The sequence below is a fragment of the Pelecanus crispus genome, chromosome 1 (assembly GCF_030463565.1).
Source record: "Pelecanus crispus isolate bPelCri1 chromosome 1, bPelCri1.pri, whole genome shotgun sequence".
Taxonomy (NCBI): domain Eukaryota; kingdom Metazoa; phylum Chordata; class Aves; order Pelecaniformes; family Pelecanidae; genus Pelecanus; species Pelecanus crispus.
This window is the reverse complement of record NC_134643.1, coordinates 226,016,367-226,159,656: the sequence shown is the minus strand read 5'-3', so window position 1 is coordinate 226,159,656 and position 143,290 is coordinate 226,016,367. Positions and strand designations below refer to the sequence as shown.

The window sequence follows — 143,290 nt, the reverse complement described above, 5'->3', positions numbered from 1 at the left end:
CATTGATAGCAGGGGTTGCCCCATCCCAGGTGCAGGACCCTGCACTTGGCCTTGTTGAACCTCATGATGTTCACACAGCCCCACCTCTCCAGCTTGTCCAGGTCCCTTTGGGTGACATCTTGCCCTTCTGGCCTGTCAATCGCACCGCTCAGCTTGGTGTCATCTGCAAACTTGCTGAGGGTGCACTCGATCCCACTGTCTATGTCATTGATGAAGATGTTAAGCAGCACTAGTCCCAGTACAGACCCCTGAGGGACCCCACTTGTCACTGGTCTCCATGTGGACATCGAGCTGTTGACCATGACCCGCTGGATGCTACCATCCAACCAATTCCTTATCCACCAAACAGTCCACCCATCAAATCCATACCTCCCCAACTGAGAGAGAAGGATGTTGTGGGGACCGTGTGAAAGACCTTACAGAAGTCCAGATAGATGACATCTGTATCTCTTCCCTTGTCCACTGACGCAGTCACCCCTTCATAGAAAGCCACTAGGTTGGTCAGGCAGGACTTGCCCTTGGTGAAGCCGTGCTGGCTGTCTTGAATCACCTCCCTGTCCTCCATGTGCTTGAGCAGAGCTTCTAGGAGGATCTGCTCCATCATCTTCCCAGGCACAGAGGTGAGGCTGACAGGTCGGTAGTTCCCAGGGTCCTCCTTTCTTCCGTTTTTGAAAATGGGCACAACATTCCCCTTCTTCCAGTCACCAGGGACTTCACCTGACTGCCATGACTTTTCAAATATCATGGAGAGTGGCTTGGCAACTACATCAGCCAATTCCCTCAGGACTCTGGGGTGCATCTCATCAGGTCCCATAGACTTGTATATGCTCACATTCCTCAGGTGGTCACAAACCATATGTTCTCTTCCAGTGGGAGGGACTTTGCTCCCCCAGAGTCCGTCTTGCAGTCCGTGCACTCAAGAGGTGTGGGAAGAGAGGTTGCCAGTGAAGACTGAGGCAAAGAAGTTGCTGAGTACCTCCGCCTTCTCCTCATCCATTGTTAACAGTTTGCCAGTCTTGCTCATCAGGGGGATATGCTTTCTTTGGCCTTCTTTTCTGGCTGACATACCTGTAGAAACCCTTCTTATTATTAGCATCCCTTGCCAAGTTCAGCTCCAGCTGTGCTTTGGCCTTCCTGACCCCATCCCTACAAAACTGGGCAGCATCCCTATACTCTTCCCAGGATACCCATCCCTGCTTCCACTGCCTGTGCATTTCCTTCTTATAGAATCATAGAATCGTTTAGGTTGGAAAAGACCTTTAAGATCATCCAGTCCAACCATTAACCTACACTACCAAGTCCACACTAAACCAATCAAGGGTAGACTAGACTAAACCATGTCCCAAAGTGCCACCTCTGCCCGTTTTTTGAACACTTCCAGGGATGGTGACTCCACCACCTCTCTGGGCAGCCTGTTCCAATTCTTGACCACCCTTTCCATAAAGAAATTTTTCCTAATTTCCAACCTAAACCTCCCCTGGTGTAGCTTAAGCCCATTTCCTCTTGTCCTATCGCTAACTACATGGGAGAAGAGACCAACACCCACCTCTCTACACCCTCCTTTCAGGTAGTTGTAGAGAGCGATAAGGTCTCCCCTCAGCCTCCTCTTCTCTAAGCTAAACAACCCCATTCCCTCAGCCACTCTTGTCCTTTAGTTTGACCAGCAGGTCTCAACTCATCCATGCTGGTCTCTTGCCTTTCTTTCCTGATTTCTTACACCTGGGGATTGAGAGCTCTTGTGCTCGATGGAAAGCATCCTGAAAGATCTGCCAGCTCTGTTCTGCTCCCTTGTCCCTGAGGGCAGTTTCTCAGGGGGTCCTATTGACTAACTCCTTGAAGAGCTGGAAGTTTGCTTTCCTACAATTCAGGGTCCCGACTTTACTCATTGCCTGACCCATATCCATCAGGAGTGTGAACTCCACCAGTGCATGATCACTGCAGCCCAGGCTGCCTCCAGTCTTGACGTCACCAATTAGCTCAGTTGTGTTGTTGACCAACAGGTCTGGTATCACATCCCCTCTGGTAGGGCTGTCTATTTCTGCCTCTAGTAGACACCAACCACAAGGTTCCCTTTGTTGCCTTGGTCTCTGATTCTTACCCATAAGCTTTCAACCTGCTTGTGGCTATTCTTCAGTGACAGCTATTCCCACTCCATCCATTTCTTGATGCAGAGGGCAACCCCTCCGCCCCTTCTTCCTCACCTGTCCCTTCTGAACAGCCTGTAGCCATCAATAACCACACTCCAGTCATGGGATTTGTCCCACCAAGTTTCAGTAATGGCAACTAGGTTGTAGCTTTCTAGCAGCACGGTGACTTCCAACTCTTCCTGTTTGTTGCCCATGCTGCGTGCATTGGTGTAGAGGCACTTCAGCTGGGCTGTTGGCCATGTCACCTTCTTAGGGGAACACTCTTTAATTCCTTTGAGGTATTTCACTAGTGTTTCCTTGTTAGCTCCTGCTACCTCAGGAGCCCCTGGTTCATCTCCATAAGGCTTCAAGCATGCTCCAGTGTACCCAGCACATCTCAGAGCAACAGGTTGAAGGCCCTCGCTAGCACCCCATCCCTCTAACCTTGGCGTGTCATCCCACAGCTTGTCATGGGCAAGCCTGATATTAAGCTCCCTCCCCCTTCAAGTCTAGTTTAAAGAAGAAAAAAACCAGCCTCAATAATCTGATTTTCAGCAGGAAAATAACTCTAAGGGGGGTATGGCACCCTCAAAGACTTACTGGGCTGGTGAGATAGGGCTTCAGGGCAGGTTCTGCTTTAATCAGCCCCTGGACGAACTCTGTGTGTGCTCACACCCATGCAGAGGAAGAAGATGGGCTTTGCAGGCAAACGGGGTTACGTCAGCAGCATGCCTGGTTCTCCCATCAATCTTCCCTCCTCTCAGAAAATAAACACCAAAGCAAATATTGGCTCACTGGTCAAATGGAGAATGGGGCTGTCTGGGCATATCGCTCCTGTTTGCATTGTGTTTTTTAAAGAGTTATGTCATGATGCCATCAGAGAAAGCCAGAAATAGAGCAGGAGCATTTCAGGTAGGCCAGGGTTGATGCATGAGAAGTCTTGAGAGGGATAAGCATGGGACCTCAGCTGGTAGGAAGCAGGGAAGACGCATGCTCAAGGACGGAATAATTCTCTATCCTGCAGAAGTTAAGTGCTGTGGCATGGACATGGCTCAAGGCAGCCATTCCCAGAGATTCCCACTCCCATTGGCACCTCCAGATTCATGAGCCTGCTGTGGACGCTGGCTGCTCATTGGGAATATCTGTTCTAAGGGGAATGAGGAGGCAGGAGCTGTGTCCTCTCCTCCTGGGCCACCACTGCCCTGGAGGGTGATGTCAAGCCTGGTTATATCTCACTTAGCTGTTTCTTCTCCATTCTTACCTTCTGTTTCTCTCTACTGTAAGACCCTCATGGCAGGTGGTGGCTTCTTCTTTTACTCCAGATAGAGTACTGGGGCAAAACCCAAAGAAAAAGCCTGTTAACAGTTTTTGGGATGGAAGCTGCCAAGCTGATGGAAGAGACTGCACCACTCCTTGCAGGCGTGCGTGGACACCCAACCCTGCCAGTGCATGCTGCTCTGAGGATGCACAGCACCTACATCCCAGATGGGATGTGCACTTCCTGCTTTAACACAATGATCTTAACACTTGGCTCCCAAGAACCCTCCTGGATCTCTTGATTTCACAAGTGATCACCATTTTCCACAAAAATGCTATTACTTTTGCTAGTATTCCCTGACTCTGACCCTATTTTCTCCTTTCTCTGGGTACCCTCCAGCCTCTTACCTGGTGGAGAGCTTTCTTGGTAGTACCTGCTACAGAAATGCTCCTTCCTTTGCACACTGGAATCTTAAAGTGTCCAGGGAAAACTCTTGAGGACTGGCAACTGGACCATCCTTGAGCTGCTTTTTGGATACCACATAGCTTACAAATATGCCCAAGCCAGACATGCACACACCTTCCTCCTCTCCTGACAGTGTTTAACCAGGACAAACCCTCCCTGGCTTCTGTCACTAAAGAGAGCAGCAGGTTTACATGTGCTCTGCTGTTTGTATTTGACTCTGACCAATATTTGCAAATGGCTGCATGACATCTCATCTGTTTAACCCATGAGCTGTTGCAAGAGGTCCTGTGTCTCATGACGGTTTAGAGGCAGGCTTGGCTCCTGTCCGAAGCAGAGCCATGGCGTTTGTAGGGACATTAGGCTGTTCTCCCCAGGGTAAAGACAAAAGACAAGACGAAGGCAGAGACAGTGGTTGGTTTTGTGCCAGCATCTCAGGTTATGATATCTGAGTAAGTTATTTCCCTCCTATCTGCAAGGTTTGATGAGAAAGCGGGCAGGTAAACATCACCTCTGTTCACCACGCAGGGCTGGCAGGTGGGGTACGCAACCCCAGAGGAAGCCTCTTTGCTCCTCGGGTGTTTGCTGGGTGATGGGCTGGGTGCTACAGGGCATCTCAGCTGGCATCAGGTACTGGGGTTTAGATAAGGAAGACCCAGGATGAGGTCTGCCAGCTCTCGGCCCACCTCCACACATTGCATACCATATAAAACAACTCCATCACCTCTGTTAAACCTTTTGCACTTGGGGGCCCACCCTTGGTTTGCATTCACCTCTCCTCCCGTCTTCTGGGAGGCACCAGAGGACGATGCTGCAGCCTTGGAGCGCTGCAGTGCAAACCCTGCCCTGGGAATGCAACACCCTCTCCCTCCGCTTTATTAAACACAGGGCTGCTTCAGTGCTGTGCTTTGAAGAAGGTGACTTAATCCTTATCAACAGAGGAGAATTTCATCAAACAAGCAGCAGTGGTGAAATGGAAATGCAAAGATACATAATTCATGATGGAGCGGACACAGTTTAATAGGTGTGCTCAGCGGCAGCCAGGCTCTCCACCTTGTTCTCCATGCTGAGGATGCTGTCAGGTCGTATGGGATTAGCCAGACACAAGGTTTTTTGAAAGCTCTTTGTTCTCCCAAACTCCGTCTGCACTTTCAGAGTCCTCAGCTCACAGCCCCAGTACAGGATGAGCTCCGTACCCAGAGTTACTTGCAGAACCTGCTCAGTGTCAGAAAGAAAAGGGCTTATTTACACATAAATGAGAAAGGCAAATCTCCACAATAGATGCCAGCAGTGGCAAGGAGCAGAGTGTTATTGGCAATTTCCTTCCCTGCTTTGCAAAGGCAGAGATTACCCTCAGCTTCTCCCAGCCTCATCTCACCAGGGCAGGGATATGGCCCCGGGAAATGGCATGAATCCACATGATCTCTGCAATCTCATGGCATGGGACAGCTTTATTCTGGGACTGGGATGTGCACAGACACTATGGCAGAGCCTTGGTGCTGCCTGTGCTGTGGGTTCAAGGGACTGGCAGGCATCCCTGAGCATTGCACAGGGCAGAGCATGCACAGAAATGTGCCTAATTCCTGCCTGTGCTTCCAAATTCCCTCTCTCGGGTTCCTTGTCCTGGTTTCAGCTGGGATAGAGTTAATTTTGTTCCTAGTAGCAGGCACAGTGCTGTGTTTTGGATTTAGGATGAGAAGAATGTTGATAACACACTGATGGTTTAGTTGTTGCTCAGTACTGCTTATGCCAGTCAAGGACTTTTCAGCTTCCCATGCTCTGCCAGGTGCACAAGAAACCGAGAGAGGGCACAGCCAGAATGGTTGATCCAAACTGACCAAAGGGCTATTCCATACCATATGACGTCATGCTCAGTATAGAAACTGGGGGGGTTGGCCAGGGAGCAGCGATCGCTGCTCGGGAGCTGTCTGGGTATCGGTCGTTGGGTGGTGAGCAATTGCATTGGGCATCACTTGCTTTGTATGTTATTATTGTTATTATCATTATTATATTGTTATTATCATCATTACTATTTTACTTTATTTCAATCATTAAACTGTTCTTATCTCAACACAGGAGTGTTTCTCACTCTTACTCCTCCGATTCTCTCCCTCATCCCACCAGGGCAGGGGGAGTGAGCGAGCGGCTGCGTGGTGCTGAGTTGCTGGCTGGGGCTAAACCACGACATTCCTAAATAGCCATTGCCATTCAAAAAAAGCAAACGTCTCCTTGTCCTCATCACATAGATGGGACCTGAAGCACGGTGAAGATGCAGGATCATGAGGGATTTACATGACCCCATGGAAATGTGAATCCTGGGGGAGTTAGCCCTCCCAAGCCCTGTATGGAAAACCCACCACTGCTTCTTTTGGGCATCTTTCCTGCATTGGGGGAGGAAAACACTGGGTTTTTTCCAATGGGGAATGTGGGAAGGATGAAAAACTAAGTGTGGTATACCTCCCTCAACTCCCACTTGAAATACCAAAATAACCTTCCAGGTTCTTCCCGACCCATCCCACGGAGGGGCGTTTCTTCTTCCCCTGCTCAGCTTCGAGCCAAAGGCAGACTGATGACAAGTCCATGACAAGTCCCTGCAGGGAAGGATGCTGGGGTGGGAAGGGGAGGTCCCAGCACAACTGATCCCACAAGAGCTTCCTAGCACTTCATCACCCACAGCACTGCTCCCCAGAGACAGGTTCTCTGCATGAGAAAACAGAGGTTTTTCTTTGTTTCCCCCCTTTTAATCTCCAAAAAGATGCTTAATTCCTTGGGTAGTTGTTGTGCAAAGCTTTAGCGAAACAGCCAGGCAGAAGAGGAGCCAGCAGGGAAACCTGGCCATACTTAATCACACCGTACCTTTTTGGCAGCAACAGGGGTGGCATTTCATTGGGGAACGAGCTTCCTCCACAGCAGAAGTAAATTCTGATTAGTGCCATCGCTGTCTCCAGCAACTGATTCATTGCAGCCTGCCCAAATGAGTTTCACAAAGTGGTCAAACGCACATTGAGCATCCTCCCAGCTGGGTTTCTGTTCTTGCTGATGGCTCAAGAGTTCTCTGCTGTCCACCCATCCAGCCCACCAGGCTTGTAGCACATGGGATTGGGGGCTTGCTGCTCCTCACCAGCTCTGGCCACCTCTCCAGAGGCTAAGACTGAAGGTCTGGGACAGACATGGTCGGTGGAGATCGGTGTGCTAGGAGAGATTCAGCACATCCCCAGCAGTGCTGCTTTAAAAATGGGTTCATGTGGCTTCAGTACATCTGAGGATTTGGCAAAAGCAGGGAAGGAGACTCATGGGGCTTTCTGGTGTCCAACACAAAACCCTCCAAAGCCACTGAGGTCTAGGCGGTTCTTTCTCCTGTACAAGCATCATGTTGTCTTGTACCCACTCAGTATCCATCACTAATCAGCTGCAACAGCTACAGCCCAGCCGTGCAGAATTCTCTACAACAGAGAGCTGATGAGCCTCTCTGGGCCATCAAGATCATCCTGGACTTGGCAGACACCATAATCCATTTTCCTTTGGACGTGGAGAAAGTTCCCTCTGGAAGGCAAGAACTCTTCTGTGCTCCCCACCTTGCTCCAGCCACCAAGGTTTTCATAGCTGGGAGTCTGCCTCCAATGTCAACATTCAACTGGAGTACTCTCCATTTTGCCTTATGCCAGAGAATCTTAGAAATTACAAATGAATCGTTAATACAATATTTATCTATAGCATAATAAATGTGTATAAAATGCTCATCTTACAGGCAGAGGTGCTATGAAAGTTGGATAATCTATACAATTACCAGCACAAAGGTTGTAATCTCATTCTAGTTATTATATATATCATTCTAGCTCATTTATATAAACACAGAAACCCCTATGAGAGTATTATTGCTGTGGTTGTACTGGTGTTACTACAAGTCTTCAGCAACGGAGGTCATGGCTAACTGGAGTGCAGGGCAGGTTTGGCTGGATTCAATAATTCACATCTGTACAAAACTGGCTTAAATGGTGAGAGGGAGGATTAAACACAAAGTCGTCCCCAGAGCCAAAATTACTTGCTCATGTTGGCTGCGTTACCTTAGACAGCAATGAGACTTTTACTGTTTGTTTTATTAGTAGTCCATAAAAGCCTTGTTATACAATTCCGCTGGTAATACATTATTTATCTGTGACACCTCCTTATTTGGAGTGATTGGCTCCCTTTTCTGGCCCGTTTTGCGTGCGTGGGGTTTCTGTGCCTCTGGAGCTGGGGCTGCTCCTTGGGTTGAGGGGTTGCCATGTGCCCTGCTATGCCCAGAGAGACCTGCGACAGGACGGAGATGCTCCAGCCCCATGGCCAGGACACTTCCAGAGCCCACATCTCCCCAATATCCGCAGGAGGATGGCAGGAAGGATGCAGGGACAATCCCTGTGAGATTCCCTGGCATCTCCTTTCCCCCATACGACCTCTGGGTGGGCTGCAGTGAGTGGATCCTCACAGAGATGTTTTAGGAAGAGGAAATATCCACGTTCTTATGTGAATGGCAGGGTTTGCTGCTGTTTCCAACTAGACACGGAGTAGCCCTTCATTTTTGCTAGGGCATTTTTTTGTTTAAGTAGCAACAAACTGGACCCCATGGCTGGGGTGACTCACCCAGACAAATGGGTAGCCTGTAAGTAGAGTGCTTCCAGAGCCAAAATCCTCCCATGCCTTTGCTCTTCTCTCAAATCCCAGTCTTGGGAAGATGCCTGTTTCTCCATCTCAGCATCATTTAATCATTTGGGTAGGTGATGGGAGCAGGAAGGGGGTTCCCTACCACGGGAGCAGTGACAGGTCTGATCTCTAGGGATCTACCTGGACCACCCCATCAGCCAGTGGGGTTGTGTCCCTGTTGGAAATCAGGGATGGAGTATGGAGCTATATGGAGGGGAAGGAGAGGCTGGGGTCTCTGTACAGGCATGGCCGCTTGTGCATCTGGGTTCCAGTGCCTGCATTTTGTGGGGAATCACATTTCAGTAATCCAACGGTACTGAGATCTTGCAAAGCCGGGACTTGAGTCTGGGCTCAGGTAGGAGCAGACATCTCCACTCCAGCAAGCACTCTGAACATCCAAGAGCCCCCGAACTTCACACTTGCTTAAAAATCCAGCTCTGCTTGCAGTTTTCCTGGCCAAACCCAGCTTTTCCTACCAGGTCAAGGACACCCTGCCCACTCAAACTGGGCCATGTGCTGGGCTAACATTTCTGAGCCTCTGGAGTTAGCCAAAGCAGGCTGAACAGGGGGATTTGTCTCTCCTGCTTCTTGCCCTGGCACAGATCACATCCTGAGTGCTAGCCAAATATGTTCTACTGATTCCAATTACAGTCACTTCTCCAGCTTTGCACCAAATCCACGCTCTTGCCTTCACTTGCAGGTGCTGCCTGGTCCATGGTATGAAATTTGTCCTCTCCAATGCTCCTGGAGGTCAGTTCCCACCCTCCTTCCTTCTCCTCCTTCTTCCCCTGCCCCTGCTCTCCATCACCCACCACCTAGGGAGACCATCCACCTTGTTGCACCGCAACTCACAGCTGTGTTTGCACCCCAGCCAGCACAAGATTTTGTGCCTTTCCCTTTGCATCCCCAAGGATGCATTTAACGCTATTAATAAGAGCTGGGGTTAGGGTAAAGTAAATGAACGGGTTATTCCCCCTCACCTGAGAGGTCCTGAGTACCTTTCCTCAAGGAAAATGAAGCATATTGCAAAGACGACCTTGTTTTGGGCTCTGTCCTGGTTCAGATGCCTCCCATACCAGATGCCACCAGGCAAGAAGCAGGTCTCCAGTGTTGGAGCCAGGCTGTGGCTTTGCTCCAGCTGCAGAGAGGAGAGGAGAGGAGGGAGAGGAAAAGGAATGAGTAACTATGTTTTGCCTCCTCTGAATCTTGCTGATTAGCGTCCAAAATCTAATGAAACTGGAACGAGGATCTGCTCTTGTTTGTACGCTGTAATGGATCATGATGCCGAGGTGGCTGGACTCTGGATGTGGAAATGGAGGGTTGTGGTAATGTGACAAGAATTAATGAAACGTAACCAGACTTTCATATAATTAAAAACAGGAATTGCTGAAAGATGGCTCTTGCAAAACGATGGGCTGGGGGTGGGCAGGGTTGATTAAAACTGGTGACTGGCTACAAATGATTAGATTAAAATCAATTAACTGTAGAATTGCTGTCTGGCATATGGAAGGATAATTCAGTTACGTAACTGGCAGTGGGATTTGCACTTTGCAAATGTTGTTTCAGTACATCAGACCAAGCTTAGGCAACCTGGTCATTTAACAGGACACGCTTCTGATTTCTGATTTTGGGGGTGGGCATTGGTAATGCAATGCAAGGAAGAACCTGCAGCCCAGGGCTGTTGTGTCAGCAGCAGTGACTGAGGAGCAAGAAAGTCCAAAGACAGCTGCAAAACCCTACAATGCCCTGGTTATTTGTAAACAGGAGCTCTTTTCATTATACTTTTAAAGACCGGTTGGATTAAGGAAGCATTAGAGGAATTCAGCGCGGGTCAGCTCCGTATCCCCCTCCTCCCGAGAGCCTGCTGTTGGTGGTGCCCATTAGCGCTAATGCAAGCGCATTAGCACATTGAAAGGATTCCTGTGTTACAGCATCCCTGATGACTTCATTTCTTCTTCTTTCTTTAAACACCGGCAAAAGTAGGGGGATGAAAGCCTGCGGAGTGAAAGCAAATAGCTGCTGGCTGCAAAGCAGAGGAGCTGCAGGGTGAGTCTGGGTCACCGGTCCTGATCTCCTGCCAGGGGCACTGCAGGTGACCCCGTAACACCCTCCTGCTTTGGGGTTTAGGGATTGATGGATCAAATAAACCCCACATCACCTGTGCCTGAGGAAGGTGGCCTCAGATCCTGTCCCACCTCTAAACCTCCTCATGGCACTGTAGATGAGCAACCAGGACTGGAAATAAACCCCTGGAGACACCTGCCCAAAAGGCAGTGCTTGCAGACAAGAAGCATTACATTTTAAGAGGTTTTAAAGTTCCTACTGAGATCATGGATTTGCTCATCTTGGATACAGCAGCACTGAAGTCAGAGATCCACCTTCTTCATACATATCTTGCTTTTAAGCAGACATTTAATTTATGTTAGGTTAATGGTTGGACTGGATGATCTTAAAGCTCTTTTCCAACCTAAACGATTCTATTTCACCAGGTGCTGGTCTGAGCTTCTCTGTGGCCAGAGCAAAGGCAAGCTCATATCATGATATATCTGTTATCGACATTTCTATGGAGGTCCATGTGCAGGCATGAATGTAGCTTCACTTCAGCTACTTCTGGTGAGCTGGACTCCAAGCTTGTTTTGTTCCCAAAGCCTTGAGCTGCACCCTAGAAATGGCTACCAAAGCATCAAAGTCGTGCAGAAAAAAAATCAAGTGATGCAATAAATTTGGCCCAATTGCACCCACGTCATCAAGAGGAGAAAGCTGTTGGCCCTACTAACTACAGAGCACCCGGCATGGTCTCTGGGATGGGTCATTGTCCTGCCAGGGGATGACAGTGGGCTTTGCCCCCTCCTTTACCAGAAGATCTGTCCTGGAAGAGCTCTGGAAATCTCCCACACCAGCAAAAATACGTGTGCTTTCTGTAGAAGAGGCAAAAGTAGATTTAGGTCAAAAATTACTATGTATAGAGCAGAGAAACATCTCCTGAACCATCTGCCATGCACCAAAGCCAAACTCTGCTTAGAGTCTGCTGAGCCTTTAAAAAAAAAAAAAAAAGATTGACTGGCTTTCATTTCAGGGCATTCAAACCACTTCTGCTCTTTATAAGGCTGTTTAAACATGGCTTCACTAAGCTGCTGTCCATCATAAATAAGCTCTTGGTTCTTGCTGTCAAGAAAATTAACCCTACTTCTTCCTCTCTACTCCAGGAAGGCTGTGTCCAGTGTGGGAAGAGCTCCTTGGTTCAGGTCCTCATGGCTAACCTCAGCTTTACCAGCCTGAGTGAGCTCACCTGCCATTTTCTGCTGCGCTCCATAAAGGTCCCGGGGGCACTTTTGCCAAAGAAGCAAAAACATTTTATTTGATGAGATTAATGAATAATCTCCAAACAGATCCTGCTTCTCTGTCCTTTGTCTATTCTTGTGTTTGATTATTATGCATTGGTGCAAAATCCCTCTTTTCCCAGATCTAGGGCCAGCATGCTCTCCACTTTATCTCTCCATGCCTCATCCATACCCCATCTGTTTCAAGATCTCAACTGAGATCTTCTTGCTTCTTTTTCTCCTTCCTGTGGCCAGCATCAATGCAAAATCATCTGGATGCCTTTTCGGGGACACAGAAGTACCACGCAGCTGCACCCCGACGCACGGCTGCGTTATTGCTGTATAAATCCCTCCCTGCTGTGTGGAAGGTCTGCAAATCACCAACACGGCAGGCTTCAGAATAAAATCTCTTTCATTATGGAGAGATGGATAATCATTTCCCTTCCTGAATGAGATGCAGCAGATTTATTGTCCTGACTCAGCCAGCAAGTTTATGTGAAGGAGGTAAGGTCAGAACAGAGTTTATAAACTCTATCGATATTCCTGCTCTGGGAGGTTTTCTTCTCTCTGACAAAGTAGTTCAGCAATGCTGGTTCCTTGTTTGATGCTTTTAATAAAGCCAGAAGGACACAGATGTCTTGAGATAATTCACTCTTCTGCACTGCATCAAGTAGCCATCCACGCCATGGAAATGTCCACATGGCCTTACAGCTGAGGCTGGAAAATCACTCGGTTCTCCACAGCCCATGGGTCATACCCAATCCCAGATCTGGACAAAAAACATTTTCTTTTCTCTTCTGAAATTCTATATATCTGTAGTTTTTCTTGTTCAAAATAATTTCTAAAAATTTGTTGGGAAGCTAAATGATCTTGTGCTGCTTTTGATTTAGAGAGGACAATACTCTGGTCTCATTTGGGACTTTTTTTTTTTTTTTATTACTATAACATGCTTAAATTAAAACTCCCAAAAGCAGTTCCAAAAGGAAAAATGAGCCTGTTCCATTTCAACTTTACAAGAACACTCAGCTCTGGGGATTTTTCAATGATTTGTTGAAATTAAACATATCTGTGAAATGTTGCTCATTGAATCAGCCCAAATTCCCCTACAGGCACAAGATTGTTATGAACATTTCTGATTAGCTCTTTCACATAGCCATATTTAGATGTCGCTGGTATTATCATGGAAATAGGCCCTGGAACATCTCCTGCCAGAGATGGCAAAGCTCCAGTGGGTCACCTTGTGTCCATCTCCATCTTTCAGTACCTTGTCCTTCCCCCACAGAGGAAATCCATGGTAATTTTGATTCTGCAGTCTCTTCGTCAACTCCAGGTGGGCAGACTTATGGTACATCTTTTTCCCAGCTGCAGGGTGGCTTGTAGAGGATATATATCTTCACTCTGGCCAGGACATTTGCAGGGCAAAGACCACTTCTAAAGCCAGCTGGGCTTGGTTAAGTCAATGGGTTTCAATGGTTTCAATGGTTTTTTGGAGGGCAAAGCAGAAGGTTCCTCCGTGTCCATGATACTCCAAGGTAGACTCTGTGCATGGGCCCTGCAGGTTGTTATTTCCAAGACAACCTGATACCCCAAGAGAGGAGTCCCATCTGCCCTCTGTTCTACCCCTCTCCTCTCCATGCAGCTGCCCAGGGACCTGCACCACAGAACTGTGGCTGAAAATACCCTCTGGGAAAAATACAGTTTCTGGGCAAATTGGGTCATGCAACCAAAAAAACCCCTGCACCAGACCAGGGACTGGGTGGGAGGCTTGGCCAGGGCATGCCAGGATAGGAGATTTTCCAAAGGCAGAGTCCATTGCTTGCCATGTACTGCTACTGTTAGCTCAATCTGACTGTGAAACATCACCTGGAGAAATAAGGGCTTGTTGCAAAGCTCACCACAACCAGTGAAAGGACTTCCCTCTAACAAGTGTCTTTGGACCAGGCTCTCAGCTTTAGCCCCAGTTTAGTCAGGGAGACACCACCATGGACATCTAGCATGCTTTTTGCTCTCAGATCACCAAACCATGGATATTTAGCATCCTTTTGCTCTCAGGTCTCCCAACCGTGGACATCTACCACGCTTTTGCTCTCAAGTCACTTTGGAGCACACTTTCTATTTATAGACATCCCAGAACAGCTTGTAGAGAAATAAAACACCTGGCGCCTTCCACTTTCTGATGTTTGCTAATGATACTCCGGCAGCTCCACGCTGAACAGCTCAGCCAAGGAGAAGCACACCTCTCTCCAGATGGCGAGAGCTGCTGTCAGCTCAAATAGGGAAATTGCAGCTGAAATGAAGATACAAACTGGCATGTGGCAAGGTAGGCATCGAAATTGTTTGTGATCGGTGAGGTCTGTCACTACTTATGAGCAACAGCCCAGTGATTACCTGTCATAAACCAGCCCCTGCTGAACTTAATTGCAAACTTGATCTAACACGTCTTGAACAAGAATGTTGGCAGGAATGGGGAAACAGGTGGTTGCACAGAAGTGCCAGCAAGCTCTCCAGAATTAGGGGACACTGTGTTTCCAAGGACTGCAGGAGGTCCCATGGAGGATGTCAGGTCCTGGGTAAACACAGGGCTGAGCCAGTGCTGGTGGCTTTGAGTTAGCAATGCAAGGGGTTGGTGCAAGCTCAGCAGAAGCTCAAGCTCTTGGGAGATCTCCTTTTCTTGTCTTTCTACTGTCTAGGGCAACTGAGAAGAAGAAATGAAGCAAAGCTTGGTTCTACTTTTGTCCTGGGAATACCTGTAGCTTGTGCTCAGCATGCACTTGGGATGTTGGGTGAAGCAAAGGGCTATGATTTCCTACCATGATCCCAGGGATGGCCTATGATATTCAAGAAAACACTATACCCTTCTGACCACCTGATGCGCTGTGTTATCATTTCTGCTTTCTTCTGCAGATGTTTGACTCCACACCAAATCTGAGCCTTTGGCACTACTTCCACAGCAAAGATGCAGGTAAACATGATACCATAATCATGATACCATCATTAGGGCAGGTCTCATCCAAAAGAAGTAGCCACAGCTGCACAAGTCACCCTGTCACCAGGCAAGTGCTTGCGGAGAAGACCCCATGCATGGGGAAGAGCAGAGCTACAGCCGAAGAGGTCAGCACACATCTGAGATGTCCTACCATGTCAGCCTGGCTGCACAACTCCTTATTTAAATAACCATGATGAAAAAGGCCAAGTCTTTTTCTTGCTACTGTCTTCACCTTCCTGCAGAAGGTAAACTTCCCCAGGTTTCTCGCCCAAGCTTGCCTGCCTCCCTGGAGGTAGGTCCTACCAGAACTAGCTGCTGTCCATGGCATGGTCAAGACACATAATGCTTTCCTTGGCCCCATACTCGAAAACATGCCCATTTCACATATGGCTTGAAACCCCAATCCATCTCTGGCGTGATGGCTCATATCAGCAAACAGCCATCCAGCAGGAGATGGGGCATTGCAGGAAGGCTCTGTTTATGGACATGCGCTCATCTCCCCTTGGCAGATAGGCTCAGCGGTGCTTGGAGAACATTGCCACTGGCAAACCTGCAGGTTTGGGGGCCAAACTGCTCACCAGCCATGATCACAAGCCTGTTCCCTCATCTGGTGCAGGTAAAGGGAAGAGGCACTCGTTCAAGCCGTCTGCGGAGGTCGCAGAAGGGAAGGCGCTGGTACAAAAAGGCTCACAGTAAATGTCATCCAGCCCCAACTCTTCTCTCTTAAGAGAGAATAGATACTTTATTGGATGGAGAGCAGCTACCCGATACTGTGACTCACCAACCCTTATGTTACGCTTCTTATTTACACTCCCCAGTGCTAATGTTATGATACTTAATGGCTTACAAGGTACTATTTCATCTTCTAAATATACACCCCCATTGTACTGCCTGAACTCCTTTCATTATATCATGAGCTGACTGCAGGCATCAATCATAGCTGTGATAAACAGAAACTGCCCTAATATCATTTCACAGGCTGTGAAGAGTCTGATCTCAGCTGTGCTGGAGCCAGATGGAAGAGGAAGTGTGGAATAGAGACTTGCGCTCTGTTAAATATATGTGACATTTAATTATGATTGCAATAGCTTCTCTCCCATCGAGGGTAACAGGAGACTGAATTCTGCAAATAAGAGGAAAAACCTAGTGATACAAGCTCTGCTGCTTCCTGACCCAGCCTGGTCATTCACCGGTGCATTCTGCAGCACAACCCTGTTCCCGGAGGAGTTATTATCTCAAATGCTGCATCACGCAAACACAAGAAGCTGCTCAGGTTCAGAAATAACTTATCTGAGTCCCTGATGAGTGCATCCAGCTTTGTAGACCTTGCAGGACGTGGTGCATGGATCTCCAGGTGGTGTGGCTGCAGAGGCCTCCAGAGCCATGCAGAACCGGTGGGAGCTGCTGCATCACCTCTCCAGACTGGGGCTGCACCATAGCCAGACCTGAGCAGGTCCCAGACAGAATGGCTACCTGTGGGCAGAGACAATCAGCCCTCCTGGACTCAAGATGGCATGCATGTCTCACCTATGACGGTGTTTAACTTCAAACAAGATAAGCTGCCCATGGACAACAGAGGGTCAACTGTATTGCAGTTATTTCTCTTGTTGCAGTGCTGAGGAGCTGCCTCAGGGACTCGATCCCATCGCCGGGTGCTGTGCAAATGCTAGTTGGAAAAACAGCGTTGTTTTAATGGGCAGGTGATGTCCCAGATAGAGGGAGGTGGCAGCTGCAGCCAGGTGGAGCTACAAGAAGGCAGTTTTGGTCATTGGTGGGAGTGTTGGTCATATATCCCTGAGAACCCAGCTGCTGTCAGGGCTTCAGGAGGCATCACAGCTTGGGACTGATGCAAAGAGGGACTTAGAAGAGGCCAAGGATGTGGCTGCACTGAAGTTTATGCAGAAAAATGGGAGAAAGCATGGAAGAAACTCCAGAAACTCAACCACGCCCACCATCTCTCAGGCCAAGCTGAACCAGGCTTCCCATGCTGGTATAGAGAGTAGGGATAGACAACAAAGCAGCTTAAACCAAGGAGGAGCAGCTCATGGTGCTTTGGCGAGGCAGAGCAGTCAAATCAGAGCTTTGGGAAATGGCACAGCAGCATTATGGGTCGGCTAAGGCATGGCGCACCCTAATTGCTGTTATGAAGCAGTGCAAGATGATTAGACCTTGATACATCTCCAAATGGTGGGGGAAGATGTTGCAGAGAATGAGTGTGTGAGAGCAAGGCATTCCTGGAGGTGAGAACTCAACTTTTCTGTGGTCTGGGGCCACAAATCCCTGAGTAAAGGGTGCTACTTTCTCTGAATAATATCAATTATTAATATAGTTCTTGACTACTTTGTTTTAAGGCAAAGGTGGGACCAGTGACCTCTTGTCTCCCAACTTCTCTCAGCCTACCCCATCTCGGTCACCTGCTTGCAGTAATGTAGGTTTAATGAGAGGTTGGGTACTGGGTAATCAAAAGGAGCATGCAGCTAAAAATCTTATTGATGAGTTTGTACTGATATTCTTTGTTAAATTGAGGTCTTTTTTTTGCCAGGTGGAAAGCATGAATATCAGTACACAGAAGCCCATTTAATACCAGACTTTTAGCAACGGATAAGTCTCTATCCAGCTCTTAAATTCTGATAATGATCTCCTCCCCAAAGCCCTGCTTTCCAAAATAATAAAGCCCTTTTCTCCAACAGCGTGGAGCTTTTAGGCAGCAAATAATTGCTTTATGGGTGGAGGGTACATAAATAGGACCAATTTGTTTCATGCCTGGAGGTATATTTCTTTTCTGGCAAACAAATGTCAGAAAGGCAGTGCATGAAAATACAGTTTTCCTGCATGTGGGCTGCTTTCCCTTCCCAGCCAACCCCCTCCTTTCCCTTGCATCATATAAATACTAACAGCCCAGTCTGCTTTTGGAGCAGGTACAACATCGTATTTATGGGAAACTGGAGACAGAGAGGATTTCTCCATAGCATAAGGCAGAGATGTCCTGGAGGAGCTTTTCCCATACAGGAGGTCATTAAAACCAGCCTATTCCCACAAGCATCCGTGCCTTGGGTAAGCCCCCAAATATATCACAGAAGGCGAGGGGCCAGGATTGTTGCTTGCCACCCAAGGGCATGGCATCTTGCATGGGAGGGACTCGGGCACGGTAAAGATTTTGCGGTGGAGCTGCTAAAAATAAGTGTGATGGGGAGAAATAGCCCCATGCACTCGTATCGGCTGCTGCCTGTGCTGATTCCCCGGCTTGATGAAACAAAGCTTCCCCATTACCATCTGACTAGCGCGTACTGGTAGATTAGAACAATACCCAAAGTCAGAAATAAATGGGTTGAATAATTTAGTGGGCTCTGGAACATGGGAATGGCAGAGCGCATCGCCAGAAATAGGAAATCACGGCTAATAAAGGCAAGTGACAGTGGAAAATTCATTAAACATTTTTCAGACAAGAACATTTTGCCACTCACAGAAAAAAAAAAAATTAAACTGGAAATGAGGGAAATTTTGTTCTACAGATGGGTTTTTTTGATAGCAACTATATAAAAAGCTGAAGAAACATTTGATTAAAGATTGGGAGAGAAAAGCTATAAAAAATGAAAAGAACAGTCTACAACCTTAATTTCAATTTTCTGAGGTCCAAATCTATTGCTTTGGGTCCTGCATGTGTAAACAAGCCTGGGAATGGTGATTTTTGGGGTGCAGTGAATTCCTAACCCCGAAGTTAGCTCATACCCGGGGTGTCACCCTGCTTGGGTGACCTACCTGGGGTGGGTTGGAAGTTGGGCACTCTGCATGAGTCTCGGAGACATCATGTCCTTCTGGAGTCCTGGTCTGCTCACTGTGATTTATCAGTTGTCATCTCTCTCCATCCCTCTGCCCTTCCCCACGCTGTCTCTTGTGCTGTCTCTGCAAGGGAGGTCTTGCAGGTTTTCTCCCACCCTTAGAGACATGAGTTAGACTCAACTCATGCTGAGCAGAGTCACACTCGCTCCCACATCTTGCAAAAAATGTGACAGCAAGAGGGAAAAGGAGTTGTCCCTCTGCCCTTTAGCTCCCGGGTACATCTCACATCCTTACCTAGCCCTGACCGTGGAGCCAAAGTCCCATTTTGCACATTCATAGCACCTATTACCTGCACGTCCCCAAGTCTCTGCTGCACCATTTGTTAACCGCAAGCCACTCATGGTGATGCAGCATTTTGGGCTGATAAATCAAATGTCAGGAAGCTCTAGGAGACCCTGCAGCGCTCCCTCCATCATGCAGCACTGCTGGCAATCAGGGCAGCCAGATTTCTTAGTGTGGTTTAATGGGGACTGAATGGGAAGACTTATATTTTTAGAGGTAATGAAGCTTCTTGGCAGTAACTTAGCCCAGAGGCTGCTGATGCTTCTGCTTGTTGACTAAGGTCAACACTGGAGGTGTATGCAAGGGACACATGTTCCTCCTTCTCCATGGTGAGAAAGTCCTTCATAAAATCACCCAAGATCTCTCTCATCCAGCAGCCCACCATAGCCCAATGCCATCTCGTAAGGTGAATTGTGCTGGTAACTTCCCCATGTTCATAGCTGTCTCTCCCCCAGGACAGGTTCCCTCTCCTAGCAGGACCAGCTGCACCATTTTCCACTATTCAGCTGCCTTGGACCTCTCCAGGTCTCTCTTTTTCCCATGCTGGGCGTAGTAAATCCATGAAATCTAAGTGAATTCAAGCCACAGCAGCAATTTCCCTTGAGACCTTTGACAGGGAATGTAGTTTCAAAGGGGAAAAAATGGATTTAAAAGCAAGCAGTGCACCCACCTATTGCCCACAGCTCATGCTGCACCCTTCAACCCTTGCCAGATTTCTTTCTTTCCCTTATTGTTCCTGCAGGTCCTTTCCTATCCTCAACCTGTGCAAGCCAAACATCTGAAGTCACCTGCAGTCATCTCACAAGGGGACAGCCTGTACAGTATGTCCAAGAATGCCCAGGAGGACCGGGGGAGGTAGATGGTTGGTGTTGCGAACGAGTGGAATGCACCTCACTCAAGAGAGAAGCAGCAATATGTTTTACTGAGGTAGAATAATAATTTTGACAGACTTAAATGAATTTGATGGAATTTAGCAAAGCTTAACAGTGGTTTACGAAGGGTCAATAAGTTCGATGGCAAGGTTTGCTGTATTAATTAGTTGTCCCGGTTTCGGCTGGGATAGAGTTAATTTTCTTCCTAGTAGCAGGCATAGTGCTGTGTTTTGGATTTAGTAGGAGAAGAATGTTGATAACACGCTGATGGTTTAGTTGTTGCTGAGTACTGCTTATGCCAGTCAAGGACTTTTCAGCTTCCCATGCTCTGCCAGGTGCACAAGAAACCGAGAGAGGGCACAGCCAGAATAGTTGATCCAAACTGACCAAAGGGCTATTCCATACCATATGACGTCATGCTCAGTATAGAAACTGGGGGGGTTGGCTGGGGAGCAGCGATCGCTGCTCGGGAACTGTCTGGGTATCGGTCGTCGGGTGGTGAGCAATTGCATTGTGCATCACTTGCTTTGGATATTATTATTATTATTATTATTATTATTATTATTATTATTATTATTATTGTTGTTGTTGTTGTTGTTGTTGTTGTTGTTGTTGTTGTTGTTGTTGTTGTTGTTGTTGTTGTTGTTATCATTATTATATTGTTATTATCATCATTACTATTTTACTTTATTTCAATTATTAAACTGTTCTTATCTCAACTCCTCCGATTCTCTCCCCCATCCCATCGGGGTAGGGGGAGTGAGTTAGTGGCTGTGTGGTGCTGAGTTGCTGGCTGGGGCTAAACCATGACATTACTGCATGGAAGAAACGTACAAAGGAAAATTGAGTTACACTTGAGCTAGAATGATTCAAAGAGAGACGAGGGATGCAAAAGTGTAAGGAGAACCTTCCTGTTGAGTCATGAGGTTCAGAGTGGACCCCCTTGCTTTCTAAACTCCAGATGGAGCTTAGGTGTGGCAAGGTCCAATCTTAGTCTCAGACTTGGACAACGGTTTATGTCTAAGGGATTATATATGCAAAATTCATTTTATGTTTCATTAGCATCAATCCAGCATGCAATCAAAGTTACCAAGACAAAATCAAAGTTACCATACTACAAGGTTATGTGCAATATCAGTCACTTACCAAAGATCTGCCATTGGTAAAGGTTCTCTCTGCCTCGAGGAGCAAACTTGAGAGGTGTCCCAGCTCAAGGGGAGGTCACTGCCATGCAGCCATGCTGCCTAGCAGGGAGAGCTCAAAGAAGGCTCACTTAGGCTGTCAAATTTGTGGGATAAAGTGGTTGGCTTGTAGTCAAATCACATGTGATGGGAAAGGTATGCATGAGACTCCTTGTACCCACAACTTTCTTTGTTCCTTGATAAATGAGTCTTAGAAAAGCCACCCGCTGTTCATGTGTCAATCACATGATTGGTGTTCCAAGCTCGTACACATCGATACTCTCCGTGCCACTCAGCTCCATTGTGGGTTCCCAGAGAATAGACTGGAACCAGAGGAGTTCTTAGCCCGGCCACAGCTCAGGCCTTTGCCTCCTTTGGAGCCCGTACCAACCCACTGCTAGTTTGGTTAAGGGGTTGAGTGCACCTGTCACAGTTGGGCAGAGTGAGGGTACCCATCTGGCATTGCTGTCTACTTAGAAATAAAGGACGGGTTTGAAATCCTTCAAACATGAGACTACCCGACACTGTGACAGAGCTGAGAGCCATCCATTGCCTCAAACTTGCTCATCAATGTCCCCGATGTTACTAAAACATATGGTCCCCACCCATCTTTCTAACAGCCCAGGCCCAAGCTGACTCCCTCACTAACTCCTTTTAGCTCCTGAGCAGCCTCTGTGAGCTCCCATTTGCAAGCTGAAGGAGCAGTGCATGACTCAGGTTCATCCTCTTCCTCCCACGCTTGCTACAGGGCTGTCCCTGCCCTGGGACAGCCACACGCTGCCATTCTCCCTCTGGGATGACACAGCCCCAGAAACGATGACAGTTCCCTCTTGGGACATATCTCAGTTGCTGATTCTCTGCAAGAGGGAGGGATGGCTTTTCTCCTCCAGAGGATGACCCTGAGACAAGATCTCAACCCAGGATGAGCCCCAGCTACTGCTTCAGTCCTGAGAGGGGTCTCTTAGGTTTACCTGCAGAGGCTATGCATATGCAGAGGTATTTGCTAGCAGTATTTGGATAAAGAGGTGTCATCAAGCAATCAGTTTCCAATGCAGGGCATTGAGTGTCTCAGAGGCTCTTCAACAGCACCATACAGGCCCTTTTTCATGTATTATTTCACCATTTGCTTGTGCCTCTTTTTTTATCAGTAGGTCTCCTTGCTCTCCCATAACCTCCATGCCAATTGCTGACACCTCTAGCACCAGGGAGCCAAAATGGATGGCAGGACCCTCACCACCTATGCACTATGCATCTATATTTGCCCTCAGCGTGTATGCATCTATGTTGCAGCTCCGTCACTTGATGCTTTTGGGGCATGTTGACACAGGTCTCACCTTGCTATTGTCCAGGGGCAGAGCACTGGTGTCCCCTGAGTGCACACTGGCTGAGAACTTGTTAAAAGGAAAATCCCTCGTTAAGTGCAAAGATTGTAAGGATCCATCTCAAAGTGCCAGGGGGTTTACTGGCAGACGTGGCAAGTATGTGCACTGTATTCTATTGTCAGAAAGTTTCTCCATGTGTCTATCAGATACTAGCACCATTTCTCCTCTCTCGTGTCCTCTTCTCACCCCCCACCCTTTCTCTGAACCTGTAAGTCTCTAAATTCACTTTCAGTTCCTGACTTCAATATCAGGATGGACCATTTGTACCACCCTTTCCCTCTCTGTGTTTGCAAACTCCACTGTTGCTGACATTTAAAAACCAAACAAACCAGGCTAAAAGCTTCTGGTCTTTGCAAGAATAATGATTACAAGGGCCTGCCTGTGACCAAACCAACTGATGTTTGCAAGCAAAATACGTGTAAATAATCCCGAGTGCTTGCTGGCAGCCTTGTAAAGACAAACCAGAGCAGCTGTGGGCTAGAAACGAGAGGTGCTACAATTAGACCAGGTAAATGCCTGGAATAAAATCACCAAAAGACAGGAAAATGGGTCCCCTAGGAGCAACAACTTCTGCCTTTGTAGTGAGAGGAATGGAGGAGCTTCATCTCAGCTGGGGCCATGAACTTCCAGGAGTCATGGTTTGTGGAATAGGGATGAGTAGGAGGTGTAATTGGTTGTAGATTTATTATTTGGGCTGGCCTGAGGGAAAATGAGTATTTCCATCCCTCAGGAAATTCCAACACCCACCTTCATCCCTAATGGAAATGTCAAAATAGAGAAACTCCCCATGGAGCAGAAGGACACAGACAAAATATTAAGCAATATCAGAAAGTCTAGTTTTTGCTTATTTGGTCCTGAATGAAATCAGTCTGTCTGCTCCAGCAAGTCGTAGGAGTGGAAACTCAGGTGCTTCATAACTTTTTCTGGGCTTTTCTTTGTTTTCCAGAGCACCCCACATCGTCACATGGAGCTCACTGCAGACCAGCCAGGTTCCCCTCCTGGTTTGCAAGAGGGGCAAAGAGAAGCACCAAGCTCCTCATCTCCTGTGACATCCTCACAGCAAAAATTGCTGATAAATGCCAAACCAACCCAAACCGAAGGACTGTGATTCAGCAGACACAAATGACTCAGTTTGGGTCACCTCAGCCTGCAGTGAAAAACTTCACTTCTCTTTCTGTGCTAAAAGTGAAAGCGTTTCAGCACAACACAAAGCTCCGCAGGGAGGGATGGGATGTTTCCCTTCAGAAACGTCTCTGGTGGCACGATGGACGAGGGGCTCTGCAAGCTGAGCTGCCTCATGTCTCCAAGGCTGTTGGTGGGCACAGGTGTCTACATGCACTTCTTTGGCTTCCTCCTGAAGGGTGGTCCTGAGACCTTTCCACCTGGAGGACAGTTCACCTGGGGTAACCCCATGGTGGGGTGTTGGCAGATGGAGCAGTGGTGGCTTTCTCCCCATGCAGCAGTGGAGAGGAATCAGCTCTGGTGCATCCATTCACCTCTCCAATGCGCTCCCAGTGTTCGTCCACCCAAACGCAGTGGGTGAGTCCTTGGGCTGGTTGCATTTCCACCGAAGAGAGGTTAAATAGGTCACATCCCCTGCTGAGCTTCATTAACATGCACAAGGAGCACAGATCAAAAATAGCCTTCTCTTCACCCCTGGACGAGGACCTGCCCGTCTTGGGCAGCAGTGGCTGGTGAGCAACAGCAGAGCTGTGGGGAGCTTCGTTAGTTAATGAGGCTGAAAGTTGAACTCTCCTCCTTTGCCAAGCTTTTAAGTGAATATTCAGGGCCTGGAGCAGTTTCAGGATGAAAACCATCCTTTTTTTTTTTTTTTTTTTTTTGGTAAAACTGCAGTTAAGGAGGATTTACAAGGCAGATTATACTCTCTGTTCAGCCATCTAAAAGAGAGAGGGAACGAGAAGGAGAGTGATCTCCCCAGAAAAATGACCCAAAATGGTACAGATGTGCTAATGCCAAAGCAGGTCCCCAACCCATCCCTCTGCTCTGTCCCCAGATTTGGGAGACCCCCTTCCACTCCTTAAGCGGCTGCAGGAGGGGGAGCAGGGTGTCCCAGAGACCCTCTTTCTACCCCACCTATGAATGCAGCAAATAGTGCATCTTACGTTTTGAACTTTTTTTCAAAGCAAAGTGATCTCATGGTTAAAAAGACATGGGGAACGAGGGAATTAGGGTTTTGCTCTCAGCTCTGCCGCTGGCACTGGTAGAGCACTGAACTCTCCTGCGCCCCTCAACAGTAGGGCTGTCTGCTGATAGCTCCACTTCCAGCTAGCAGGTCTACAGGTGATAATGATTCAAATTTAACCAAAACTAACAATGACACTTTTTTTTTTTTTTTAAAATAAAAAGGAAGCTGCATCTCCCAGATGTTCCCAGGAAAACACATTCTGGGGATAGGCAGAACAAAGGAGGATGCTCTGGGGGAGACAGAGCAGCTGGAGTCCAAACACTCCAAGCCTGGGGACTCTCCATCCCTGGAGACATTAAAACCTGGGCAGGACAAGGTCCTGAGCAACCTGAACCAGCTGGTCCTGCCTTGTCCTCCATTATTCAGTGATGCTGTGATATTTCCACTGAGGTCCCTGCCAGGTTTCCAGGAGATGGTGGTGCCCAATGACCTGGGCTGGAGATGGCACCTGAGTGTTTGCAGGACACTGCAGCCCCAGCCATCAAATGGGACCACTGTAGGTTTCCCTTGGAGAAGGCATTCAGAGGGAAGAGCGAACCAAGTTCTATGAGCTGGGTGGAAAGTACCTTCTGGTTTCTATCTCTGGTTTCTATCATCTCCTGACAAGTTTGTGAGATCATTTCTGTCCCTGGTGCCGGATGGGTCTGTAGATCACCTGAGGCTCTTCTGGGTTTTTTTGCAGGCAACTGAGCAACTTTCTTTTTAGGCAATACTGAGCTCTTCATTATGTGCAGCCACCGGGAGTGAGGTGAACCCACATCTGCCCTATAGCATCCCCATCTGCACCAATCTGCCTTCATCTCATGTGGCCCTGGAAACTGCCTCTGACAAAGTGCACCACTGTATTACAGGGGCCAGGGAATGACATCGGTGTCTTCCACCTTCAAAAGACTTTAGATCAATTCAGGAGCAGAGTCATCCCTCCCTTCAGGTGAGTTTTGGTCAAGCACTCAGCACTCCTCTCCTGCCCTGGCATATGAAGTGACTTCAAGGTCCTGGTTCAAAGAGAAAAAGTTGATCTCTTCTTGTCTTTCCTCCTCCCCACAGGACCTGAGCAAAGACAAAACCTTCTGATACTGCAGCAAGCCTTGACCTGGAAACCAGAAAGAAAATGCATTTTGCATGCAGCAGGTGCCTTAAAGAGTCAGTTACAGGCATTGGAAGGAAAAGGAGGGAGAGGAAGCGAATGGTTAATGTCCCTCTCTGAGCCAGTCATCCCTCTGCAAATAGCTATTTGCACACTGATGGAGGTGGAAATGAGAGCTCTTCATCAGCACTCAGCCAAGCAGCTTCTTCCTTTGGTCGCAATGCTCCTAATTTCTAAGCAAGGCTGGTGCTGTGGGCATAATTTCCCTGGCGATGCTGCATTCACAGGGCTGATCTGACCCATCTCAGACCAGTTTTCCCCATAGAAAAGGATGGAGGGGATGGGTGAGAGCTGGGCACTGCTTACACTGGAGGCTTTGATGGTGGTTCCCATCACCAGCACTAAATGACACCAAGTGGGTGATGTTTGCCCCATCCCCTTGCCCAAGCTCAGGGTGGACTTGGGCAAAGGCATGTGCCAGCTTTATCTGGGGGCTTGAGCCTCTGCAGGCAGTGGAGATGGCACAGCCCCAAGTCTGGGTAGCCCAGGAGGTGGTCGAGTTTTCCTCTGTGTGGACACTGCTACCATGACTGTCAGTCTTTACTCAGGAGCTTGAACGCCAGTGTTTTGGGGAGCTAAATGTTTTGGGCACCCTCCCTGCCAGTAAACACAATGCAGAATATGGATTTATTGCTGCTGCATCCTCTAAAACACACATGACTCTTTTCTCTGCCTCCTGAATCCTCTGGAGATGATGCATCTCCATGGCTGTCCTCATCCCTCCTTGGTGCTTCTCCCTCACTGCTCCCGGCCTCACTCCCTATGCCGAACACGCGTGTCAGCTCTCCACCTTGTTTGTCGTTGCAAACACACCAGCGACCCACCAGGGCTCCCCCCCTCCACCGCATGGGCTGGACAGAGGAGAGCAGAAGAGTTTGATCTGCCCTGGGAAGGGATCTCGCAAGTGCTTGTGCAGCCTGTGCACGTAGAGCTCCACCAAAACACTCTGCAGAAGCTGCTGGCACTCGATCAGATAACAAGGATTTCCTGCCTGGGTTATCAATAGCTCCAAATAGCTTCTGAAGGGTTCCCCCTCACGCTGCCTCAGAAACACACAGGGCTTGTTCAGCACCAGGAATGACACAGGCATGCTTCCAAGGACCACGTGTGAGCTGGATGCTTCACAGACCTGTTTCTTTGATGACAGTGTCCCCAGATCTGGGAAAGGGTGGGAGCCCCAGGACAAGATCAGGGAAGAAAAACCAGCCTCATCCAGCACCTGCGCTCACTAGCAGATGCAAAACAAACTGGTGGGACTGGTAAGCAGGGAAACTCAGCCTGCAGAAGACAGACCAGGCTGTTGCATGATGCCTTGCTGAGGCCAACGTTGGAAATGACGTTGCGTTCACCAGGACATGCAAAGCATCAGGTAGACAGAGGGTGGTGACCCCATCCTCCTCCATCCCCATGTACCACCATGGCTGTCCCACATCATTTCTGGGAATAGATATGAGCCTTGGCAGAGTTAGCCATCAGAGAGGTGATGGGATGAAGCAGGGTTTACTCATTCCAGCTGAGCAGGGCTGTCCGGGCTTTCAGCCACTTTCAACCAGCCTCAGCCAAAAAATTAAAGTCTGTGTCTGTAATTACCTGGGCTCGGCATGCCAGTATCCATGGCAAGTTGTAGATCTGCATATAGGCAGAGTTACGCATTTATCTGCTCCATTCTGTGAATTAATGTCATGGTCCACTCTCATGCCAGGGGGAAAAGAGAGAGAAAAACAATGCTGCTGTCCAACCAGCCCAGTTCAGCTGGGCTAAACACCTTCCCCCCACCAACTCAATTCAAAACCTTCACCTGCTGTAGACAGTTCAAGTGCAGACTTCAGATTTCCTGCAGGGTGAAAGGGACTGATTTTGGCAGGGGAGCCAGATTTTATCCCAGGTGAAACCCCCTGAAAAGTTCACCCTGAGGCCAGGTCTGTGTGTACCCTGCTGGGTCCAGGTATGTTTGCCACCAGGTCCAAAATACAGGTGCAGAATCAGGGACAGAAGGGGACGGGAGGAGATGCTCATGCAACCGCTTGGATGCTGCACTCCAAGCTGCTCCGTGTGGTTTATCTGTGCTTTTGCCAACCCCAGTGAATGTGGTTTTCCCAAAGGGACAAGTATTGGATTTGTGCAGCTCCTCAGCCCCCATAGGTGATCTCTCTGGGCCTGCCCTTTGCATGGCCATGTGCCTCTAGCTCCAAATGGGCAAGGTCTTCCACCGGCATTTTGTAAGGAGAGAGACACCCTGCCCCACTCAATATCCAATCTCCCTCTTTTCCCCTTGTCTTTCCCTGATCCAATTAATGATGTGCAATTTTTTCCTCTCCCTTCTGTTTGGTAGTTAGAATCATAGAATCATCGAATCGTTTAGGTTGGAAAAGACCTTTAAGATCATCCAGTCCAGCCAGTAACCTAACACTACCAAGGCCACCACTAAACCAATTCAGGGGAGAGTAGCAACCCCACGCCTCCTGGCTTGGTGGCTGGATCATTTATAATGAAAGTAAAAACTAGGAATCATTAAGTTTGGAAAGGACCTCTAAGATCATCAGTCCAACCATCAACCCAACACCACCATGCCCACTAAACCATGTCCCCAAGTGCCACGTCTGCCCGTTTTTTGAACACTTCCAGGGATGGTGTTGCAAACAAGTTTCTTATCCAGGCTAGTGGCCTGCAGCAGAGCAAGGGAAAGGGACCTGGGCTTGCTGAAGCTGGGAACGGAAAGCTCAGGCAAGCATCAGCTGGGCAGCCAGGTCCAGGCAAATGCATTTCATGAACTGCTCCATGTCACACAACATATCCAGGCTCAGGGTCAAGATAGGGAGAGACCTAAGGAGTGGAGAAGTGCTATCTGTGTGTGCCTGTGGCTCACGGTTTGGAAGACGTGGGGGACCAGACTAAAGGGACATCAATCCCCCACTCTCTGTGTGCCTCCTGGACCAACCCAAACCATCTCCGTACAGGAGCGTGAGACCACACACCTGGTCACAAGCTGCATTACAAAAACTTGGCTTAAAGCAGCGCTCTGGGAGTCAGGGGATTATGTGAGAACAGCAGTCACCATGCCAAAACTATTATTCTTTCTAGTCCTCCTGCTTTCAGAGGAAAGCTTGAGAGCATGAGACACAAAAGTCACAAATTAGAAGTCAGCAAGAATTATTCCTTCAGTTTTCAGGCCAGGCTGGTGGTGGCAGAATATGTTGCCAACTCCCATCTGAGCCTTTGGGGAAATGTTTGCCTCCAAAATTTATTTTCCAATGTCCCCAGGAGTGCCCAAGGTCGCATCAAGACTCCAGGCTGCCCCAAGGGCCCAGCAGCTTTGTTGCCATCCCTCTCTGAAAGCAGGTAGGGGTCTTAAATTAAACCTGGAAATTAAATGAGAAACAAAACCAGGAACAGATCTATGGTGAGTGCTGCATCTGTATTTGCTTTATTTTCAGTGATTACAAGCAACCACCCCAAATCCTGACCCTTCCCCACAGGACAGAAACCCCCATCCTGGCCCAATGCATCAATAGCTGCATACAACCACATCTGAAATGACCATCAGTAAAAATCTCTTCACTTCTCACCCAACTCCCTCCCGGTTACCCTCTGGCTGGGGACTGCAATGAACAATTTCGGAATTGGCACCTTGCACCAGGGAAGGGGGGATGATTCCCATCTCCAGCTCATCACTGCAGTTCCCAAGGGAGCAAGGTCAGCACTCAATTCTTGCCCCAACACACCAGAGCAGAGGGACCAACACCACAGTCACCCTGCCTAGCTTTGTCCTTTTTGATTTATCACCTGAGTAACACTTCTTCCTTCACTTTCTGTCTGGAAAGCTCTTTCCAGTCACTCCTGCAACTGACACTTGGAATTCATCCCCCAGGACTTATGTTGAACTTTGCTGTTCATCTCCCCAGCCACTCCCTACCTCTCCAGCCACCAAAAGTCAGACAAAGCCTGAGGGCACAAAGCCTGGCAAAGTCCCCGAGTGAGGTGCACCAAGAAATTATTCCCTTAAGTGTTGCCAGCTCCCTTCTTGACAAGAAGGAACTCTTCCAGCAGCTTCTTTTCATGTTTCTTAGCTAAATAAAGCAGCAAGAGGCATCACGTGCATCCATAAGACATTGAGGCTAGGCTCAATGCTGAAGAGCATCTTTGGAGCACTATAGCGATGCAGTACTGAGAGCCCCAGGCTGTCCCCAGTGCTGCTGGTGGCACCAGTGCAAAGCCTGACTGAGACGAATAGACCTGGTCCACTTGAGAAACTGCAGGCAGCTCCATCACAGGTGGGTCAACATGCAGGTGAGAAAAGGCCTCTGATGTTTCCATCATTGCCAAGATTTCCCTTGACTGTGTGAATCCTGATACATCAGACCCCAAGAGTAAAGCAGGGAGGGGTGGCAGCACCAAATGCAGCGGCTTTGGATCAGAGGAGAAAAGTGGCCAAATGCCTCTTTAAGCTTTCTTGGTATGAGCTCGTGTTGCTTCCAAAATGACCTTTGCAGAGTCCCATGGACATAACGGAGAGCAGAGTTTAGCCCCTATGTATCCAGCTGAAATATGTGTTTGGCTCTTCAACCTTGCTAAGAAAGTTTTTTTATTTTCTTGACTAACCACCTCGCTGGTAGGGAAGAAGCACGGCTAAAAATGGAGACAAGAATTTTCCACAGCAGGTACATTTAAATGTAATCTTCCAGGCCATAAATCAAAGTTTAATCCGACATGAGAGTACAACTCAAGTGCTCATCAATTCACCTTCCCTGGTTACACGTGAACGTGAATATAAAGGGCTCCCTGATTTATCCAGCCCGGAGAAGCTGTACAGTGTTTCTTTTAATAGCTGATGCTTTATCTATCAATTCCCCACTCCCCCATGTCTATTCCTGAGCAGTTGATTAGAATTTATTGAGATCTATACTCTACCACGAAGCAGACCTGCTTCCCATTACAGTTCTAATGCACTGACTTTTATCAAGGGAAATGCAAATATTTATCAGCCTCCGGATATATAGATATCAGAAAAATAAGATATTACATTTTAAAGCTTCTTTTCATTGCTTTTCTTTATGCTGCCTTTCTGATAAAGCAAGAGCAACAGCCTTCTCACATGACTGGGCTGCTTCTGCAAAGCAGAAGGAAAGGCTGATCGTACCCGGACCTGAGCCTAATTCCCTGGGGTCCCATCGAGAGGGAGGGGGGTTGTGGGAAAGTCCTCACTGGATTTTAACTTCAAGGGACCCCTTTACAACATGCAAACCCAATTTTTTCTGGGCCAATCTGCTAGCAGAGAGTTGCCATTTGAGGCTGACCTCGCAACCAAGGTGCAAAAGTTGGTTTGGGGGCTGTAGCTCCGATTCCCCCTTTAGCTGTCTGAGCTGTACCAACAGCTCCTCCAAAGCCCAGCATCTTCCTCGCTAAACTTTGTTGACTTTAGATTAAATATAGGAGCAAAGTATCATCAAAACATATCAAGTTTTAATTACCCTCTGAGGGGACAATGCCATTTCTGTGGCCATCCATCACTTCCCCACATAATCTCAGCATGTCCTCTGATTTCTCCAGCTTGCATTTCCAGTCCCTGGCCACCTGTCTTATCTTCCTCTTTGCCCATCTTCCTCTCTCCCCATCTTTTTCATTAGCAGCACATTGCAAACACACTTAACTCATCCACCCAACTGCCTCTCGCACCCTGCTGTGCAGTAAATTGCTTTTGGATGTGGGATCCCGGGGACATTTCTCTCCCAGAAGGGCCACCATGGTGCAGCTCTTTATGGGCAGAGCACAGCACATCATCCCCATTTCTGGGACGGTTTCCATCAGGGCACCTGCCAGCAAGAGGTAAGATTACTGGGCACTTCATGATGAGTCCCCTGCGTCCCATCCGTGCGTCAAAATCCATGGTGTTCAGCTGTTATTTCTATTACCCAGCATTTAAGTTCCTCATTAAGACATGTTAACTCCCATTTAATTCCCTCTCAGGATGGCAAGCGCTCATGTTTAATGAACCCTCTGCAGAGCCGTCTGTGGAGATTTAAAACAAACCCTCCAGCAGCTGGTCAGGGTGTGATTAATGATGGCTATGGACTTGAGAAGAGCAGAACCAAGGGGACAAGAGCTGCAAGACTCCCACACAGAGGTGCAAGCTCTGCCTTGATGAAGTTAGCTTGTTCCTTCCAAAAACCAGGACAGCTCATGGTGAGCGATGCAGTCAGCAGTGCTGTGCACCATCTCTGGCTGCTTGCACTAAAGGGTGAGGAGCTCCAAGCAGAAATGGTGACCGGGAGGAGAGGATGAAGCCCTGCAACAACTTATTTGGGGGGCTGGACACAAGCATTTTCAAGCAATTGAAATAGGCAGACTGGCTTCTGTGGTCCCCCTAAACCGTGAAAGTCTTTTTCTATGGCCACCATCAGAGACGAGGATATTCTGGGGTGTACACCTGAGCCACAGTGCCATGGGATGTCCCTGGGAGGGAATTCTCACCTAGATACTCTCATTTCCACCACCTGAACTCCTGAAGGTATAAAGAAAACCCAAAGATGCCCTCAAACCTTTTCTCACTTGGTTCTGCTCTTAAGTAGTTAAATCTTTGCATCCTCCACAATATCCCTAAACGGTCGCTAATGCATCTGTCTCAGGAGGAAACCTGTACTGAAAAAATCACTGTTCTCTTCACTCAGGTCCGTAATTAGTAATCCCCTCTGCTATGTGACTGTCCCTGCCATGTCCGCTTCCTGTCAATTAGCCAGGGAGGAACCAAGGTTCACTGAAAACATCTTCCAGATTCGCGCTTGCCATTGTTGCAAGGAAAGCTGTCAGCTCAGGAGCCATCAACAGAGCAAGAAATAATTTGGCAATAATCCTATGTCATGAGCAAAGATGATGAAGCTGCAGTCAGCTCCTGACAGATAATGTAGGGAAATTCATTTAACAATTTATGGCTGCTTACAAATAACTTTCCTAGCACCTGGGGTACGCTCAATATCTCTCTACATGCACGCTAGGCATTTATCAATTTTATTCCCTTCTTTTTTTCCCCATGTTAAAACATTCTTCCCAGCTGTTTCTTGCTGCACTACATTGTCTGTACAGCAACAGACCACGACAAAGCTCTCTCCTGCTGCTCGCCAGCCACAGTCTTCAGGGGATCGCCGCATTCAGCTGGTAGCACGGGGGGGAACATGGCTGGGACATGGGGCATTTGCTTTTCAGTATGTAGTGGTCTGAATTTGGTCCTTTGCTACATGGATGAAGCTCCCAAAATCCTCTTCCAAGTGAAGACTGCCCCTCAATTTCCAGAGAGGTCATTAGACTTTACCAGCAACAGCATTCACCCAGCACTTTGCCAGGGGAATACTGAAGGTCCAGAATGTCACGCCATTATGTTAAGGCTGTACAAATACGGCTTTCCCCCAAATAAATCGTATTTCTATGTCAGAAGCCAGCAAGCAAAGGAAGTTGCTTAACTCTGCACTGCCTGGCAGCTGGGTCACCTTCCTGCAACACCAACTGCAAAGCCAAGTGCAATCGTCCCTGCCTTTTCCCTCATGACCCTGAAGAGTTTTGCCCCCATTCTTGTGCAGGAGCTGTAAATCCTTTTGACCCACTTACCTGTTTCTTCTTCCCCTTTGTTATCTCTCCCTTGTGTAACCCAGGCTGCAGGGGAGGAGGCACGTCCAGGCATGCCCCTTGCATTGCAGCCATCCATCACCCGCTGGCACTTCTGGCTCTCCTCGCCTGACACCCATCAGCATCACCTCTCCCTCAAACGCTCTCCTTGCTGTCATCATCTGTTTTCAGAGTCCGACAGACTTCTCTTAAAGAGCAGCAGCCACTGGGAAAATGGCCAGCACAAAGCAGCAGTGGGATGGACGGGAGTAATTCAGAAAAAGACAGGAAGAGATGGACTGCAACCATGAAATTCACGGTGCTGTACATTTATACAGCGTCCTTAGCATGAAGGTGATGCTTAGGTAGCACTTGAATGCAGCTGTGTCCTCCTTGTGCTCCTCCTTCACCAGCTCATGCTGTAATGGAACACGATGAATGAGGCTTTGTTATGATACCGACCCCAAACAGTCTGCGTAAGACAGTCGAGAAATAAGAGAGCAGAATTACCCCTATTTTACAGTTTGGGAACTGAGTCCAGAAAGATCACACAGTTCTGATCACACTGTACCCCACTGACGGAGCTGGAAATTGAAGCGTATCTCCGAAGTCTCCAGGCAGTGCTTTACCTGCAATTACCCTCCCTTCAAGTGTCTGAATATTTGCTTCAAGTCCTACCTCTAGAGCTCAGCAACTGAACTCGTGGGTCACTGAGACTTGCCGACGGCTTTCCTCCAAGGTAATGGAGGAGTCAGGACTAAAGCTACAGTCTCTTTATGTCTGCTCATTCAAAGGCAATTCTGCATTAAAGGGGTGTTTTTGCCCAGGCAGGACCCTAACCTGCAAATTGGCATCCTCATTCACAGCATAAACCTCTTTGCTTTGAGGCTGTTGGCTGGTGCAAGGAGTCTCATGGACCCCTTGGTTGAAATCAAAAGGGATTGGTTGTTTAATCCCAGCTACAAGACGGCCCCATGGCTCCTGCTTTTGCCTTCCCAGCTGCTTTCCACTCTGCAGATTGTGCTCTCAGTCTCTCCTGGTCCAGAGCTGAAAGGTGCTTATTTGGCTGCTCTGCTCCCATGAAACACACCTAATACAGCTGGGAAGCACTTCATACATGATGTGTGCTGGACAGGCGTGAAAACTGAGAGACAGGGAAGCTGGAGAACATTGGGAACAAACCAAAGGAGCCTTCTACTTCCCACGGACCCAAAGGAGTGCCGGCCAAGGTGATGGAAACCAGCCCATCTGGATCATCTTTATTATTTTGCAACTGTCTGCTGTTAAAATCTCCTTATGCGTAGATCTCAGGGGCCAGCCAGGACTGGAAAAACAGCACACCATGTAAACAAAACTACATAATCTCTGCCTTGGAGGTTGTCTGCATCTCAGGCTGGATGTGACAGCGTACAATGAAATGTGACAGGGAAACGGAAAGACGTGGTCATCGGCCACGGGGACATGGGGACGCACAGATCAGCTGTGACTACAGGAGGAAACCAGATGGGCCATGCATCTCTTAGAAGATAGGATATGATGGGACTGAATGTGTTATGTTATCTTAGGAAAATACTGGGCAGGGCTCGGTGTCTGAGAAAAAATCCTGCACAGCCAAGCATCTCCTGGGAGCCCTCCATCCCTGATGTTCCAGCCAGGCTTGGCTGGGGTTTTAGCAGAAGTCCATGGGAACAAAGAATCATAGAATCATAGAATCGTTTAGGTTGGAAAAGACCTTTAAGATCATCCAGTCCAACCAGTAACCTAACATTACCAAGTCCATGCTAAACCAATTAAGGGTAGACTAAACCATGTCCCAAAGTGCCGCCTCTGCCCGTTTTTTGAACCCCTCCAGGGATGGGGACTCCACCACCTCTCTGGGCAGCCTGGTCCAATGCTTGACAACCCTTTCCATGAAGAAATTTTTCCTAATATCCAATCTAAACCTCCCCTGGTGCATCGTGAGTCCATTTCCTCTTCTCCTATCGCTTGTTACTTGGGAGAAGAGACCAACACCCACCTCACTACACCCTCCTTTCAGGTAGTTGTAGAGAGCAATGAGGTCACCCCTCAGCCTCCTCTTTTCCAGACCAAACAACCCCATTTCCCTCAGCCACTCCTCATAAGGCCTGTGCTCCAGATCCTTCACCAGATTTGTTGCCCTATGGAGCAAGAGATGGACCTCTAAGTCAACCAGGAAATCTATGCTGGGAATAAATGGGCCAGCACACCACCACTGACACTGTGCTGGGAGAGCTCTTCTGCAGAGAGGTCTGTTCACACCAGCATGTTCAGTGAGGTGTTTTGTACCTGGTAGGCTTACACCCAGTTACCCCCACAACACAGGAGAGGGGGCTGTGACCGGGAGAGAAATGGGGAGACATCATTTGGGATGGTGGCATCTTTCCCAGCATACACACGGATCAGTCCCTCCGGCTGTTGATGGAGCCATCAGACTGATGCAGCACTTTCATTTCCTACAGTGAATTGCTCCCTTCTTCCTCATCCCTCTTTATAATACGGAGGCCTTTATTTTTTTCCCCTTGGTTGCTTATTCATACCTTAATGGCACTTGATTGTCAATGGGCTCTTAGAGCCCTTTTCCGTGCATACTCTGCAATGCTATTAGGCTTTTCAGTGCTCCTTTGTTCTTTAAACAACCTTTGCCTGCTTTTCCTGCAGAGACATCTAACTGTGCTGGGGTTACACAACTCCTGTTGGTATTACCATCCAGCTGAATGTGGCCATTCTCAAAATGAAACGAGAATAGCAGCAAAGTCTTTGGAATATATAAACACGCTGAGGTGAGCCCCTCTTGGTCGTTGCTCAAAAGAATTTACGTCAGTGGTGCATGCACTTAGCAGGGGAGTCGGTCTTCAGTGTTTATGGCTGAGCAGTAGACCAGCCATTGCTTCGGTCAGCCTAGAATTGCTTTCCCCTTCCAGGAACTTCACAGTGAAGCTCAATGCTGCTTAATTTTACACCACAGTGCTGAACAGCAAGATGTGAGTGCAAGCAGAGGCAATGAGGGTCAGTAAATAATAAACCTTGATGGGAAAGATCCCAACAACCTCCTAAATGGAGGGTTTGTGAGCTAGGTCTTATGAGATTGGGCTGGCAAAGTCTCCTGTGCCCAGATCCTTCCCATACAGCCCATTTGGATGCAAACAAGCCATGTCTACTCCTGCCCAGCCTTTTGCATGTCCTCTCTGTGTGAAGTCCTGTTCATCTTCCCTCTCTCAGAGGTGTTTTCTGAAGGGATCTTGTCTGTTAAGCCTCTACATTTCCCTTCTTCTTTATATCAGATGTTCTGCCTGACTTCCTTTCCTGGATGACAAGGAAGAAGTGATAGCAAGCTCTCTAGTGAATATTGATAACTGGTATTTGTTATTCCATTTAACAAGCAATCTTTCCTTGAGACATTTGCTTTCCAAGGCACTTAGCTGTTGCTGTAAGGTCTGGCGCTGTTGCAAATATGATTTTTCACATGGCTTTGGTTTAGCAGCAATTTAGGATTTATTGGTATTTTTGAGATCACAAAATTAGGTTGTATAATTCTTAACAGCACTTAAGCATCAGCCAATTTCACAGAGCGATTCAATGGAATTTATTACAATCAAAATAGTGACTTAGTTCAAGGTTCGAGAATGGCAAGGGTCACCCGAAACTTACAGCAGGGTTGCACACACAGATGGGTTTTAAATCAAATCACACACACGCAGACAGACCGACAAATGGCTTAAAATCAAATTGCACACACACACAGAGACAGAGAGACAAACAGTTCTGAATCAAATTGTACGCACACACAGATGTTAACCTGTGATTAAAATTTCCCTTTTTTTGAGTTGCATGAATTACTCACTTTTATGTCCTGGCATTCATCAACAGATGGTTGGTGAACCTCACAAAATCAGGCCTTTGAGTCCTCATGAAATCGTCGACGGACAATCCTTCAATCCTCGCAAAATCTGCCCTGAGAGGTGTCCCAACTCAGGAGGAGATACTGTGTCACGCAGCCCACTGCGGTCCCGGAGAGCCTGAAAAGTCTCCCTTTTGGATCGCTATTTATAGGATCTTGAGATGATTGGCTTTGGTCGGTATTTTATATTCTGGCCACAATCCAAGCTGAGTCATTCTGGTGTACAATTCAGGCAGCGGATGGCCCAGGTGTGGACAGGGAGTGCCTGACACCCAAGTCACTGCGCTTATGACCAAGATAACAGCACAATAGGGCTTATCCTGAGATCTCACCACCACAGGTTCAACTCCAGCTTTCACATCCATCCGCTAAAACAAAGCAATAGCATTTGAGTCTCTCTCATCATTACTTTGTTGGGTTTTTCACAGATCAGCTCTTTCCTGCGATGGCAAATGCACCTGCAGCCCTGCATGGTCTCTCCTGCAGTCTCTCCTTCACCATGTCCACTGTGGCTCCTGTGGTCTCCTTCCACATGCTGGGTTAGCTCAGTTGGTTAGAACATGGTGCTAATAACGCCAAGTTCACAGGTTCAATCCCTGCTTACTGCAGGGGGGTTGGGCTCGATGATCTCTCAAGGTCCCTTCCAACCCAAAGCATTCTATGATTCTATGATTCTATGTTGCCCATGAGCCTGGTGGCAACCAGTCCCAAAACATCTGCACCGGGGTCAGGAAGAGCTATGTCTGGGGTATCAGCAGGGTTGCCCCCTGCTCTGCCCTACCATGCCCTCTCCATCCTGACTGCATGAACAGATTGCCTTCAGTCCTGGCTGAGCCAGTGCCGGTGACCAGTCTCATCTGCTCCTGGATCTCCTGGAGCTCCTCAACTCCAGCTGAGACAACCACTGAGCGTAGGTCTGCAAGATATAGGGGGATTAGTAAATGACAACCCTGCGGAGAAGGACTTGGGGGTGCTGGGGGATGAAAAGCTGGACATGAGTCGGCAATGTGCGCTCACAGCCCAGAAAGCCAACCCCATCCTGGGCTGCATCCCCAGCAGCGTGGCCAGCGGGGCGAGGGAGGGGATTCTGCCCCTCTGCTCCGCTCTGGGCAGACCCCACCTGCAGCCCTGCATCCAGCTCTGGGGTCCGCAGCACAAGGAGGGCATGGAGCTGTTGGAGCGGGTCCAGAGGAGGCCACCAAAATGATCCGAGGGCTGGAGCCCCTCTGCTCCGAGGCCAGGCTGGGGGAGTTGGGGTTGTTCAGCCTGGAGAGGAGAAGGCTGCGGGGAGACCTCAGTGCGGCCTTGCAGTGCTGAAAGGGGGCCTACAGGAAGGGTGGGGAGAATCTTTATAGCAAGGCCTGTTGTGACAGGACAAGGAGTAATGGTTTTAAACTAAAGAAGAATCGATTTAGACTAGACATAAGAAAGAAATGTTTTACAGTGAGGGTGGTGAAGCACTGGCACAGGTTGCCCATAGAGGTGGTCGATGCCCCATCCCTGGAAACATCCCAGGCCAGGTTGGACGGGGCTCTGAGCACCCTGGTCTGGTTAAAGCTGTCCCTGCTCACTGCAGGGGGTTGGGCTGGGTGATCCCTGAAGGTCCCTTCCAACCCAAAGCATCCTGTGATTCTATGATTCTATGACTTCAGACCTCACATTGAGCTTGGACCTTCGCCTGCCTGCCAGCATAGACATACATAAGCTGAGCTTGAACGTGGAACCCTCCCGTGGGAGCAAGAACTGAGCCCTAAATCTGCCTTTGCATGTGCCCATGGATGTCATTCATTTTCGGGGGGCTGACAGGAGGGATGGGCGGAGAGGCAGACCCTGCAGGGACAGCTGAAAGGCCCATCTACACTGATGCAATGTTAAAGCTTACTCATTGAGGTTGTTTTTCAGTGCCCAAAGCACAGATATTTTAACTTGTTCCTTAATTTGGTCCTTAAAGCAGTTAGCAAAATTCCTATTATCAATCAGTCCGTGGCAGCCTATCCAAAAGGCATGGCCAGGAACTACGCATTAATTGTGAATGCTTTGCTGAATTTACTGCATGGCAGGGCCGAATTTTTCACTCTGAGATGAAGCATGAATACGCTGTTTGGCACAATCAATACTTTTCTAGATTTCTAGGAAATTGTCAGGGCTACAGAACCCATGTGTGGGGTATTACCACTTCTTTTGGGCAACACGCAGAAATAAATCAGCTCGTTTACTGTAGTGGAGCATCCATGTATTAACATGGGAAATAGTCTGGGGATAAAACAGGACTACTCCGTGCCTGCAACAATACCTCTGCGTTTGCCACACCAGCCCCAGCAAGACCCTTGTCCTTCCCAGAGATGTGCCCACAAGATGTGCTGCAGTCAAATTAGTTTTTCATTAGTTTAATGGGACATGAGGTAACTGGGCAATATTGTAAGTGAGAGGTAGAAAGTCAGAGAACCAGCTTGATCACATAGTAGGGATAATTTTTACCTTGCTTAGATACAGATGGAATGTACAGTGATATCTGGTTGCCCTATAAGGATTAAGATGATTATAATAGAGAATAGGAGGAAGGAGGAATTAGCCTTCCTGTAGCTCTGAACCCAAGTTCAAGCAGAGGCTCCCACGTGCAGGTCCCCAGATTTTACCTCCTAGTAGGCTAACTCCTTGTCAGGCCTCTTTGTGATAATCTTTGCTATTAATTTGAAGCATCTTTTCCTTCTTCTTACATTTACTCATCACTTTCTTGCAGTTTCCATACGAGGATCAAATGCAAATGTTTCATGCCACTGTATTACATGGATTTTCTGGGGTCTTTATTTGCTTGTGGGGTCTTTATTTGCTTGTGGTGTTGGAAACTCACTGGTTTAGGCAAAGTTCCTTTTAAGGGACCATCTGGAACTCCCCCGGTTTGCAGATCAGGCCTAAGGATCAACACAAGGGAGAGACAAAGTAATAAATGGGAGAGACAGGAAAGAGGGAAACTTTGGGATATGGCAAGGGAATGCTCTGGGTGGAAAACGATCCTGTTATATCATAGTATGGCTAATTAGTACATGGATACAATAAGCTAAAAGGGCAACCAGCATCCTCCTAAACACTGGCAGCTAGCCCTCAGATCTGTTGTCAGCATCACTGGAGCTTTCCTGACTCCCCCCTTCCTCATCACAGCAATAAATCAAAACTTGCTTTTAACACACTCTCCTCCCCACTGCCCCCAGCAGAAGAAGAACACCAAGGATCGTTAATGCACCTGTCTTAGTAAGGCTTTCATGCCTGCAGTGTTGCACCTCAATGCAGGGAGAGGTGGGCAGGAGGGCAGCCACTTCCCAAGGACACTTCTGCCATCACCTGAGTGCTGGTGATGGCTCTGCCAGGACCCCGAGCCTGGTGATGCATAGGAACATCACCTCCTCCGCATCACGTGGAGCAGGGCAAACAGTGGCAGCACTGATCACCCTGTCCCACTCCTCAATAGGTCTGGGAGACCTCAGAAATGAATCAAGGGTGCATTGGGGTAAGATACCCCCAGGGAACCCCAACTGCATGGGGCACATCACCCTCCTCTTGAAGCAAAAGCATCAGCAGAGCACACAGTGCCAGCTAGCAGAGCCTGGCCCACCAGATGCACCACCATGGTCACCATCACATCAGTTCCAGCACTACCCAGCTTGGAGCAAGGTCACCCCTCTTTGTTTGTAACCTGCCCTCTGCAAGGGCAGCTGTGGCTGTCTTATAGCCAGGGGATTCTGCTATAACATCTTACTGTGTTCAGTTTACCGTGTCCAGTTTTGGGCCCCTCACTACAAGAAGGACATTGGGGTGCTGGAGCATGGCCAGAGAAGGGCAACAAAGCTGGGAAAGGGTCTGGAGCACAGGGATGATGGGGAGCAGCTGAGGGAGCTGGGGGTGTTCAGCCTGGAGAAGAGGAGGATGAGGGGAGACCTTATCGTTCTGCAGCTCCTGACAGGAGGGGGCAGGGAGGGGGGTGTTGGTCTCTTCTCCCAAGGAACAAGTGATAGGACGAGAGGAGATGGGCTCAAGCTGCGTCAGGGGAGGTTTAGATTGGGTATTAGGAAAAATTTCTTCATGGAAAGGGTTGTCAAGCATTGGAACAGGCTTCCCAGGGAAGTGGTTGAGTCCCCGTCTCTGGAGGTATTTAAAAGCCGTGTAGATGTGGCGCTTTGGGACATGGTTTAGTAGGCATGGTGGTGTTGGGTTGATGGTTGGACTGATGATCTTAGAGGTCCTTTCCAACCTTAATGATTCTATTCTAGTTTTACTTCCATTCAAAAATAATCCATCCACCAAGCCAGGAAACCTGAATTTAATTATTACTGTACCCTGAATTGGTTTAGTGGTGGACTTGGTAGTGTTAGGTTTATGGGTGGACTCAATGGTCTTAAAGGTCTTTTCCAACCTAAATGATTCTATGATTCTATATACATACTCTTGCTATAGCGTATGTCAACTGGGTCTGGGTGAAGAACTTTCTCAGCTCAGAGGAATACCTTGTGCTTCAAAACCCTTCAGAGACATTCTGCTCTCGGAACGGGATTGGCAGGAGCTGGAGCATCCCTTGGTGATCCCAGCATCACGGAGTCACAGACAGGTTGAGGTTGGTAGGTATCTCTGGAGGTCACCTTGTCCTCTGCTCAAGAAGGGCCACCTAGATTAGGTTGCCCAGGACCATATCCAGTGTCCCCTTACTGTTTTGTCCCAACTTTTTGTCACCCTCTCGCTACACTGTCCATTTTTATCCCCAGGCTCCTTGCTGCACAGCAGCTCATGTCCTTCCCTCTGCTTACCATGCCCAGCACACCCCGGGGAGGCACAGCCCATGGCTGGAGGAGATGTGGGACAGAGATCTCCTACACAAACTTTCTTTCACCATGAAATTGATATTTGGGAAGTCAGCATGGGCTGGGGTTAGCAGGGAGCGCCCAGTGAGTTGCTCTCCTCAGAGGTGCCATCACTGCTGATAACAGATTGCTGCATGGGGCTTGCAACATCTCTCCCTCCCACCTCCATCGAAGGATGCTCACCCGGCTCGCCGTGGCTCTGAGAGGCTCGGACATCATCTTGGAGGAGTCAGGGCATGTCGTGAGGCATTTGCACCGTTGGGAGCCATTTGCTCTAAAAAAAGGTTTAATTAGCAATAGTCATTGTTCATGCTGAGAGGTTAATACGGTCCCTGTACGGGTTATTCATGAGATTTTAGAGCAGCTTCCATCAAAACCTTCTTTTTTTATTTTCAGCTCAGCCTGAGCTAAGATTAGTGATGGTTGGAGAGACTGGAAATGGGGTCTCGAGGGGTGGCATGGGGCTGCAGGGCAATTCGTTACAGCCAGGGTAAGCCTCTGCTCTCTGCCAGGGTGCCAAGCCCCTGAAGGGGACATGGTCTTTAGGACACAAGCCCATCTCCCTTCCCTCTCTGCAGGCAATGCCCATATCTCAGACCCTCTCTTCCAGGTGAGCGCTACCATTATTTCCACTTTTTCCACATCCAGCATTGCCAATCTCTTTTTCAACCCAAGTGCCACGGTAGATGCTTTCTTTTCTCCTCCCAGCCTCCTAGGAACTGCCTACTTGCAATTGCGCTCCAAATCCAGCCCCGGGACACTTGGCTGAGCCCTCAGATTGGGACCATCACAGAGCAAACTTCCCTAGCAGCTCAGCTTGCCCCATGGCACAAGCCCTTCTGGTCAAGAGCAAGCCATACTTTCATGGAGATCCTAAGGGCCAGTGAACACCCTGGTTTCTGAGCCCCATGGCTGGATCCGATCTGGGTGATGATCCCATTTACCCATTTCAAAGCAGGGTCTCAAAGCCCAAGGATGAGCACAGATGGTCACTCTGGATCAAAAGGAGTCCGTCACCCCCAGTTCCCCACGGAGGGCCAAAACCAACTCCAGTTACTCAAAGCAAAGCACAAGCAAAGACCTAGGAGACAGCAGGCACCACGCGAACACCCTGTCCTTGTCCTCCCCTGGGATCAGTCCCTGGTAGATCAGGACAAGCCCAACCTGGTTCCTGCAGCTCTCCATCTTGCCTGCAGCCGTACATCACCTCTGCAGCTGCCACCATTGCTGTGAAGCCTCGTTGCAGCACTAAAATCACAGTGAGTCACTTGGCCAAACCCAGAGTACCACACTGAGCTGCAATGAGTCCCTGCATCCCTTGGTGGGGGATGCCAAATCCAGGCTGAGAGCAAGATACCCTGCTCCGGCCTCAGCAGCGTGTGGCTGTGCAGAGGCAGGACTGCAGTCGGCAGCGCATGGCCTGCTGAGCCAGGGAAATGCAGAACCATGTCTTTCACTGCTGGAGAGAGAGCGGGGACCTCTTTGGGCACGGAGACCAAATTTTCTCCTCCCTGCCTGAAAGGAGCCCACGGGCTCCAAGCTCTCAGGGGTGGTGGCAAAGAAGTTCCTATCATGTCATGGATAGGCACCAAGGTGACACCTTAGCATCACTTATTATATTATTCCTGTTTTCACTAGGTGACCCAGTAGATAATAAATCAGCTCTTGGGGTGTGGGCCAGCACTCCTGTGATTCCCATCTGAGCTCTCCACCTCCTCCTGGGCTGATGGATGCTGCAGAGGAGTGGAGCCCAGGATGACCCTTTGCAAGAAAACCCAGGGGGTCTTACCTTTCCTGGGAAAGCACCTTTAAAATTTATTGTAATTGCCCCTCTTTCCCCACTCCATGTGGCACACAGCGCTGCTAATGACGATTGAATAGAGCAGCAGTGTCTGCATGCAAAGCTGCAGAGGACGGTAAATCTGGCTGCTTGTACTATGCACATGAACAACAAATCTAATTGCCATTTCAGAGCGGTGATTAGCACTGCAGCAAGCTGTCAGCCAGGGATGCCAAGTAAACAGGGCACGGCAAAGCTGCCCTGGGAGGAAAGCTCACGAGGGAGTACGAGGGGAGGAAGGACGGAGAAGCTGATGAGAGCAATGGGGATTCGAGATGCCGCAGGGTTGAGAAGCGGTGGCCTTTGCCCATGGTGCCACCTCCCATGGGAAACTTCTTCTAGGGGTGGTGCAGGATCACAGCCCACTCCAACCTCTCTCTTTCCCATGCCATGTAGAGTTATGGATTCAGATGAGATTTAGCTACCCCTTAAACCCAATTAGGGGGAAAGGAAAAGCAACCCTGGGATGCATCTCCCTTGGGTCACCACGCTGACCTCAGCCATGCACGAGGCTCTGGCTCCACTTCTCTGCCCCTTGCATCTCCCCTCTGCCTGTGAAGCATCTGGGATTAAAGGAAACTTTATTAATGGGCATTACAGAGAGTAATTACAGACGTAGCCAAGCATGTAACAATCGAGGTTAAAATTTGATGCCATACTCAAGTAAACCACTTTTTCCAACCAAAATAAAGCTTTTACATTTGCAAAACCCTCCCATTAATCTTGGCATTCAATCCACAAGCTGCAAAACTTAAAGTAGGGAAGGGGTGGTGTTTATTTCCCGTAACTCTCTATGCTCAAAGTCTCCTGCACTTTATCAGCACGTAAGACCTTGACATTGGATAAGAGGCTGGGCCATAGACTCCCAGTGTGACCCTGGACAAGGTTTTTGGGCCCAGTTCTTAAAAAGCATCACCTTGACTCAGGATGAGTTGGTTGCCTTATTACCTCGAGGATGGGTCCTTTATCCTTCACAAGTCTCAATGCTCTTCATCTGTTTCCCCTCCTTCCATGTTTCTGTAGGTTTGTGCTTTGCTTGTAGGAGTAACAAGCCAAGAAAGTTCCCACAGAAGTTAAATTTTGACACCCAAACAAAATTTTAGGAAAAGATAGCAGCTCCCCAGTGGTTTTGAGGTGGAGGTGAGGGCATTTTCCCTGCTTGGATGGGCTGAGAAAGGGAGAAGTTTCAGACATCACTTGGTCAAAGTTGCAGGCATGCTGGTTTTTCTAGGAAAAAAACAACAAAATCTTACCTCCTGGATACTTTTTTGGGGGGTATTGGTGTTTTCCAGTGAGATGTTGTTACTTGTTGCCTGGAAGAGAAAAAGGAGCCACACTCCTGACTGACAATGAATAGCTCCAAATGCTGTGTACATCTACAAATGCATACAGGTCAGGAACTGAAGGTCTGATCCAGCAAAGTCTGAAGTTTCAAGCAATCCCACGGGGCCTGGGAAAATTCTTTAGGCATGTGCTTATGTCCCCTGGGTTTTCTGAAGTGTAAATGCACCTGAGGGAAGGTGCAGGAAAAGTCCTTCATGCACGCTGGAAATGTGGGCATGGGCCAGTCAAAATGCCCCTGCCTTGGCACAGGGATACAGGTGACATGGGTGACACAAGTCTTTCCCAAACACATGGGTTTATGCACTTGCGCAGCCTCGGACCAGCCATGAACACATGCTGTTCCGGCGAGGGACGCTCATGTGTGCTCCAGAGGCATTGCTCCCTTTTAAGCAGCCTCAGCTGATGGCTGGCTCATTTATTTTTGTTTATCTTAATTGAGCTGCCTATGATTGAAGTCAACTTCAGTTAAAAATATCCCACGTCTCTGATCAGCCCTGAACTGCTCCCTGGCTGCCACCAAGCTCTCGCTGCCCACGGGTCTCCAGCGTCTCCTGCTTGTGTTGGCATGTCCCATAGCGAGCTGCATGGTCCTCAGTAGCCCCATTGCAGGTGACCCCACAAGTCTACTACCACATAAAAGTACGGCCAAAGTCCACGACCTCTTGCTCTTCCCCCAAAACCTGGGGTGTCAGAGGCTGAGGAGTTTGCTAGTCCCATCTCCAGCACTTCAACCCCTTTCTGCTCAGCCTTACAGAAAAGAGCATGCATTTTTCATCCTTTACAGTAAACAGAACCTTAATCCAGGCCTTTAAGTCTGTCTAGATTTTGAAATAATTACAAACAGCCTCCTAACTTGTACAAAGTTTGATTTAAGCCTTAATTTAATGGTTTATCTAGAGAGCAGGAAGTAAGCTGGCTCTGCCAATTAGGAGCCATCTGTTTTCTCCTAATCTTTTGCAGGCTTCAGACCAGCAAACAAGAACCACCATGGCTGGACCATCACTTCTGCCAGTCGCAAACAAACCCACCAGCTCTCTGCAGGGGGCTGCCTCCAGGGACCATGTCCTGGGGTCTTCAGGGATGAGTAGTTCCTTCCAGCCCTGGGGATAGTGGTGACCATGGCAAGGTGTGGGTGGGTTGCTATGGAGAGAGGCCAAGGACTGGCATGGGTCGGTGCTGGAGGGGAGGGAGATGCTTCCTCAACAGAGGCGATGGAGATGGTTGTTTGAGCAAGACCCTACAGCCTGATTGTACCTGGAGAAAGACCCTTAGAAGGTAGATGGATGGGACAACCCTGGGCAAGGAGGATGGACAGATTCCTCTTGCAGAAATAGCTGTTTCACATGTCCCTCCTTACAGCTGCCCAAGGATAAGATGCCAAGGAGCATCTTTCAGCCTGTGATTGTGGCTGGGAGAGGAGCAGGGCTGCCAAAAACTAAATAATTCCCCCTGCCCAGAACAAGACACCAGGGACAACCATGTGTCCCCAAAGGCCAGCACAGGGAGGTGGCCTTCCGGGCTCCCATTCCCCATGTGCAGCAGCCTCCAGGTGAGGACGGATAAGGGCAACTGGACCTGGCTCTGCTCCCAGGCCAGCTGGTCTCACGCCCTTGATGCATCACCAGAGTCGAACAATTCCAGCAGCTCTGCAGTTAATAATAACTTTGGATGTGATCACATCAGGCTTGCTCATCCCTAAAATCTTCTCTATGTAGCAAGGGTTTTTTTTAAAACCTCTATTCTAAGCCCAGCATAAAAGCTATTTGGGGGCTGCTGAGAAGTATGTGCCCTCCCTGGTGTAGGGACCCTGTGGAGATGACATCTCCCTCAGCTCCCATGTCATCAACAGAGAGGTCCCCCAGGGAGGTGACTCAGAAAACGTCTTTGAGAAGTCAAAAGTTGGGGGCTTTCCATGCTCCCCCTCCCATGCAGCATTTCTCCCTTGCTTTGATTCTCAAGTTTCATCACAACCTTGATGAAGCTTGTTGGGGTTTTATACGCCAACCATTAAACAACAATAAAACAGCAATAACAGAAAGATCATTTACCAGATGTTATCACCTCCCCCGTCTGCATTTTCTCCTGCAAAACATTCTGGCTGCAGCATTTTGCTCAGGTACCACCTCTGCTGCCCTGCTCACCACAGCACAAGTCTCTCTGGTGTCAGAGGAAAGCCCACCCTGCTTGGGTGCAAGGCATGAGGAGCAGCAGAGGGACAAGAGCCAGGGCTCTGCCCCAGCCCAGGCTTGGGAAGCTTTGGAGGGCGATTGCCTTGTGGGTTGCTCATGACTTTGATTCACGGTGCTAGAGATGCTCCTGCAGGAAAGATCAGGTTGCCAGCTCTGCTGACTCACAATGCTGCTTTCGACAGCAATCCCTCCCCGCAAGGGCTTTCCCCACCCAGCTGGGAGCCCTCTGTCCATCAACATCTCCTACCCCACCAGTTTTTGCTATGCATGGACAAGGGTGACAGCTATCAAGGGCCCAGGAGACCAGTCAGGGTTCTCCAGCCTGCCGGCTGCCACCACGCTCTCCTAAAGACCTCATAAATGGCATCTCTTGGTGCAATTTCAGCTGAAGGACAAAGACGTTGGCCAGGGGTGGTGCAGGAAGGTCATGGAAAGACTTGGAGGAGGCTTGGAGACATCACCATGGATGGGGAGAGGCAGGAAAGTTCTCCAAGCGTGGATAGTGCACAGCCCCAGCCCTGCCACTCACTTGCAGACCGAAGGCAAAAAAGTCAGAGCTCACCACACCTCTGGCTGGTGTTGGCTTCTCCAAGCACAATTCCATGAGACCTGCCCATGTGGGGTGGCAGGGCAGCTCGTCCATCCCGCACCTACCCAGAGCTCTGCTGCAACCACTTGGTGATGAACCCAGGCCCCCAGCCACCCTTTTTGGGCAGCATTTATCCTCCTGAAAGAGTTGGCATTGCTGGGCTGAGTCCTGCCCACAACCATGCAAGTCCAACACCTCCTCTTTCCACTCGCACATCACTTTCTCCCAAGTTGCACCTTGAGGAGGAGCTCCCCAATAGCATCCACAAAACCACTCTGTTGCCCTTCTGAACCCTCCTCTTCCTCACAATGCCACCAAGGACAGTGTCCAAGGCCACAGCATCACTGGCAGGTCCCTCCCTGTGCCACCTTGTGATGTGGGACACCTGGGGTGGTTTCATAGACTGCTCTCCTGGGACACGTTTTGCATCACTTTCATTCAAATAACTTATTCCCTGGGTGAAACTCAGGGGCAGGTCTGTCCTTGCTGGGCTTTAGTTTGTGAGTCTCCTAAAATGCACTTTAAGCCGGCGGATCACTGTGGTTCATAAAAAAAAAAAAAGGGATTCATTTTTCTCCCTGGGTTTTTGCTGGGGTTTCAGTCAGCAGCGCCAAGCCAAAGCCCTTGATGTTTTACAGCTCTCGCTAATGCACTGGTGCTTCCCAAAGCAAACTATTTATGACCGTGCCACAGAAGGGAAGGTGGAAGGTCCCCACGGCAAGTTATTTATAATCCTGCTGATCGCTGGGCTCTGCTTTTCCCCTGAGCGTTCCTTCTGCAGGCAGGAGGCAGGAGTTTTTAAACATTGCAATTAGCTCTGTTGTCACTCCTTGCTCAGAAATCATCATCAAATCTCCCTTAGGAAGAATTCACCATAAACCTCATCTGCTGAGCCCAGGTTCATCGCAGGTGAGCTGCTGGATGCTACACTCAGCATCCCTCCCAAATTCAAGGTAGCCCCAAATACCATGAAAATCCTGTTGCCCGTGGGAGATGAGGAACAAGGTCTGAGCTATCATTTAGGGTCTTTGGGGACTATGGGACACTTAGGTCTCATGCTCTCCTTTGAAGATGCCTTACATTAGGTTCTCCTTGTCTCTGAGGAGGCCACATTTGTCTGGTCCCCATCCAGAGCAGGACTGTCACCAGTGAAGGTCACCCCCATTCACTTTCTTGTGAGAGGGACTCTTGGCATGGCCATGGCAGCTGAGTACATTTTATGCTGCCTTTTTTGTCCCTTTAGACTCAGGAGACCACTTACACTGCCTAAATAATGCAAAACCAGGTCCTACCACAGTGTTTCAGCAGGTGGAAGACAGAAATACCCTGAGGAGGCAGGGTGCAGAGACCTCCCCAGCCCATTGCACAGGCTTGCTGGGTGGGAGGAGCCCCTGGAGCCTTTTCCATGGACCCTCCCTAAGCACTGCTGGACCTGGTCTCCCCCCGGAGCAGATCCAGGCAGGACCTGACATCACCACATCCGTGCTGTAGGATGCAGCATGGGGCAGATAGGGAAATGTTTTTGCAGGTCTGTAGCACTCCAGGGACACCAAATTTGGGTGGCCACCACTGAGCACCCCAAGGGAAGCCCAGCTAGCGCTACGCAACACCTTCATCCTCAGCTTATGCTAAAACCCAGCTCCATGACCCAGCAGATGCAGCACAGGCAGAGACGGGGGAGGTAAGGCTGCAGCGTCCCACCACATCCCCCCACTTTTTTATCCTCCATGGTTATTTTTTAATTTCCCCTAGCAGGAAGGAAAAGGATTTGCAACAGCCTCCAGCCCATCTGTGCTCACAGCTCCAAGCGCTAATTTCCACAGCCTCAGGCAGGGAGGACCATCCCCATCATCATCATCACAGCCCCATGGGGGCCCAGGTCAGCCTCCTCCATGCCATCCCGCATCCTGCAAGGATGGAGAGGGAAACCCCCAGGAGCAGGCTGCACCAAGTGGGTGTCCCTGTAGCGAGGTCCCCAGGTGACAGCACTGTCCCCAAGGATGCCCATCCCTCCGTCCTGCCCTCACCATGGCCACGGGAGGAGCTTTGAGTTCAGCTCTGCCATCAGACATCGAAACCAGGACTTCACAGCTCCATGCTCAGGGTGCCCGGGAGCTGCAGCGCAGAGCTTTGATTAAATATTCTCAAGGTGCCGTGCGCTATTGCAGGTGAGTGTGTAATTTGTCATGTCTCCATTATTAATTGTCAGCTCCGATATGAGTAATTGTGCCCCCTCCCCAGTCCCAAGCTCAGGAAAATTTATAGCTTTTTATTTGCTTGGTGTAGTAGCAGGAGCTCAGCTGGCTGGCAATGAAAAATATCCAGGGGAAGCACATGCCGGAGCCACAGAGGGAGCACAAGGTGGCCCGTCAGCTGCTTGCTCTCTAATTGCATCACTCCCTTTGCTTCCACTCGACTTGATAATTTGGGATGATACAAGCAGCTTTGCATCAGCCATCGCCTGGGTATAAAGCTCAGCCTGGAGCGGCGCGGGGTAGCGGGAGGTCGGCTCCCCCCATGAGCCCCATCGCCATCCTGCTTGCCCTCTCCAGCACACCATGTCATTAGTGTGGTTTCCAACCCACTCGTTAAACTCTGGAAATGGATTTGACACCCTGAAAAGCATGAAATAATAGTTCTCCAAAGCAATACAAAAAGATAAACAGGCCTGAAGGGCTCGGGGGGGGTTGTTCTGCAATGAGGAGAGAGATGATACAACTGAGGAGCACTTCGGAGCCCTTCGCCTAATTACCCATGCTGCAGCAGCCAGAAAATGTTGGGCAGATAATTAAACAGCATTGCTGTTATCGTCTGACTTAGCCACACCAGGAGAGGGGGAATTGGTGGTGGACAGAGGTGGCTCTCCGCTGCAGCCCAACAATCCTATTTATTATCCTTTTTGTATGTATGTTAATGGCCTATGTTGCCTTATTAAACATACGCACTCTTACCGATATGGACTGGCCCTGGTCTTGGTGATGGGTGGGAGAGATCCAGTAGATAAAATGCACATGGAATTTTATGGGGATCCTTTCCCCCCTCTTTTGGCAGCTAGAATACACAAATGGGGTCCATTCGTCGGGAATAAGAAATTCTTCTCAACGCAGAGGTGGGTTAAGACTAACTGGACCCTGACCACACCTCCAACAACCTTCCCCGCCGCTCCTGCTCCCCTCCAGGCTTGCATGCAGCATCCCAGCTGGGGCCTCCCCAACTCATGTCCAGATCCTGCTACAGACCCATCTCACAAGGGGTGGATGGAGATGGGCAGCCCGATCCTCCAGCCAAGGTCCCACCTCGGTGTTTCCATCTCCAGCACACACTGCATTCTTCCACCAGCTGGGGGGTTGCACAGCATGGGGAGATGTAAAGCCTACCCCAAACGTGGGACAGCAGAAGCACCAGAAAAGCAATTTACTCCAGGACACGTAGCTCCTTGGTCCCTAAACCCTCCGGCTCCCTACAGCTCTTTTTAGTAGGTGGAGAATTTATGAGATCCTTGAGATGCATCACATCCGCATGTCCAGGTCAGCAGCCCTCAGCACCAGCCAGACCTAAAGCATCACCCCTTTGCAAGGGGGAAAACCTTGCAATCCCCCCATTCCCAGCTGATGCTGCCGTGCCACCCCATGAATTACCTCCCAAGCCCAGACTTGCTGCAGGGCTGCCGTGGGCCGTGGGACCCACTGGCTGGACAGCCTGCTCACTGCCAGAGCCACGGACAAGAGCAAAACCAGAGAAAAGAGCCCAACCAGACCATGATGCACTAAGTTTGCTGGTACCCGACCCTGCAAGCCTGCAGGGTGGCTGGCACAGCTCCCAAATCACATCTCCGTGGCTCAGCGTGAGGCTCCTATAAAAGCCAGGTAGATGAAGAGCTCATCTCTTTCCTTTCTCCTGAGGCAGAGGCACTTCTGAGCTGTTTCCAGCCAGTTGATGTATTAATGCCCAGCTTCAGCAGGGCAAGGCTGTGGGAGAAGGGCTCAGAGCTGTCAGCCCCGTTTTCCAAGCCCCAACCAAGGTGTCCTCACCAGGAGGATGGTGGGCCCTGGGAATGAATCATTTACAGCTGGTAGCAAGAGGGTTTGCTTTTCTTTGGGGTTGTGAGGACCCTTTCGAAGCAGCATGGGACCCCCTGATGTGCAATGCCTCCGATCAGCCCCAGCCCATGATTATCCTGCAGCCTTGGTAGCACAAGAGTCCTCTCCCTCAATGATCCCATGTCACATCCATAAATTCATTTAATCTCCCTTTCTCTCTGCACCTTGGGTGGGTGTCTGTGCCGCCCCTGGGGACCATCTGTGGGAATGATCCCGTTCTAGCCCATCGTGATGGGGACAAGTACCCCCCCATGCCAGGGATGGGGCCACCCTGAGTCACAGGGCAGTGACTTTTGGGGACCACATCCAGCTGGCACAGCTCCCCACTTCTCCTACGTCTGAGGAGGATAAAACTTCCCAGATCAGGGGGTTCCCAAGCTTTCTGTGCATGGAGAGTGCCATGGAGAGGACTCTGACTCCTTGGGAGGGTCAGCCCATGCAGGCAGAGGAGCACTGCAGGCAAAAACGCTGATGCAAGCAAATCCAGCATACCATCAGGAGGAAGACTGTGCCCTCCGGACTATTTTTGGCTTGTTTTTCTTAACTATGGAGCCACTGATCTATGATATTGTCGCTGCTGTGACTCTGCAGTTGGAATTGCATCAAGCCAGAGTTGGAGAGAGGGTTGCACTTGAGTCTCGGGGGACCGGTAATGGGAGAGAGCCCTTCACCTCCTGTTTACACTTTAATGCCCATCCAGGTTATTCATTATTTATTGCTAATGTATTTATAGAGCATTACTAGCACGCACGGTGCTTTGCAGACATTTGGGGAAAAGGTCCTCTCTCCTTCGGATATTGCAGTATAAATAGAGCAGTTAAACACAACACGGGCTCTGCTGACCCGTTGCTTTTGTCCCTGAGCCCTGATGATCTGGATGGGACATCTCTCCCCTCCTGGGTCTTGTGGCTTTTCCATGGGTGCTTTTTTTCTGCTGGTCTGGTGTGGCATTTGCTCCATGCATTTGTTGGGTCCTGGATACACAGCAAAGCCAAACCTGGCTGTGAGCATCCAAAACACCCGCTCCCTGATGTCCATTAATCTGCACCCTTGTTCTCAACCCGGGGGCTGCAACAGAGTGAAGTGAGCTGGCTATCACAATCCAGCGCTGCAGGGTTTCATTTACATGGGGTGAAAAACCACCCTGATGACTCCACGTCCCACATCCGGGGGGGTCCTGGTTCACTGCCTTCACTTGCCCCCTGCCTCTCCCTCTACAGCTCATCAGGAACCATCTCTGCAACCCAACAAATACCATGATAACCACAACCAGCCCCAGCAGACCTGCCCACCCGCAGCTGCATTTGCAAGTCCATAATGTTTAAATGCAACATCTTTGATACCATCTTAAAATATGCACCAATTAGCTCAGCAGGTCCAATTCCACCCACCTCTCTGGATGCCAATGAATTGATTAGCAGAAGCACGGGGTTGGGACCCTGTGGGATGGGTGGTGGCTGTGCTACAAAATGACCCTCAACATCCAGGGGAGATTTAGATTGGATATTAGGAAAAATTTCCTCTCGGAAAGAGTAGTCAAGCATTGGAACAGGCTGCCCAGAGAGGTGGTGGAGTCCCCATCCCTGGAGGGGTTCAAAACACGGGCAGACGTGGCACTTGGGGACATGGTTTAGTGGGCATGGTGATGTTGGGTTGATGGTTGGACTGATGATCTTAGAGATCCTTTCCAACCTTAATGATTCCTAGTTTTTACTTTCATTCAAAAATAATCCACCCACCAAGGCAGGAAACATGGAATTATGACTCTGCCCTGAATTGGTTTAGTGGTGGCCTTGGTAGTGTTAGGTTACTGGTTTGACTGGATGATCTTAAAGGTCTTTTCCAACCTAAATGATTCTATGATCCTCTAATCAAGTGGCATATGGGATCTGGGTGCTGCCTGCCAGGACATATGGACACAGGAGCTGTGGAGCAAGAAAAGGAGGTAGTGTGAAGCACCCGGCTCGTGGTGGGTCTCTGCCGGTGACCACCGATCCCGGGGATCAGCTCATGCCTGCAGCGATAACCACGGCCAGCCACAGCCCACAGGGACATGCTGTCCCTGCCATGTTTTGTCTGCCCGTCCTGTCCTGCCTTTTATTTCCCAATTCTTATCTGCTCGTGCTGAGCAAACAGGACAGGGGAAGGTGGTTTCTGCTAGGTCATAGGGAAACAGCTTAGCCATGGGACCAGGGAGTCCCAGCCTGATCTCCAGCCCCAGCGCCCATCACGTCTTTGCACCATCCCTGGAGCAAGACACAAAATCTGGGACTTATTCTCTCATTCTCCTGCGTCCTGGTGACTGTCCCACACTGGGCTAAAAGCAGATTTTTACAAAATCTTTTTGCAGTCCCAAGAGGGTTAAGCAAGGGAGGGCGAGAAATCACCCAGGATGAAGCAAAACCTGAAATAGGACCTCTCACTTCAGTGCCAAACCCCTTGCAAATAGAGGTGGGAGGATTTTTCTAAGTGAAAGAAGTGTTGTTTCCAATGGCTTCACGTGGAAAATGTCATAGAAAATATTCCTCATTTTCCATCATTTTTTCAAGCATCCTCTCGCAGAGAAATGAGCAATTCCAGTGTTACAGGTGTGAATTTTAAAAGGATGCTGCACTCAGCTGCTGCCAGCATTTGCCGAGCAAAGGTTAATAGCTGGGTTCAAATGCTGCAATTTACAGATTATAGGATTTCTTATCAGTGAAAAGGGCTGCTCTTACACTGGCCGGAGAGCATCAATCTGCCCCAAAGCATATGGCCAGGGCAGAAAACCACCAGTTGAAAGGGACCATCAGGAATAGCAAAAAGAACCCCAAAAGGGAGCCAGAAGAAGGGGAAATGCCCCATCCAAGAGGGCAGAGGAGGCAGAGAGCCACCGCACAAGGCGAGCTCCACTCTGCTCCTTCCCCCTCCGTCCTGACAGATGTCATGATGATATTGCAACCGGCACATCAGCTCTTCCCCACCGCAGATGCCTGGGGAGGCACAAGGCTGTGCAAGAGCATCCCCCTGCAAAAGTGACTCAGCCTTTGTGCTTGCAGAGCAAGACTTGAAAATGTACCGAGGAGGACCAGAAAACTAATTTTTTTTTTTTTAAATCATCTATTAGATCTTCAGATCTTCCTTTCTAACCATGCCTGTGTGATGAGGGAGACAAAGGGTTGTGGTTTTAACACTGTTAATTGCCAGTTTAAGGCTGGTGAGCACCAGAAGTGTTTCTGCACCATCCATGGTCTCCTGCTCCACTGCCCTCAGCACTCCTCCGTCGTGGAAGTGTAGGCAGGGAAATGCTGGGACCATGAGATGCCTTACACCCAAAGCTGTGGCTTTCAGGCTTTCCACAAATCGCAAGTAAAACGCAAGCAAAAATACGTGGATGATTACAGAGCCCAAGACTCCAGGGCAGTGTGGGGAGGAGGAGAGCCTTCAGCCTCGTTTTGCAGCAGCAGGAAATGAGGAGGGATAGAGGGGGAAGGAACGATGCTCTTACCGCAAGAAGGAGCTGGCCAAAGCATTTAATGCCTTTTTGTTCCAGCCTTCACTGAAAAGCCATCTGCAATTGGCCAACAAGAGCAGCACTAGTGGCAAAGAAACCAGGGTAGGACATGGTGGGAGAGGAGCTGGGAAGCCCAAAGGGCTTCAACTCTGAAGTGGAGCCCTGCTTGTGCGTCCCCAGGCTGCAAAACCAAAAATAACATGGGCCATCATTGAAGAGGGGGAAGGAGAAGCAATATCACAGAGCAGGTGGCTTTACACCAGTTACTGAATACACAGCACAAGTAATCAATTCTCTTTGGAAGCCTTCAGAAGATAACAAGGCGATGAGTAACGGTCTGTATCGATTTGTAGGAACAAATCGCATCAGCCCAACCTAATTTCATCCTGCGACATGGCGATGGACTCCTGGCGCTGGGGTGATGCAGGTCTCCTTGCCTTTAATGGCAAGAAGTCTTCGATGCTGCTTCAAATGCAGAATTACGGTCTGGGGGAGATGGTGTAGGAGGAGCCAAAATTGACCCAAGTCCAACAGGGGGCCTTGAAGGGCAGCACGTGTTTGAGGGGCTCCAGGATCCGGTGTGACCATTAACAGCTGGGAATGAAGGACATCAACCTGGTGGTCAATGCCAAGATGTCAGGACTGAGACCTGCAGACTGGTAAAAGGGGTGGAAAACCGATCCATGGCCATCCAGCAAGGACATGGGGATGTTGTTAGAGAGGAGACGAACACACAAGCCCAACAGGATGGACAGCAAGAGGAGACCAGAAATCCAGAAGTGACCCATCCTTTTGGGGATGGAGGAAGATGGGGGTGTCCTGCTCCATGGGGTGCCTGGAGGCTCAGTTTAGGGCTCTGCACTTCAAGAAAACCAACTGGAGAGAGGCCAGAAAACAGTGGCTGTGAAGAGAAAGAGGGAAAAATCTGTCCTCCACAACTGCCTCTGAAAGGACAGAGGTCCCGAGATGGTTTGGGGCTAGACGAGACTGAAACGAGGAGCAGAGATGCTACAAAGTGGAAAGGAGGAGCAGAAGGACAGCAAGGTGCAGGGGAGGAGCCATCGCAGACCCCAGCACAGCCCCAGCCCCAGCTCCCTGATGGTTCACAGCTTCGCTGGGCTGATGGTTGCTTCCAGCTCCAGTGCTGGGACTTCATAAGGCCAGCCCAGTCTAGCACCAACCATCCCTGGGGATGTCCAGAATGCTTGCAGCAGGCAAGGAGGGCACCATCGTCCCACCAGGCAGGAGTCCCTACGTCCCCAAAGCCACACTGCCGCAGTAGGGCACCAGAGCACATGTCTCCTCCAAACCTAGGAGCATCTCCACCCTTCCAAATCAAAGAGTTCAGCTCCCTTTCAGCTGCAGAGCACGTCGTGCTCTCCCATAACCTCTAATGTCACTCACTGACCATGTTTTATGGCTTTTGGAGAGGGAGCAAAGGTGCCCTGCCTCAGCCTGTTTTTACGGCAGATCACAGAATCATAGAATTGTTTAGGTTGGAAAAGATCTTTAAGATCATCAAGTCCAACCATTAACCTAACACTACCAAGTCCACCACTAACCCATGTCCCTAAGCACCACATCTACGCAGCTTTTAAATACCTCAAGATAGGGACTCAACCACTTCACTGCGGAGCCTGCTTGACAACCCTTTCCATGAAGAAATTTTTCCTAATATCCAATCTAAACTTCCCCTGATGCAACTTGAGGCCACTTCCTTTCATCCTATCATTTGTTACTTGGGAGAAGAGACCAACACCCACCTCACTGCACCCTCCTGTCAGGCAGCTGCAGAGAGTGATCAGGTCTCCCCTCAGCCTCCTCTTCTCCAGGCTGAACACCCCCAGCTCCCTCAGCCGCTCCCCACCAGCCCTGTGCTCCAGACCCTTCCCCAGCTCCGTTGCCCTTCTCTGGACACGCTCCAGCACCCCAATGTCCTTCCTGGAGTGAGGGGCCCAAAACTGGACACAGCATTCCAGGTGCGGCCTCCCCAGTGTCGAGTACGGGGAACGATCCCTGCCCTGCTCCTGCTGGCCACACTATTCCTGACACAAGCCAGGATGCTGTTGGCCTTCTTGGCCACCTGGGAACACTGCTGGCTCATGTTCAGCTGCTGTCGACCAACACCCCCAGGTCCTTTTCGGCCAGGCAGCTTCCCAGCCACTCCTCCCCAAGCCTGCAGCGCTGCGTGGGGTTGTTGTGACCCAAGTGCAGGACCCGGCACTTGGCCTTGATGAATCTCATACAGTTGGCCTTGGCCCATCGGTCCAGCCTGTCCAGGTCCCTCTGTAGACCCTTCCTACGCTCAAGCACATCAACACTCCCGCCCAACTTGGTGTCGTCTGCAAACTTACTGAGGGTGCACTCAATCCCCTCATCCAGATCACTGATAAAGATGTTAAACAGAACTGGCCTCAATACTGAGCCCTGAGGAACTCCACTTGTGACCAGCTGCCAACTGGCTTTGATTCCATTCACCACAACTCTTTGGGCTCGGCCATCCAGCCAGTTTTTTACCCAGCAAAGTGTACACCCGTCCAAGCCATGAGCTTTGGCTCATGGTTTTGGCCCTTCTAATTTTCTCCCTGCATAACCTCATGACATCCTTGGAGTCTTCCTGAGTTGCCTGCCCCTTCTTCCAAAGGTCAGAAACTCTTCTTTTCTTTCCCTGACTTCCAGCCATAGCTCTCTGTTCAGCCAAGCCGGTCTTCTTCCCCACTGGCTCGTCTTTCAGCACATGGGAACAGCCTGCTCCCACGCCTTTAAGATTTCCTTCTTGAAGAACTTCCAGCCTTCCTGGACTCCTTTGCCCTCAGGACTGCCTCCCAAGGGACTCTGTCAACCAGGCCCCTAAATAGGCCAAAGTCTGCCCTCCAGAAGTTCAAGGTAGCAGTTCTGCTGACCCCGCTCCTTACTTCTCCCAGAATTGAAAACTCTTGATTATTTTATGATCGCTATGCCCAAGATGGCCTCCAACCATCACATCACCCACAAGTCCTTCTCTGTTCGCAAACAACAGGCCCAGTGGGGAGCCTTCCCTAGTTGGCTCCCTCACCAGCTCTGTCAGGAAGGTCTCTTCCATGCACTCCAGGAACCTCTGAGGCTGTTTCCTCTCTACTGTATTGTATTTCCAGCAGATATCTGGTAGGTTGAAGTCCCCCACGAGAACAAGGGGTGATGATCGTGAGACTTCTCCCAGCTGCTTATAGAATATTTCATCTGCCTCTTCATCCAAGTTGGGTGGTCTATAACAGACTCCCACCATGATCTCTGTCTTGCTGGCCTTCCCCCTGATTCTTACCCATCAATACTCAACCCTTTCATCACCATCAAGCTCTAGACAGTCAAAACACTCCGTAACACACAGGGCTACCCCACTACCTCTCCTTCCCTGCCTATCCCTTCTGAAGAGTTTATAGCCATCCATTGCAGCACTCCAGTTGTGCGAGTCATCCCACCATGTTTCCGTGATGGTAACTATGTCATAGTTTTCCTGCTGCACAATGGCTTCCAGCTCCTCCTTTTTGTTGCCCATGCTGCGTGCATTGGTGTAGATGCACTTAGGTTGGGCTATTGATCCCGCCACCTTTTTTGGGGGAGAAGCCCCAATTCCTACATGACCATTCTCAGGCACTTCCATGGTTTCTAACACATCAATAACCCTTGCATCTTTGCTGCTGCATGGATCTTCATCCCCTGCCTCCACTGAGATGGCAGACTGAAGGACCTCGCTAGCACACCGTCCCCCAAACATTGGTGTGCTGCCCCCAGGCTTAGAATCATAGAATAGAATCATAGAATCGTTTAGGTTGGAAAAGACCTTTAAGATCATCCAGTCCAACCATTAACCTACACTACCAAGTCTACTCTAAGCCAATCAAGGGTAGACTAGACTAAACCATGTCCCGAAGTGCCACATCTACCCGTTTTTTGAACACAAAAAAGCTCTAGCGAGCTTGGTTTTATCCCTTTCCCTCTTCAAATCTAGTTTAAAGCTCTTTCAATGAGCCCTGCTAACTCCTGCACAAAGATCCTTTTCCCCCTTTGTGACAGGCATACCCCATCTGTTGCCAGCGGGCCTGGTGTCGTGTAGACTGACCCATGATCAAAATAACCAAAATTCTGCCAGTGACACCAGGCTTGGAGCCAGGTATTGATTGATCTGTTGGTTCTTCCTGTGTCTTCCCTCATCATTCCCTGCAACTGGAGGGATAGAGGACAACACTACTTGTGCTTCTGACCCCTTAACCAGTCGTCCGAAGGCCCTGAAGTCTCTCTTGATTGCCCTTGGACTTCTAGTTGCAACTTCATCGCTGCCTACCTGAAAAATCACTAATGGATAGTAATCCAAGGGCTGTACCAGGGTAGGAAGTTTTCTCTTCACATCTTTAACTGGGGACCCAGGGAGGCAGAGACTTCCCTAAGAAGTGGGTCTGGTCTGCGTATTGGGCTTTCTGTTCCCTTCAGAAGGGAGTCTGCTATGACAATGACCAATCTTTTTTTCTTTATGGAAGCAGTTTTGACGCAGGGCATAGGCCGACTTAACTTTGGCGACACCTCCAAGCTAGATGAACCCTCATCCTCGTCATTGTTGGGTTCCACTTGCAGAGCCTCCTACCTATTACACAAGGGCAGCTGGGAAGGTGGGGTGGTCACAGAGGCGATGTGCCCACTGCACCGGGCAGGAACTTGTCACCGTTGCCCCCATCCCTTAAGTCACTGTGTTCAGCCAGGCGGAGAGAGGTTAGGGAATCCTCCGTATGATGCGTTCTGTCTGCCTGTTGGGCCTGTCTCAGGGAATTCCAGTAGTCTACCTCTCTCTCGCACTCCCTGATGCTCCTCAACCTACTCACCTCCTCCCGGAGCTCTGTCACTAAGCGGAGGAGTCCCTCTACCTGGACACACTTCCGAGGAGCCACAGAGAAGGACAAAAAAGTGCGAGGATTTTTGCAGCTCAGCGGATGAGAGCTTGCCAGAACCTCCACGCAAAGCGGTAGACCTGGCCCACTGATTGCTTTGTTTTCCAGAGCGCTATTGATTCATTAAATACAGCAATTAAATGTGATAAATGGGCCCCAAAGTGCTATTTTGGGGGAGAGGAGGCTTCATCCATGAGTGCTGCAGTGCTGGCTCAGCACGACACACTGTGCACATCTGGCTCTCCCCACTCCCTCTCCTTTGGTGCGAGAAAAGATGCTGCCCCACGCTGAAATATCTGATGGCACGCAATTTATTTGACGTATTCCCAAGTCTATTCTTCTCCCCCTGCCCCTCCCACAAGCTCCTTCCCTTTCTCTGGCTGCTGTTAGACACTGTCACTTTAAATATAGGGTTTGCCCGATTTCTGGGAGCGCAGTAAAGGGTGGCCGGGAACAGCTTAAGCCACTCAGTCACACCAGCATCCAAAATTTACCTGGTCCCTGCAAAATTCAGGAGAGCTTCAGGGATGGGGAATCCCAAGGGGGTAAAAAATCCTTTGGGAAAAAGGGCAGGATGAGAGATGACAGCAGGGAGGAGGAGAAAAATCAAGATCTGAGAGAAAACGTGCCGAGGATGGAGTTTATTTAATGCAACCCCCAACTCAGGTCCGCAGAGGTATTTAGGCACCCAAAGAGGGTCCAGCCCCTAAATCCTGCTGCTGACCACGCTGCTGTGCATTGCTCCAGCGTCTGAAAATCCTGTGCCCACCCCAATGCCCGTCAGCAGCCCCCCGGGATGGTGGTGAGACGAAGGCAGGCTTTGCAGCAGAGGTAATATCTTTTATTAGCCCAGCGGCTACAATAAAGAGACAATAAAGCCGGGAGCGCACAAGGGGCCAGCGCTGCGTGCCCAACGCCAGTCGGGTTTTTTCCAAGCCGGTCTAATAAAAGCGATGACCTCTCTGTCCCTCAGCATCGCCTCTCCTGGGAACGCGGGCCATCCCGGTGGCCAGACCCCGTGGCTTCCTGCAAAGTTAGGGATGGGATGGGGACCCATGAGGGATGATGCGACCGAGTCCCAAAAAGCAAAAGCAGCGATAACTTGGAGACAGCGGTGACAACGCTGCCTGCGCCTCTCTCCAGGCTGCAACGCTCAGGGATGCTGCAGGGTGTCCAGCTTTGCGGGGCAGGTTGGGGAATGGGGACCAGGGCTGGAAGGGGACTGGGAGAGCCCCCAAATCTTCCCTGGGATGGAGGGGGGGGCGCAGCTGAGACAACCCCCAGATCCTCCCTGGGCTGGAAAGGGACTGTGACAGCCCCCATCCCCTCCCCAGGGCTGGGGTGGGGGGGACAACAGCAGCCCACAAGTCCCCCCATACTGGGAAAGGACTGGGACAGCCTCCAAATCCTCCCAGGTTTGAAGGGGACTGAGACACCCCCAAAACCCTTCCAGGGCTCGAAAGGGACCGGGACACCCCCAAAACCTCTCCGGGGCTGGAGGGGGACAGGGACAGCCCTCAACCCCTCCCAGGCTTGATGGGGACCGCGACGTCCTCTAACCCCTCCCCGGTTTGGAAGGGGACCAGTAGAGCCCCCAACCTCTTTCCGGCGCTGAAAAGGGACCAGGACAGCCCCCAAATCCTCCCCGGGCTGAAAAGAGACCCGGACAGCCCCCAGCCTCTCTCCACGTTGGAAAGGGACTGGGACACCCCCCCAAAAAAATCCCTCACCCGGGCTTGATGGGCACCGTGACATCCCCTAACCCCCTCCCCGGGCTGGAAGGGGATCCCCCCCGGACCCCCCCAAGTCCCCCGCAGCGGCGGGGGCACGGTGGGGGCCGGCGATTGCGAGGGGTGCCGAGCCGAGCCGAACCGAGCCGCGCCGTGCCGAGCCGTGCCAAACCGTGCCAAACCGTGCCAAGCCCAGCCCAGCCGCACCCCCCCGACGGCAGCTGCCCGCGGCTCTCCTCCGCCCAACCCGTCCCCCTTCCCCCTCCTCCTCCTCCTCCTCCTCCTCCTCCTCCTCCTCTTCCTCCTCCCTCCTTCCTCCCCCCCCGCCCCAGCCCGATTTGGGCAGCGGCTCGCCCGGCGCTCCCGGCAGAGCCGCCGTGTGCGGTCGCCGCGCCGGAGGCAGCTCAGCCCCGGGGGGGGGCTGAAGGGGAGGCAGCTCCTTGTGTGTCCCCCTCCCCCGCACCCCTCCATCACCCACCCCACCACCCCACCCGGCCCCCCCCCTACACCCACCCACCCACCCCTGCATGCCCGGGCAGCGAGCATGGCCCGCAGGCAGGCGCGGCCAGCGGCCAGCGGGCGCTGGTTGCCCTGGCTGGGGCTCGCCTTGCTGCCGCTGGCCGTGTCCCCCGCCGCCCCCGGGGGCTGCCCGTCCGCCTGCTACTGCGTGGCCACCCCGGAGTTGGTGCAGTGTCGGTACGAGAGGTTGGAGGAACCGCCGAAAGAGCTGCCGGTCACCGTGCACAACCTCAGCATCGCCGGCAGCAACCTGAGCGTGCTGCATCGCGCCGCCTTCGCTGCTCGCCCGCTGCCGGACCTTCGCCTGCTCCGCTTGCGCCATGATAACATCCAAATCATCGAGGACATGGCTCTGCAAGGGTTGCCCGCCCTACGCACCCTCGACCTGAGCCACAACCCGCTGCTCTCGGTGGCCGCCGGCGCTTTGGCCGGCGTGCCGCTGCTGCATACGCTGCAGCTGAACCAGGCGCTGCTGGCCGCCCCGTTGGAGGAGCAGCTCGCCTTGGCCCTGCGCAACCTCAGCCTGCGGCGCTTGGAGCTGGCGGGCAACGCGCTGCGGGCGCTGCCGGCCGCCCTGCTGCCCGCCGGCCTGGAGGAGCTGGACCTGCGTAACAACTCGCTGCAGCGGCTGACGGCCGCTGAGCTGCGGAGCCTGGAAGCGCCGGGGTTGCAGGGTCTGCGGCTGACGTTGGGGACCAACCCGCTGAGTTGCGACTGCGCCCTGCGCCCCTTCCTCGCCTGGCTGCGCACCGCCGCCGCCCGCGTGCCCGACGCCCACAGCCTGCGCTGCGCCGGACCACCGCCGCTACATCGGGCTACCCTGCTGCACCTGCGGCCCGAGGGGTTGGCGTGCACGGCCGCGGAGGGCGGCGAGCCCGGTCAGCTGGAGACGGCCTCTTACGTCTTCTTTGGCATCGTGTTGGCCCTCATCGGCATCGTCTTCCTCATGGTGCTCTACCTGAACCGCCGCGGCATCAAGCGTTGGCTGCACAACCTGCGCGAGGCATGCCGCGACCAGATGGAGGGCTACCACTACCGCTACGAGCAGGATGCCGATCCCCGCCGTACCAGTGCCATCGGCACCCCCGGCCTCTGACGGCATCCCCGGCATCTGCCCGCCATGCCGCTCCTCGACGCCTCCGCTCCCGGCATCTGCCTCGCCCCAGCCCCGTCCCCATCCCCTTGCCATGGCACCACCGAAAATCAGCTTCTGACGATGAGCTGGCCTCGGGGATGGGTGCTGGGGTGCATCAAGTGGGGAGCACCCTCCCCGGAGGGCTCCAGACCGGCTCTCCCTGCCCGTGCCCTAATCGATCCCGTAGCGCCGATTCCCCACAGCGAACCGGGCTGGATCCGTTCCCCCCATCCCAGCACCCGCGGGCAGGGGGAAGCGCATCCGGATCGGCCCCGCGGGATGCCGGCACGCGCAGCCCCGCTGCTCCCGGCAGGATTAGGAGCTGCTTCCCGCACCTCCTCTCCAGAGGCAGGTTTCTTCAGCAGACTGCGGGATGCCACGCTGCCTGCGGGGCTCGGCACCGCACGCACGTGAGTGTTTGCTTGGCACATCCCGGAAACAGCGGGCGATACCTGAAACTGTCCTCCTGGATGTTCCTGGAGCCTGGACTTGACTTTGACCATGTACAGCTCTCTTTCCTATTAGATTTCTATTTGACAGATGCAAAACTTAACTTGATTTTTGTTTTCTTTGGTTTGGTTTTTTTTTTTTTTCTCCAAACGCAGAGGAAAACACGCCGTCCAGCCGCTCCCCCCGAGAAGCGATGGTGCTTTTTCCGAGCCCGTTCATCCATTTGGTTTTGTTCAATGACATTTCCAGCTCTTCCCAGGCACAAACCGATGCAGCTGCGTAGGAAACGCCTCCGCCAACTGCGTGCATGTTCCCCGGGGCACGCGGGGGCAGCCCTTTTCTGACTCTAAAATATATCCTAGACTAGGCTGTCTTGGCACTTTGTAATTTAAAATGAGCGAAGCAAAAGCCCTTGACCTAGTTCACCCGCCCGTGTTTGCTTTAGAACCGTGCCTGTTACTATATCCTAGAGCAAATATATTGAAAGCTGCATCCCCTCTACCGTCTATTTTCTATAAAGCTTCTTGCAACGATTTCTGAAAATCCCTGTCGTGGTTTAACACCCTGAGGCGATGTTATTGCGCTTGGGTTGCCGGAGGAAGGTAACTGAAGTAGCTGTGGGCTCTGTAGTTTTGCTGGTGCTTAGAAACTTCTTTTCCTGGGCTGGTTTGGTGGCCGGGGATGCAGGGAGGTTTTGCACGGCTCGTGCACGGAGCTCAGGCTCTGCCGGGCCCAATCCTTCCCTGGTAGCGGGGCAGGGGCTTGGGAAAATTATCCAGGGAATAGGTTTTTCAAGCAGTTTTTATCTCCTGGGTGTTTTGGTACCTAATTCATGAGACGCCGGAGTGTTGAGCATCTATAGAAGTGGCGAGAGGCAGCGCGGGGCTGCGACTCGCAGCATTTCCCAAAACAAAGCTGTAGCTTTTGCAATGTGGCTTCTTAAAATGCCGAATTTCGGTGCCAGGTTGAAAACTTAAGTGTTGCATTTTGATACATCTGTGTTTGCCTTTCTCCGTACCGGGAGGCTGATACGGGCGAGCCGGGCGGGGGTGAGGACAGGGGCTGCATCCTCACTGCCCTGCAACCGTGCTGGGACCAGCGCCAGTGTTTGCTCGGTGCTTTGGGATCCTTGACGTGGGGAGCAGCAGGCACCTGGTGTATCGGGTTTGTAAATGAGAGTTTTCTGGGATTTACGGTCCCTGAGCCTGTGTGTGTGTGTACTCAGCTGCCGGGTGGAAAGCTCTGCTGGGGGAAAGCACAATTATTTCCATCCCAGGCATGCCCGGAGGCCCTGGGAAGGATGCAACCTGGTACAGGGTCCTTTGCATTTTACCTCTTGGCTTCTCCCATCGCATTTTACCCCTTTACATTTCCTCCCCTTGCAAGCCCAGGGTCGAGGTGGGCAAGCTGGTAGGGAAAGGGGGCTGGGATGCGGACAGAGCCGCACGTCTGAGCTGCATTCAGGTAGGGATACGGCACTGGGAGTCAAAATGAGTTTCTTGGGTCCTCTGGGCTCGTCCTGCTAGGCAGGGAGGTGATTCTGCACCGGAGCTGGGTCCTGGAGAAACCCCAGAGACCCCCACGGTTCAGCTCATCGGAGACAAGTAGCTCCAGCAGAAACTTGTTGCATTTCAGGGACCTTTACCTGAGGTTTTCTCCCCATCCTAGGAGCTTGTGGGCTCTGGCCTCACCTCACCACCCCATGCAATCAGTTACTGGGCAGGTTTATGGGGGAGAAATCTCAGCCTGCCCCTCACCCTCATCTGCTTTCCCACCTCCTCCTTCTGTTTCCCACCCCTGTGCAGCCGAAACGCAGCCCCAGAGCCCCAGAGAAAGGGCGATGGGGTGGATTTGCACATCTGGCAGAGCAATGCCAGCCGGCAAAGCGGCAAACACTGCTGAGCATCGCGGGTCATCCCAGGCTGCGATTCCACCGGAGCGGCGTCAATTCGTCGGTGCTGGGAAGTCCTGGCGAGATTTAACATCTTGCAGTGAGGAGAAGAAGCGCCTGGAGGGCTTCGCGGGCAGATGCGGGGTTGTTGGACCAGGGAATGCAGAATCTCCCTGGCAGCGGCCGCTGGTGCCTGGCGATAGATAACGGGAAGGAAATCGCCTCCGGGCAGGCAGAAAAGCGGCCGAACACATCCCAGCCCCAAAGCCCTTTGGCAAAGGGGGCAGCTGGCACGGGCAGGAGGTTGCTCCGGCTTTTCCCAAGGCTGGAGGAAGGGATGCGGTGGCTTTCGGTCCCTGGGGATAAGGACACTCGTTTCGGCACCGAGCAGCGGGAGGTTGGGAGCATCGTGCTCCCCATCCTCGCTGGGTGCACCGAGACCTCGGGGTGCATGCGCCAACCCCCTCCGGGGAGGCAAAGCCCCATCAACCCGGCGAAGGTGACGTGTGAGAGGTCAAACGTGGGTAGGAATGTAATTCTTGTGGTTTGTTAGTGTTAATATTATTCTGTACAGCACATACTCCCCCCATGACAAATCAGCAGGATTAGGGAACCTCTGGATTAGCGAAACCAAGACTTGTCACCGAGCCGAGACTCCAAATGTGCTTTTAGGGTTCCCAGAAACGGCCACATGTTTAGATAAACCCAGCTGCCATCACGTTTCCACGCCGTCCCTTTCTGCAAAGGGCTCGGTGAGGGGGATGCAAACCAGCCGGCACCCCCAGCCTTCAGCAGCGAGCTGCTGCCTGAGCGGAAAGTTACTCCGACGGCTCCTCGAGCCAAATGAAATGCAAGACATAAACAGCATCTGTGATACAAATCAAGCGAAGGATGCTCAGAGCCCTCTGCAGTGGCTCGTCACCAAAAAACAGGGCTAAAACCCCAAAATGTCTATTTATATGCACTGTGTATGAGATGCTTATAAGCCGCCAATGCTTTGCAACCCAGCATGGTCTTTCAGATCCGCTTTTCCTTCCTGATTTTCCAAAGAACTCAGCTGTTTCTTGGGCCAATCCAGCCAAGAGGCAAGCAGTGAGATTTAGCCGAGGAGGTGGATGTGGGCGCAGCCGGAGTTGGGCCAGGCAACCCTCCCTGCCCTGCCTGCATCCGTCCTCCCCCTGCACGTGTCCTTGTGGGTTTTAGGTGCTCGTGTTGCTGGACCAGGGCATGCCGGGTGTGTTTTGAGAAGCATTTTTTGCTCAAGTTTGATGGAAGTTGCTCCATGGCACCCAGAACTGCAGGAGAGATGCCACACACGGTCTCATTTAGCATGGAAGAGGCCAAAAATATCGGCGTGGCGATTGCTGCCTGATTTATCATGTGGAAATAGCTGGGCTGGAGCATCATCCTTGTCCCCGCTGAGCGCAGGGCTGTGATGCCCCGGCACTTGGGCAGGGAAGAAAATCAGCCACCAGCTGCCTTCCCCTTCAAAAATGTACAAAATGAATAACAATTCTCCCCAAGCAGCTTCACCCCTGAGAAGCTTCACCCCAGGCTCCCTCTTCCTCCTCCATTAGCAGGAAAGGGAGGGAAAAAAAACCAAAAATCTGTTCACTTTTCATTTATTCCTTTAGGAAGAGCAAGTGGGGGCTGTTACCCTCATGCATTGGGGAAACTGAGGCACAAACAAACCAGGGACGAATTCCTGACAGCAGGGAAGAGTTTGGGCAGAAAAAACAGAAAAATTGATTTCAAACCTCAGCAGGGTTGACTTCAAAACTCTGGGCAGCTTTGGGACCTCCAAGCCTGGGACAGTCCCCGCTCTGTTTGTCCTTTCTCCAGCTCAGAGGTGACCCCTGCACCTTGCCAAAGAAACCAGGATTAAATAGGATCCCAATTTATTTATCTGTGAGTGCTTCTAATTAGGGCTTGGATGGGCTGGGACAGGGAAGAGCCAGGCAGGGCAAGGATGCTGAGGCAGGGACAGGCAGATCAGGGACCTGGACAGGCAGGGACAGGCAGGGACATGCAGGGACAGGCAGGGACAGGTAGATCAGGGACCTGGACAGGCAGGGACAGGCAGGGACAGGCAGGGATGGGCAGGGATGGGCAGTGCACCTGGGACTGATGGGAGCTGGGCTGAGGGAGCAGCTCCCCACGTCCCCCAAAGGGGTCTGAACCCCAGCAGCTCCCCCTGCACCCCAGGGCACCCCTGGAGGTTGCAGCCCCACGGCCTCGTGCCCTCCCTGCCCCACGGATCCCCAGTGTGGGGCCACCTCTTCCCCCCAGGGATGGGTTTTCACCCCGGCATGTGTTTTCACCCAAGCCTGGCTCTGGGCAGCCCCCCAGGGAGCTGGCACAGCAGCGCCCGGGCAGATGGGGAAGGACGTGTTTCCACTAATCTGCCCCAATCTGGATTATTTTTCAGAATAAACCTGCTTTCCCAGCTGTTTTAAGCAAGTTTTTGGCATGTTGGGGACAAGTGGGATTGTGGGGATGGGGGAGAAGCTGGCGGGGGGGAGGCGATGGAGGGGACCACACATCTGCTGGCTGTCCCCATGCCACCAGGCTCCCATCCTTTGCTTGGAGTGGGGACCAGAGCATCTTTGAGGTGGTCATGGCAGCGCATCACCCAATTTGCAAGGCTGGGATCATTCCATGGTGCTTACTGCACTGAAGTTTTCCCCTATCAGAAGCCACCGAGAAATAATTTACGTTGAGGGACTGGTGTCAGGCCTGAAGCCTATCTCTCCCCACCCCACCTCCCATCCGAAGCAGAGCTGGGATCTTCTGCAGCTCTCGCTGGGATAAGACAGCACAGAAAATGCCTCTGGCCAGGGATGATCCATGTCAGCCAGTTTCTGGGGGCCCGGGGGGGATCTCTCAGAGAGCCAGGGTGAGCAGGATCAACCCAGGGCAGATGAGAATTGGTCCCTCATCCTGCATAAGGATGCATGGGCACAGCTAACCCCGCAGAGCCGCTCCATCCTCCCAGCACGTTTCCCAAGCCCTCGCCAGCGTGACATTTACAAATACCTATTTTTAGATGATCTTCATCACTTCTAATTGTTCAGGCTCCTCAGCCTCAGAGGCATCCTTAGCTTGGATGGAGACAAAACCAGTTCCCTCCCTCCCGTCCTTCCCCCTCCTGCGGTTTTACACCGGCGTGACTGGCCGCAGCCCTTGGCCCAGGCCTCGGTAATGCTGCCACATTACGGCTGCGCACAGCTCCGTTCCCTCCCCATCACGGTACAGATTGCACAAACCTTCCTGCTTCAAATGAAGCCCCCGAGAAGGACCTTTCTGTGATGCCCTTTTGTGTGAGTTTTCCATGTTCTTCGCAAAGAGGAGCCAAAATTGTAATGTGCAAGTGGAGAACCTGTGCCCCCGACTCGTGAAGATGCTCCTCTGCATGGGCAGGAGGGACCTCTGAGCCTCCAACCCATGGAGTTGCTGCTCTGCATGAGCAGGATCAGCACCTTTCTAACCCCACGGGACAGGCTTCTGGAAAAGAAGGGCAGTCCTTCGCCTTGGGATGGCCCAAACCAACAGCCTCAGAGGTGGGTTTCCATACACTGCTCGCAGACACCTGGCAGGCGCCCAAGCTCAGGCTGGGGAGAGGAGAGGAGCTGAGGACCACGGGCAGCCCGGGAGCTCGGCTCAGCCCTGCCCAGCTCATAGAATCATAGAACCATAGAATCGTTTAGACCTTTAAGGTCATCCAGTCCAACCATTAACCTAACACTACCAAGTCTGCCACTAAACCAATTAAGGGGAGAGGAATAATTAATTTCATGTTTCCTGCCTTGGTGGCCGGATTATTTTTTAATGAAAGTAAAACTAGAATAGAATCACTAAGGTTGGAAAGGACCTTGAAGATCATCAGTCCAACCATCAACCCAACACCATCGTGTCTACTAAACCATAGAATCATTGAATCGTTTAGGTTGGAAAAGATCTTTAAGATCATCCAGTCCAACCAGTAACCTAACACTGCCAAGGCCACCACTAAACCAATCAAGGGGAGAGGAATAATTCCATGTTTCCTGACTTGGTGGCTGGATTATTTTTGAATGAAAGTAAAACTAGAATAGAATCACTAAGGTTGGAAAGGACCTTGAAGATCATCAGTCCAACCATCAACCCAATACCCCCATGCCCACTAAACCATGTCCCAGAGTGCCACATCTGCCCATTTTTTGAACACTTCCAGGGATGGGGACTCCCCCACCTCTCTGGGCAGCCTGTTCCAACACTTGACCAGCTCCCCGTCCCTTGCAGAGCATGGGGACATCGCTGCGGCGCAGCACTCACTGGGGGACATTGTGCTATTGGGGTAAGCAGCCTGAAGCCTGAGGGGACCCAAAGTTGCAGCCACAGTCCCAGTGGATTTGCCTCCTCCCCTGTCCCTGCACCATGCACGTGGGTCCTCTGTGCAGGGCTCGGCAGGAGCGAGAGCAGCCAGGGCTGCCCATGCCCAGCACAGCGGTGGCACCAGGGGAGAAGCATCGCTGCCACCGCTTTGTCAAGGACCCCATATCCCACCGGCTGGTGACCTACTTGCACAGGTGATCACCTGTGGACCAGAGCTGGTGCTTGAGGGACATGGGCTGAATTTGGCTCTGCTGCTGGGCTTTTGGGTGGTGTTTCTCTCTTGCTCTGTGCCTCAGTTTCCCTTTCAGGAAACAGCACAGTTGAGGGCCTCCTTTGGACCCCAGGGACTGAATTTTGGGGGCTGCTGGCCCTGCTCTGACCCCAGGCCCTTTGAAGAGCCTTCAGGTGCTCTAGCGTGCTCCATACATTGCTGCATGCACACAGAAATCACTCGTCAGCTTTCCCCCATAAAGTGATGGGGGGAAGCAACCCTCAATGCTTCTTGCTGCCCGGACACGGACACCAGCCCACGGCCCCCACCAGCACCCAGGACACCAGCTGTGTCCTCCCATGGCAAGATGGATCCAACCAGCAGGACAAAACCATGAGACACGGGCTCCAGAGACGCCTTGCGAGCCCCCGGAGAGTTGAGCCCAAGGGACAGGCCACGCGGGCTGGGCTTGGCACGTTGGTAATTAATTTAGTTACTAAATTAACATTTAAATTGACAAGATCTGAATGTGAAGCCAGGCACCGCTGTCTGCCAGGACTCACCAGCCTCCAGCGACCGCAGCTGCTCCCAGCCTGATGTCCCCGGGTCGCGGTGCTCGGCCGGCAGCACGGGTGGACCCCAGAGGCTCCACGCGATGCTCTGGTCCCCCCAAACCACTCACACGTGCCCTGGAGGAGGCTGTGTCCGTGCTGTTCCTGGAAGAGATGTCCCCGTTCAGCAGGGGTAAGGGCAGCAGAGCCTGGCCCTGGGGTCCTCCTCTCCCTGCTGCTGAAGCACACCCTGCTGCTCTGCACCCCAAACCTCAGGGGTGCCCAGCCTGTCCCTTGGTTGTCCCTGCACCTTGGGGAGGGGTGCAGCAGGCCAGCCGGGGCTCCTTCCCTCTGCATGGATTCCTGGTGACATCCAGTGCCGGTTCCTGCAACTACAAACCGGTGGAGCCAGCGGAGGCTCAGCCATCGGCTGACCCCCACCAGGTCCTGTCCCTCCCGATCCCTGCCCTGCTGTGTCCGTGGGCGATACCACCGCTCCTCACCCCCCAGCCCAAATAAACCCCTCCATCTCCACGTCCTCCTATCGTTTTCTCATTTAACAACCAGTCTGAAGGCTTCAGGGGTATGGCGAGGTCTCTCCCCGGAAAGCACCATCTGTTGCGCTGTTGGCGCAGCACGGGGAATAATTCCAAGCTAATTGTGGTGAGCTGGCAGGAGGAGAGCGGCCCCGATGTGGAGCAGGGGGGCTCTTCAGCTTTGGCAAGGAGAAAAAAAGAAAGAAAAAAAAAAAAGATTCACCTGCAGACCCCCCATCACTGAAGGGATGCGGGAACCCTCCTGGACATGCTGCTGTGCCCCCAGGAACCATCTTATATCAATGCTGATGATGCTTTAAAGTAGGCTTAAAATATTAAAGCCAAATTGGGGTGAAATCAACTCTTGTCTCAGAGTTTAACAGTGAGCATAAGAACCCCATAAAAGCCCGAGCAGAGGGTGATCTCCTGAGGACAGAGGGACCAGCAAGAGGATGGTCGCTCTCCCTCACCAACTTTCCTGGTGGGACTCTCTCTGCGGAGCTGAAACCTTTTTTTGGGGCAAGTGCCACCCCTGGCTTGGACCCACTCCTTGGACCTGTGGTGCCCACCCCAGCTCGCCTGCAACAGCAGCCACTCCTCTCCCCCGGTCCCCTTTTCCCCACCACAGGCTCACAGACAGACCCTCTTGCCCCCCTCGCCCGTTCCCTTCTAGTCTGTTGCTTTTCCTGAAGCAACTTCACCCTCAAAACACCAGCCTCGCCCCACCCTGGCTTGTGCCAGCCTGCCTTATGGCCCCAAACATCCACCTAAACCTGCTTAAGTGATGAACTCGCACCTTTTCTTGGAGCACAGTCCCCTTTACACCCTATTATCCATCTGTTTTGTCTCCCACGTTCATGAAGATGAAGATAATCTCTATGTCCCCCTAGCTAAAAGATGTTGAGCATGGCCAGGAAGCATCCCTTCAGGGGGGAGCTGTAGACATGGGGCACTTTCTTCCTCTGATTCCTGCCTGGCTTAAAAGGAAAAAGAATTATTTGTGTATGTGTCACCCATCAGACCCACTCTCCCCTGTTTTGGGTAGTCACTCTCTCCACTAATTCACCTGCAAGTCACTCCCCAGCTTGGTCCCCTGACCTTGGCCCTCTTCCCATCGGCTCCGTGGTGGCATCAGTGGTGACTTCAGGTCACAGCTAGCCTGGCAGTCCTCGGTGCTCTGCCCTGGGACAACCTCGGTGCTGAGCCTCTTGGAAAAGGTGTCACAGTTTGACATGATAGATGTCATTTAGTGTCATCAGAAGGATGACAGCTTCAGGAAACGCTGCTGTTCCCGGGGCTTTAGGTATGAGTGGCACACGATCAATTCTTCAGCCTGGAGAAGAGGAGGCTGAGGGGAGACCTTATCGCTCTCTACAGCTGCCTGACAGGAGGGGGCAGGGAGCGGGGTGTTGGTCTCTTCTCCCAAGTAACAAGTGATAGGATGAGAGGAAACGGGCTCAAGCTGCGCCCGAGGAGGTTTAGACTGGATATTGGGAGAAATTTCTTCATGGAAAGAGTAGTCAAGCATTGGAACAGGCTGCCCAGAGAGGTGGGGGAGTCCCCATCCCTGGCAGTGTTCAAAAAACGGGCAGAGGTGGCACTTTGGGACATGGTTTAGTGGGCATGGTGGTGTTGGGTTGATGGTTGGACTGATGGTCTTAGAGGTCCTTTCCATCCTTAATGATTCCTAGTTTTACTTTCATTATAAATAATCCAGCCACCAAGCCAGGAAACATGAAATTATTACTCTCCCCTTAATTGGTTTAGTGGTGGCCTTGGTAGTGTAGGCTAATGGTTGGACTGAATGATCTTAAAGGTCTTTTCCAACCTAAACGATTCCATGATTCTATGAACATTCCTCCTACACCAAGTCAGGAACAGTTTTCCACCAGCTCCATTTTTGGGGCAATAGTGTTTGACTAAAGAAGACCAAAGAAACATGAAGGATTGCTACTACGAAGAGAATATTTTATTACTTATAACACTTCATTCAACTAAATCCACATAGCAATACACACAGAAATACTTCAGAAAGTGCAAATTCTCACTCTGTATTTGTAATATGCCCTAGTTTTACAGAACAGACACCAGGTTAACAAGAGTATAGATCCAGAACTCCCCAGGATTCTAGACAAGGAGAACGACACGGCTTCAGGAGACTTTAATCACCTTGTAAAAAGCTACTCTTGAGCACACAAAAGGCCGGGGAGGATGGAATTGTGCTGTGCGCCAGGAATTTGGCATCAGGGTGGACTCTGATCATCCAGGTGTCACCATGCAAAGAGCCCTCCTCTCTTACATGGGGAGAGAAGAGGGCAAAAAGGGGGAGGAAGACAAAATGAAGCGATGACAATAATAGTTTCAAAATTAAAGAGAACATCTAAGTGCTTTCTAAAGCTTTTGGAAGTGCTTTCTAGAGCAGACCACGCGTTCCACACCCTGCCCCAAGTGACAGAAACCACCACTCCACCTGGGGCCTTCTCCCTCAGTTTGACACAAACAGACTCCCTTTAATAAAACAGGAGCGGAAATGCCTCACACTTCAGGAGCCAGACAGAGAGGGGACACAAAGTGCTACCTGAGTACTGCTAAATCAGGGAATAACACCAGAAATTTCAACATGCGGGTATCCTCCAAGTAGAGATACAGCAACAGCTTGAGAGCAGTCAAGAACTGCTCGAGGCAGGTAAGAGCCCCAGGCAGTGTGTACTGCATGTTAAGTCACCTCAACGTCCAAACCAGAAACACACAGAATTTTAATTCTTAAATTTAGTCTGTGGATGACACAAATAAGCATTTCTCCTCCTTAAAAGGAAGAGCTGGGTATTTAAGATGAAGGAAGTTAGGAGACGTACTCAGGCAAGAGCCCAGCTCTCCCACAGCCGGAGGGAAAGCCGGCTCCTTCGAGCTGCATCCCGCTGGGGCCCAGGCTGCGGGACGGGCAGGTGACGCACAGCCGGCTCACCAGCTGCAGAGGACACCGCGCCGACAGCCAACACAAGGCCGAGGCTACAGCTCGAGCTGTGCTTGGAGCTCCCAGTCAAACTGTCCTGTGTTAGACACGCTCCCTCCTTCTCTTCCACGCAGGAGTTTAGGATTCACTCGTGCCGTGGCAGCAAGCATCCTTTAGAGGTGCAGGAGGAGAGATGTGAATAGCACTTGCAGCTATTTAAACCACAGAGCAGATGCTCTATTGCAGCTAGAGTAAAAGAATTCTGCTCTAAGCTCTGTATTGTAGACATTCAACTTTGCCTGGCAAGTCTCCTGTACTGATAAAGATCCTAGCGTAGGCCCACAGAAACACAACTTTACCCGGTCTCTGTCTCGCTCAGATATTAAGTCTGTCACATCAAAAAGGGAAAAGACAAAACCAAGCCCTCTTAATTTTATCAAATGCTAAAAAAAAAAAAAAATAAAAAAATCACTGGCTTTATGATTACAGTTTAAGCCAATGACTTGCTGTAGATCAGCCTCCAAAAAGGCTTAACTGGAAGCGCCTCGTACACAACATCCATAACGGACTTTAATCTATTATCTGCTTCCTACTCAAGTTTGAAAGGCCTTTGTTCTTCTCTGAAAAGCAGCGAAGAACAGCTGACAACTGAAGAAGGTTGTGCGCAAGCCCAACAAACTCTAACGTGATATATAGCAAAGTTACAGGGTGATTAAATAAGAGAATTACAGTCCTTCACAGTAACAGAAGTAAGGGAAGCAAGATCAGAGGGAGGAGATAAAGGAGGAGTTCCACAAATGGAACAGTATAAATATGTTAAACAGTCAAATACAGTAGGAAAACAACGGTAGCAGCAGTTTAAAAACAGCAATAGTTATTATACCCTTAAAATACATTCAACACATTGTGCCTGTTGCTGTCATTCCAAAAGCACTACTACGTCTATAACTTACTGCTCAAATCTATTGACGAGAAGAATCCCAGATACTTAACTCCCTGTATTTGTTTTTTTATTAAAGATATTTAGACTATGAACAGTTACCAACTTCTAAGAATGCTGATTTGAAAACATAATCACGATTTGCTTCCATACTGCATTTATAACACTTGCCTACTGATATAAAGCGGCGCTCTCTGGGAAATTGCAGATTCCCACTTTTTGTAGGAGCGCAAACGTAGCTCACAAGACGTTAACTCCTAATGCTAACTGCTACAATATACACACAGCTGGCCTCATCACGCACACTACGCTTTTTACAGTGTTTACCTTTGTTCAAAATTACGTTCCAAGTCACTTCTTCTCTTCTGAACCACTAGAAGGCTATTTAAAAAACAAAATCCAAAATGCCTAAGGCTTTAATCTGCTGCCAGCGGAACCAAAGGCAAGACCTCCTTCAAATTCACTGCAGTCGGGATCCAGATCTGCACCTTTTCATGAAAACTGAAGACAAAGCAGCAGTCGGAAATGCCTTCACACCTTCTGAGACCTACCCAGCACTGTACAATAACATGAGTATACCCTAAGTGTAAATGCTTTCACCCATTTTCCCCACCACATCAGTCAAATGTACAATCAAGGAAAAAAAAAAAAAAGTTTTTTTGGCATTAGATACATTTCACTCAATTGCAGAACAATTTGGAAATATTTTCTCTTGAAATAAAAAAATAAATAAATATCAGCGGCAAATAAGAATTTGTGCAACACAGATCTTCTGCAGTACATGTACATTCATATACAGCAAAATACTTATCCACGGTTATAGTGCAAAGCTGCTGTCAGCATGAAAATACCCAATACCCACACAGACACAGAAACCTCGGTGCTCTTTAAAGCCATCTAGATGCAATACATACAAAACCACTCCGCACAAGCCTACGGCCTCAAGCTGTAAGGGTATAATAAGATGGAGGACAAATTTAGAGATTTAACAATAGTGGCAAAACAGTGGCTTTAACTTCAGTGCATCTTCGGTTCCTCTCATGTAACCTCCAATACAGGTGTTCAGTTTTATCTATTTCTTTCCTCTAATTACTGTAAAGTGATAGCGGGGAGATGTCCAGATCATCACTGACTTTACTCTGAAGGCTTATATTAGCAATTTAGTAGCGCGCATTAACAAGTATTATTCTCAGTTAATCGATATGCAGTTTTTCTTGAAGTGTTGTTTCAGTTAAAGTATCTTCCGCAGCTTTTCTGTGCCAAAGGATGGCTTTTATTTTCTGAAATCCTAGATATCTCCATGAGGATTTCTGTATGAGTCTATTTTTTTGGAAAAAATCATTAGCAGTACCACTTCCTGCTCAAGCAAAGGTAGGAAACAGAAAATGGGAAGTTATTAAAAATTTGCCCTGGGAGATAAAGAGTGATAGTACTTGTAAACCGCTGTTCTAACAGAAATTAGTTTAAAAGATGTGACAAAAAAAAAATACCATGATTTAGTAAAAAGAAAAAAACATCAAGGGTGTCACCTTCACTTTCTTCCTTTTTTAATTTTTTTTTTCTTTTTAAATACATAGGCTATGAATTGAAGCCATCAAAACAAAAGAAGTCACTAACTGGAATTCTCATACAAAGTTACTACATTTCTGAAACCTTTATTAAAAAAAAAAGCTTACGTCCCTGCGGGGATGCAGGACAAAAAATGGTTACAAAGCCTATAGGAGTTAGAATGGGCAATTTAACCGAGGAATGAACAAGTTTCTACTCCTTTGGAAGCCTTGGAAAGGCACCGTGTAATTCAAAACCCAGGCTGCAAGTGGAACTGCATGTGTTGCCACTATTGTTTCACTGTCAAATAAATATTTTAAGATACACACAGGAAAGATACAATGCACCAAGAGCACCTTTAACAACAGAAGGATACTTAAATAGCTGAAAAATGTCATATTGAACAGCTTGCCTAAACAAGAAGTGCTAAGCACTGAACTCTACTTCAACATTTTTGGAAATTAAGACCTGTAACAGTAATACCTACATTCACGCACAACAGCTAGGAAGAAGCAGGCTTTTTTGTCAGTTTGGAGTGATCACTTCCTTCAAATACTGTAACTACCTGATTTTAAAACCTTTTCACACAAAAGGTATTGGGTACCTGAAATTAAAGACAAGAGCTACTGGCTAAGATCAGCTGTCTTAAACCCACGAGGGCCATTCATTTGCATTGGTGTGGGTTAATTAGTCTTTTGGTCAAAAGGACAGAAAATTGTAATAATAGATTCCATCCTTTTCTCTCGCTTCCTCTCCTTATCCCAATTTTCTGGCCCATACTTTGGTGAAAAGCCTGACAAAAGAATGCTGCTTCTTTATAGAATAAAGATGTAGCTGTTTAGCACACATACACACACACGCATTAAACTGAGTTCTGTTCTTGGTTCCTTTGTTTCACATGACGCAGTGCAGGTGGTCACTTCTTTCAACACCAGTTACAGGAGACCTACGCAGAGCGCCAGATCAGTCCATTCTTATCAGGTTCAAGAAAATTCTCAATCAAGGCTTCAATAAGCTTCTGAAGTTCTTCTTCCAGCACGCTTCTGTCACTAGAAAGGGAACAATACCATGTCAGAGGTTTGATAAACACCAAGCATCTATTAAAAGAAAAATAAATAAAAAGCAAGTTCTCGAATACTGTGTCCAGTTTTGGGCCCCTCAGCACAAGAAGGACATTGAGGTGCTGGAGCGTGTCCAGAGAAGGGCAGCGGAGCTGGGGAAGGGTCTGGAGCACAGGGCTGGTGGGGAGCGGCTGAGGGAGCTGGGGGTGTTCAGCCTGGAGAAGAGGAGGCTGAGGGGAGACCTGATCGCTCTGCAGCTCCTGACAGGAGGGGGCAGGGAGGGGGTGTTGGGCTCTTCTCCCAAGTAACAAGTGATAGGATGAGAGGAAATGGGCTCAAGCTGCGCCCGAGGAGGTTTAGACTGGATATTGGGAGAAATTTCTTCATGGAAAGAGTGGTCAAGCATTGGAACAGGCTGCCCAGAGAGGTGGGGGAGTCCCCATCCCTGGAGGGGTTCAAAAAATGGGCAGACGTGGCACTTTGGGACATGGTTTAGTGGGCATGGTGGTGTTGGGTTGATGGTTGGACTGATGATCTTAGAGGTCCTTTCCAACCTTAGTGACTCCTAGTTTTTACTTTCATTAAAAAAATAATCCAGCCACCAAGACAGGAAACATGAAATTAATTATTCCTCTGCCCTTAACTGGTTTAGTGGTGGACTTGGTAGTGTCAGGTTAATGGTTGGGCTGAATGATCTTAAAGGTCTTTTCCAACCGAAACGATTCGATGATTCTATCTGATGGTGACGGACTACATCTGTTATGTTTCCTACCAGCATGAACGTGTAGAAATTCCAACCTGCTTGCTTTAACTAGCTACTTTTCAGTAGGGACTACCGCAATATTTATTTAAATTAATTTAATTTAAAGAAAATTGCCACTAGAGGGCTCTAGGCTAGCAGAGAGAACACAAGGACTAACTGCAAAACCAATGCAAGACTAATTAGACACACTGTAAATGGATTAAAAACTAAGAACGAGCTAAGAGAAGAGGTAGATACCCTATATTCTTCTCTACACAGCATCCAGATGCCCATCTAGGGTATCTGATTGTATTTTGACTAAAGTGCAATTCAGGGGGATTGAGTAATCAGGCAAAGTGTCACAGTTTACAAGAGGACACCGTAATATACTGATCCTTTCCCTATTTAAATGCCCAGACCTTCATTTGAGTAAAAAGACAACATCCACATGCGCCAACACTAACGCATTGCAACACTCCTTTAAAAACACAAAATCCCTCTCCTACCCCAGAAGTCTCACTGGAAGGAGAGGAACTCAGTCTGTTTTTGAAGGAAAAAATAGGCAAAACAGGCTTATTTATACTTGCTTTGTTCATCTGTGGAACCGGCAATGTATCACTGCCCTTCAGGTCACCACTTCCTTTTAAAAAAATACCCCAAAAATGGTACAATAAAACTGACTTTCCTGATGCTTAGCTTTTAAGAATAATCAATAACAGCAACTCAGAGGAAATATTTGCAAAGCTATCACAGAGAGGAGTGCCTTTTGAAGTTCCTACAGACCATCTTATGCCTTGAACCAGGGAAGCTTGAAAGCTTTTCATGTTCCAGATCATAATTGCCATTAGCCATAGGTATTACTATAATTAGAGGTCAATGTATTTTTCTGACTTACTAGAATGAACATCAGCAGAAGCCCAAAAGATGCATCAAAGCACCTCGGGTACTTTGTTTCTCTTCCCACTACTCTTACTTGTCTGGCCCTCACTTGTGTTAAGATTTGGTTATTTCTAGCATTTATTTCTTCCTTGTTGGCACAGCTGTTTGCCTCAACTATATCTTACCTTTTCTTCAGCATTTACACCAAACGGTGCCTTACCCACTCCCAGGTTTATGGAAGCATGTTCCAATTGAAGTGAGAATTTCCATACCGACGTAACAAAGTGCATTCACATGCCAGACAATCAGAAAGTTCTCTGACCAAATAAATACAAGCTTCTGGCAAGAGCTGCCATTCAGAAAATTGGAGTGTAGAACTCCTACCACTTCTCTGACCTCCTGTTATTCCATGGTCAATTCAGAACAATTTAAAAACATGATTCAAAAGATGGGCCGTACCTGTGTTAATATACTTCATGTAGCAATAAACTGTGTTTTAAAGAATACTTCAGCAGCCTGTGGAAAGCTGTCTAGGCATGAATCTGTGTATTGCCTCACACGCACATTTTACAAGCAAAGGTTCACTATCTACTGACTGCCTAAGTCTGACCAAAACATTCAATGATAAAAATGTACTCACCCTGAACTCCTGCCAGTAAGTAGAAATAAACACCAAATCAGAGGCCCCTTTATGTTATTTTCAATTCTCTGCTCCATGGGAATGTTGGGACGTGAGTCTAAAAGGAGGGGTACTCATGCAATTTAGGTTAGGAACCCAGTTCGAGAGCCTACTCTTCATTTGCACTCCTGATTTCAATGGTGTAAATGTACCCTGTATTTCCCCCCCCTCACTGTTTTAAACTGGAAGAAGCTCAATCCAGGTGGCTATCAAGAGGACAGACCTCTAGTTGCTAACCAGTAGCTCAGAGCAACACAGCAGATTCCCAGATGCAACAGGAATCCACCTGGGTTTAAGCATACTTGCCAGCAGCAGCACAACTTTGTCACTTTTTTATTCTAAGTAAATGAGGAATTGGGTTAATAAAAGAAGTCTCCTACTGTAGCAGATCTAAAAATTCAATTCTTTGTCTTATCCACCACAGAGAGGATGCCTTTATGAGCAGGAATGTGCATCACTCTGGCCAGTTTAACAGGCTGGAACAGTCAGCTGAGGCTCAGGTCTCCAAGGAGGCAGCAGAGGAATCCCCCACCAGGCAGGGAATCGATTCCTGCGTCCTGACCTTTCAGCCCAAAGGCATCTTGCAACGCGCGCGTGTGGACCTGCTACTGACCTCTGTTCGGGCAGCGCGCACATCTCTGCGTAGTACTTGATCTTTGGTTCTGTTCCACTTGTCCGAAGGGTGGCAACACAACCATTTTGAAATGTAAAAGTGATCATCTGACTGCTTTTACTCACTGGCAGCACCTACATAAACAACAACATTTTATTACAGAACACCCCAACTAACACAAGAGTGTTGGTTTTGCTTGTTTTAAATACAAAATTCAGTACATCCAAAGCTAAATAAACATGCTGAAATCCCCATCCACCAGCCAACACAACAGACTAGAACAAGTCATTTCAGCCTAACCGACAGGCCTATCACCTAGATCAGACTCAGTATTTCAGGATAAGGGGCCAGCGTCTTACTCCCATTGGAATTCCAACATCCGGAAGCCTGCTAGACAGCTGAAGAGTTGCAGGAGCATCAAGCTCACTTCAACTAATAAAGTTCATTCATTGTTACATCAAAATAGTCAACACGATAGCCAAGCCATTTCACATTTAGGCAGTTTTCTCCCCAGTAAGTGTTGTTAAGCAGTCTTAACAGACTGATGGTAATTACATTGCCATCTTAGTTGACACAGTACATCTTTCTGCATAGTTCTTGGTGTATTTAACTTTCAGCCTCTTCAAAAACAGAACCTCTCCTGCAAAAATACTTTAACTCACCGATTTCTTATTCGGCTGGCTGCTATCATAGCCAGTAGTAATATCTCGTACATGTAATATATTGTAAATACCACAAAATTTTGGATAAGACTGAGGGGAATCAAAGTTCCGAAGTTTCTCAAATATTCTTTTGATAGTAGGAGGATCATAGCACAAGAAATAGGAAGTCTTTGATATGTGATATCCATACCTAAAAGCAGATGAACATTTTCAGTTACAAGACTTAGAAGTTTTCTGCACATTTGGTATCTAAACAAAGCCCCTGTTTGGAAAAGCAGTGACAGAAAAAAAAAAATGCAGTTCTCGCAGCTGTGGAAACAGATATTTACAGGCAAATGTTTGGACTCCAAAGCAGATTTCACTGCATTACTCAGACCATGTTAAGCTATTTTTAAATTCAAGCAAAGGTTTCAGTTCCAAGGAAATAAAAGCCAACCATTTGGCTAAGTGCAGCCTTGGTAGCCCTCAGGAAGTTAATATGCAGTATCATTCTCACACCATCAAAAATCATCTGCTGCAGCCACAACAACAGATTATTTCAACAGCCTCTGAGGAAAGTGACTGATTATTTCATCCAAGTTAGAACTACTATCCCCAATCAGACCTAATGCAAGCACTCAGTAGGTGCAGCAACCATGTTTGCATGTTGAAATTTAAAAGTTGTTCTTTGCTATATTCCATCCACTCCTCATTCTACAGAGACCCTTCTCTGCAGCTTAAATAAATTAAGTGTGACTGGAAGATGAATCCTTCTGTTATCGCTGTCATTGACAGCTTTTCAATCCAGCTGAGCAGAATCACTTTTGCTATGGTTTGCATACAACACAGTGAACTCCGGAGTGCCATAAAGAGATAAATGCTGATGGTCACATCATCTGTGCTTCCTCATGCCAAGCTTCTAAGGGCCACAGCCTGTCTTTCTGCTGGGCCAGCAGGAAAAGGAATGGCATATATGATTTGCTGTAACTGTGCCACCAGTTCTGTTAAAGCACAGGAACTTCTGCTGATGGACCGAGTTTATCACAGTACAAGACTTAATTCTGACATAGACATGTTCCTCATTTTAAAGCCGTGAATTGTGTCCATAGCTGTTGAACACAGGCCATTCCTTTAACCTCTGTTCTATTACAAATCTCTTCAAGAACAGCAAATGATGTTCTAACAATCCCCAGACTGTGTTTAAGTGAAAACAGTAAGTATTTAAAGAGGCACACAGACCACAACTAAGATACAGCTACCCGTCAGAAGTTAAAAGAAGTAACATAGCATGAATCAACTAAGAGAGGAAAGTTTGCCCTGGCAGATCCATATGCAAAATTCTACACTCTCACAATTTATTGCAGAAACACGATAGAAAGGGCCTCTGTAGTCCTTTGGGAGATACAGTATTCAAGTGGTGTCTGTAATACTGAAGACTGTAGTCCATCATAGCATCGGAAAAAACAATTTACAATGAGAAAACATCCGGCGGACGCATTAAAAATATTTACTAGATTATTCCCAGCTCCAAAAAAGTTAAGTAGAACATACTAATGAAAAACTTACGTTTCATATATCTCAATGAGTTTCTGTGCTAGTGTTAGGTTCTTGCCCTCCAGGTAGGTTGCCATTTCAGCTATGACCACAGCTGCGCTTACGCCATCTTTATCTAACACTGATGTGCCACACATGAAGCCTAGAAATAAAAAAATTGATCGTGGAAAAATAACTTGACATACTATTACGCTGATTTACTTGACTGAAGTTTTAACCGTTTTCCTGTAGAAGAAAATTGGCCAATAATGTAAGCTGTTTTTTATTACTGCATATTCATTGCCCTTTTCTAAGAAATCTGATTAACTTAGGGTCATAGGACTGGAAAGATATGCGCTATAATCAGTTCATTCCAGATTGATAACATCTGCTTTCCGAGATCTCTCACAGTACAGCACTAAACATAAAAATCTGCTTGTTTTGTGCAAGCACACTGATACTGCAAAGAATCTTGCCAGTAATTTGAATCAAAGGAACCCATACAGACACAGCCTTGGTAACCCATAAGCCGTAAGCTCACAGCACTGCCAAGATGCCTTCTTTCTGAAGGGATGCACAAGCAAGATCTTAGCTCCTTATGGTTAAAAGCTTCTTTAATTTGATGGATGAAGCTGGCACGGACACACACCCTCTTCAGTGCGTCCTCCATTTTCTAATGCTGTATTATATGTGAATATGCTGTCCCAGAGAGCTGTCACTTATCCTAAGGAGCGGAGAATTCCTACAGCCGAAACATTCACTACACAGTTCTCTACAGATACATGGTGTCAGCAAGATTACCAAGATAGAGCGCTCAAGGAAAGGTCAGCAGGACTATTCACACACTTTCATAAGGTATTTAATGCTATTCCTGCATGTCTGGATTCCTCACATGTTGTTCTGAGGTATGAGGGGACGGTATACAGCTCCTGGAGAAACTGCAGTACTGGTGCAATGGACAGTAGTTAGCGATAGGATGAGAGGAAATGGCCTCAAGCTGCGTCAGGGGAGGTTTAGATTGGATATTAGGAAAAATTTCTTCACGGAAAGAGTAGTCAAGCATTGGAACAGGCTGCCCAGAGAGGAGGTGGAGTCCCCATCCCTGGAGGGGTTCAACAAACGGGCAGACATGGCACTTTGGGACATGGTTTAGTGGGCATGGTGGTGTTGGGTTGGCGGTTGGACTGATGATCTTAGAGGTCCTTTCCAACCTCAATGATTCCTAGTTTTTACTTTCATTTAAAAATAATCCCTCCACCAAGCCAGAAAACATGAAATTACTACTCTACCCTTAATTGGTTTAGTGGTGGACATGGTAATGTTAGGTTACTGGTTGGACTGGATGATCTTAAAGGTCTTTTCCAACCTAAATGATTCGATGATTCTATGACAGCGTGATGGAAGCAAGCCACATCCTAGCTCTACACAGCCATTAACAGTGAGTCCTCGGAGAGAGGACCTGTAAGATATTACACTGATTAAGAACGGATCCTATGCTTAATCTCAGCTAAAAGGCCGCAACGCAACAGTAGTTTGGCTCTGGGATCTCAGGACTTTCAACCTGTATCAGAACAGGTTTGTATCGGGAAACTGCACAAGCACAATACCAGAATCACAGATTCATATATCATTTATTATGATAGTTACCAAGTTGATTTGATGAGAGTAAAATACCAATACTAGTAACTACAAGAAGAAAAATAAAGTACTTTTGTGTTTTGTTTCATAACTAAGACCACTCCTTTTTAGCTGCATTTTCCCCAGACAGTTCTCAACATTTTAAAGGGATATTAACATGCATACCAATAGACTCTTCAAATGCAAAGAGAACTTCTTTTCCATTATCTAGGAGATCTTTTACTCTACTTCCAATCCATTTAAAACCAGGGAGTGTCTCCTGAAACAGAAAGAAAGAAAGAAAAAAAAAAAAGAGGAGTGCATCAAGTAAAATAAGAAAGTGTAGCCACTATTCCCTTCACTTCCAGTATGCTTCAGATGCAAAAAGAAAAAAAGATGATGCATTCTGAATTGTAGGGTCAATGGGAAAGACCACTGCACAGTCAAAACACTAAAGCTTAAGGACATTTTTCTGATTTTCTTTAAATAATTTCCCTGAATTTAAACCCAAGTAATTGACAAACAGAATAGGGACAGTAAAGACAAACATTAGACAAGTCATATCTTCAGTTTAGATTATGAATCTAAGGCAATCACTGGATAGCATTTTACTGGTGAATACACAACTAGGACATGAATAGCAAATCAAGGAGTAAGCGTGCTTGAGAGACTGTGGTTCTCTGCAAGATCAGATAAGATCTTCCATGGTGCTTATCAGTTGAGACAACAGTACAAAGTTACTCAAAAGAAAAAGTTACAGAAATATAAACAGCAATTTTGGGTGATGGGAGGGAAAAGCACTGCTTGTGCTCTTCAAATTATGCAAAAGCAGTCAAAAGCTTAGAAACAGTCCTTCTTGGAGAAAAAGAAGGTACAAAGAGAGGAAGCTTTTAGAGGAGACCAAGGGGGTGGGTAAATTCCTAGCTTCCCCCCCGCCATGTGTCCCTTTCCAGAAAAAAAAAATATTAACAATATTTAGTGAGATAATGAATTCACTACAAGGCAGTGATCCTCAACCTGATTAAGCCTATCTGAACAGTCACTCAAAATGCTTTGCAGAGTTGCTTTCAATTTTAGTTTTTAATTCCTCGTTGCCTGGCAAAGTATTTTTTCCTATTGCACATGGATTTAATTAAGACATGTATTAAACAAGACCTGGATCTTTGTGTGTTTGTGCTAAGCTTTAGAGCACTTGCGTCTCTTACAGCTAACATCCAACAGTCTCAGAAATCAGTGCAAGTACTTAATTTGAATGCAGGAACTAAAATAATAACAACTGTCAGTCTGCAAGGGCACGTCCCGTTTTCCTTTTTAGCAAGTCCTTAATGAAACAACATTAAAGATCTGACCATAAGAGTTCCTCTGCCTGTCACAATTTGAAGTAAACCCAAATTTAAAACCTACTAGTGATCCAGGCACCTGAAGGAACAGTGTGTAACCTGTAGTGTTTGTTACAAACCCATCAAAAAGCACTCTATTTTTGTAGTAAGCACACCAAGTTGCACACACTTTCATTCTCTCACCCAGAAGAATTTATCTCTAGGAAAATAATCAAGACAAAGGCATTTCTATCATATGTAATTTACGTTTTAATCTGTCACCTGTTACAGCCTCCTTGCAGCTTTGCACAAGTTGGTCTCACAGTCTGCATTCACTGCAACAGGGATTGAGAAACGCTGCAGATGCTGAAATCAGGCTTGTCTAGGTAAAACAGCATTCTCTGCAAGTTGGAACGTATAAAAACTCCCAGCCAAAAGACTGGAAGTCATCTGAAGTCATCTGTCTATTTTTCATTTCATAAAGTCAGAAGGTGGGGGGGAGGGGGGCTAGACAGAGAACATGGCAATCAGATTTTACACTGCCAAGACGACATCATAAAAACCACACTTACTTCAAAGTGAAATCCCTCTTTAAGCGCAATTGCCCTCAAAATTTTTGAGGAGACTGTGGTCGCTAACATGTAAACATTCTTCACATCAGCATTTTCAGAGCAGTTTTCCTTCCAGCAAGAAAACATCCACCACCCAAACAAAGCTGCTAGCTCGTTGCCAGTGAACACCTTCCAGCAGCCACTGTGGACAGGATAGAAAATATAAGAGCTCTTTCAGGTTTCTCAGGAGCATCCACTCAGGGGGAAAATGTTTTCTGCAGTCACTGGAACAATAGGAATCTGAGCACACTACTGACAAGCTGCTCAATACAAAGCCACCGTACTAACAGGACTCCACATTTATCACGTCTCAATGATTTACAAGCCCAGTGCATTCTGTTAGCAAGCAAAGATACCAATTAAAGTATCCTTACTGTCAGCTTTAAAACAGCTTAAGTCTTTTTAATTTATGAAACTGAAGTATAGCAGTCTATACAGTCTATACATTGCAGTCAGGCAATGCCTGCGCAACCGCGCATTATAGACAGTTACTTACACAGTGATCAGAATTTTGGCCTGTTAGTGGAAGAAAAATAATTTCTATTCAATATGAAGCAGGCAGGCAAAAACAAACAAAAAAAAACCAAAAAAAGCCCACAACAGCTAACTGTCCCAAGGCAGAATTTCTTTGCCCAAGAGAAGTGAAAAAACAGTAACAACAAGATTTTATTGTCTTTAGTAACCACTCAACTTCTCAGTTAAGTTTTATTTGGCCATTTACTGTAACACTAGTAAGTATTTAATCTAATCTTTTCTGAGTTAACTAATTTTAACTTTTCTTAGTTAATTAATTAACTAACTTTATTTAAAATGCATGATTTCAGGTGGAGCTATACCAAAAGATGAAGCTAGCAAGAAAAATATCCAAATAGCTAAGCCACAACAGGAAAGAGTGGGTTGAAGGTGTGTGCCTGTCAGCCATTTGGGGACATACTGCGATTTTCACTACCTCTCCTGCAGAAAGAGATAAAATAAACGGTCCCATCACTTACTTTTCCTGCTGTTCTGCCACTGCTAGTCTATCTGCATCTGGATCAGTGGCCACTACCACTTTAGCATTTTCTTTCTCTGCAAGCCTCAGTGACAACTCCTGGTGGGAGAAGAGGGAGGGGGAAAAAAAAATAAAATCACAAGAGCAAATAAACCCAGTCTTCCTAGTTATATATAACATGCAGTGAAAGAAAATCTCATACGGATTGCCCACTGTATTAACACAGCTGAAAGCCAGGTACTCCCTGTTCTCTTCCTCAATGTGTTTTTCAACACAGTATCATATCCAAACAGAGGAAAGCTCATAGAAATCTGATGAAGTAGAAAAAAAATACCAGCACAGATTCTCCTTCTTCAGGATTTGGGCATTTGACAGTAGAGAAGTCTGGATCTGGATCTTTTTGTTCAGGTACTGGAATGGGGGGCTGAAAGCCAAATGCTTTGAAAGCCAACTGCACATAGTCGTGTCCAACTCCATGGAAAGAGGTATGAACAAACTTCAAATTTGTTTGCATGTTTAGCTCCCTGAGAAGAAAAGAAGAATTTCAGGAAGATTTTAGTTATTTAACATGACTACTTTCACATGGGAAAGCAAAGCAAAAAAAACCCCACAATTACACTTTGTACTCTCCTGTTGATTTCTGCATTAATTTCAAAGGAGGAATGAGTGAAAAGTGCTCATTTGGACTTTCACTAGAAATTTCTGGTTTAAAACTTCTCCTCCTGGGAAACAAGATATTTACCTTCTGCTGAATTGGCTAAAAGTGTCCCAAGAATGAACTGTTGATTTCTGCATCAAACTTGAGCTCTTCCACCACCCTGAAGACCTTACTCTGGCTCTACTCTACCAACATTATTCATCCTCCTCCTTTTATTCTTGTCTTCTGCCCCACCTAACCTTTCAACTTAATCTTCTCCCCCTCTATTCCATGCATGTACACCTCACCTTTACTCTGAATTTCTGCATTTTATTCAGAACTCTTTGAGCATATGCATTTGCATAAAATAGTTCACATCAGGCCACTTTACTGTAGCCTAGTGTCCAAAGGCAGGCTGCTTTATTGTCAAGAAATATGGTTTAGTCCTAATGATGGTGACCATCTAATTTAATGACACATCAGAGAAGGGATGGGGCGAGACAGAATGGGGACATGGCCAAAAATTATTCCCACCATGAAGAGCACAGAGCAATGGCCTCAAGCAGACAGTGATGTCTGCGGCAGAGTGAAGCACCCAGCTTCTGTGAACCATAAAGACAGAAATCAAGTCACCGATTTGCAACAATAAAAAAAATCACTACAGGCAGGTCCAAAACTATTACAATTTTGGAAGACAGCCCAATCCCTATACCCAAATCAAAAATGTTTATGTACGGCAGCATCACATGCTTTATTATTGAAGTTTATCTGTTCAGCAGTCAGTTTTCCACATGTAACCCAGAGCTTACTTAAAAACATAATTTAGGTAGATTTTGTTTCATACAATACCTATGGTAACAGATCTTTTTCAGATCCTCCATGTAACAGTCACAGATTTTCTTCAGAGGATCCTGTCTAAGGGGACTGGTGTCTACTAGATTCTCATTCCAAGAGCCATTCCATGGTTCAACACACTCTTCTATACATTTTATAATTTCCTTATCATGAGGAGAGGTGATCTGTGCTCCATTTTCCCAATAAACCTGGTATAAGTTCAAGGAAAACAAGACACAGTTTATTTACAAAGACTACTAACCTGATAAATTCTTTTAGCTATAGGATTCCGCATACTTCCTGCTTCTTGAAGTCATACAGAAAAGGCTAGCATCGGGCAATTGAGCAAAAGGTTCAACTCAAGTCATTTGGAATCACAGTTTGTTGTTTCAGTTATGTAGTGATAGCTACTCAGCAATACAATCTATTTGCAAAAAAGCTGGTATTCAACTATTACAATTGAAATCATCAGGACGTGAGAAACTGAAACTGGGCACTTACATTTGAGACCGTTGTGCAAACTGCAACAGAAGAAAAACATTACCTTCTACATAGTTTGGCATTCCTTTTGGAAAAGAAACACAACTTGGTTTTGAAATTGAAGCAAAACAGATAAGCAGTGTGCCAAGGTACATGTTTTCCCATAACTGAACAACTGTAATCTTTCAGCTGGAAACACTATCAAACCCTGAACTATAAAAAGTCTTTGTTAAAGAATTATTTAGATGCCAGTTTTCCCACAGTTGGTTTCCAACAGCATGGTTGAGTTCACAGTGCAGACTTTCTACTCAGACCAATCTGTCTCTCATCTTGTCTGCTGGCTTTCATGAAACCCATAGGTACTCAGTGTCTTCAAAACTATGGGTTTATCAAGTTTGGTTAAAATTGTCCAAAACCTTCAGAAACTGCTGAATTCATAGGGGAAGCCATGAAAGATAAAACAATTCTTGTGAATAGTGAAAGATAAAACAATTCTTGTGAGAGACTAGAAAAAACAATACCCAAACAAAAGTAAAATGCTTTGTATCAGAAGACACAAACTTAATTGCTTCTTGATAAATGAAGCACCTAGAAAACTGATGTGGCTTATTTTCTTATTCATTGCTATAGCTAAGCAAAAGTAAAGGCTGGGGAAGTACTTTACCACTTGTTCCACAGAGACAGAGTAAGGCTGGTTTTCGTTATCATTGCCATTACTCACTGACCTGTTACTAAGCTTCTAGAATGCTAAGTTCAGTTAAAGTTTAGAGTTTAGTTCAGATTCTTACAGAGTTTAGAAAGGAAACACTGCATTACAATACTGCATAAGCAGCATTTGCTGTTATGGGTGGTTATACTGTTCCCAAGCTTTCAAAATGAAGCCACCCACCTCTCTCTCAATGTCCAGAAAAACAACATTACAGGAGCCACACACTACTACAAAGTTTTATTAATCAACTCTTAAGCCATCACCATCTTCAGCAGTTATCTACAGTGTGGACTAATTCACCTAAGTTCTAGCCTAGTTTTAAACTCATTTGTAAGTCTAAGAAGTGAACACATAATAAATTGCTTAAGCACTACTTCAGCTGCTGATTAGACTCTATAGAAGGTCACAACAGACTGGTGCTCAAGATACATAAACAGTGTGGTCTTAAGTTCCAGTCGCAGAAGAAAGTCTGTGTAATTCAGGTTACAGAAGGATGAATTACTTGAAATCATTTCTCCTTCTAATGTATGCACACGCATGCTCCAGAAGAAGCCAAATACCAAAAGCAGGCAGGTAATACTGGAAAGCAGCTGGCTGTGACATGCTACGAACTTCAAGTCCAAGCCTTACCTTATACCCATTGTCCTCCTTCCGGTTGTGGGATGCTGTGATCATCACACCAGCCACAGCTTTGAGCTGCTGAACAGCATAGGGCTACAAAGGAAACCCAGAAATGTTGATTTACCCAAGAGTTCATAACATTATACTATATATAATAATATTTATATATAACATTCTATTAGGACAGTTATGCAATAGGATGCTACAGGAGAAGTGGCTCTTAATGTCTCAGTTTATTTGAAAATTGTGTATGTGAATGCTCATTGTTCTGTTTCTTGCAGCTAGCAACAGAGAGAAAGCTCGTTCTATTCCATTGCATAGGAACGTTATTCCATTCACCAATTACATAAACACAATTTTTAACTGGCCAACTAAAAGAAAGTCTACACTCAGACTACTCTAGTATTTGAGAAAGAGAAAACAGGTTGAAACACAATGAAGGAATTCACCAAAAGGCTTGCTGAAAAATAAGTTACAGGTATTTCCAGCTAAAAAGCATCCAGTCCTTTCAGTCCTCCCCTCAAAACAAGATCCACAACACACTAGAAAAGCTTGCAGAATAGAAAACAAGGATTTAAAACCCTGCAAGAAAAACCTTCTGTGACTAGAACAAAAAGCTCTATTTTTGGAGGTATTAAAAGTAGAGGCAATCCTTCATTTCTTCCACTCTAAGCAATGTAAGTCTAAAAACATATAGTCCCTATATATGCGTATATATTTACACACACAAAAACATAATCTTTGACCCTCATGACAGCCAGGTGTTTAAGCACAGAATAAAAGAATAGCAGAATGCTTCACCTGTAACAAATAGAGCAAAGCCTGCACTGCAGTAACTATCATAGAATCTATCGTCCTCGCGTAGAGGCCTAGGGTGAAATGCGATTCTATTGACTATCTGCACACAGAAGAATTCAGCGACATTCTTGTTACAGCCTCCTTGAAGAGCCAAGTGTATCAAGCAGCCTCTATTTTTGTTTAACTAATGGAATTTGAGAAGAAAATTGCTAGTTCACACTTTTAGTCAACTTTCAAATACTCCCTTAACTGCATGGTTCAACCATATAAAAGAGAAGATGACTCACCACAAACGGTGTAGGGACGTACGTGGAAAAGAAGTACACAGGTACATCTTTAGCCAGTAGGACTGCTGCAGTGAGCTTTGCAAGTCTACCAACATGAAAAAGAAAATATGCAGTCAACCCAACTCCCCACGACAATCCACTAGCCATATGGCATGACTGTAACCTTCATTTCATTTGTTTCTTAAACCCCCTCGATTGTTTTTTGGCTTACACTAAGAGTAGTATCCTACAGTTTGTACAGCCAGTGTAATACAGTTTTCAGGCTGCAGAATCCCAGACAGTGCTTTTATTCATTGCTTGAAGAGCGCAAGGCACTTCAAGTCAACCACGTAAATAAACCAGTGATATTAAAAACAAAGATACAGAACCTAATGGTGTGACGCTTGTCCTTCATTCAAGGACAGAACCAATCTCCCAGAAAGTTTAAAGTGCCAGATGTCTGCAACAGCAGGTTTGGAAAAGGATTGGGTATCCCACACAGCAAAGCTTGTTTGCCAGCCTTGTTCAGCAGCTTCAGACAATATCCATGAAGCAGATCCATTCCTAAAATACACTTCTGCAAACCAGCACACTCTTATTCCAGAAAGTTTAGAAACAGTAAGAGCACCTGTGTTTTTAAACCTTGCCTTTATAATAAACTTTCCCTTTCAAGCAGCAGGGAAACTCATTCTCTTTCAGGCAACTGTTTGACATGAAACTGTTCTTTTCAAGTCAGGTACACACAGCTCAGCAGTTAATGGGAAATCTCAGAGTCGAAACAGATGAGAGATTAAATAGTGTAAGTTTGCTTTGCTCACTCATTTTTACAGACAAGCATTAATACTTGCTTCCTTATCTCCCATGATGAGTATGCTGTAGTCTAATTTCAGTTACTCAGAATTTCACTATAGCACCTATCAAATGTAACCTGAAGCTCCTTAAAAGAGTTTGAGAGCTCTACTTGTAGTTGAAGCTACTGAAATTTTGCTTGTGCACCCAAGGTTTACGTCAACTTAATTACAAGATACAGCCAGACAGTCTGCCATCTCCCTCAGCACTCGAGCTGGTGCTAAGAAAGGGGCACTCCTGCTCATGTAGTGCTGGATAAGTACGCTGATCCAATTGAAAACACCCTTTTGGGGAGGTTCAGTTTGATTTTAGCACTACTGTAACTGTGCGTCATCCCAAGGGGACAAAAGAAACATGTGGTTGAGAACCGCTTTGCTCCTTTGACATGTGGAACACTAGGACTGCGCTGCCATCAAGTCTGAATTCCAAGCTTTGTGTGGCTGAAAAGCAATGTTTTTCTTACACCTCCACATTTTTAAGCTGTGCATAACCCAGACAATTTGCGTAACAGTCTTGCAAACACAGTGTAACAGATGAGTTTATCCACCAGGCTTTGACATAAGGGTTTTAATGTGCCACATGTATCTGAAGACCAGACAGGAAGGCGTGGAGAGGCAGACTTCAGGGGAATGGAGAAACTCTTACAAGACAGTCACTAGATTCTCTGCTCTATTATACCAAGAACTTTTACATCCCTAGAATATTAAATGTTGACAAAAATTTCACCCCCCCATTAATTACAACAATAAACTACAATAACTACATTAACTACAATAATTAACTACTCATTAACTAAATAATTAGCTACTGGGTTGGCTTTTTTGTAAAGCATGCTATTACAACATGTGTTTTGCTCCCCAAATGACACGGGATTAGGAGTCCTTATAGAATTCAAAAAGCAGTTTTTGCAGATCCTCTCTCCCCTTTCCTTGCAAAGTGCACAATTTGGCATCACTGCAAGTTTTAAGCATTCCAGGTAAAATATTCCCAATGTGGAAATACACTGAGATGGCAGACTAGCATAAGAGTACCAAAACACTGGGTTACAGTAGGCTGCACGTAGAATTCTTCTCCCCCAAGCAAGCTTAAATCAGATGCGTAGTACAAAAGAACGACAGCGTTAACAATAGTGCATTAATATTTAGTGATTTCAAGCTAGATGTTAGTATTCTGAATTTACCTTCACATTCAAATTTCTCTCCGGGCATATCAACTTCTTAATGTCTGCCTAATGTTCTTGTGTATTTAGACTGTAAATTCTTTGGTGAAGTGACCAGCCTTACATTCCATATTTGCTGGCAACTGGTATTATAAAGGCTTTAGTCCATGCCTCTCTTCATTACTATTTAAATGGACTAAGGGAGGGGAAAGAGTGTGCGCAGTTTACGACAAAAATATTCTGATAGAATGGAATGCATTTAAAGGCACAATTTAATTTCTAGTCTTGCAAATGTAATCAATACTCATACTTCTTACTGCTGCAGTTGCTGGTCACCTGACCTCGTGTGTCATATCCAACAACAAAGCCTCTCTGCTTAAAGTCTGAAAAACACCTCTCAAGATACTTGTAGATCCCCTGGAAAGAAAAAAAAAAAAAAAGGTAGGGAAGAATTAGCTCTAGTGCAGCACACACAAACATTAAAAATAATCTTTCACATAGGATGGATAATGTCTGCAGCCAAAATACACCTCAGCAAAACATCAATAATGATATTCACAAAAGCAGCATATTTATTTTTCCCCAAAGTGTCCACAGAAAAAGAAAGCAAACAGAAATAGTTGTGGGAAATCAGTGGTACAACAGTAAGTGACCAAACAGCATGAACAGAAAGCTCGAGCCAGCAAAATCCTCAAGCAGCAAACACTTGGTTTTCAATCCGTACTGTGCTGTTACGTATTCAAACCATCTCCTTAAAGATCCAGTTGAGAAAAATCCTTTTTTTTTTTTTTTTTGAAAGTCCATGAAGTCAGGCAACATAAAGCTAGTGCTAGTCAGTGCTAGTCTTCACCCTCGTGTTCACAATACAAGTCAGACAGCTTTTCAGCACTGCTTCCAAAGTGTTAGTTCTAAATTCGCATTAAAAGGATGCTTCATCCTTACTCAAGAAAGTTCATTACTAGTGACCTGCTCCAGGCAGATGGAAGTCCTCGATTTATATACTATGCAGATACAATAACACAAATACAAGCTGCCTTCTAATGCATCAAGGCAGAACATTTCCAATGGCAAGGTACCAGAGGAGACCCCCCCGTGCAGGGAGGAGAAAGGGGAGCAGATGAAGGGAGTAAATTTTTCAGACACGTTGGGGGTGAGGAGGAATATGCACTGAAACACACAGGAGAAAAAACAAACAGCCTCAGTCAGCCACCTCTTCTTTGCAAAACAGGAGGAGATAGGTGCTCTTCGAAATAGCGCATTACACAGTGTTCCAGCTTCGCCTTCCCCATGGCCTTCAGGTCCATTCATTTCCCAGTTAGAATCCCTCTGGAGATCCATCACAGAAACAACCCAGGATGGATCAGCCGTTTTTGCCAAAAAGATGGAAGCACTATTGTTAAGGGAAGTTTCCAGAAGCTACCATTTACTGCAATCAGAAGGTAGCCTTCCCTAACAAAAGCACGGCGCTGTGAACTTACCATAGCCAGGACCATCCTAACAAGGGCACCTCTTAGGAGGGTACAAGTTTCCTCTTGATAGAAGGAGTGGGGGTGTTTTGTACTAGAACTAAACAGATTTTTTTCCCCCACAGTATTAAGTACAATTCTTTGCAATGTTCTTATCCGGATCTGACTTGATATCACCAATAAGAAATCTCTCAATTGGAAAGCTAGCCTGACTGCTACCCAAGAAATTCAGTTGAGCTCAATTTTTTTAATGGTTCTTGCCCTTTCCACCAAAGAATGTGCTTCAAAGCACAAACAAGTGGATACTGGCATCATTGCTCTCTACAACTACCTGAAAGGAGGTTGTAGTGAGGTGGGGGTTGGTCTCTTCTCCCATGTAGTTAGCAATAGGACAAGAGGAAATGGGCTCAAGCTGCACCAGGGGAGGTTTAGATTGGATATTGGGAGAAATTTCTTCACAGAAAGGGTAGTCAAGCATTGGACCAGGCTGCCCAGAGAGGTGGGGGAGTCCCCATCCCTGGAGGTGTTCAAAAAACAGGCAGATGTGGCACTTTGGGACATGGTTTAGTCTAGTCTACCCTTGATTGGTTTAGTGCGGACTTGGTAGTGTAGGTTACTGGTTGGACTGGATGATCTTAAAGGTCTTTTCCAACCTAAACGATTCCATGATTCTATCTCTTTAGAGAACTATTTCAGCTGCAGATATAGCATGTCTATAGGGGGATTCACAGAGAGAGAAAAACTTTGAAATAAATAAAAATCCCTGAATACAGACAGAACTGGAAGCAGTGCCACGGCACCAGCTGAAGTCACCTTCACACTGAACTGAAATGTGTTGATACACCACCATGTTCACACCACCCTGACAACTTGAGAACTTTCACAGTTGTAAAGAGATAAAAGATAGAGGAATGGGGAAAACTTGTTCAAGTTTGATTAGAACAGATCGAATAACAGTAAATCTCTAAAGATGAACAGCAGATTTGTTTTCAACAGATCCCTTATTTAGCAGTATCTTGAGGTCAGAGCACACTGCAAAGTTTTATCTGAACTAGTTCCTCAAACATCAAGAAACTGCACAAAAGACAAAATCTATGGAAGAAGCAGGACCAAATTAGACAAATTAGACAACTAGTTAGAAGCAGAAAACAAACAGTGGCATATAAACTTTTTCAGAAGCAGCACGAATCCATGTAAGTTCAGATAGAACAACACTCCTGCCAATGTAAGAAAGTCAATATGTTACAAACCACTCTTTGCAAGTGTGAAACTGTTACTCATGATTTCCATTTCACACCTACCACCCAGGAGCCCTCCCTCAAGAGCAGAGGCATCTCTTGAACTTTCTGGCAACTCTGGCACCTCTAAGATTCTGCACATCAAATTTCTTCCTCACCCCTTACTTCCCAGTGACAACCATTATAGCTGGTTTGGCTTTTTGGCTCTAATGCCTGCACCCTTAGACATCTCCCAGCTTTCCATTCCCTCATTCCACAAACACAGAAGAACTGATCTATTTTTGTTGCAAAGGGCCCATACTGATCTTTTTAGTCAACTGAATCTTCTGCACTTTCTCCCCCTACACCTCATCCCAGCGATTTCTGCCTGAGCATTTCTGGCAGCTATGGGGTGCCACCACAATCTAAATAACGCTCTCCTCAAGGGTAAGGCAAGATTTTTCCTAGGACACCAGCTTCACTGTTTGACAGAGATCAAAGATTTTGTATGAATAAAAATAGCAATGTCTTTACTTTCTGCCACGGAAAAGTTTTGCTTAAAATTAAGACACAATGCGATATGCTATATAACAAAATACTTTGAGCTTAGCCAAAGATCCAACAGCTGAAATTAGTCCAGCCCTACTGGACTTGTTTACTATCCAAATACCTTTAGTAAAGCGGCAGGAAATAAAAATAAAGAATGACACTGAGAGGAAGTGTCATTTTCACTTTTTTCCAGGAGCCTTTCTCCCTTTCTCAGAGGGCAGTTAGTAACTCCAACACCTCTTGGGATAAGTCCTTTCTTCAGCAAGTTTCTCAATTTAAAGAATTCCTATTTCCTTTTTACAACACTCAGGTTTTGACAGTGTCCCCATTTAATTTCTCCTGGGATAGCTACTGCTTCTAAATTGAAGATATCCAAGTCAACATCTTGCCATTACATACTTGGTGATAATTAATAACTTATCAGCAAGTGTCAGCATACAAATGTGTAATTGCCTCTGTGTATCTAAACCAAAATTCTCTTTAGGTGCACTGAAGTATTACAAATATTTATACCACTGCAGAGCTCAGGTGATTTCCCTATGTAAAATTCACAGACAGATCTAGTCTACTTCTACAGACATGTTTTAAATAATCCTCTTGCATGTCCAGTCCCTTAGGATCAATTTCAAAAGAGAAGCCAGCCAGCACAGATTCACCAAGGGCAAGTCCTGCCTGACCAACCTCATGGCTTTCTATGAAGGAGTGACTGCATCAGTAGACAAGGGAAGAGATACAGATGTCATCTATCTGGACTTCTGTAAAACCTTCAACTGAGTGCCCCACAACATCCTTCCCTCTAAACTGGGGAGACACAGATTTGATGGGTGGACTGTTCAGTGGATAAGGAATTGGTTGGATGGTCGCATCCAGAAAGTAGTGGTAAATGGCTCAATGTCCAAATGGAGACCGGTGACAAGTGGGGTCCCTCAGGGGTCTGTACTGGGACCAGTGCTATTTAACATCTTCATCAATGACATAGACAGTGGGATCAAGTGCACCCTCAGCAAGTTTGCAGATGACACCAAGCTGAGCGGTGCGGTTCACATGCCAGGAGGACGCGATGTCATCCAGAGGGACCTGGACAAGCTGGAGAGGTGGGCCTGTGTGAACCTCATGAGGTACAACAAGGCCAAGTGCAGGGTCCTGCACCTGGGACGGGGCAACCCCCAGTATCAGTACAGGTTGGGGGACGAAGAGATTGAGAACAGCCCTGTGGAGAAGGACTTGGGGGTACTGGGGGATGAAAAGCTGGACATGAGCCGGCAATGTGCGCTGGCAGCCCAGCAAGCCAACCCCATCCTGGGCTGCATCCCCAGCAGCATGGCCAGCAAGTCGAGGGAGGGGATTCTGCCCCTCTGCTCCGCTCTGGGCAGACCCCACCTGCAGCCCTGCGCCCAGCTCTGGGGCCCTCGGCACAAGGAGGACACGGAGCTGTTGGAGCGGGTCCAGAGGAGGCCACCAAAATGATCCGAGGGCTGGAGCCCCTCTGCTCCGAGGCCAGGCTGAGGGAGCTGGGGTTGTTCAGCCTGGAGAAGAGAAGGCTGCGGGGAGACCTTAGTGCGGCCCTGCAGTGCTGAAAGGGGGCCTACAGGAAGGATGGGGGCAATCGTTTTAGCAAGGTCCTGTCGCAACAGGACAGGAGTAATGGATTTAAACTAAAGAAGAATAGATTTAGACTAGACATAAGAAAGAAATTTTTTACAGTGAGGGTGGTGAAGCACTGGCACAGGTTGCCCAGAGAGGCAGTGGAGGCCCCATCCCTGGAAACATCCCAGGCCAGGTTGGACGGGGCTCTGAGCACCCTGCTCTGGTTAAAGCTGTCCCTGCTCACTGCAGGGGGTTGGGCTGGGTGATCCCTAAAGGTCCCTTCCCACCCAAAGCATTCTATGATTCTATGAAAGTGATAGTATCAAGAATGGGATGGAAACATTTTTGGATGATGAATCAAGAGAGATAGTAGCAGCTTTACGAAGTCCAGTATTTCAAAACATAGAATCATAGAATTGTTTAGGTTGGAAAAGACCTTTAAGATCATCCAGTCCAACCATTAACCTAGCACTGCCAAGTCCACCACTAAACCATGTCCCTAAGCGCCACATCTACACATTCCCCTCCAGGGATGGGGACTCCACCACTTCCCTGGGCAGCCTGTTCCAGTGCTTGACAACCCTTTCCGTGAAGGAATTTTTCCTAATAGCCAATCTAAACAAACCTGTCAACTATTATCTTTAGCTTTGCTTATGCAGCAACAGGAAACTCACAGCAACGATGCAGAGATGACTGGTTTTGTCATTGTGGTTACTTACCCATTAATAAAAGCAATTGTTTCAGCAGGACAGAAGCCATACTTGAGCAGAAAAATCTAGGCTTTATGCGCAGGTTACGTACCTACAGTCTTCAGAAAAGTCAAAAGCAACTTCTGGATATTCTGTACCTTTCTGGATCTGACTTTTCATGGTATCAACATAATCATGCAAATGAAGAATGCAGCATTTGCTTAAGCATGCAACTTAACTAAGGTTTAATTGAAGGAATTACTGTAATTACACTGAAGTCTACTTTTTTGAATGGCCATTTATTCCTGTAGCAGGTAAGGACAAACAGAGAGAGAGACAGGGTTGCCCATTTTCAGATTAGGTTCAGCAAAACTGTTAATGTCCTTAGCTTCCAAAACTAGCGTACTCAGAGAGATTAAATCTAATGCAGTTTACTTCAGAAACAAGTTTTAATCTGTTTCCCAGAGATTGCTTTTTCTGACTTGATACATGGCTTTAATAAACAACTGAAAATAGAAGCTCTACAGAGGGAGCAAATAAATACAACCCAGTTTGTTACTTTCAGAAACCGGTAAAGCCCGTGAAACCGAACTTGCAGACACATTCCCTGCTGACCAAAATGAAACTTTTCACTTCCTGCCAAGAATGCGTATCAGTCAGCCGATCCAAGCTCAGTCACGCTTTCACGAGTCTGGAAGCACAAAGGCAGCATGCAACGTTCAGGCGCTGGGAGCATGAGCAACTCAAGTCAACAGACTGCACAGGCCAAAAAGTAAAGTGACTATTATTAACTTCCTCTGCATTATCAAGATGTTTACTCTGCTTCAAAGAAAAGTGGATTTGTTTAAAGCAACTTCGTTACTCTTAACAATTCCATCACTGGCAACAAACTACTAGTTTTTAAGCTATTTTTTACTTAATGTCTTCAGCCTGTTCCCACTGGATCAGTGGAGACCACCTGTACCAACCACATCAGTAAGTTTTGTTTGTATCATTACAGTATTTATAGCAGATGAGTCTGGCATATTCAGATCAGTAAGGCTAGAATTAAAGGAAGCATCATTCTAAGCTGTGTCCAGTTTAGAGGTTAGAAACCTAAAGAAAACATTCTGTTAGACCCACGCTGAAACTGAAGAGAAAAAATGGTCAGATACAAGGCTGGGTTTCAAACACTAACAGTGAGCTCCAACATGTGACTTCTTTTCAAAGCCTGTATCAACAGCTATTGGAATTTGGTTTCACCACAAAAGTTTGGGCTCCAGTTGTATAAGCCAGACGTTAGCAGTATGTCAAACAGCTTAATAAAGTCGCAGCTGTTCCAAATTTTAAGCACACTACTTCACCCTGCGCCAACAGAAAACAAATTATTTCAGTCATGTCTACCAAGGGACTTGTATCAGAGCATTAACCTGCCAAGAGACGACTACTTTGAAATGTTTAAGTACACAGTATTAAATAACAGATTTCATCAACCCTTTGTAAATCATGTAATAAAACACTTTTATCATATGGCTGAAGCTCCACTTATAAAAAAGTACTTGATAGAGTAGATAAGATTCAGTAGGTTTGTCACAACGAAAACTTTTTATTGATGTTCCAAGAACAACGGTTACACATACACCAGTTTATTGTATTTTCAATAGTCAAGACTAAAGGTGGGAACAGATAAGATGTTTAAGTATATTTAATATAAAATCCAAATGGGTTTGGACTGTGTATATGTTCATAAGGAAAGGAAATATGGAATATCCATTTTCTGACTCATGCTATTCGTTTTCAAAAGGTTTCAACACTTCTCTTTCCTTGCCTCCCACTACCTTCACTGGCATGAGAGAAAGCTGTATTTTGCAATTAAGAATCCAACTGCTTTTTGCTTATTATTTACCATAACAAAGTATGTGCAAGAATGACTACTAAAGTCAGGAATGATAGTTTAACAGGACTGCAACCCTAGATAAATCAATGTTCAACTTCAGACCCTTCCTTCACGTGCTCAAAGTCTGGATAATATCAGATCAATTTCAGATGTACTCTGAATTAATTTATTAAGAAGCTTAGTTGTGAAGATTAGTTATTTAATCTACTTGTTTTGTGGAAAAATTGATAGAGGAACACATCAGCTGAAAAGCACCCTGTACAATAAGCAAATTTAAGAACAAATCCACTATGAGACAGCAATATAGAAAAGGAGTATGGAGCATTTTTCATCAACAACTGAATCAACATCAACTGTTCCTTTGCAAGGTGTTTATCAAAAAGGTGGGGAAAGAAAGGAGACAGCAGGGGACTGAGCTCTTTGAGAAAGAATGTATCATCTGCCCTTGAACAAAACAGCGCTTCAAAGAAAAGCAGAGATAACGAAGCCTTATATTAATCGACAGGTTGATTTATTCGGACAATCAACACACAAACAACTCATTAACATTGCTGAAAAGAGAAGCAGGGAGGGAAATGGAGAAGAGTCTGATCATTTTCCATCTCTCTTCTGGCATGCAAGACCAAAATCAACAGAGGAAAAAAGGAGGGTAAAAGATATTGAAGAAACAAGTCCAGAAAATTGTATTTCTGGTTGTTAATCAACTGAAACAGCTAGTCAAAAGAACCTAAAACATGGTTCAAGGAAAAGATGTGTCAGAAGCGAGGAGTCTCTGCCACCAGTCTTCCCCACCACAGCACAGATATCATTCATAACTCCGTAGCAGCCTCTATCCAGCTCCTCAACTCCACGTACCAGCTTTTGTGCCCACCTTAACATACGTCCAGCACCACCACCAAGTGGAGCCTAATCTCTGACAGAGGAGCAGAAAATTAGGACTAAAGCCTCCCTGGCCAAAACTTTACCTCACATGCATACCCATCCCATCAGACCCTTTCCGACAACACTAATATACAACTACCAAAATGGCAGTCAAGAGCTACGCCTAAGTTCCAAGATCTCCCTGCCTATATCCAAATCAAGAAGTCCATCCCAAAATACTCTACTCCAAACTTGAAAGAACTAGTCCTCAAAAAGATCACCATCTGTTTACAATGTTTTCTTAGCAAATAAATCCATAATGATATCTCTAACCCAAATACACAAATATTAAATCATAAATCATGAATCATCGACCTCTCTGATACGTAACATAAGATCTGCAGTTTGAGAGTTTAAGTTTGTATCTCAAATTACTTTCCTGCAGCTCTACTTAAAAAAGTGCCAAGAGCTACAGACAGAGCTACAGTAATGCCAGTGCACTCAACCACAATATTCTCTACAACTATCCAACCCAGTTGTAGGTAACACAACCAGTGTTACTGGAAGGATTCCCCAGAAGTTAAACAATTTACAATACAGATGTTCTTCAGAGTCGGTCTACATTTGCTTTTTCATTTTATTTCCTGTTCATTTTCTTAGTAAAACCTGCTATTTTTGTATAGTTATTCATAACTTTGGCTACAAATGAAAAAGAAGGCTTGTTTGGCTGGGGGTGGGTTTGCTTTAGGGTTTTCTTGCTGGTTTTTCATTTGGTTTTGACAAATACTAGAAGTTCTTATGACAGCTAATGAATTCCAACTTCAGAGCAGTATAATAGACTTTAACGGCTGGCCAAATTCCAGTGGAAGTGATTATAATCTGCCTCCTAGGATGTCCAACGTTCAAGCTACTTTATTTTCTTCCAGCACTAAACATTTCATGCTGTCACTCTACTGTTGAATGGCTGCTGTGTTTCACCCTCAGGTTGTATTTCAGTGATACGCTATATGACCCAAACGTTTATTGTGAAACCATTCGCTTCTCTCCTATGCAACTATTTGGCTTACCTGTGTTGACTGGATCACCGTAAGATCATTAATGTAGCAAAAGCCTGCTCCCATTGCAGAGCGAAGACCGGCAGTCCCAAAGGTCAGCCTGCAGCAGAGACGATCCCGTAACTCTTTATGCTTTCCATTCTGTAACAAGCTTTCAATCTGTTCTTTTGTTTTTTGGTTCTGCAAAAGAAGATTCAGGTCTTCATTTAGGTCTTGAAAACAGGATCTGAACTATACACATTTAAAAACAGTATTTTAAATAATTGCTGGCTCTGCAGTGCAACAAGTTCTTCCTATCCTATAAAATGCCTGTCTGCACAAACTAGCCTTCATTGTAACTCTCATTTCTACCAGATTCTCTCTTCTGTATCATCCTGATTTATAAAATATTCAAGAGCTCTTGCTGCCATTGATACGCTGATGTGTCTACCTAGTCATTCATGCACTTTCCAGCTACATGGAGCCTGTAAGTGAGGAACACAGACTTTAGAACAGGTTTTTCCATGGCAGGTAACGCAAGTTAATTCACAATCTGTGCTGCTGGAAGACACACAAAAATGCTAACTACAAAGCAGTATTTCCTTCCTCTCCACCTGCAGGAAAGGTCTGTAAACAGGCACAAAAGCTGACATTGTGAAACCAAAAATAAAGCTTGTCTTTTCAAGTTACATTAATCGTTAGTGAGGTGGGTACGGTGTCAAAGCCCCTATTTACCACAAACTCTCCAATAAAGATGGGTATTTCTCTCTGTCAGAGAATCCCAGCCATTTTTGACACTTTCCCTGCTCAGTACATACACTTGATATGAATGGGTTGAAGAAAAAAAAAATTTGACTCCTACTCCTGAAGGTAAGTATCACATGCATCGCTCTAATAGCCACTTCCGCTGCTCTCCAAACTTAAGATTTTTAACTGTACTTAGGAGGGTCTCAAGAGTCTTGTCAGTAAAACCCAGAGAATTAAAACCAAATTTCTACAATAAAAGTTCAGAAAAAAAAACGTATTTTACACACAGTATGTGATACAGCCACTAAACAAAGAATTCCCCAAAGAAGTCACTGTATGTATCTTTAAGAGCTAGCATCTTTCTGAAGAAAAAAGAATTCTGCTCCCAAAAGCAGTCCTCATGTCAGTGAAACATTACTTTATTGTTGCTCTTAGAGAACACAAAGATAGCAGTTGTTTTATGATTTGCCCCCAAACCCAGCAAAATATACACCCGCTAACCTATTCAGAGGAAATATTTTTAAACAAAATACTATGTAAATCAGTTACTTTGATGTATATCGATATATTAAGAGTGTTATGGTTTGTATGGAAGAGGCAGAGACATTGTCCCTCTCGGGTACCATCAGCTGACTGTTACACACTTCACCTACGCTTGCAGAGCTTATTACATCTGAAAGCTCCCGGCAGTTAGGTGCTGCGGTTTGCACAGCGCGTATCACAGCGGGGACTCGCTTGCCGGCTGCTCTGCCGTTACTGCAAGAATCTGGACAAAGATGCAAAGACGATCTCAGTATTTCCTACGCAGGGAGTTCCTGATCTGTGCAGGATGGCTCCTTGTACCAACAAAAGGGATCCAACACCAGACAAGTCAGGGCAGAACATTTTTAAAAGTGTTGTCATCCCATGCCTTGATCATCTAACAGCCATGACTAAAATGAATGGCCACCTGACAAGGAAAACATTTGGCTATATAGAACAGTAGGGAGCAATTCCGATCTGAAACCAGCTCCGTTTTAAACAGAGCCATTGCTTTCACAAAAGAATATAAGCGTTTCATTTCTATGTATAGAGAATAGATTAACTACCATTCCTCATTCAGCTGAGGGAGTGATTACACACATCCCTGAAAGGTTTAATCCAAGTATTTACTTTAAGGTAGGAAACGCTACAATCCTATGAATGTTTTAAAGTCAATCCTATGCAGCGCACAGTATGTTACGTAGTGGGGTGGGTAAGATGCTGAACGAACAGAGAGAGACTTCAATAATCAGTTTATTTTTCCAAACTTGCATTACCATCAAAGCTATGAACTTCCAAGTGTACAAAACACACGTACACGCAATTTGTTCTTCATAGACATTCTGCACCCTCAACTAATATTGAGGCTAGAAAACAATGGGACAAAATAGGGAAACTTTAATATTAATTACCTATGATAATTAGAATTAGATAGTCATGGTAATACCAACCACACTATCCTGGACATGCCTGGGGAGACCGGGGGGGGCGAAGTGAGAGAAGGTGAGTCCCGTTTGACAAAGACAACCAATGATAGAAGAATATCGACGTCTGTCCTTTTACAACATGTACTAACAGGGAGCGACTCACCCACAGGATGCTGTTTTGAAAGAAGCGGATGAGTAAGTACCCATATTTTATAACAGAGGGATTTTGAAGGCTTTATAAATTCATTTGGTCATCAAGAAACTCAGCCGGTCTACTGACATCCAGTTTAGACAAGACACTTCACGGCTATAATAAACACAGCGCAACCCAGCCAGGCTTGCCAACAACGCAGACCGTGTTGCACACAAGTGCTTCTCTAAAACGGTGTTCTTCGAGCAGGGTCCAAAGGAAGGGTCAAAAAAAAAAAAAAAAAAAAAGGCAAATGGAATCTGAAAGGCAAGGGTGAAGCACCCCTGACATTTAAAATAGAGGTCAGCCAGCTTCAGCTCCCGCACTGCCTGCCACAAGGCAGCCTCTGTGGCACGGGGAAACATGCTCTGCAGAGAGGGAGGTTCTTCAGGAGGATTTGAAAAATGCTGGGAAAAGCACAACGATAGGAGCTGTACGAACTTTCATGAGGGAAAAAAAATATTCAATAAAAGTTGTTCAAAATCTGAAACTATTTCCGCTGCTCGACAACAGATCTTGAACACTAGCAGGATGAGACATGTGAATTTAAAATAAATTTTAATTTCTTTGTGCCTTAAAATAGAAAGGCAAGACATTATTGTTTAGGCTTTCAGATGGCTCTGCAACCAAAGTGAGCCATTACTCACAACACAGCTAAAAAAAGGCCTAAAAATAAAACAAAAACAATGAGGCACAACAAATATTAAATCCCAGAAGTGAAAGCTTCTCTTTTAGCTGTTCACAGGCAGTCAACCAGAAAACAAATGACTAATCTGAAAAGAGTCTGAGGCAAGAGTACACGAAAACCTCATTTCACACTATCATAATTCAATACATAGTTTTGCTTTTAAAATAAGGTTATTAAATTACACAGCATCTTTAATAGCTTTTTAGGATACGCTGTATTGCTTGCCTGCAAGAATAGAATAACATGTAGTACATTACACAGTTTATGGTCTGGAGTTTTGCAAAACTGAGGCAAGACTTTCCTGAAGCAATAGCAAAAACATTTATTTTACAGATAGATTAGCATGCATTTTTGATTGAAGCTACCTTATTTATTTCCTAGGGAACAAAAATGAGTCAGCCAAAAGAGCGTCCAAATAACATTTTAATTTGCTCAGATCACTCTCAGTTAGCTAAAATTTCCCACAATCAGAAAAGAAGAAGGGAGGAAAAAGAAAGTTACAAGCTAAAGAGGAAAATCTCAAAGCTTTCCACAGATGACCTGAAACTCCTGGGACAACAGAAAGAAGGAATTTTACAAGACTTGGTATAAGTTCAGATGTGGTTATGATCCGCCTCACGCTCTGGGCTACGCGTTCAATAGCACTAGAAGACTGATCTCAAGACAGCTGTTATCACAACCATCGCGGCACAATCCTTACCACTTTTCATTGTTTCCCGCTTTCCAGTTTTTCTCCGAGTTGGAGCTTTAAAGGCTATGCACCAGCGTTGCAAGAAGCTAAATACTGCTTGGGTGTGAACACCATTTCCCATACTCAACTGGGAATTTCAAAAGGCACTGCAGTCAGGTGGGGCTAAAAGATAACGACAGCTTCCACTGTTGACGTTCAACCCTCTTGCAAATTCTCAAAAACCACGCTTTTTGCTGGTTAGCTTTACAGTTATGAAATCAAACGATACATCTGAAAGTTTCTCGGTAGCTCTTATGAAGGTTCATTTTTCAAAGCGGGATAGCTGTCACGTTAAAACACACAACAGACGTCAACATTAGAGACCAGGATTATGAAGAAGAAAGTCTCGCACGCCTTTACGCAAAGCGTATTTTCTGAAGTCACTAGTATCACACAGTCACTCTCTCCATCAACACTAACTTTCCTGTCATGGGAAGCAAGAGGCACAAGGAGGGTACATCAGATTAGTCAAGCTATGCAGCATCCCATTGTATTTCTAAGTTCCAAGGAAATATCATCAATCCCACCTCTGGATGCAATTACGTGACGCTGAGTTGAGGCACTTACTAGCAGCTTTAAGTAGTTCATTGACGTATTCAAGAACAACTATAACAGATCACTGCTTAGAAAATAATTTCTCAAGCTCCTGAAGCCAAGCAAGGCAGCAGCATTTAGTTAGCACCAAACTTAATTAGCTCAGAAACACAAAGTCAGACAACAGAAGTGCCTGCTCTTAACCATTGCCTGGATTAGTATGTCAGTAAGCTCCGTTAATCGCAACGCAGAAGCCTAGCGTAAGCAAAAGAGAAGTGCCTTAGAGATTATCAACTACAGTGTTTGGACATTATTTTTTAATATCCTTAAAAAAAAAAAAAGACAACGCAAGACTGCCTAAAGCTTCCTGTCTTAAGCAGAAATAAACTAGGCTGTTTCATAGAAAAATAGTCATTCCTTAATAAAAGCAACGCTCTAAGTATCCTTGTGTCCCCAATGGCTCTAACAAAGCAATTCAAATTCTTCTCATGGATTTAGTGATTTGAAGAGCCCACAGAATTTAGCGCTTCTTCCAAAAGTCAAGCAGTACATGCATGTCAGAGACATGAAAACGGCATTTCTTTCAGTATCCACCAAGCACGCCAAATCTCTGCGCTGCTGGCCAACAAGACTTTCTGGAAGAGCAGCTGAAGCACTCACGGAAAGCGGAGCAGCTCAGGGAGCGCAGCTCGGGTAGGGACCCCAGCCGCTGCGCCAGCAAGCGCAGCATCGCTGTCGGAGGCACAGAGGGCAAAGTGCTGTGGTGAGCTGCGTGCCTGCAGCCCTACCCCACCAACGTGACTTTCCTAGGGTCCCCCAGCTGCTCCAGAAGCACCGGTTGACTCGTCTGGTACGGATACCCCAAGGGGTTCAGGGGCTGACTGGCCAGATGCTGGTTTCTCCCTCACTGCACTGTGAAGCTGAGCAGGGAATATCCCAGTAAGCAGGCTGAGGTTGCTATCCCACACTAGAAAGCAGTCAGGGAAGGGGGAAAAAAAAGCAGCCAAGTCCATTTTGGACCCGTGGCTTTGGCAGGGTCTGCCTGGGGCGATAGGAATGCGTGTGCACAGGCCTGCGCTCAGCGCCAGGCAGGATGTCCGGCAGGAGCAGCACTGACTGTCCCTAAGGAAGGGAGAGATGGACCCTTCAAAACCTCAAGCCCCACGCTGCTACTGGCTTTCAGAGGATTACTTACTGGTGGAAAAAAGCATCTGGCAGAGAGCATGGGCCTTCAAACCCACAGGGACCAACCTCCCAAAGGCAAAGAGGGCAGGGAAGAGGGCACCTTTGGGGCTGGAGGCGAGACCCACCCACAGACCCACATCCTCCGAGCACACAGGGATGGAGGGGACATCTGCTGCCAGCATCTGACAAGCGGCCACCACGCCATAGGGCCCTACCCCTTGCAACCACGCACACTATATATATAGGTCAGGAGGCAGGACAAGGCAGCAATCAAGAAGCAACAGATGCTATTCCTCCTGGTCCGGGCGGGGAAAGGGTCCTGGCCACTGCCAGCAGCGTGCAAGGAGGCGACAGATAAGGTGACAGTGGTGAGGAGGGCCCTGGAAGGAGAGGCTTGCACCACCTGAATGTAGGCTGTTGGGGCCAGAAAAGGGACAGGGAAGGAAAGAGGTGCCTCTGGCTGGTGACTGGGCTAGAGCTGGGTTTCTGACTGTAGCTCTCCCCTTAGTGCAGCACAGAAAGGATAAGTAGGAAAATCAGCACCAATTCATAGAATCATGGAATGCTTTGGGTTGGAAGGGACCTTTAGAGATCACCCAGCCCAACCCCCTACAGTGAGCAGGGACAGCTTTAACCAGACCAGGGTGCTCAGAGCCCCGTCCAACCTGGCCTGGGATGTTGCCAGGGATGGGGCATCGACCACCTCTCTGGGCAACCTGTGCCAGTGCCTCACCACCCTCACTGTAAAAGATTTCTTCCTTATGTCTAGTCTAAATCTATTCTTCTTTAGTTTAAATCCATTACTCCTTGTCCTGTCACAACAGGCCTTGCTAAAAAGATTGCCCCCACCCTTCCTATGGGCCCCCTTTCAGCACTGCAAGGCCGCACTAAGGTCTCCCCGGTGCCTTCTCCTCTCCAGGCTGAACAACCCCAACTCCCCCAGCCTGGCCTCGGAGCAGAGGGGCTCCAGCCCTCGGATCATTTTGGTGGCCTCCTCTGGACCCGCTCCAACAGCTCCGTGTCCTCCTTGTGCTGCGGACCCCAGAGCTGGACGCAGGGCTGCAGGTGGGGTCTGCCCAGAGCGGAGCAGAGGGGCAGAATCCCCTCCCTCAACCTGCTGGCCACGCTGCTGAGGATGCAGCCCAGGGTGGGGTTGGCCTCAGCCTCACCTCACAGGGCGAGCGCTCCAGCCTCCAACCACCTTGGAGCCCCTCTGCTGAACTTGCACCACTTTGTCAATACCTATCTCATACTGGGGTGCTCAAAACCAGACATGGTATCTGGATGCAGGCTAACAAGTGTTGAGTAAAGGGAGATAATTCCTTCCCCACAATGGCCCAGGATGCTGCCGCTGGCTCCTGCTCAGCATGCTGCCTACAGAGACTCCCAGGGCCTTTTCAGCAGAGCCGAGCCCCGGCTTGCACTGCCACAGGGCATTCCTCTTTCTCAAGTGCAGCCTGTCCTCATTGAATGTAACTTGATGTCCCTGCTGGTCCATTCCCCCAGCCCGTCTACTTCCCCCGGAATAGCAGCTCTGTCCTCAACTGTCTACTTCCCAATCTGGCAGCACCTACAAACGTGATGTGAGTGCCCTCAGAGACATTAATCTACCATTTTAAGATGTAAATTTGTGAAGCTTTCTTAATTTTTAAGTAGCTTTGAGGCTTGCCATTTGATACATGGGAAGTAAAGAGCAACCAGAGGTCAGGCAGTGTTTTCCTATCCCATTTCAAGGGGACTCTACCAAGTACATTCAGGGAGTCCTCTCATTCTCACGGAGAGCAGGGGTTTGCATTACTAACAAGCGAGGAGGAGAGAGAATGAGACTACCAGAACCTCCCCTTCAGTACTTCAGATTCACTGTCACAAAGAAATGGAAACAAGAAACATTTGGGACAAAGACAGACGGGCTGCTGCATGGGTAAGAGTCTGAATATAGTTCTGCACTTACATGAGCACCAGAATAAAAGTTCTGCATTATTTTTTCCTATAAAATTATTACACTAATATATATACATGCCATCTCCAGAAAGGCAGTACTACTTCCTCATAATTTTTGCAAGTTACCTGTGTTGTTTCTGACTTCAGTTCTCAGTCAAGAACTTTACATAACCTATAGTAGCGGTCCCGTGGAGTTCAATTTTGAAGTGGTTATAATGACTTTTAAGAAGAGGAAGGGGGATGAGCCTGCTGGGGATGCGAGATACACTTTAAACAACTACTTATAAAAATTTACCACAACAATCAGATGTAGGGCAGAACTGTGGGGTCATATCCTGCAGCAGTTCCATGCAGCAGTTGAGACTCTGCAGCAGCAACATGTTTAAGAAAGGCTTGAGGTTTTATTAAACAAAAAAATACATTCTCTGCTGAATTCAGTGTTATGCTGCTTCATCTTCAGTTTTCCATGTACTGCACAGTTGCCTACTGAGACAGAATTACACTTTTTTTGTAGCTCATCAGGATACATAATCTGAAACAACTGGAGAATTAAAGTACAAGGGCATTATTAGCTGAGTATTTCTTACTGGTTCTTTCACTCCCAATCATGTTAATAATGTGTACTTACTGCCAGAGTTAGGTTTCAAAGCTAATATCCTGCCAAATAAGTGGCAGTTTACAACTCTCATAGCAATCATTTTTTGTTTTGCAGATGCTCTTTGCATATGTAGGCTAGAAGAAGAGGAAAAAAAAAAAGTCTCAAATTTGCTTAGAATTCAGCAAATTTGACAGCCACAAATTAAGTGCATCAAGCTTTGCCAGCCAGATTTTGGTTTTTAATCAGCAACTGTTATAAGCTTTTTTTTTTTTTCCAAATAAAATCAGGGTCAGCCCCTAAGATCCAAACACACCAGAGTTATCTATTTGGAGGAACACCTAACAAAGAGAAACAGAGCATTGGCCGTGGCATAGCTAATCATCTTATATACACAACTTAAGACCAGCACTAGCACTTGCATCAAGTTCTCATTTATGATTTCTCTTAGAAATTGTAGGTTTTCATTTCTTCTTGTTAAGCAAGAAATGTTTGTTTTCTGGTCAGTGACCGCACCACCATTTTTATGTGAAAATCAGGTGGGTAACTGCAGGCAAGCAGTTACTCTGGCTAGTTACTGCAGCAGGAGGGAAAGGTGATGGTAGAGCAAATCACAGCCTCCACCTATGGCTATAGGTACTGTACTTGAGAGGTGGAAGGTTCCCTACAGAACATCCCTCGCCTCTGCCAACCCACTGGGGGTACATTTACATTGTGAGTTTGTCTTGTTCAGTTTTGTTCCCAAATCCTGGTCCCTCAGTGAGCCACAACCCCTCTGTAACAGTTGACTTCTGGTAGGGAGCCAATAAGAGTGAAGGAAGCCAGGTTGAAAGAACATTTTAGGTACAGTCTACATCCATTCTGCCTGTCTGGAGTGACCCATGGAATACTTTTGCTCCATGCACCAGAACTAGTCCTCCAATACCATCTCCAAAGGCCCCAAACCTCCCCCATACGTCACACAACCCACATACGCAGAACTCAAGTCTTCACGCTACCAAACCCACCACGTCACCAGCACTTTGAACTAAGAAGAGCAATGAGTTCCTGAGGCAGTGAGGCTGCACGTACCATACAAGACGGGCCTCAGCCAAGCACCACGTCGCATTAATAGCGCCCATGCACCCTGGAGGGTACGAGGCCACAAACAGAGTGACTACAGCCACACTCTACTGCGGAAAGGACGCGCAGACTGCACCGCTGACATGCTACTTCCCTCTGAGAGGGACAGGCACATCGCTCTGTCTTTTCGGGAATGCTAAAACCTGGAAACCTGTATCTGCAAGGAAGTATTGTAAAAAGCTGCGAACTAGCAATTCTCTGATTAGAGACCCACAGTCGTGTTCCAGAAAAACAAGACAACAGAAGACCAAACACTAATTCAAGCATTGGGAACAGGCTGCCCAGAGAGGTGGTGGAGTCCCCATCCCTGGAGGGGTTCAAAAAATGGGCAGACGTGGCACTTTGGGACATGGTTTAGTGGGCATGGGGGTATTGGGTTGATGGTTGGACTGATGATTTTCAAGGTCCTTTCCAACCTTAATGATTCCTATTTTTTACTTTCATTAAAAAATAATCCAGCCACCAAACCGGGAAACATGAAATTATGACTCTGCCCTGAATTGGTTTAGTGGTAGACTTGGTAGCGTGAGGTTACTGGTTGGACTGGATGATCTTAAAGGTCTTTTCCAACCTCAACGATTCTATGATTCTAATGGCAAGAGGAGAGGCAAACAGAAGTACAGCTCGAAGCCCTTAAATTTAATTCTGTGGCTCAGCATACAAAACAGGAAGAAGTCACAGGCAAAGCAGGCCACATCACTGCCTTGTTCAACAATCTGAACTAGTTCACAGCACACAGATTTCACGTGGTTCTCTGCTCTTCCTGAGGGTCATGGTTAAGGTTGCATCCAGTAAACAAGAGAACATCTTTCTGTTGGTATTCATTTCACTACTACTATTTTTGTGGACGATTTTGTACAGTTTATATAAAGAAGTTCAAGTAGACTTTTGTTTCACAGAACAGGACCTTCAGAGGTCATCTTTTCCAACCCTCCTGCTCAAGCAGGGACACTGCAAGCCACTTGCCCAGGACCCTGTCTAGACAGCTATTGAATATCTCCAAGGACAGAGACTCCACCACCTCCCTGGGCAACCTGTGCCAGCACTCAGTCACCCTCACAGTAAAGGAAAGTGTTTCCTGGTGTTCAGAGGGTACCTCCTGTGTTTCAGTTTGTGGCCATTTCCTCTGGTCCTGTCAGTTAAAGAGGATGCAATACTTTTGCAGTGAACCAAGGAGACAGAAGGTAATTTATGTATTTTGTTCCAGTGCCTAACTGAAGCGCGTGGCACAGGACAGTCCCTGGCAAAATCTCTGGTTCACATCAGGCAGAGAAAGATGCGAGTCCTGCGGTTCACACTGAGACATCCTCCGTGCCGTCAGCAACTCGTGGATGCAGGGTTTGACACTGGACATATCTTTAATCTCCAACGTGTGAAATATTACGTCCAGTCAACTTGACAAGCATTCTTCTTCCAGAATTTAGCCTTCAAACTCACAAATCTCAGCAGCACAAGTCCTTAAAACTGGGCAGTAGATAGGACCTGCTGCCTTTAATTCTATTTTAACCTTTGCTGAGCTGCTGGTCTTTAAATTGCTGCTACTGCTACTTAGTTTCCCTCCCCAGCATTATCAGTTGTTTTTGTTATTTTATGAATATTTGTCTTCTTGCTTGAATGGTCCATGTCACAGTGATGCAGCAGCCCTGGTGATGTCACGGCCATGTCACACCAGGTAGAACATTGGTGGCGGCCTATGTCACGGGGGAGTTGGTGACACAGCCAGCCCCAGATGGGCACACCAAGGGCTGTGCCACGCAGGGGAGGGCAGGGTGGCTGTTCCTCCTTTGCTGCTTCTCCTGTGCCTCACAGCTGGACACCCAGAGAGGGATGGGACAAGACCACAGCATGTTCCTGTACTCTCCCTCTAGAGATAAGTATCCTGCTTGTATCTCATCACAATCATGCAGGGAGCTGGAAGCTCCTCACAGCCACGGGCAGAGGGAGCTCCCCATCCTTTCACCCTGGAGAGCTGTGGGCTGGCCCCCACATGAGCTCCTGGCACCATCACTAGCGATGCAGTGGCCAGAACACTGCTGGTGGCTCGTGTCACTGGGGAGTGGGTGGCACGGTTGGCCTAGGAGGGGTGTCTCCTGGCTGTCACGGAGACATGGAATGGACAGCCTTGGCAGGAGGCTAGGAGAGCCCCAGGCAGGGAAGCAGGGGAGGTCTGAGGTGATGGAAGGTGGATGCCTTTGGTTGTTGATTCTCCCCTCTTTGACAGCTGCAGCCCCGGGTATGGACATAACCAGACAGAGCCTCTGCTACTGAGCCGGAGAGCGCTGCACATTTCTACAAGGGCACTGACCTAAGGATAAGGAAATACAGACAGCCCCAGTCTGTACTGCATCAGGGGCCTACAGGCAGCTGGAAGCTCCCCACAGCTGAAGGACAAAGGGTTCTCTGCACCACCCACCATCTCCACACCTCATTATGGTCCTACAGGCAGCTGGAAACTCCCCCACAGCCAAGGACAAAGGCAGCACTGCACCACCAAACATCTACATAACCCATCACCTTCTCTACACCCCATTACAGTCCTACAGGCAGCTGGAAGCTCACCACAGTCATGGACAAAAGGAGCACCGCATCACCAACCATCTCCATGCCCCACCACCCTCCGTCTCTACACCCCATTACAGTCCTACAGGCAGCTGGAAGGCCCATCGCAGCCATGGACAAACATATCTCTGCACCACCAACCATCCCCATACCCCATCATGGGCCTATAGGCAGCTGGAAGCACCCCACAGCCAAGGACAAAGGCAGCACTGCACCACCAAACATCCACATAACCCGTCACCTTCTCCATAACCCAGAATGGGCCTACAGCCAGCTGGAAGCTCACCACAGCTAAGCACAAAAGGATTTTTGCACCACCCTCCATCTCCACACCCCATTACAGTCTTACAGGCAGCTGGAAGCTCATCAAAGTCATGGACAAAGGGAGCACCGCACCACCAACCATCTCCACACCCCACTACAGTCCTACAGGCAGCTGGAAGCTCCCCACAGCCAAGGACAAAGGCAGCACTGCACCACCCACCATCTCTGAACCCCACCCACCCACCATTTCCAAACCCTGTCATGGTCCTACAGGCATCTGGAAGCTCCCCACAGCTGAGGACAAAGGCAGCACTGCACCACCAAACATCTACATAACCCATCACCTTCTCCATAACCCAGAATGGGCCTACAGCCAGCTGGAAGCTCATCACAATCATCAACAAAAGGAGCACCGCACCACCAACCATCTCCACACCCCACCACCCTCCATCTCTACACCACATTACAGTCCTACAGGCAGCTAGAAGGCCCATCGCAGCCATGGACAAAGACATCTCTGCACCACCAACCATCTCCATATCCCATCATGGGCCTGTAGGCAGCTAGAAGCTCCCCACAGCCAAGGACAAAGGCAGCACTGCACCACCAAACATCTCCACACCCCATTACAGTCTTACAGGCAGCTGGAAACTCAGAGTCATGGACAAAGGGAGCACCGCACCACCAACCATCTCCACACCCCACCACCCTCCATCTCCACACCCCATTGCAGTCCTACAGGCAGCTGGAAGCTCCCCACAGCTGAGGACAAAGGGATTCCTGCACCACTCACCATCTCCACTCCTCATTACAGTCCTACAAGCCAGGAAGCCTTGTTATGGTCCTACAGGCCAGGAAGCTCCCCACAGCTGAGGACAAAGGGATCTCTGCACCACCCACCATCTCCACACCTCATTATGGTCCTAGAGGCCAAGCAGCTCCCCACAGCTGAGGACAAAGGGAACTCTGCACCACCCACCATCTCCACACCTCATTATGGTCCTAGAGGCCAAGCAGCACCCCACAGCTGAGGACAAAGGGATCTCTGCACCACCCACCATCTCCACACCTCATTATGGTCCTACAGGCAGCTGGAAGCTCCCCACAGCCAAGGACAAAGGCAGCACTGCACCACCAAACATCTACATAACCCATCACCTTCTCCATAACCCAGAATGGGCCTACAGCCAGCTGGAAGCTCATCACAATCATCAACAAAAGGAGCACCGCACCACCAACCATCTCCATGCCCCACCACCCTCCATCTCTACACCACATTACAGTCCTACAGGCAACTAGAAGCCCATCACAGCCATGGAGAAAGGCGTCTCTGCACCACCAACCATCTCCATACGCCATCATGGGCCTACAGGCAGCTGGAAGCTCCCCACAGCTGAGGACAAAGGGATCTCCACACCATTCACCTTCTCCGTAACCCATCATGGGCCTACAGGCAGCTGGAAGCTCTCCACAGCTAAGTACAAAGGAATCTCTGCACCACCCTCCATCTCCATACCCCATTATGGTCTTACAGGGAGCTGGAAGCTCACCACAGTCATGGACAAAGGAAGCACCGCACCACCAACCATCTCCACACCCCACCACCCTCCATCTCCACACTTCATTACAGTCCTACAGGCAGCTGGAAGCTCCCCACAGTCATCAACAAAGGCAAAACCACACCACCAACCATCTCCACATCCCATTACAGTCTTACAGGCAAATGGAAGCTCCCCACAGCCATGGACAAAGGCAGCACCCCACCACCAACCATCTCCACACCCCACCACCAACCATCTCCACACCCATTACAGTCCTACAGGCAGCTGGAAGCTCCCCCCAGCTGAGGACAAAGGGATCTCTGCACTATTCATCTTCTCCTTACCCCCTCATGTGCCTACAGGCAGCTGGCAGCTCCCCACAGCCATGGACAAAAGGATCTCCGCACCACCCACCACCTCTGTATTCCACCACCTCTGTACCCCATCACTGTCCTACAGGTAGCTAGAAGGTCCCCACAGTCATGGACAAGAGTGACCTCCCCACCACCCTCACCTCTGAACCCCTCCATCATCCTACCGGCAGCTAGAGAACTCCCACAGCCAAGAACAAAGTAACCTCCCCACCACCCACCTTTATGTACTTAAGATCCTCAAAAATAAAGTTTCTGATTCATGAACCCATTGGCTGGTTCTTCCAGTTTGTGCTTTTTTGGTAACTTTTTGGGATTGTTCCTTGCTGTCCTTGTTTCCTTCTATTTATGCATCTTTAAATACATGTGCGCATATATATCTGTGCGTGTGATATGCACACATATATAAATATACATATATAAAGTGTACCTATGAATAAATCTGAGAGCTGTATAGAGGAACCTGGGCAGGTGGAAGGCACCAGGGCTGGGTGCTGCAGGGCTCCCAGGGAACCCTGCAGCACCAGCCAGCAGACAAGTCACCTCTTTTATATTAGCCCAATACAAAACAAGAAACAAAAAATCCCCTTACATAACTGCTTTTTTTACAGTCATTTCCGCATGTCTTTTTAAATAAACTGGATTGAAACTTATCATAGGAATGCTTTATAGCTCACTGCTGCTGAAGGACACGGTTCTCACCTTCCCAGATTGCTTCCACTAATGTGCCGGCCCCTTTCTGGTGTCAGGAAAAACATTTATGCAGCTGCAGTGAGCCTGATCAATAACAAATCCACCCTGGATCCATTCCCTGAATGAATGCATGGATATTGTGCCAGCGCAGGCAGGTAGGGAGGGGAAGTACAGCAACGAGGAAGGGCGAGATCTCCTTTCTGCAATTCTTTCATTATGATCTGATGCAGAATAAAACCCATCCATTTCTCCAAACATTTTAAAATCATTAGACCACCCAAATATGTGTAGACCAGAAGTTAAAAAACCACAAAAGATCCTACATCATACAGAATTCTTACATTTATGAACTCAGAGGTACCGAACACAGGGAACTGCCAAATTATACAAAGCAAATCTTAATGCTCAAATCTTAGTTCTGATATCTGAAAGTTAGAGTGTGTAAGCACAGAGCGGTAATACCCTTTCCCACCTTCGTGACGACAACACAAACAGCAATATAGCTTATTTATCCATACAGACAGTAATCATAGGAATCATCGAATCATTTAGGTTGGAAAAGACCTTTAAGATCATCCAGTCCAACCAGTAACCTCACTACCAAGTCCACCACTAAATCAGTTCAGGGGAGAGGAATAATTTCTTGTTTCCTGCCTTGGGGGCTGGATTATTTTTTAATGAAAGTAAAACTAGGAATCACTAAGGTTGGAAAGGATCTCTAAGATCATCAGCCCAACACCACCATGCCCACTAAACCACATCCCAAACTGCCACATATGCCCATTTTTTGAACACCTCCAGGGATGCCATGAAGTATAATACATATATATAATACAATGCCATGAAGTATAAGCATCAAGACTATCCTGATGGAAGTCATATAGTTTAAGGTCTTAGAACAGGCACTAAAGCACAGTACTTGTGTGATTTCAGAGCTTCTCCTGTTTCCCTGAGTTGTTTATGCGCTCTCAGTAGTCTTGGTTGTACCAAGACGGGGTTTATGCCTGAGTCCACCCAGAATCAACTATTTGAACAATTCACAGTTTTATCTCCCAGGTTTTAAATGTCAGAGCTTGCATGTAATTTTGAAGAATTTCTCTTCTTGTTTGTGGCCAATCTCTGGACTGTATTTCCCCATTTTTATTCTTCAAAATTCACTTAAAAGTCTTAATAAGAAAAAATATTGCAAGTTGAATGGCAGAAGCAGGTTATTGGCCTCTAACTACCAAGTCCATTTCCTCTTGGAACACATCTTAAAAGTCACAAAAATTAAAAGAACACTCAGGTGCACTCGGGGGGGGAAGAAAAACAAAGCAAACAAGCCACCTTGTTAGCAAGTGGGAAGCTATCCATGCCACATCTGTGCACTGACAATGAGCCCACGAATTAGTACACTAAACTGAGTACAGTGAAAGGGGCCTGTATGCGCAGCTCCTGGAGAATTAATTCAAGTTTTTCCCCCCATGTGATGTTCTAACAGTGCCTTTGTAAAAAGCACAAAACATCCCCTTCTCCCAGGTACACTCCAGCACAACAGAGCCCCAGAACAGTTTGTGTACAACCGCTCCTCCATTTCTTTATTGAAGACGGGCAAAGCTAAGCTACACTGAGCATGCCTGAGGAACAGGATTCTTGTCAGCGATCTTACAGGGCTAATTAATAAAGCAGCAGCAAACAGCTTGAGCTTAAGTGTCATTTTTACAGTGCGAGGACTTACTGAGGGAAAGCAAGAGGGCACCCATTATCAGTAAGTTTGCAGATGACACCAACTTGGGCAGGAGTGTCGATCTGCTGGAGGGTAGGATGGCCCTGCGGAGGGACCTGGACAGGCTGGACTGATGGGCCGAGGCCAACTGTAGGAGATTCAACAAGGCCAAGTGCTGGGTCCTGCACTTGGGTCACAACAACCCCATGCAACGCTGCAGGCTTGGGGAAGAGCGGCTGGGAAGCTGCCTGGCAGAAAAGGACCTGGGGGTGTTGGTCGACAGCGGCTGAACATGAGCCAGCAGTGTGCCCAGGTGGCCAAGAAGGCCAACAGCATCCTGGCTTGTGTCAGGAATAGTGTGGCCAGCAGGAGCAGGGCAGGGATCATCCCCCTGTACTCGGCACTGGGGAGGCCGCACCTGGAATGCTGTGTCCAGTTTTGGGCCCCTCAGCACAGGAAGGACATTGGGGTGCTGGAGCGTGTCCAGAGAAGGGCAACGGAGCTGGGGAAGGGTCTGGAGCACAGGGCTGATGGGGAGCGGCTGAGGGAGCTGGGGGTGTTCAGCCTGGAGAAGAGGAGGCTGAGGGGAGACCTGATCGCTCTGCAGCTCCTGACAGGAGGGGGCAGGGAGGGGGGGGTTGGGCTCTTCTCCCAAGGAACAAGTGATAGGATGAGAGGAAATGGGCTCAAGCTGCACCAGGGGAGGTTTAGATTGGATATTAGGAGAAATTTCTTCATGAAAAGGGTAGTCAAGCATTGGAACAGGCTGCCCAGATTGTTGGTGGAGTCCCCATCCCTGGAAGAGTTCAAAAAACGGGCAGAGGTGGCACTTTGGGACATGGTTTAGTGGGCATGGGGGTGTTGGGTTGATGGTTGGACTGATGATCTTAGACATCCTTTCCAATCTTAATGATTCCTAGTTTTTACTTTCATTATAAATAATCCAGCCACCAAGGCAAGAAACATGAAATTGCTACTCTCCCCTTAACTGGTTTAGTGGTGGCCTTGGTAGTGTTAGGTTACTGGTTGGACTGGATGATCTTAAAGGTCTTTTCCAACCTAAACGATTCTATGATTCTATTTACTCCGACTTGTAGGCAAAGCTGTGAATCTTTCTTTGGGACTAGGTTTTTGTTTAAGTAGATCAGGATCTTTACCATGCTGTTCTCTCCCACCAGCTGCTGAGCCAGTATCTGACCCTCAGACTTACACCGAAGCCTCCGCCGCCACCACGTACAACAAACGCTCAGCTACTGCACTGAGCACACCTCATTTTCCTCCCACTCTGTGGGTAGCACATTCTTGCCACTCTGTAAAGCCACCCGAGACACACACATAAAATCATTACTACAACTAGGGCCCAAAATTCTAACATTTGCTCTGAAGAGAAGTTTTGTTTTTTTTTTTTTAAGAGACAGCTGCTCTGACACAGCCTTCTACACAAACCAGGCTCCTTTAGGAGACTCAAGGCAGATGTGGAAGTACAACTGGGAAGTTAGAGGGTGGATGAAGAGGAGTTAAAGGGGAAAAAAAAATAGAACAATGGCTAATTGTTCACATAGGTTACCAGTGAGGACCGAACAAAAGGCAGGAACCTTGTGCCTCCAAGCCTGTCTCAAGGAAAAAAGTGAAGCACACAGCAGTTAAGAAGGGAGAATGGGAAAGGAGGGAGATTTTGTTAGTGAGCTTCCTTTAAGCCAGTTGCTAGAAGCATTAATGTACTGGATACTGGTGAGAGAAGAGGAAAGCAGAAAGATCATCATACAGTCAGGTTTCCTCCACCCACGCCCCAGCCAGTAATCAGCTACAGTTTTAGAAGAGGTTAAGCACATATACCCAAATAAAAAAGGATGAAGAGCACAGCTCTAAGAATTAATTACAGCAAGTAATTTTCAATTAAGTTAGAGGACAAAAACTCCCCACAGCTAAATACAGCTGTGAATGTAGTGCATAGATTTTTTCCTTAATCAGAGGCAGAAAAAGTCCCTAAGGCCAAGGAAATTGGGGGTGGGGAAGGGGTGAGACACAGACAGCTCCTTGTCGAGTCGTTTGGTAAGCAGCAAACCTACGGAGACCTTATTTCCTAGGTTTGTGGTGAAATACAAGGGCATGGGACAAATAATCCCTCCTCACACCGTAGCTGCTGGTTTCTCCTTGCCTTCCCATCCCACACCACCTTCACCTCTTTTGTTTACAACCTCTACAGAGGGACTGCAAGCGCTTCTGAACCACCCATGCCCCCAGCCCCATGGCCCCCAGCCACACCAAGTCCTCCTTCTCCGGGTGATTTTGAATTTTCAAAGTTCACAGGAACTCTCTTTGAAATCTCTCCAAGTTCAAGCAGCCTTGTAGAAAAGGTCATGATTATCACCTAGGGAAGCAAGGGTAAACAGGAACAATCAAACTGACTCTTCAGTTTGCAGTTTATTGGTTAATTTTGGCCTTAGAAGGAGCTATAGAAACAGCAATATTTCACTATTTCTGGTTTTAATCAAAATATTTTTCCCCTGTAACCTTAACATTACAAAGCACAAGTTCTCCTACTTCATACATTTACAGGATAAACACATATTACTCCTTTAAAAAAAAAAACACCCAACCAACCACGCCTTTCAATACACTAACCAGAAGTTACATAAAAAAAAAAAAGTTACTAGAGTTCAATCTGGGTTATCAAGCATATTAACAGGAACTCTATTTCCCTTTTCTACTCCTTCCTTCCCCCATGCCACCATTCCCAGATATTTTCACAAGAGCTCTGAGCGCAGAACGTGCAGATGGCAAGTGTTAATTCCTGCAAAAATGAAAGGAGAAAGCATGTTTCCAAGTAGCGGAAAGCACATCTAAGGGCCATCATGTATATTTTATTTGTAGCCCTCCTGCTTTGATCCTGACAGGACAAAACTAAAGAGGAAACAGTATAAACACGTTGACAATCACTCTCATTAAAGAAAAAGGAGAAAAAAAAAAAAAGAAAGAAAAAAGAAGCCACAGACAGAAACCTAAACCACTGGTGCACTGGTAGTTTACTCTCACCCATCTCCAAGATATTTTTAAAGCACAGGCCATGATGTTTGGGCAAACCATCTGGAAAAAAGTAACCCCTTCAAAAAGCAGTTAAGCAAAATAACCTCCAATACCATATCATTATTATGGCCCCAAATGTGCTTCAGATAGTTTAATTGGAACTAACCAAGCCTGCAGTCCTCTTGACACCCTGTTGGAGCTGAAAAAGCAAAGGAGCGTGCCAGAACTTAAACCTCTGGAGCCTGTTTCTTTCCCGGGGAGGGTGCTAAATTCAGGAAGCTAAGGAAACCAAAATTGTACCATTTGACTCTAACCGCATTTTAAGCCATTAAACAATCCTCCCTTCAAGCCGATTTCACAAGACGCATGTATCTGCCTTCATGAAGAAACGGCAGCAACCCGAAGCAGGTGCCGTGCTCCGTGTGCCAGCAAGATGACATCATACCATCCCTTCGTCGGGTACGGCTCCGCACACCTCACCTTTCCCCTCTCACAGGTGAGGAATGTCTCCGTTTGGGGGATTTGGCCGGCTCCCGAGAGCTGTTTTTCGAAGGGCAGCTGCCACCCCTGATCCCAGGGGAAAGGGCCCTGCTTGAGGGACGGCGGAGGACCCCAAGGGAGGGAGAAGGGACCAAACACCACCCTCGACACCCAGCGGGATGGGAAGAAGATGGCATCTGCGATGCGACCGATGACAAAACAGCCCCGGGAAGGCGGAGAAGCCCCCACCGAGGGGTGTGTGGGGGGGTGCTCCCGCCGCCGCCCCCCACCACACACCCACCTTGTCCCAGCTCAGCCACTGCCACACCGCCTTGTCCAGCTGCGCGTCGCCGGTGCTGCAGGCGACCAGCACGTTGGAGTTGACGTCCCCGGGGGCTCCGCACTCGCCCATGTCGCCGTCTGCGGGGGTCGCGGGTGGGGGACGACACGACAACGGCGCCTTCGCTTCTTCACTTCGCGACGCCCGCCGCGGCACCGCGCATCGCCTGAGGGAGGGGAAGAGCGGGAGGAGGCGGGCCGGTGCCCCGGCACGATGGGGAGACGGGGTGGGGGGGGGCGGACACCCCGGGGCTCGCCGCGGCGGCCGTTATTTACCTCAGCTCAGCGCTCCCAAACGGCGAGTAACGGCGATCGCCGCCTTCAGCCGGCAACGGTCGACAACAACCGAGGCCCCGCCCCCGCGCCGCCGCCCCGCCAATCCCGCCTCGGTGGGGCCCCCCCCCCTCCACCGCAATGCATGATGGGAAATGTAGTCCAGCCTCCCGGCGCGGCCTGCGGAGGGGCGGGGCTGGCGGGCGCGGAGAAACTACAACTCCCAGCAGCCCCCGCGGCTGCGCCCAATTCGCCTCAGCGTGAGGGGAAGCGGACGGGGCTGAGGGCGCAGCGGCTTTGCCTCGCCTCAGCCCCCCGGCTCTCGGCCTCTCCTGCCCATACCCTCTCCGGTAGTCGCGTCTCTCCCTCAGGAACACCGGCTCCGTCCTGCCCCGGGCTCCCCGGGGTGGTGGTACCGGCCCCGCGGGCGGGCAGCCGTGGGTGCTTAGTGTCAGACAGCGCTTGGCCCTCAGGAGGCCTGAGCAGGGTCAAGGTGGAGGCAGAGAGGGCTGGGGGGAGGCTCCTTCCTTTTGCTTGATGTAAAAAATGTACGGTATCTCTCTTGCCGCCTCGCTAAATAGGTGCTCTCTGCTTCCTGGGTGATACACAAGAGGAAAAGCTAAAAACCTCACTGAGGCAGCCTTCACGCTGCTGAGCACATTGTTCCCTCTGAAAGGATAATGGAAACTCTGCTACCCTGGGGGATGAGCCCATTGTTTGGAAGCGCTTCCAGATGGGCTTCAGCAGCAATTAAATTGCCATTAGGAGCGAAATCGTAACCTCCCATCTCCCCTTCCCAGGCTGCTTCGGTTGTAATTGAATTGCCTGCCCCTGAGCGAAAGGCTGCGGCAGTGACCACATCTCGCAGCGCATCCTGATCCCACAGAGCATCATCTCATCCCGCAGAGCATCCTCATCCCGCAGAGCATCCGCGCAGAGGTTGCCATAGCAACAGCAGGCACTGCAGAGGGATGCGAGGCTTCGGGAAGACGGGCGGAGGGCAGTGGGACTGCTGCCCAGGGGACGCTGGATGTGAAGGGAGGTACGAAACGCCGGGGTTAGGAGCGGCACAGGCTCCTGGGGGAGGTGGAAAGAGGGACTGAAGGGAGAGGAAGGCGCAACGGGGGATGACAAAGGTGTGGGGAGGTGGTTTGGGATACCCAAGCAGTACAGTAAAGGATGTTGTTGAAAACTGTAAATACAGAAGGGAATGATCCATCATACGAAAGCTTAGAAATCTCAGTTTAACATCCCTCCCCTTCAAAGCTCTCAGGCCAGTGTCCTGAAGGAACCTCTTTCTTGGCTGCAGACACAAACAAATCCTCCGGTCCAGAGGTCTGAGTCGGTGTGGGGAGATGAACCTTTAAACTGGTCTATTACAGTAAATTACTGATAGAATTCCACAGAAGATAAAGATAAGAAGAAGGAAGTAAGTCAAACAAGTCTTCTGTTATCACTGAAGGACTCTCCTAAGGTTGTTTCTGGTATAGGAGAAGAAGAGTGTGGACGGTGGTAAAGTTTGAGTGAGGAAATCGGACATAATAGATGAATCAAACAGTAAGTGAGTGGGATACTCCGTCTCCGGATGGATTTGGGGGATCCATCCTTTGGTACTGATGCTCGGAGAAGGAGTGGGCCTGTGAGGCAGTAGGAAAGGGCCCTACGACCAGAGCTGCCATGTCATGGGCCTTGCAGGACCGCAAGCCAGAGGTGACCCTGCCAGCCCAACCCACGAGCAGGACTGCGCAGCTCCACAGTTTCCACCAGCTCTGCCTTCACCCCATGGGCTTCTGTACCCGATGCCACCCAGCTCCCATGTTGTTTCCTCTCCCATTCTTATTTTTTCTCTTTCTCCCACATCTCTGTGTAAAGAGGTGGCATCTGTAGCAGCGCCGATGCCATTCTGAGCCCAGCAGACTGACTAAAACCATGTCCCAAACAGCCAGATGCTGGCAAATTTCTCCAGATCTCAGAATAGCTGACAAGAGTGGCTCCTGCAGTGAATTTGCACCTGAGAGTCAGCATGAGGCGTAGCACCTGCTTTTCATACACTTGCTGCTCTTTTCTCCTCCTTTGTGTTTTATCTTCAAGGAAAGAAGGCCAGAGCCCAGCGTAACGGGAGCTTCAACCCATAAAACCTTTGTTTTCCACCCAAAAAAGGACGATGGCCATGTTAAATACCTCTCCAAAGCCTGCCAAACAGTTGTAAAAACTGCAGCTATTCGGAAAGGCAGTAAGAGATGTTAAAATGAAACATCATACTTCAAATGCTTCAGTTCTTGCCTCCTCCTTTTTTTTTTTCCAATGTGCTTAATGAAAGCTTTATATTATTCTGAATGGTGATATTTTTTTTTTGCCATCAGAGCAGGCAGGCTCTTTCTGCACACAAAACCTTGAAGTTCATGAAGTGGTTTCACCCAGGACAATGGCAGCCGTGCCCACACCCTGCGTTATCAGTGCTCAGCTATGTAGCCACAATTAAAAGTGGGATTTTTTCCTTCAGCTATCTATAAAGGTCTTTTCCAACCTAAACGATTCTATGATTCTGTGATATAGGAGAATTACCATTCTCTCAGATATCAGTGCTCCTCCATGGTTATTTCCCTGAAGAACAGCTGAAACAGCCTCATAGAAGGTAAAAGTCTCTGCCTGTTATTTCTTTACTGGGAATAACCACAGCGTGGAGGGTTTGAAACTTCTCAGGATCTCGCAAATGCATCCGAAGTCAGGGAGTGACGATTTGGTTTCCAAATATTTCCCTCTGAGAGGACTTTGGTTAGCTAGCTCCAAGGCACCGCAGTGCATATAGCGGATGCCAGGCAGCCCAAGCAACTCCAGAGCAGGGCAATCATATAAAAAGATTATAGGTGATAAGGCTTAGATCACACATATGGAGATTTGCTGTGCTTGCCTGGAGAAAACCCTGGCCTCACGGGAGATGACAACTAAGTCCAATGTATTTCAGGATTAATCAGCCACCAGAAGAATTTTTAAAGCTGATTATGTTGCTACAGGAAAGTTAAACTGACTCCCATCTGCTTTTGTGCTGTCACGGAGAGCAATAGCGAAGAAGCTGGCACAACTCTGGACTGTGCTGCGCTGAGGCCCGGCGCATCACGGCTCCCCCAAGCACTTTGGGGTGATCGCAGAGCCTCCCCGCACTCACTGGCCATGGATGTTGCCAGCAGAAATCTCTATTTTCATCTGCTACTAAAGACAAAACTTCCAGTCCTTATGGCTGTGGAAGAAAGCCAGAAAATAGGAAATTAAGCTGCAAGTGAAGGAAAGCCAACGTTTCTAAGTTTTCACCCTCGCGTATCATTTCGCCTAATTGAGGCACAGCGTGCTCAGACCAAACTGAGCAGCAGCAAACAGTCTGGGGGCTAAAAACCACAGGAGAGGCCACATTGCCAGCGATGAATACGAGCCAGGCTGGGAGGAGAAGTGCTGACAGGCTGCTGGCAGCCGCCAGCTCGTGTGCTGGGAGCTGCCAGAGCCAGCAGGGACCGTGGTGGGGCTCAGCTGGGGGGAATGACTTCTTCCTAGCCAAAACGAGCGTGTGCATCCACATATGCATATGTATGGCTGCATGCTTGCCTTGCTCCTGCTTTCAGGGAAAGGCTCTGCTCTCTCTGCCGCTGTTAACGAAACCCAGAGTTCCCACATGTAGTGTAATTGCAACCATGAAATGGCAGATAACTGCCTGTGCCCCCCAAATGAGAGTTTTCTTCTAATATAAACAAAATCGAGTTAATAGAGACTAGTTAATAACACATAGCTCTTGTTTGGGGGTTGCAGTTACACAATGCCGGGGTAAAGAGCGTATCTGTTCTCCTTTACGTGGTTAAACGTATCCGTCCTCCTGGCAGGGCTGGGTTTGCAGCATCTCAGTATTGTACCCCTAAGCAATGATGCACATATTTTGTTCTTACCAATGTGTTTAATGTGGGGTTTTTTTTTTTTTCCCCACAGAAGAATGGCTAAGCACACAGCGATGTCACCCAATAGCAGAAATAAAAACCGTCTGTACGCTTACGTTAGCATCCTCAGCGATCTGGTACCGCAGACCAAATCATCGCCCGCAACAAACCGGATTAGCTCTGTGGATCGCATAGCTCTGCCCAGCCCTGCACCGGAGAGCCTCGGGGCTGAACCCAACTGGTACCGTTTCCATGGCAATTTTACCACACACAGTTTATTCCAGATCGCCTGCAAACAGCCCAGGGCTCCCATGATATTCCGGGTTGGTTTTCTTCCCCCGTTTCTGCAGTGAGCCGGAGTCATGCGGGACGAACCCAGCACATCCTTCCAGCTCGCTGCCGAGCCTCTCGGCAGGCACCATGCATGCCCTCGCTCTGTGGCACATCTTTTGTTTTATTATTTATGTATCCTGAACACCCTTGTTCTCCTGGGCCTCTTGGGTTACCTGCTAACAACACGGCAGCTCCCATCCTTTCATTTCCCTCTCTCGGAGTAGCGTATTGCCAGAGAGGCAGCGCAACTCTAAACACAGGCAGTAATGACATCCCTGCCGGTTGATAGCATGCTGCACGGGGAGGGGCGGGTGCCTTTTTGGGCCTGAACACCGTTTTTAATCCCATCTGGGGTCAAAAGCAGCCAAAGTGCTTTGTCCTGAAGAAGCGCAGGCGCTCTGCAGGCAGAGCACGAAGAAAGGGAGTGGGCTGGCAGGTGGGAAGGATGCAGCAGGGACCGCTGAGATTAGGAAACGGCTTTCCAATTCTGCAGCTGCCCCTGGTTTGGTGCTTCAGAGTGTCAGCCCTGGGAAGGCCTGATCCTTCACCCACCGGCACTGACAACATGCTTCTCGGCTTCCTCAGGAGTGGAACACCCTAAATACCTACACTTTAAATGCAGTATGTAATGTGCAGCTCAGAGCTGCTGGAAAAACCTCCGCTCTCAGCCCAAAGGGAGGAGAGGGAGCAGCTCTCCTTGCCATTGCCGCAGTCTCGGCTCTCCAGTTTGCGGGCCCCGCCGCAGCCAGCAAACGCAGCCGGTGAGATCTTTCATAACGGACAGCTTAGAGCCAAAAACACACCACAAGTCCAATTCTCCCCACAGGCACGTGTCTGAGGCAGCAGCCCCGAGCCAGCAAGCACAGAGGAACTCAGGCTCATCACCTCTCCCCACCCTGATCTTTTGTCCTAGCTGATAAAAACCATTTTATAGGCTCCAGTGACTAAGCACTTAATCTAGGGCTTAATCATGTAGGGGCGACGATAATTACCGAGGCTGAGGAACGCAGTGGATTAGTGTGCCAGGTGTAGGTGCAGGAAAGCCACGGTGAGCATCCCCGTCCCCAGCACCCCGCTGGAGGAGGCACTGATCCAGCTCTCCCCGTCCTCCCTTCACCCGGAGCATGGGCTGGGGGGAATTTTGGCACCTCCCGCTCCCTTGGGCCTGGCTTTGGTCACCAGTCCCCTCGTATATCAACGCCTGTCCTTTACAAACCAGAAACCAACCACAGACCTGGTTATTTTTAATCCTCCCCTCTAGGTATTAATAGCTGACGCGTGTGCTCTGCTGAGCAGTTGTCCACCAGCCGCATCTGTCTGCAGAAAAGAGATGTGATGGGCCGATTGCCTCTGGTGACAGAACGAGAAAGGAGTATGGATCAGGCTTTTCACCATAATTTATCCCCTCAGTCCCAAAGTACGGGGTAAGTTGTGTGGAACTGAGAAAAATTGTACTGAAAACTTTCTGCAAGGGGAGTACGTGAGATCCTGGGTGTCTGAGGTTTCCTGACTGTCAGTAAAAATAAATGATGCCTTGATCTTTACTAAGAAATACTGCTTTTTCTTACCATATGGTGCAGGTTTTGTAGGTACCTGTAGGGTAGTCAAGCTGAACTGAAATGCCCCACGATTGCACAGTCGCAGGTTACTTTTATGACCAGCCTTCTGATAACATCGCTATAGTTATCACGAGCATGTGCATATCATCCCTCAGCTGCACTGACCCCAGGTCTCCCTTTCCCCTCACCTGGTTGAGAACAGGGGAGGAAAAGGAAAAAACAGGAGCAGAAAAAGGGAAGCCAGACCGACCTGCGTTGCTGAAACAGCCGCAGTGCAAAGGGGGCCGGTCTTACCTGTGAGTGCGAGATGTCACGTAGGGAGGGTCCAATGTAGCCCTGGATCCTGACTCTGCCTGCTGAAGCCTTCTCCACTAATTAATTTGGCAGCTCTTGGTGCCAATTTGGGAGCGCACGCAGGCAGCCGTGCCATCGCATGTGCAGGCCACCGCGGTACCAGACACCAGGGAAGGGAGATGGTGCTCTGCCCAGTGGCTCAGAAAGCCAAAGTCTCCTGAACGCTGCATTTTTCCATCGCGTGCTTTAAAAAAAAAGTTTGCAAAATGACTTATCTGGGTTAGGCGGGAGCGGGAGCTGCGCCCAGCGCCGCTCGGCAAAGGGGCTGTGAGTGAAAAGTGTTGCAGATGCAAACATCAGAGCTGCTTTAGGGAAGAGGGACGTGTCAGAGGTGGGTTTTGTTCTGAGCATCCCCTGGAGAAGAGCCGTCAGGATCTGGTGCTCCTCTGCTGCCGCAGAGATAGAATCATCGAATCATCAAATCGTTTAGGTTGGAAAAGACCTTTAAGATCATCCAGTCCAACCAGTAACCCAGCACTGCCAAGGCCACCACTGAACCAATTAAGGGCAGAGTAGCAATTTCATGTTTCCTGCCTTGGGGGCTGGATTATTTTTTAATGAAAGTAAAAACTAGGAATCACTAAGGTTGGAAAGGACCTCGAAGATCGCCAGTCCATCAACCCAGCACCCCCATGCCCACTAAGCCATGTCCCAAAGTGCCACGTCTGCATGTTTTTTGTACACAATGCATCCCACATGGCCAGCAGCATGCAAACTTGACCTCGCAGAGGGGCTGGAGCTCGGACAGGCAGAAAATGGAGAGGGGCAGAATAGATATTTTTCATGCCTGCACATAATTAATTTGGTTTCCCACATCTTTATCTAAAACATCAGATCCCAGCCCGGTGTGAGAGAGACAACTTGGACGGACGGACATCCAATGCAGCAGGATGATAGAAAACTTCTGCAACCGTCCCAGCGCCGCAATTCCTGCAGAGCTTCCAAACCGGTCAGATTCTTTGTTTTAAGTCACTTTTGTTTCTCTCATCGCTCTGAACAAGGGCATCGCTCCAGCCATGATGCCACAGGGCTGTCAGCAAGGCACGTAGGAACAGACTGCGTCTTTGGTGAGAGGAACCGATATATTTAGAAGAAATGGACGTGTTTCAGACACTGAGGGTTTCTGACGTGAAGGAAGAGCTTCTCTTTCCGGAAGCAGTCCCGTTCCCATAATAATAACCTTGTCACGTCCCAGAAAATCCTTTTAAGGCAGCACTGGCAATGGCCAACCCCATCTCCAAGCAGGGCTGGTTGAGTTACCTCACAGGGGGACATCACCTCTGCTCTCCCTCCAGAGGAAGATGGGCAATAATGAATAAGCAATGTCACTGCTTGAAACTGCTCATGTTTCCGTAGGACGCCGTGAGCTGTGCCGCACGGCTTTTGTCCAACACACGCAGCACTGAGCCCCATGGGCTTGCACCTGCACAGCCAGGGCACCGTTACAGCTTCACGTCCGATTTCTTGTGGGTAGCGATTGCCACTGATGCATGAACTGCCCTGAGTCCCCTCCCCAGCTTTTCCACCCCTCGCTTTGTAGCATTTAGTTGTAGCTCTATGCACGGGACAGATAGAGCTCGTTAGGACTCCTTAGTAGCTAACAGTCGTTTAATTAGCAAATAAACATCACACAGTGGTATCTACGCACCAAACCTATCAGCCAAATAGTGCTGCAGCGTCTGCCCCACATCACAGCATGCTCCAGCTGAGCACAATGAGCATAACCAGCAAGAACGGCTGACAGGGAGAGGGCGAGAGGGGAGAAGTCACCCCAGGAAAGCACGGGGGAACCCTCCGCTGCAACGTGGAAGATGCTTGTCCAGTGTCCGTCCGCTGCAGTGCAGGAATGCTCATCCAGCATCTGTCTGCTGCAGTGCAGGGGATGCTCGTCCAGCACTTCTCTGCCCTGCTGTGAACTAGGAGCATTTTCCCTTTCCCTCCCTTTTTTTTTTTTTTTAATGTTTCCCAAGATTAACTTTCCCCATCATGACCCCTGTCTACCACAGGCTGCGAATAAGCATTCGTGCGTGTGAGCCTCACTCGGCACGCCTGACGGGAGAGCCGCCCGCGCTTCCCAGGCCAGCAGCCTGCTCTTCTCCCGCATGCCGGCCCCGTCAGCAGCGCAGCATTCCCACCAAGCGCTGACCGCTCTCTCGGAGAAGCAGCTCCCCTTGAACACACCTTCCCATACCTCTGTGCCACTCTGCCGCATATTCACCGGCCAAAACCGGTACACCGCAAACTGCCAGAGGCACCTCATGCTGTTAGCTAAACATTCGCTGATACCTGCTGGCATTGCTCAGCGATACCATCGCTATCAGTCCCTGTGCTGCTACCGTTTCACCTTGAGCGTTTCTTATTGAAATGCCCAGCATCAAAGCACTCCCACAAACAGGCCTCCGCGATGCCCAATTGCTCTGGCAATCTTACTGTTGCTTTGCTAAGCTGAGGTCAGCCTGAACTTCCCATACACACAATATCCATACATTCCAATATCCTTTTCCAAGTACCAGGCAAACTGCTACAGACATCGTCTCACCCGTGATTCACTGCTGCGTGCCAAGGAAAAAAATCTTAAATAAACTGGCCTCCCATGAGCCCTATTTTTTCTTCCTAGCTGCATTGCTTAAAACCCGAATGTAGTCAGCTACAATTTGCACAGACTTAGTGATTCAGCCAAGGCCAGAGCTTCCCCAGCTCTCCTCTCTGTGTGCCTGAGTGTGTCTCCTTGCTGTTAAGACAAACTGCATGAGCGTTACCCAGAAATCGTCTGCTCTTGGGGCTGCAGCACAGGGAGCGAGGCCAGAGCCCCATCGGCTTTGACAAGGAATCTCTTGAGCTCTGGGATGAGCACCTAATTAGTCCCAAAATCCCTCCTCCGTCAGCTGAAGCAAACCCATTTCGCGAGGCTCCCAAATCTGTTCTCCCCCCCATAACCCCATGTTTCCATACCCCTCTGAGCATCCTCAGCAGCCCCACGCAACCCTTTGCTGAGGATGAGCTCATCAAGCCAACCTGGAGCTGTGGGTCCCATGGGGACACCCAGCCAGCCCAGAGCCATGGGTCCCAAGGGGACACTAGTCAGCCTGAATCCATGGGTCCCACAGGGACACCAGCCAGCCCAGAGCTGTGGGTCCCAAGGGGACACTAGTCAGCCTGAATCCATGGGTCCCAAGGGAACACCCAACCAGCCCACAGCCTTGGGTCGCGAGGGGACACCAGCCAGTCTGGATCCATGGGTCCCACAGGGACACCAGTCAGCCCAGAGCTGTGGGTCCTGTGGGGACACCAGCCAGCCTAGAGCTGTGGGTCCCAAGGGGACACCAGCCAGCCCGGAGCCGTGGGTCCCATGGGGACACCCATCCAGCCCGGAGCCATGGGTCCCAAGGGGACACCAGCCAGCCTGCAGCCATGGGTCCCATGGGGACACCCAACCAGCCCGCAGCCGTGGGTCCCATGGGGACACCAACCAGCCCCGAGCTGTGGGTCCCATGGGGACACCAGCCAGCCTGGATCCATGGGTCCCATTGGGACAACAGCCAGCCCAGAGCTGTAGGTCCCAAGGGGACATCAGTCAGCCTGGATCCATGGGTCCCATGGGGACACCCAGTCAGCCCGCAGACATGGGTCCCAAGGGAACACCAGCCAGCCCAGAGCTGTGGGTCCCAAGGGGACACCCAACCAGCCTGGATCCATGGGTCCCACAGGGACACCAGCCAGCCCAGAGCCATGGGTCCCATGGGGACACCAGTCAGCCTGGATCCATGGGTCCCAAGGGGACACCCAACCAGCCTGGATCTATGGGTCCCATGGGGACACCCAACCAGCCCAGAGATGTGGGTCCCATGGGGACACCAGCCAGCCTGGAGCCGTGGGTCCCAAGGGGACACTAGTCAGCCCAGATCCATGGGTCCCATGGGGACACCGGCCAGCTCGGAGCCGTGGGTCCGATGGGGACACCCAACCAGCCTGGATCTGTGGGTCCCATGGGGACACCAGCTAGCCTGGATCCATGGGTCCCATGGGGATACCCAACCAGCCCAGAGCCGTGGGTCCCAAGGGGACACCAGCCAGCCTGGATCCATGGGTCCCATGGGTACACCCATCCAGCCTGGATCCATGGGTCCCATGGGGACACCCATCCAGCCTGGATCCATGGGTCCCAAGGGGACACCAGCCAGCCTGCATCCATGGGTCCCAAGGGGACATTAGTCAGCCTGGATCCATGGGTCCCATGGGTACACCCATCCAGCCTGGATCCATGGGTCCCATGGGGCCACCCACCCAGCCCGCAGCTGTGGGTCCCACAGGGACAAGCCCGGCTGCTCTCGCCCCAGGGTGCCCGGGGGAAGGAGCGGGTGCCCGTGGCGCGGGGACCCTGAGGCAGCTGCCACAAGGTGGCACTGGCACCTCGTCACCCAGCCTGGTGGCGTCCGGCCCAGGGCACCCAGGGCACCCCCAGCCCTGCTGCAGGCTCTGCTCCGAATTTAACCGCTGGGACGGACGGGAGGAGCTGCCGACGGATGGGAAATCGGGGGAATAACGAGCACCACAGGAGCTACGTCTTGCAGGAGGGTTTTTCCGCCTTAAGGTCCTCTGGATTAGGGGAAAAGCAGCATTTTATATTTTTTTTTTGTGACATGCCACCCTGTAACAGATTTGTCCCCCACCCCGGTCATAGCAGCAGAAGGAGACTCTGGGGTCACTCGATCCACGCCAGCCAGTGGCCATCAGGAGAGGCAAGAAGACCACATCACCGGGCAGGTTTTGGGGTGCCACGCTCACCGTTCAGCACCCGTCCCCTCACAGGGATCCACATCCTGGCCCTGGCGCGAGCAGCTGCTCCATGGCTCATCCCGCCGGAGCAGCCAGTATTAGAGGACAAACACCGCAGAGGTGGAGAAAACCCGAGCGCAGTGCGTGCTTACCCAAACCAACCCAGCGGATGGTTACCGTCTCAGCTGCCCCCGCCTGGCCCCATTCCCCCGATTTATTTGCAGGTAAAAGGTTTATTTTCCTTTCCCAGCGCTTCGACTGCAAGACAAACACGGCGAAGCCTCTTGAGCTACATCCCACTTGGGCCACGTGCCAGGGGGACATTGGTGGCTTTTGCCCCTGCGCCCCGAGAAAGCCCCACCGGTAACGCGTACCCGGCTCAGAACTCACAACGGGCTCAGCCCCAAAGCCGGCAGCCCCCGAGGGCTCCCCAAAACCCCCTGCCTTGAGTTTTGTCCCCGAGCCGAGGGCATGGGAAATCAGGAATTGCTTGCTGAGCTGCTGCCATCCCGGTGGCTCCGGTGCCAAGGTTTCGAGCCCTACCCCAAACGCACTCGCATCCAGTATTATTTTTTGGATTAGGGTTTGGCGTCACTGTGGGCTCAGGCATTGCAGCTGTGTTTAACCTTTGAATGCAGGCGGAAAGGCCCCTGTGGGTCAGCTAATCTAGCTGCAATTAAAGATATTAATTATGCCATTATTAACAGGTTAAGACGTGCGAGGGACTGGGTCACCGGCACTGCCCCGCAGCGTGTTTTGAAGGATGGGGACATTTACTGTCCTGGACACCGGCCACTCCACGGGCCAGTCCCAAACCCGGCCAGCTTAATAACGGAGCCAAAGCCAAGGAGCCCAGCAGGACCCGAGAACATCCCCTTCCCGTCCACCGCTGCGCCCTCGCCCCATAGAAAACACCTTCGGGACCTGCAGTACAAAAGGCCAAAGCTACAGCCGACAGCAGGAAGGAAACAGGAAAAACTTCGGCATCACCATCCGGAGCCCAGAGAGACTTTTGGGGACGCGTAGAGCCGGATGCCTCCGGCCAGGCTCGGGCCATGCTCACAGCGTGTGCCCGCGGCTTGAGCGATGCTCCCCGGACAGCGGCAGGGAGAAAGCATCTCGTTTCCTGGGACGGGGGCTGCGATGCCCCCTCGGCAGCACACAGGGAGCAGGTTTAGCCCTTACAGCATCCCCCGGGCTCCGGCAGCCAGGGCACGGCACCGGCATGGAGGGATGCCTCACGAATCGCCCCCGATGCCGACTTTGCTCGGAGAAGAAGCAAACGCAACTCCACTGGAAACCGCCACCTCCTTTAATTCCCTGCTGGAAAAGCAGGGCCCAGCCCGGCTCAAAAATTACAGGATTTTAGCACCAGAAAAGCCCGCTAGCCTGTGTCACCAAGCTGCTGGGAGCCCATGGAGGTCAACGCTCGCCGATCTGAGCAGGGAAACGGTGAATTTTCCTCCTTGAAGGCATCTGCCAGCCTCGCCCCCACAGGGCTCAGCCAAGGTGGGTCTGCGGGACCGGGACCTGCCCGCGGGTCGCACCCTGCCAGCTCCTGCCAGACAGGAGCCGCAGCCCTGCCAGGACGTCCCCGCGCTGCTGACACCATGGCTGAGCACCTCTGGGGTGGCACCGGGGCGGCTTTCCCAGCGGCTTTGCGGCCGGGCTGGCCGGCAGCGCTACCCCATCCCGCAAGGCAAACGGGATGCGCGGCAGCGACGTGGCCCCAAATCCCCACCGGCTCCTGGGGGACAAGGTGTCGGGGACTGGGCTCAGATCATGGAGACCCTGTTCTTGATGTAGACGTGGTACGGGTCACTGCGCTTGTCCACTTTGCGGGAGCGGGTGTAGCCTAGGATGAGGCTCCCCACCGTAGCGGCGAAGAGCGTCATGACGAAGAGGATGTACATGTAAGCGTTGTCATTGCGGTCGGGACGGCCGGTGCGGGCGCTGGCGCTGGCGTTGCACACGGCTGCGGCGGTGTTGGCAGAGCGGTCGGTGGGGCAGAGGACAACCCCGTGCAGCGTCTGGTTCAGGGCGTTAAGCACTGCCTGGAGGCTTCGGTGCCAGGTCTCCATCCAGTTGTCCTCCTCCATGTCCTCGCCCAGCCTGTGGGGAAGGACAGGGAGGCTTTCGCCGGGGCTGTCCCTGTGGCAGCGGTGCCCGCGGGATGATGCTGGGGATGTCCTACCGGACGCAACGATGACCCCAAAATGGTCCTCGAAGCATCTCCTCTACCACACAGCAAGGGTAGGAGCGGGGGCATCCAAGCCCAGTGCATTCATGGCAGCCCCCTCCCCAAATTTCATTCCTTACATGGATGGAATAAAGCCCCCGGAGCTTTGGAGCAGCTGCCTGCCCCCCTCTCCTCCCCGGGGCTGGGGACAATGCGGGGACACAGCTGTGCTGGGGGACCGGGATGGTTGAGTTTGGAGCATGCTTCCTCCAGGGAAGTGGGGGGGATGGTGGGCTTGTGTCCTGCACCCTTAGAGGGTGCAGAGCTGGCACCCAAGGGACCCCGGGGTGGGGGTGGGGGCTGTCTGGGGTCCCCCATCCTAAATAACAGCTCCGGGACTGATCCTGCCATGCATCGACCCCGCTCGCTCCAGACCAGGTCCCCCAGGGTGCGCAGGGACCCCCGTTGGTCCTAGCCCGGGGCCAGGAGCCGCGACCACCCTGGCAGGGGGGCCCAGCTCCCCACACGCCCCCGTGGACCCATCCCGAGGGGTCGCTGTCCTAACCCCCCCGGGATTGCCCTCCCCATGGGTCCCAGACCCCCTGTGACCCTTCCCTGGGGACACGGTGCCCCTCTGCCATCCCACCCTGGACCCCCACGTGCCCTCACCGGGGGCCTCGGAGCAAGCGCGGGCGGGAAGGGACATGGGGACACGGTCCCCTACGTGTGCCATCCTTCAGGACACACCGGCCCCAAAAATCGGTCATCCCCTGGATTATCCACCCTGTCCCCCCCCTGCTCCCGAGCCTGCAGCACCCACAGCTCTGCCCCATGCACAGGCAGCTGACACCCCCTGCCCCCCCAAAAAAGGGTGACCCCAAACCCAGGATGAGACCCCAGCAGTGAGGAGGAGGAGGAAGGGGCTGAGCAGCCACAAGCCCACGGAGATGGGCTTGGACCTGGCTATCTTCCTGACCTAGAAACAAGTTTGGAGCCGGAAGAGGCTGAATTTGGGAGATTTAGGGCAAAATCCGGGTTTATCCCAGGAGGGGACCCACAGATGGGGTGCGGCATGGGGGGGACCCCACTTTGGGGAGGGGTGTGGGGCCAGGGAAGGGAAGGGGAGGCCGGAGGGGTGGGAAGGGGGGGATCGCACTCACCGGGGTGCCCTCCCTGCTGCCAGGCTGAGCTGGGACTGGAGCATCGCGGGGCGGCAGCAAGGGATGCCGGCCAGGCTGGGAGTGCTGCGCAGCCTCCTCCCCTTCCCGGGCAGAGCCACCTGCCAAAGCCACCCAGCTCCGAGACGGGCCACCAGCCTGTCCCCAACCCCGCGTGTCCCGCCGCGGCCCCCTCGCCCCGGCCGGATACGGGAGGCCTTACAGGGGCCGGGAGAGCCAGACCCTGCGTTTCCCTCCCGGCACACGCTGCCGGTCACGCTTTCCTGTCCCTCCTCCGTCTGTCCCCGCTGTCCCCAAACCCTCGCACCGGGCACCGAGCCTGCCCGGGCCACCGTCATCCCCACTCGCCAGCCCCATCGCTCCCAGCTGCACCCCTCGCCCACCCGAAACCCCTGCGGGGTGGGGGTCTGCAGGCAGGCACCCATGGGTGGCTCATGGGGAAGCCGCCAGCGCTGCACAGCAGCAGAGAAACCCCAAAGCTCGTGGGGCAGAAAGAAGGCCTGGAGCAGCAGTGAGGAGCTGCACAGGAGGGCCAGATCCTGCTCTGAGCAGGGTGCAGGGACTTTATTTGCCATTTTCCATTTCTCCTGACCCCAAAGCATCCGTCCGGCTGCGGGGCTACTCCCGGCTGCCCGTGATCAGCACCTCCGGCACAAGGTTCGGGTCTGCCAGCAACGGGGGTGATTCAGAAGTGACCATGGCCATGCCACACACCAACCGGGGAAGGTTTCGGAGAGTCCAGACCGGGCACTGCCCCTCCTGCCCACGCACCGGGAAAGCCGCGAGCATCCCCGACGGGGAGCAGGCAGCTCCGGGGAGCTCAGTCTCAAGTTGGCTTCTTACCCCTTAATAAACCTGTCGATTAAAATCCGTTTCTATGCGTCTACCTATAGGTTTGCATCGATGGGCATTGACCCCAGTGCCATCGGGAACCCCAAGGTGCCCGCATCCCTTCGCCCGGCACCGCTGCTGTGAGCCCACGTGGATGCCGCAGCCGAGGCAGCCATTTCGGAGGAGCTGATGCCGCCTGCGCAGACCCCCAGCAACATCTCCAACGGGAACAAGTACCCATCACCCAGTCGGGACGCTCGATCCGACCCTGCATGGTCCCACGGGGTCCGGGACAGTTGTGGCTCCTCTCCCCGGGAACCCCAACCCCTTCCCCGCCGTGTCGGCATCGCTCCGGTGGCCTTTTAACCACCGTTTACAGCCTGTTACCAGCAATTTTTCTGCCCACCCCAACACCACGGTGAGGCTCTTGGCCATGCAAGGATTCCTCTGGGCGCAGGGTGAGAAAAAGGTCGTTATTCATTAAGTCTTGGGGTAAATAAATGCAGCAGCCGAAGTTCCCAGCAACTCTCTTTATACAAAATCGGCCTCTTTTTAGGCGGGTGGCGAGGGAAGGACACTCGACCAACCGGTCCCTTTTCCTTTTGTCCAAAGGGCGCATGAGCGTTCACCCAAATTTTGGATTTTTGGGGGGAAAGAGGCACAAAAAACACACCAAAGCACCTGTTTGGGCATTTCTCCAGCAAGTGATGGGGACGTGGCACCCCCGGAGGACTCAGCTGAGGGATGGAGTCCCGCGGGGCTGGGGACAGTGGCCCCGATGGAGGTTTGGCCGTGCAAGCAACAGCCCAGACCTCTGTGCCACCGCTCACGCACGGTCCATGGGCAAAGGCACGAGAGCTCATCTCGCGATAAAGCCCCAGGTGGCTGCCGCGCCGTCGGTCGGCTGCGCCGAGGATTTGCCAAAACACCCAGCCGAGCCGCCGCGGCTCTCCTAGTCCCCGGGATCTTCCGAAAAGACCAAGGTGCAGTCGAACACCTCCTGGAAGGAGTCAAGGAAGGGCTGGAGTACGTGGTCGACGGTGACGTGCCGCCCCAGCTCGCGGCTCAGCGAGGTGACGCCTTTCCCCTCCAACCCGCAGGGGACGATGTGGTCAAACCAGGTGAGGTCGGTGCAGCAGTTCAGCGCCAGCCCGTGGGACGTGATGTGGTTGCCGCAGTGCACCCCTGCGGGGGCCAAAGCACCCACCCGTCAGCACCCATCCGCAGGGACACCCCGGCGTGAGATACCTGGTGGTGTTGGGTTGATGGTTGGACTGATGATCTTAGAGATCCTTTCCAACCTTAGTGATTCCCAGTTTTTATTTTCATTCAAAAATAATCCAGCCACCAAGGCAGGAAACATGGAATTATGACTCTGCCCTGAATTGTTTTAGTGGTGGACTTGGTAGTGTTGGGTTACTGGTTGGACTGGATGATCTTAAAGCTCTTTTCCAACCTCAACGATTCCGTGATTCTATGATATTTATCCGGGCCTGGCTTGCAGGGGAACAGCACAGGGCCTGGCAAGGGGGAGCGGGGGCAAAGCTCCAAGCACCCGATCCTGGGTGCAAGGGCCTAGGTGCAGGGGCCTGAAATTCTGTTGCCCCCCCCCTTCCCCCCTCCCCCCAGCGCATACCCCCCGCCCCGTGCGTGCTCCCCTGTGCGTACCCTGCCCCGGTGCACGCCATCGCCAAGGCATGACCCCCCACGCTGCATGTGCCCCCGGTGCATGCAACCCTGTGCCTACTGTCCCTGGTGCCCGGGCCTTGCCCATGCATGTTCCTGGTGCATGCCCCCCCAATGCATGCCCTCCCTGGTGCATGCCCCCCCATGCATGTGCCCCTGGTGCATGCCCTCCCCAGTGCATGCCCTCCCTGGTGCATTCCCCGCCATGCATACCCTCCCCGGTGCATGCCCCCCGTGCATGTTCCTGCTGCATTCCCCCCAATGTGCATAACCTCCCTGCTGCATTCCCCCACATGCATGTTCCTGCTGCATTCCCCCCCCGTGCATACCCTCCCCAGTGCATGACCCCCCCACCCCGTGCATGTTCCGGCTGCGTTCCCCCCCTGTGCACGCCCCCCTCCAGTGCATACCCTCCCCGGTGCACACCCCCCGGTGCATGTTCCTACTGCATTCCCCCCGGTGCATGCCCTCCCTGCTGCATTCCCCCCGGTGCATGTTCCTGCTGCATTCTGCATCCCCCCCCCTCCGTGCACACCCTCCCCGCTGCACGCCCGCGCCGTGCAACTTCCTGCTGCACTCCCCGCCATGCATGCCCCCCCATGCATGCCCCCCCCCGGTGCATCCCCCCCGCCGCCCTCACCGATGGCGCAGAGCTTGCTGTCGCCCACCCAGACGCCGGTGAAGGGCGGCGGGAGGGCGCGGGCGGCGGCCAGGCCGAGGCGGCGGCAGAGCCGCAGCACCAGCGCCTCCAGCGCCGCCACGTAGCCGCGCAGGGGGAGGCGGCGGCGGCGGAGGTCGAGGACGGGGAAGGCGAGGAGCTGCCCGGGCCCGTGGAAGGTGATCCGCCCGCCGCGCCGCGCCGCCGCCAGCCCCGCACCCCGCGCCCGCAGCCGGGCCGCTGCCGCCGCCTCCGGGGCGCCCCGCAGGCCCCAGGCGTAGACGGGCTCCGCCGGTTCGCTCAGCACCACGCTCTCCCCGGGGCCGGGGGAGCCGGGGCAGCCGGATCCCGGGGAGCCGGGCCCGGCCCTCGCCGCCCTCGCCGCCCCCAGGCAGCGCTCCTGCACCCGCAGCGCCTCGGCGTAAGGCCGCAGCCCCAAGCGCAGCACCCGCACCGGGGCCCCCGACATGGCGGCGGGGAAGGGCCCCCCCGAGCGCACCGGCAGCGGGCAGGGCCGGGGCCGCCGGGGCCGCCGGGAGGAGGCGGGCGGGGCGGGAGGCGCCGGGCTCGGCGGAGCTGGGGGAGGGGGAGCCCCGGGGCGGCGGGGGATGGGGGTGGGGGGGTCGGGGAGAGGGGACGGAGGTGGAGGATTGGGGACAGGGATGGGGGTGACGGGACAGGGACAGGGGACGGGGATGGGGGGAGAGGGGACGGGCACAGAGGATGGGGAAAGGGGACAGGGATGGGGGACAGGGGTGGGGGCGTTAGGGGACAGGGACAGGGGGCGGGGACGGGGTGGGGACAGGGGACAGGCACAGAGGATGGGGAAGGGGGACAGGGATAGGGGACAGGGACAGAGGAGGGGGAAAGGGGACAGGGACAGGGGACAGGCACAGGGGATGGGGACAGAGGAGGGGGAAAGGGGACAGGGATGGGGAACAGGCACAGGGAAAGGGGACAGGGACAGGGGATGGGGACAGGAGACAGGGATAGGGGACAGGCATGGAGTATGGGGACAGGGGACAGGGATAGGGGACAGGCATGGAGTATGGGGACAGGGGACAGGGATGGGGGGGTTAGGGGACAGGGGAGAGGGGACGGAGATGGAGGATTGGGGCAGGGATGGGGGTGACAGGAGAGGGATAGGGGATGGGGACAGGGGTGGGGGGAGAGGGGACAGGCACAGGGGATGGGGACAGGGGACAAGGATGGGGGGACAGGGGATGGGGACAAAGGATGGAGGACAGGGGTGGGGGGACAGAGGATGGGGACAGATGGGGATGAAGGATGGAGGACAGGGGTAGGGGGACAGGGATAGGGGACAGGGGACAGATGGAGGATAGGGGACAGGCACGGGGGATGGGGACAGGATGGGGGACAGCGGTGGGGGGTAGGGGGATAGGGGACAGGCATGGGGGGAGAGGGGACAGAGATGGAGGATTGGGGACAGGCACAGGGGATGGGGACAGGGGACAAGGATGGGGGGACGGGATGAGGGCAGGGGACAGGGGCATAGAGGATGGTGGTTTGGGGCTGGGCCATGGAGGACAGGGCCTGGGGACATGGGTCATGGCCCGAGACAGGGTACAGAGGATGGGGACAGGGGGTAGGAGCATGGGGACAGAACTTGGGGACAGGAGGATTGTGCCG

General features: G+C 49.3%; 4 protein-coding genes across 4 annotated transcripts; 1 reads left to right on the top strand and 3 right to left on the bottom strand.

Annotated features, from left to right (window-relative positions):
* Nucleotides 1–62,852: 62,852 nt before the first annotated feature.
* On the top strand, nucleotides 62,853–63,923 carry TPBGL (trophoblast glycoprotein like). The gene has a single exon (XM_075727869.1). The coding sequence runs from the start codon at nucleotides 62,853–62,855 to the stop codon at nucleotides 63,921–63,923; it is 1,071 nt and encodes a 356-aa protein (XP_075583984.1).
* Nucleotides 63,924–77,534: 13,611 nt separating this feature from the next.
* PGM2L1 (phosphoglucomutase 2 like 1) lies at nucleotides 77,535–123,987 on the bottom strand. Its single transcript, XM_075727074.1, has 14 exons — nucleotides 123,856–123,987; nucleotides 103,768–103,935; nucleotides 94,766–94,872; nucleotides 92,469–92,553; nucleotides 91,393–91,476; nucleotides 89,589–89,782; nucleotides 88,437–88,626; nucleotides 88,104–88,201; nucleotides 87,073–87,253; nucleotides 85,368–85,461; nucleotides 83,598–83,727; nucleotides 82,053–82,242; nucleotides 81,391–81,524; nucleotides 77,535–78,465 (listed from the first exon to the last, which is right to left on the bottom strand). Exons 1-14 carry the CDS (start codon nucleotides 123,964–123,966, stop codon nucleotides 78,363–78,365), a joined length of 1,869 nt encoding a protein of 622 aa, XP_075583189.1. The 5' UTR covers nucleotides 123,967–123,987; the 3' UTR covers nucleotides 77,535–78,362.
* A 12,896-nt stretch (nucleotides 123,988–136,883) lies between these two features.
* On the bottom strand, nucleotides 136,884–137,222 carry KCNE3 (potassium voltage-gated channel subfamily E regulatory subunit 3). The gene has a single exon (XM_075727084.1). It carries the CDS (start codon nucleotides 137,205–137,207, stop codon nucleotides 136,884–136,886), a length of 324 nt encoding a protein of 107 aa, XP_075583199.1. The 5' UTR covers nucleotides 137,208–137,222.
* Nucleotides 137,223–140,248: 3,026 nt separating this feature from the next.
* On the bottom strand, nucleotides 140,249–142,109 carry LIPT2 (lipoyl(octanoyl) transferase 2). The gene is made up of 2 exons (XM_075727789.1): nucleotides 141,623–142,109; nucleotides 140,249–140,481 (listed from the first exon to the last, which is right to left on the bottom strand). The coding sequence occupies exons 1-2, from the start codon at nucleotides 142,107–142,109 to the stop codon at nucleotides 140,249–140,251; spliced, it is 720 nt and encodes a 239-aa protein (XP_075583904.1).
* Nucleotides 142,110–143,290: the final 1,181 nt, after the last annotated feature.

Bases quoted from the DNA above. Each gene is read 5' to 3' on its own strand.
- TPBGL (XM_075727869.1), top strand. From the start codon at position 62,853: ATGGCCCGCAGGCAGGCGCGGCCAGCGGCCAGCGGGCGCTGGTTGCCC.
- PGM2L1 (XM_075727074.1), bottom strand. From the start codon at position 123,966: ATGGGCGAGTGCGGAGCCCCCGGGGACGTCAACTCCAACGTGCTGGTC. The intron at 91,477-92,468 runs GTGAGTCATCTT...TTTCCTTTGTAG, and splicing joins ACGTCCCTACACCGTTTGTG to CCCTATGCTGTTCAGCAGCT. The intron at 78,466-81,390 runs GTCAGTAGCAGG...TTCCCTTTCTAG, and splicing joins TGCGCGCTGCCCGAACAGAG to TGACAGAAGCGTGCTGGAAG.
- KCNE3 (XM_075727084.1), bottom strand. From the start codon at position 137,207: ATGGAGGAGGACAACTGGATGGAGACCTGGCACCGAAGCCTCCAGGCA.
- LIPT2 (XM_075727789.1), bottom strand. From the start codon at position 142,109: ATGTCGGGGGCCCCGGTGCGGGTGCTGCGCTTGGGGCTGCGGCCTTAC. The intron at 140,482-141,622 runs GTGAGGGCGGCG...TGGCCCCCGCAG, and splicing joins CAGCAAGCTCTGCGCCATCG to GGGTGCACTGCGGCAACCAC.